We start from the raw sequence: 144,179 nt of genomic DNA, 5'->3' as shown, positions 1-144,179 counted from the left end.
GCCTGGTTAGAAGGTCGCGTATTTTTTCGCATCAACAGCACCGGTATCAACGTCGCGAGTGCGTGCATGCGTGTGTGTTTGTTTGCGTGAGTAGAGCGCCCACCCATGCTTATGTATGCTAATCGGAGAGCCGTCCTTCACCTGTCGTCACGTGCGTACTCACGCGAATGCATGGAAGCATACATCGCAGACCCGTCCGGAGCAAAAAGGCGCCCTAATGCACCTTGTTCCTAGAATATTTCTGCGTGCATGCGGAACATGCCACCAAGAAGATGAAGAGGAAGACCTTTCTGTGGCGGTAGCGGCGCAGGTGTTTTTGCGAACGTTGCGTGTCGCAAAGCGCTTCTCGGGAAACACGAGAGCTTCGTTTAAAGCCGGTCTCGCGAAAGCCGGACGGAGACGACTTATGGGACTGCAGCGGCGGCGGATGTTCTTACGCGATCCTCGATCTCCGGGCGGGCAATAAAGTCCCCGACATTATGGGCAGGAAGCGCTCGGCGGCCCTCTCGGTCGTGGCGCAACTAACTCGACGCGAAAATGGACGAGGCTATATTTTGACGGGCCATATGAGGCGGGGAAGAGGGGGAGGAGGAAAGGGGGGGGGGGCTCGCTTCTTCAGCGCGCTGTTCTCGACAGAACCTGCCGGCGTGGTGGCAACCGGCGTTGCCACGTGCCATTCGTCTTCTTTCGGGTGACTGAGCAACGCTGCCCGTGCTTACACTGAGAGCAGCGCGATCTAGCTCGACTGGTTATGCCAGTACAACCGCGCACGGCCGACCACACACTGTATAAACACATCAGGGTCGCGAATACATCATTCCGAGGGTGCACGCCAGCGAGCTACGGTGACCGTGTTCCGGACAGACTCGGGGCCACATCCGGGTATACGGACCGCGCTTTTAACGAAACACAAGAGCGATGTGCTGGCTTGAGTAAGAAGTTGGAATGGTATACTCTATACTTGACTAGTCGGTTCGACGTTTTGGAGTAGCGAGCGCTCGGGCATAGCAGCAGGAAAAACGGATAAGTTGTCATAAAATACGTGCCGCTGATTGGGCTAGATCATACGACATCTGTGCGCTTTGCATCTTCAACGCGAAGACGGGTAACCGAACAGACAAGAGTTGTTTGTCTTGTCCGTTGCACTTTATTTATTTATTTATTTATTTATTTATTTATTTATTTATTTATTTATTTATTCGTTTTGTTTTGGCGCTGAAATGGAGCACAAAGGACACTGCTTTCCTGCCAACGTCTCCGTTTTCCGTGAGAGCCTGACATGATACTTCAACCCGCCGCGGTGGCTTCGCGGCCATGGTGAGGCGCTGCGAACCGCGAGGTCGTGCGATCGAATCCCGACCGCGGTGGGTACGAAATGCAGAAACGCCCGTGTACCGTGCATTGGGGACACGTGAAAGAACCCCTAGTGGTCAAAATTATTCCGGTGTCCCCCACTACGGCGTGCGCCTCGTAATCAAATCGTTGTATTGGTAAGTAAAAACCCCAGAATTCAATTCATGGTACTCCAGGTGCAGAGTGAGAAATGAGAATATAAACAACAGTGATAAAAAGAGAACAAAGGAAATAGGCAGCACGTATAAGTACGAACTCGCACGGAAGTGAAAAGTTTGGAGGACACTTACGCTACGCCTTTAAGAGTGGAACGCGATAGCATTCAAAGATCCCTGACTGCTTCTCACGTTTCCCGGCAAATGCAGTTAACATAACCGCAATGTTAACCGCGAAACGCTGTCGGCGAACGCTATGCACAAAGGCGAGCTTTCTGCTGGAAACGCGGCATTGTAGAAACGCAGCCTTTTGCATGGGCCGATCCCGGAGGTAGCACACTGCCGCGCCAAAAAGAATGACATAATTTTCAGGATTATGTCATTGTTTCGCACTTTTATTATTTAAGTCTGAGAAGATTTCACATCAAAGACACGCGCTGTCGATGTTTCGTTTGATGGGATTTGTTTGCGGGTGGTCATTTTCAAAATTCCGAGGAACAGCTTTGTCAGCAATGTAAGACAAGGTATGAGCAACTTTAGTGATAGAATGCTGTGGCAATATGACCCACATATATACCGCATGTCGTATAGCAAGGCGTGACACATACTGCACATATATAAATACATGCGGAAATTTTCGCTCACGGACAACTCCGCCAACGCCGACACAGGTTTTTCTGCGACACGGGGCCCTTACGCTATCGCGTATATCATCATCGCCATCATCAGTCACCACTGCAGCCGGAGGACCGCTTCATGGCAGGTCGCGGCCGTAGGCTGCGCTGCCTGTTACGCGCGTTTGCATCGCGGTGTTCGCCATTAGAGTTGTTGGACGATCCCACCGCTGTTACCAGTTGTAGGAGTTGTCGGAAAATCTCGCCGCTGCCACCATATGTAAGATTTGGAGTCGGGCTTGTAAGACGATCGGAGGAACTTGGGGCGACAGGACTAGGCGAACAGGGTTTATTTACATTATTTACATTTGAACATGGGATACATTTACACAGTCTAGCGTGACTCCCAAATGGAGCCCGCAAGACGAAGCATACAACAAACGAGCACACAGCTCACGAGTACATTGACGAGCACAGAGCACGACGACGAGCACTTTAACAGCCGACCAACATCCGTTTTTCTGCACTTCGTGTTCCCTAGATCCCTAGGTGAGGTAAAACACTCGACGTCATCGTAAACAGGTCGCCTATCTGCGGGATGTTTTACAAACACACACACGCACACACAGGTTTCAGTGCCCCCTCCGCGGGCAGACGACCTTTGCAGCGCAGTCGTCGTGGTGTCCATTGTCCTGCGTCCCCTAGCCAGGTGGTCACGCCCGAACCCAGCCGGCGCCTCTAAATTCCAGAGCTGCCGTAGTCCGCAGTTCTCCAAAGGAAGTTCACGGTTAGTTAGCGCTGTCCTCGCTGGTTCTCTGAAGGGCGCCACCACCCCGGATCGATCGACGCACCTGCAGCGGGCTGAAATAGCTGCAGGCCGATCCTGACATCGCAAAAAGGGACTGAAATCGAGCCGGCGACGTAGCCCATTGCTCCTGACGTGTACACGGTCACCGGGCATGCATGCGCGCAGAACATCGTCTCCCTATACTTGCTGGGATGCCTGGCTCGACGACCTTTACAGGAACTTGGAGAACTGCCAGTTTCCACTATGACCTTTCCAGTAGTCTAGTGCGTATTGCTTCTGTAGGCTTCAATAAACATGGCTGCTAAAGTCAAATCCAACGAAAAAACAACGATAACATTCAATCCTGCGTGGCTATTGTCGTTATTTCGCGGTTTCAGGGCTGCCTTTACCGCTAGCAAAACATGAGAATGTGCACGTTCCCAAAGGTGCCTTCTTTGGTCTCTGCCCGTGGCCGCCGGTTCGCCAACAAGCACTTGGCCTGTAAATTAAGTTCAGATGTACTTGACCGTAACTATAGCACGGATCTTCGGTAGCGTAACCGCTGTTCACTGTAATCGCTGAAAATCTGTGACCGTATGATGCAAAACTATACCATTCTGACTTAATTCCGATCGCCTGACGTCAAGCTTACGTAACCGCCGACACAAGCGTCGGGTGGCCATTCGCAGTGTTCTTTGAACAGCGCAATCAACTACGCTCCTCGTTTTTTGGGAGGTCACTTATGCTTGCTTTGAAAGCGAATGGCATTGCTCATACATTCGAGATGTTTTCCTCATCTAATCGGCTGACTAGATGAGAGGAGCGCGTACAAGTGGAGAGGGCATCGGTTTGGCCGCGCTGGCGCAGTGAAAGTAGATACCCGGATGAGGAATGTTCTGCCGGCGTCTTCGATTGGTCCGCTTCCCCTTGCTCATAGCTTGCGGTGGCTGGTCGAAAATCGCGGTGGTGCGCAAAAGGAAATTCAAAATGCCACTAAAACGAGTTCTTAGCGAAGAAGAGTTGGCAGACTGATGTGATGTATGTGCCTACAGAGCATGACAATGTTATATTGGCACGCAAAAAATGTTATACCATAAAATAAAAATAAAGAAAAAATCATCTCGCCGCCAGTGCCGAGTAGACAGTGCCAGAGCGAGCGGGCGGGCAGACATCTATTCCTTTCGGAACGGGGATCCCTCCGTCTATTACGAAAAAAAAAGAAAGAATTCCATTTTGCTCGGCGGCCTAGGCCCAGGCCACGAATTTGCCGGATTGTTAATAAAGTTGTTACCACCACCACCACCACCATTTTGCTCGGGCTGTGTACGTACACGCCACTTTGACGTCGCGAGTTGTTGCGGTTCTGTGACTTCGCGTGCCGCACTAGCCGAGTGGGTGCATACCGATAAAAATCTGACCAATAGCTTTTGCACCATCGCCGAAAAAAGGAGTGGAATCGTAAATAAATTTTATTCCGTTGTTCGGCCCTGTCATGCATACTCAGCGTGTAGTACGCGTCATATCGTATGGGGAGATTTCGCATGACATGAATCGGCAGTTTTCGCAAGTCCGCATGGCCAGACATTTTTTTACCAATCGTAGGAGGCTAATGGTATAAAGTGGAATAGAAACAGATTGCAATGTATTTACGTTACGGCGCCCCTGCGAATGCACTGTACTCGGACACTTTGTATAAATGGCACCAACCATCGACGTACTCTCGTTTCCATGACATCACGGTGGATGGGGATCTACTTTCTTTTCAATGCAGCTGTCCGCCCTGCCGCTCCACTCCCCCTTCAGGAACTATATGTTTCGGAGCGCGAAGGCACACAAGGCAGGCGCATTGCGGTTTGGTGTACAGGGCTTGTACTTAATTGTTATAGCCGTTATCGTGTATACAGGGAAATAGCGCCATGAATAACAGATAGCCAGCAACGAACGCAATGACTTAGCCGTCAAGCAGCTGGTAGTGTAGCCTGCATTATCAAAAAATAAAGAAGAAGCAGAGCGCGCTCATACTTTGCTTCGGCTCGCACACGATACCACGGAGGTATACACATACGCGTGCTCCGGCTGCGCGCGTTCTTCGTGCCCGCCGTCAGTGCCGTATAATAAGGAACGAGACCCGCCGCGTGCTTGCCGCCACATAACACATCCGGGTTCACCGGGGCGCTTGCTCCCGTGCGTTACGAGCGATGCTCTGGGAAAGTGGTGCTACCGCGCGCGCCGTGTCTCTCGCCGAGCACTTCTTCGCACACACACATATACACACTGCGACCTGCTTCTTCCATATGCACCCTTTCCGTGTCGCGCGCGTGTAAGTTAAAATGCGGGTCGATTGCGCGCCTCTTCCGGTTGCTTCCGCAGATACGCGCGTTGCGTGCGTGTATACGAGCGTATACATAAACGGCGCCACCCCTTGAGGGCCGACTGTTGGGACACGGAAGGGCATGCCGAGATTCGCGCTGGCGTTCGCAGCGCACAGATTCGGTTGTAGCTGGTCGGTGTATGTTCTGGTATAGGCGAGTCTCTAAGCGTTGCGTCCCTTCTTTTGCGCCGCTCCTGGTTCCTGGACTTCTCCCTCTTGTTTGTTGTTCATTCTTTAAGAAAAAAACAAGAATATTGCGCGACAGACTATACCACTTCCGCCGCCCTTTCTTGATCCGTATGTGCTCATCTCTCCACATCCGACGGCCCCGTTTCCGCCCGAGTCGTCCTTTACGCTTAATCTCGAGTGGAATCGGTATAGCGGCGGCCGTGCTCTCCGGTCCCCCTTGTCGCGTGCTACAAATACTCCCCTCTAACATCTCGGGATTCGCACAGTTCGCGAGAAATGCGCGCGCAGATAACTGGAAGCAGCGTGTGTCTCTTCTTAAGGACGTGCTAGAACATACAGGTAGATAGCGGTATACGGGCAACGGTTCGGGGCTTCCGTTTGTAACGCTGGCCAAGTGTATATATATATGCCACACACTATACGGAAGCGCTTTTCGAACGGAGATGTTCGTCGAGAGCGCGTATTGTACGGAAGTACCCCCGGAAACGTTGGCTCTTAGTCATCGGTGACGCCTTAAGCCATGTTCACATAGTGCGATTTTGTTCGCGATTTCGCAGGTGTGGCAAATGTGCCGTCGGCCCGTACGTGGGCACGACATCTTTTTTGATGTTCGAGGCTCCTGAACTTCCCTGAGAATTCGCGCAAGCGTCGTGGACGCGGAATCGCTAACATCACGGATAGCCAGACACGTCCCTGCTGTTGCTTTGTTTTCACCGATACGCGCCGAATGATCCTGCTCCAACAGAGAGAGAGAGAGAAACGGGTAAACGGGGTGGGAAAGGAAAGGAGGTTAACCGGAAGCGATTCCGGTTTGCTATCCTCACGGGGGGAAGGGTAGCACTGGAAACGTACCGTTATCGCGGTACTTTTGAAACGACAATGCACAGTTCGCATTGCTCATTTCGCAAAGGGCCATTAGATGGCACTAGCTGGCATTACCAGTACTCAACCGCCGCGATGTTTTAGGGGCTGTGGTGCTGCGCTGCTAAGCACGCGGTCGAGGGATCAAATGCCGATCGCGGCGGACGCATTTTCATGGGGTGAAATCCAAAAATGGCCGCGTGCCCGTGCATTGGAGGTCAAAATTAATCCGGAGTCCCCACGGCATGCCTCATAATGTAATCATGGTTTTGGTATACGTAAAACCCCAGAACTCCTGCATAACCAACAGCGGCGATAGGAAGTGACGTCACAAAGGTTAGCGACTCCTCTAGCGACGGCAATACCGTGATTTGTAGCGTTTGCGAAAGAACCAGGCTGTCTTACACCCGTATTGTGAAACAAGCCTCCTCTCTAGTCACTACCTCGAGTTCAGCGAATAAGATGTCGCACCTCGACTGAAAAAAGAATATTGCGCTCCAAAAAAGAAAAAAAAAAAGAACTCCTCGGTTATTTCTGTATGACGCGGGGTTGCCTGAGAAAGGCGCGTTCAGTCCCGTGCATTTGTATAGTCGCTGCGAGCGCCGAACTACGAAATGAATTTATTCAAGAATCGCCGTGGGGTGCCACCGGAGCCAAGGGAGCCCTTCATTAGTGCCCTGTAGATTCTACTATTTGTGCGACATAGTTTGCATCACGCGGTAAGATGTGATTGCGTTCTTGGGCCGTTCACACTTTATGTGCTTTGGTGCGTTCTTGGTTTCTTTAGTCTCAGCTTACTGCTTCTTTTACGCGCTTTGCTACGAAGGGAACCGTTTCATCAGCTGTAGAGACGCTTGTCACCGTTCATGCGTTGACTCTGAATTACTCACGATATGTATATAATTGCAAATTTATGTAAAAATTATTTGTATGTACGGTTCTTATTTCAGTCTAAAGGGATTGTGAAAGCTTTTCAATTATTTCTGTTTTTCTGCTTATGTTTTTCTTTCGCTTAGTGTCTATTTTTCACTGCGATTTCGCCATAGCGGGTTCTTCAGTAGCCAAATGTACAACACTGTCGCAGTCAATAAACACCGACAGCTTCTGTCGAGAGGTGGCACTGCCATCGGCTTTCTTGTGAGAGAGGAGCCCGCCTGCAGTGCACGTCTCATGCATGACGCGTTTCTGCTATTCGTGCACTTGGATAATAATCGCAGATGAATTCTGTTTGAATTTGTTCTTCTACTTCTAACACTCGTTCTGCTGTCTGTCTAGAAAAAGACGTATAGACTTTTGGTGAAAAAAGAAAAAAACACAGGGAAGAGTTTGATGCGAGCGCATACGTTAAGGCATAGGTAGCGGTACAAGATAAATAGAGAAGTTTCGAGGAAGAAAAAAAAAAGATTCACGAAAATTTAGCTCGGCAGCTCCTTTCTAAATACATGGGAAAGAAGAAATAATTTTTCTTGGCGACCACTGTACGAAGTTTGATGAGGTTCGCTGCATATAAAAGGGGGAAATGGTTAAAATCGAATGTCTGTTGGTAGCGAACTTTTCATTTAGGCCGTCATTTTTCAAAGGAAGGTTGCTGAAAATTGCAAGTTTTCAGAAAACGAAACTATCAAGTTGACAAGTCTATATCTCAGCATTGAAAAAATGATATCGCAATTATGGAAATTGCATCTAGTAGTAGATTAAAACGGAAAAATTTGATCTATTATGGATCGCTCTCAAATACTCCAATAATCATCATCACGTGGCAAATAAGAGCGCGGCCAAATGGCGACCGTAGTTTCAGGAGATTACGACGCACAAAACAATATAGTTTTTATCATACCGTTGCCGCTTCAGTTATATACGTTTACCGCTTCGGCCGTCAGCTGCCAGCTCTGATCGTCCTAACGAAAGGTGTTCCCCGCATTCAAAGCTGCAGGGCAGGAAGGGGCGCAGATCACATAGTTGGGGCGAGGGAAAGAAAAATACGGCAGTGCTCTTACACGGACTACATAGTTACCCGCTGGACTTCCGATTCATGCTGGCAACGTGACATCAAACGAGACACGAAGAGAAGGCACAGACACCATAAACGCTGCACGGCTCACGTGAAGGCTGAGGGCGCTAGTGCGGCTTGACAAGTCGAGACGACGTAACTTCTCGAACACGTTTGTTAGATCACTCAACCTAAACGCCAGTCCGTCGGCGACGGGAGCAGGACGGAGCAGAAAGTGAACACGGGCCCCGCTTGGCCCTGGTCGCTCTGGTGTCGTGTGGGCGTGAAGGAGGCGTCGGATGTGGCACATAGGGGATCAGTCACGCCAGACGGGAGCTCACAATAGTCGAGCGTTTGCGGCGTCTGTGTCTGCTCTTCGCGTCCCAGTCGATTTCGCTCTGGTAACATGATTGAGGGCGTAAAAGAAAAAAAAAAAGGAGGCGGCTGCTGTATGCGTGGGCTCTCTACTAGCAGTCATTTGCAACCACATTCAGGGCACATACAATAAAATGAGAAGCGCACGCCAGGCGAGCATACGGGTGTACGAAAAGCAAATGCAAATCGGCGAGAAACGAAGGCGTCGAGCAATTAACCCAATTCGTAGCGCCGCAGGACTGCGGTAAGGAAGGCGGCTTGAATAAAAAAATGAAAAAAGGGGGAAGAAAAAGGAAAGAGGAGATATCGCCGCGTTTCAAATGCCGGAGTGAGCCGCACCGAAACAACGAAGAAAGGCGGAGGAAACGTGAGGCCCAGCCGACGGACGGCCGGTATATGTACGCGCACTCGTCGATAACCGAACCGGACAGCCGGACACGATCGGCGATCGTGCGTGTCCGCAGCACGTCTCCGCTATCCCTGCAGTCCGCAATGAAGCCGTTCGAACGGGCCTCGCGCACATAGACGCACGCGCGCCGCAAGGACGACCCCCTGCGAGTCGCGAGTCCAGTAATTGCTTGTTCGCCGGAGTCAAAAACGCGCGGACTGGTTTTCCCTAATTAATGCTTCCGTTGTCGAACTAATTTGGCCCGCTCCGTCGGCGGCGCCGTCACAGCGGGAGCCTCGAGTAACGACTTCATTTGCATGTATGCGCATGCGCACACCACACGGATTTGCGTCGAGCCCTCCGGAGCTCTCGTGTGCTCGGCGTCCTGTAAGGCTGCCCCGTTAAGAAGGCCTCGCTTCGTCAGAAGCTTGGCACGCAGTCAACGGCGCTTAAGTACTTTGGGCAAACCTCTTTCCTTCCCGTGCGATCAGCGTTTAGCGCCACCGGCGGCTAGAGACACGGGCGAAGTGGCCTAATTAACTCGTTTAAAGTCGTTCCCACGAATGATCGTATACCCGCGGTTACGGAGGACGTGAAAGAAGCACGCGCAGCAGGGATCATGTTCGTGCTGTTTGGAGGCAGTGAGGCGGACTATAAATGAAAATCCTATATATTTATATAACGGGAAATTTCACATTTAGAACAGCGATATAGTAAAATTGTGCCAGAGATATACAGTGCCTAACATAGACAGTGCACGTGCCTGAGGTGGTAAAAGTATTAGAGTGCACTTAGCGTGCTCGGTGTTAGCACCAGCATTTCATATAAGTGCGCGCCGGTTTATGAAGGTTTGCGCGATAATACGCGACTGCCTTCTTCGATTCAACATTGGAATTGCCCGTTGAACCACTAATATTACGTTAGCTCGAACCGAGATTAAGCATTGCGTTTTCATTTACACCGTAAATGAGTTTTATAAGTACCGTACTCAAAGTTGGCGCACGCTTTAGCGACCCTCCGTTCAGTATAACCGACGCCTAGTGTGGGTTCTGCGCATGCGCAATGCCATTTTCCAATTGCCAAAGGCCAATTGCCGCGCGGCTGACAGCTCGAGGCACTTTGCGTGTACTCGCGAGCTTCTTTTACACTCGGAAAAAACACTTTTATGTAGCACCTACTCAGCAACAGAAAGCTCTTTCGGGGGTTTTTCGTGTTGCCATACAATGTTCTCATTGACACTTTTCATCTAAGTACAATATTTGAGAAGTTGAATTATTAATTCAGAATAGTTATGTAATTAGACGAAATGTAAAAAAAAACGTAATCTGAGTATCTCCAAGCGACGGCAAACAACTTTACCTTGGATCTACGTTGCATATGCATACTTTGAAATCTTGGTGCATGATAGATGGGGACACCCTTATGCATTTTCTTTTCTTTCAACGCACCGCCTCAAACTCCCGAAGAAAGCCTACCGCGAGTTTCGCTTCCTGCTTTCTCCGTCAAAATTGGGCACTATACATACAAGCCGTTGACACATATCTTCTTGGCCAAGGAAGTCACAGGCGAAACGCAGGAAAAATTAGCAAGATTAAACAAATCGCGTTAAACATCACGCCCTATGCCGTTAGGTGGTTAGAGATACCTATAGATGACCAACATTCAACGCTATACACACACACACACACACATATATATATATATATATATATATATATATATATATATATATATATATATATATATATATATATATATATATATATATATATATAAATATATATATATATATAGGTCGCATATTCGGCTAGAAACGTTACCTCTTGTATAGTTAACTATACACTAAATCCCGGGTGGTTTGGCAGGGGAAGCCCTTAAAAAAGCCGTGGCCATGGGACCACTTGTTCCTTCCTCGAATTCTTTTTTTTCGCCCACGTCAAACGCGGCGCGTCCCTGCAGCTGCCCTATCGCGCCGAGCTGATCCCAACTCTTCGTCTTCCTTCCTCTCGTCGCGCGCATCGGAACGCGCGCATTCCACCTCCCCCCTCGTGCAGATTACGCGCGGGAAAGACGGAGGCTGGTGATCTCCCATTTGCATGCGCGTCCCCGATCGCTTAATTGCCCAACCAGCTGCAGCAGCAGCACTCGGCTAGTTGCCGTATAGCAGAGGCGCGACCCAGTTTCTTTTTTTTCTATTTGCTTATTTTTCATTATTTCTTCTTTTCCAAGTTTTGTTCGCGCCCGTTGCGTGCAGGACGACAAAGGCGATCGAGCCGATTTCAATGTAAGCGTTCGTCGTGGAAGTCGGTCTGTATATACAGGATGGCTAGCCGTACAGCTTCGACGACGAGGCAAGGAAGGACCATGGTAACTAGGAAAAAATTGCAAAACGTTGCCTCCGGCGCAGTAGCATACACTTTTGGGAGGAATCGGGAACGCGAGGAAGTTGCTAGGTCTGATAAGGGTTGCCTTCGACTCGTTCTGTTTAAACATCTCGTTACGAACTCGTCGTTCTGGAATCGCGCACATTTACTTGTTTCGCATTTCCGTGGCCTTTTTAGCGTCTTTGGGCCAAAGCTTCTCTGGTCGAATTCGATAAGCTCTCCTTTCGTAAGTATTCTTCGCAACTGGCCAATCGCCTTCGCCAGTGATGCGTCCAACATCAATTTTGGCTGGAATTTTCTATCGAGAATAAGTCTAGAGCATAAGAGGGTTTCACGAATGCGGGCCCGTGTACCAACTCACCCAACAAGTTACCTTCAAGAGGAACTTCATTAGCACTTGCCAAAGAAGATTTACATTGTGTGCGCGGGAACTCTAACAATAATATGTGACTGCATCGTCTTCTTCTCCCTTTTTTTTTTCTTTGTAGTCGCCGCTTCTCTTACGAGCGATATTATTTAACACAATCATCGAGTGGAGCATACGAGTAGCAGGCGCCTACGTGCGTCAACCTCAAGTGAAATGCAGGTGAGGATAATGAAGGAAGGGGAATACCCAATAATTCGTTTCGAAGGGGGTGCCAATGAGGATGACTAAGTCAGTTTCAGACTGCTGAAGCATTCTTGTAATCCTGAAGTATCATTCTTTGTGAGGCCAAATGTTGATTACTACAACGAGAAAGTGAAGGTCGAAGCTTTCTTTCTTTCTTTTTTTTGGGGGGGCAGAGATATTTCACGTAAACCCAACCGCATGCTTTAGCAAGCGTTAGTAATCGAACGCAGGCCCTAAGTTGCGGGAAGAGGGATGGGGGGTGGGGGTGCAAAGCTTATAAACTTGCGAATGCGTAGGACACAACTTATTGCTCCAAGCAACCGGAGAACGATAGCAATGGTAACACGACGAGTGAAGGAGAAAACAACAGGCTCGCTTTTCAGCGGGAAATGAATGCAGCGATGCAAACGGTTAAGCATTATTGCATGGTTACACCGAGAACGCCAGCGGTCATCGCGCTGCGAACCCGATATTAAAGATACAGCGGTTGGCGCGAATGATAGTACAAGGACGTAACGCTGGGAACTTAGCGTTTGCCGTTGCAAACAACAAAAACAACAACAACAACAACAACAACAACAACAACAACAACAGTTGTTGTTGCTGCGTGGTATAAGAACACATATATTCAGTTGACAGAATGAATGAATGAAACCACGTTTATTCCACATTAAAATGCGCCGAAGACGCTGCGGTAGAAAGGGGAGGGGTATTATTGCAAAAGGGTAAGGGTAAGGCTGCCTCCGTTTTATTAACGAACGTTTCCAGAGAGGTTGACAGAGAGGCCAACGCCGGCCTACTCTTCAGAGACGATGGCATACAAACACAGAAATTGAAGATGGGATAAAAGGAAGGAAAGAGGAAGCAGATGCACCAATATGGCAGATGTAACAAAGACAACATAATCAAGTACAAGAACCACACGGAATTTAGCACGGCAGTAGGAAGGGAGCAAGAAATCACCGCAGGTCACGCTAAATAAAACGATGTACACCAATGACAAAAAAAGTAAATAAAAATTTAAAAAAGAAGAAAGAGCAAGAAGTCTCATCAAACTCAAATAAAAATGCGCGCTACAAACGTCGTAGGATGAAAAAGAAGGCAGGGATGTTAACCAGAAGAGCACCTGATTGGCTACCCTACACAGGGCAAAATAATAGGGGTATGCATGGTTGAAAGGCAGGAGGGAGGGCGGAAAGAGAGAGAAAGAGAGAGAGAGAGAGAGAGAGAGAGAGAGAGAGAGAGAGAGAGAGAGAGAGAGAGATGGAGGGAAGGAATCGCGTAGTGAATATGTGCACGCTGCAGAAATTGCAGCACGCAGTCAAAGCCATTCACATTGGCCAATAATCCACAAGGAGCACGAATGTGTCTTCACAGCATCGTGGGCCGTCGGGCGGTGCGGCTGATGTTGAACCCAGCGCCTGCACTCATCGGTCGGTCGTAGCGATGCGTCGGAGAGTGTTTGCCGCTGCCATTGAAATCGAGGACAGTGGTGCAGCAAACTCTCGGTGCTCTCTTTTCTGCAGCAGCAGACATCGCACGCAGCATTGTCGGTCGTTTCAGTTAGTGCCGTGCAACAAACGCCAGAAACGAACGAAGACCGAATGCACCACAAGCGGCTCCTTGTTTGCCGTACGGCCCGCGCACTTTACGATGGATTCGTACTAACTCGCCCGAATGTTAAACCGCGCTTAATTATTTTGTACTTGCGCTCCAGCTGCTTTGTGATGCACCTCATTCTTCGCTCAGTTTATTATTATTATTTTTTCAGCTCGATAGCGCAACTACAGAAAGAACACCGCAACACGCGGCTTATCACGCCGCGTTGTGTTCGTCGCTCGAGTGAAATTCAGCTCACGGCGTCCGCAAATTATGGTTTAACATTGCAATCTTCAGCGAGCACGAGTAGAATATTCGACAGCACCAAAAACATGAGAAGCTGAGATGTCGCAGCGAAAACAAGAAGCAAGTGGCGGGGAAAACATGGTGACGAAAGTCCGAGGAACGTTGTCGTGCAGCTGCTGTAAACACGCCAGAGAATCACGGCGTAACACGAACACGGGAACTCGGAGCGTGTGTGTGTGTGTGTGTGTGTGTGAGAGAGAGAGAGAGAGAGAGAGAGGGGGGGTCACATAACATAAGCGACCGAGTCAATACAACGGGACCCACGGAAACGCGAGAGAGGGTCGAAAGGTGTGGGAGCCGCTCGCTTTTCATGCTAGGCGCGTACTATAGGTTCGCGAGTATTTCGGCGTGACCGGGTGATCAGGAGGCGAAAGCGTATTCGCCGGGATCTACGAGACCCGCATATGTACGTGTGGTGTGTGTCTGCGAGCGTGCCTGTGTTGAGCGCTTCCGTGCGTGCGAGTGCGTGTTCTTTAATTGATGATGATCGCTCACGTAGTACATACTATATGTGCGTACACACACACACACACACACACACACACACACACACACACACACACACACACACACACACACACACACACACACACACACACACACACACACACACACGCACGCACGCACGCACACACACACACACACACACACACACACACACACACACACACACACACACACACACACACACACACACACACAAACACACACACACACAAAAAAAGGCTTTTCGCAGATCCTACCTCCTCTGCGCATTCCGCGCTGGTTCGTAGGAACCTTTTTACGATGCGGGCGACCGCCCGAGATAAAAAAGAAAACGAACGTTCGTGGAGGCGAAAAAGAAATGAAAAAGTATTACAGATAACGAAAGCTTCGTCCCTCGACTCGAAGGAGGCATGGCATACCTCGCTAATATATTCCTCCAACCGCGCCAACGCTGCACAAGCTCGCGGCGGTCCTTTTAATCCGATGCGAGAAAACTCGCACGACCTCCGCAGGAAAGAACGGTTCTTTCCCCGAGTGGTAATGAACAAGAGGCCCCGCACATCAAAGGAAAGGATGAGAAAGGACGAAAAAACATTACGATTCTCCGGCCACGCTCGCTAAGCAAGCGTTGGTCGTATCGTTGCTCCAACTGTTGCGCATGTAAGAGGGCCTTGCGACCCGTTTACGCCGTGTATATGCGCACGCCTCCATTCGCTGCCTCCCGACATCGCCCGACTCGGTCTTCCTAATTTTTTTACAGTTTTTTTTTTTCACTGTCTCACGTTCGCTAGAGTCGATCGCTATGGAGCGCGGTCCGCTTTTCTTTCGGCGATAAAGCCTCCGCGCTGGTTGACCCTGGAGAAGGCGCCGCGCGATCCGGATGCACTCCTGCCACGCGATTACTCATCGCTGTAGCTGCGTAACCTCAGCTGCTGCTTCGCCGCAGAACGGATGCGCAAGGACGGAAAGCCGATTACGACGGCGAAGCGCTCGCGTCACAAAGCGCCGACCGAATCGCTGGCTTGTTCGCCGGCGCGTTTGTAAGCAGCCGAAGCGGGGACGCGTCGAACGACAAGCGCTCCTGTATGCATGCGAATGTGAGGACCTCACAAGGCACGCAGCCATGATACACGCGTAAAAAAAAAAGGAGTCGCAGTTTCGCCCGAAAGGCGAAGCATCGATTGCCATAGCAAATTAGCGGACAGAAGTATAGGATGGTAGTTTCATTGGTGGTGTAAGCTTGCACACATAGGCATACTAACTAAATTAACGAGCATGGCGTCTGGCGTGCAACGAGCAAACATGAAACCATCTCAATCGATGACCGCGGAAACTCGCTGTCAGAACGCTGGAGTGAGGAAGCGCGGCAGCACCAGCGAGCGCTGCCTTCGCGCTGCCTCTCGCATAAACGGGAACTATGAGCCACGAGAACACAGCGCACCGTGGGCTCTGTCCCCGTCGCAGATGGCTTTCAAGATGCGGGGACCGCTCAGGCTGCTGCATTCTTGCCGTCGGCGTCGCCGACGGCAGAAATGCGCCTGGAGTGTTCATATAATTTCGATGGCAATAAAAGAAAATGAAGAACACATCTTTTTTTGCGCAATAAAAAGAAGTCGTTGGCGCACGAATGGGGTCCTGCAAATCCTTCTTTTGCGAAGAAGTTGTTTTACACGTGGATTGTTACACACACCGTTACACGTGTACCTGACACTATTGTGAATGTAACATATTCATATAACGTAGCGCGCATGTTATGTTACGTGCACACATAACATGGTCTACATGCTATATTAGATACATACTATATGGTGCATATATACAACGAATGCTTTTTCTACGTGAGTAAAGAACGCAATATAAAAGGTATTTCTACACAATAAAAGAAGAGAACTCTCAATACAACAAGGTCAACAAAGTCGTGCTCCCTCCCGCACACAAATCTGAGAATTACAGAATATGTATGGAACGCATCATCATCGGCTACATGTTTCGCCAGATGAAACCCTATGTAGGTGTTCATGTATTGTGTATAGATTCGCCATGGTTGTTTAGTGGCTATGGTGTTGGGCTGCTAAGCACCACGTCGCGGGATCGAATCCCGGTCACGGCGTCCGCATTTCTATGGGGCGATATGCGAACACACCCGTGTACTTAGCTTTAGGAGCGCGTTAAAGAACCCCAAGTGGTCCAAATGATTCCGGAGTCCCCCACCACAGCGGGCCTCATAATCAAATAGTGCTTTTGACACGTAGAACTCAATATTTTTTTATGTATTGTGTTTAGGTATACACCGTGATGGATACACCTCACTTTGTGACTTCGTTGATACAGATGTCCCGCTTATCAGTGGTCGCGGATTCCATCACCATTCACACGGTCGCATTCTGACAGGGAAGTAGTTTTAACCCCAGGTGGTCTGAATTAATCCGAACCTCCTTTTTTTCTACTATACGAATGCTCCTTTATAAGCGTAAACCAGATATTTTTCTGATATCTTTCCTGCTAATTTTCGTTTTTACAAATTATTTGAACGATTACGCTGTTTTCGATAAGCTGTAAATACATACTTTTATTGCATTTAAATATACTGAAACATTGTGGACTGGTGCATTTGAACTTCCTTGTCTAATTATTCATTCATCACTACATTTCAGTGGAGAGCAGCAGGCCCTATAATAACCTATAGCTTACGCCGATCTTTCTGCTTTTCTGCAGTGAACTTCCTCTCTCTTTCCGCTTACAGTTGTATCTGTAGGAGGGGAAAATGGGTGAAAATGAGGTGCCGCTGATTTTCATTCGTTCGTCGGAATGCTTATGTTTTCGTGTACTAAGCATGGGCTTCCCTTCGGCGTTCCGGTGTTTGCCATCTCCGCAAACTATGTGTTATAAATCCAGGAATAAAAGACGCGAGCCCCCTTTCCTTCACAAACAAACGGACAGAGTGGTTTACTTGATTAGCATGTATACCTAGTGCAGCTTTGTGTTTTGAATAGGCCCACAGATGTGTCGAAAGAAAAAATATCGTGTGCGCTAACTCACGTTATCGTGAGCGTATCTTTAGGTAGCACATTTCATAACATAGCGTCATGGCAGAAGGATATATGTAGATATATACAGAGAGAAAATCAAGTAATCAAGAACCAGACGCCTCTTCTGCTCGCTACCCTGCTCTGGAGAGGCATAATTGGATGAAAAGAGAGAAAGGGTGTGTTCAAATCCTGGCCAGCATTGGAGGTGGTCTACTTTGGCAGCTAAAAGGATACCTTCGAGCCTAAGTAATGGGAGGCATCTGGAATGATCTGAAAGATGTCTCAGCGACGGGGTGCCATCTTGCCTCAAGAAATTAAGCTAAGAAAAGCAGCTATTATCGCTGTATCTTAACACTTCGCGCGTGCAAACCTGTGCAAAAAAGAAATACGAAGAAGCTTACATTAAGCGTGTAACTAACAGCGAATACGTTTTCCTGGGAGCAGACGGTCTTCCCTTCGGGTTTCCAAGCATTGTGCTCAGCCGCCATTTTTGTTTGGGCAACAAAATACCCCTCATCGTTTCTTACGTCGATGCTGTCTTCGTGAAACTGTCTCTTTTTCCGGCTTCGTCAGAATTGTAAACAAACTTAAGACGGCCGCTGTCCGCTTTGCTCTCTGCTTAGACGCGTTTATACGGTAGGGCATAGAGAGAGCACCAGTTTATGGCACACTTGAAGGTACGAACCAAGACTAAGAGAGGTCGCAGAAACCTGTCGTCTTGCGCAATGTGACAGATTACTCCACTGTGTCACCTGGCATTCTCCCCCGGAATCAGGTCTATACTATACGGGTGTCCCTTCTTCAGCGCACCACTTATTTATCGCATCCATTCTACTCGAAGCTGATTTAGCGCCCGCCCTCCAGCATCCTAGGCACGCGAACGGTGTTATCGACGTGCGTGGTTGTATCGCATACGCGTAGGACGTTTCGAGTACGGGTCCTGCACATCGCGTCCGCGGAGGGACACCAGAAGTGGGTGCATCCGGGCGTGACCGCCGAAGAGCAATGATGCACAGCCCTATCGCAGCCGTCTGCTCGACTTTTTTCTTTGCGACGTCGGCGGCGGGGTATAGGGCGTCGTGCGCGGCTGTAGCGTAACGAAGCGGACCTCGCAGTGCCCACGAGCCGTGTAGCGCAGAGGGGGCTGGATCGGAAGGCCCCGTTTTCCTGCCGGACGCCCAGCATACCGAGACGGCACAAAAGGCCGCGAAAGAGAGAGACAGAAACGAAAGAAGGCAGCAAGAAAAAAAATGGGAGACACGGCGGCCTTCGCTCCGATAACGGAGAGCCGGATTCCAGATGTTGCCGCAGCTTGCGTGGCCGGATGCTTTGGGCGTCCGGCGCGGTGAGCGCGGCAGCTCCCTGGAACGATATACCCCGTCTGGCACGGCGCTGATTCTATGGTATACGACTGCGCGGACCGGTGCGTACGCGGACACGCCTGCGTGCCGTAATGCCGCGGAGTCGAATGAGATTCGGTGAACGGGGCGGCCGCTGATAAGGCCTCTTCATCTTCTTCTTGTTCCTTAAGTGAGCCACCAGGCTCCTTCGTAGTGTGTGAAATCTAGCGATGCAGTGGCTCATCTACTGGAGCGCCCTCTTTAGCGCGCTGATTGCCAAGGCATATGTTGGTACGCTTTACGGCGGGTGCCTAAAAGCACCGCCTACGGGCTGCCCGTAAGAGAGAGAGAGAGAGAGAGACAAAGGGAGAGGAAATACAGGGAGGATTGTCAGTGCAAGTACTGGCTGGCTACCCTGCGCTGGGGAAACGGGTAACCTACGTGCTTATAGTATATACTCGGCGAGAAACTAAGAACGTTGCACAAGCTCCGCCCGCGAAACCGCAGTGCACCTGCTCGCTGCGCTTCCACCGCTCCAAAACGTAGTTCCCCGCAATCGCCATTAGCGGATGGATGATCGAGAGAAAAACTTTATTGAGGTCCATCGGAATATGGACTAGCACGTAGCGGGCCGCTCCCACGTCGGGACAGAAAGACCTAGCCTCTCCGCCATGTCGAGGGCCTGTTTTATTCACCATAGTTAATTCGCCCCCGCGCGGACGTCGCGGAAATGGTCGAACGTGAATGGCTGGCGCATATCATCTGTATCAATTTGCTTTGAGTGGGACAACAGTGCATTTCGAAAGTACTCTATTCGTAGGTTTCCACCGAGTGTAGTTTTTTTCTTCGATACCTTCAGCTCTTAATGAGGAAGGAAAAAGTGGAGAAGGAAAGGCAGGGAGGCTAACCAGTTTAGCTTAACCGGTTTGCTACCCTACACATGGGAGAGGGATGGGGGAGATTAAAGATGGGAAGGGAGAGAGAGAGAGAGTTGTGTTTAACCTGTATATGTGCGCGTCAGTGCGTGTATGCGCTTCTTGTGTGTTTGTGCGATCATAATGCGTATGATTGAAGTGTTGTGGTGACAATCTCTTTAGAGTATCTCAACTCGAAAGACCTAGTGCGCAACTCCAAGGGTGCTCACAACTGGCGCTCGTTTTCTCTCGCCATCTTCCTCCTTCGTTTTCATTACTGTATCCCCTTCCCCCAACGTAAGGTGCGTCTTGTGAACCACCCTTCTTTTACTTTGTTTCTTTCTGTCTCTCTCTCTCTCTCGCCTTGAGTAGCATGCCAGCCCATCGGACAGGCTAAAATCCGGAGAGAGAGAGAATGAAGAGGAAAGGCAGGGAGGTTAACCAGATATGAGTCTCCGGTTTGGTACCCTACACTGGGGATGGGGGATAGGGGTTAGAAAGATGACAGAGAGGAAAACGCAAAAAAAAAAAACAACGAACGCGCACACATGGAGACACACACACAAAAGGCGTTCCAGTTAAAGTCGTTCACACAGGCCGGTAGATCGCAAGAAGCGCAAAAGCGCTTGCACGGCCTTCTTCTGTGACGGTAGGTCCTTTCGATGTTGCAGAATTCAGAATGATGTTGCGGAAAACATCAAGCTAAAATCCGGAGCTTCTCACTGTAGTCGGCGTCTGTCTCTCCAAGCAGACGTACCTCGCAGACGGCATATATACTTTTCCGGCAATGTTTCGTCTGGCGAGAGACACGCCATGGTTTCCGTCTGGAAGGTGTGACCGCCGAATGACTAGGTTCGGCGCTCGTGAGACTTGTCCCACATACTCGTGAAAGCGCGCGCTCTCTGTCCGCGGGTCTCATCATCGTGGCCCCGTCCGACGCGTCAGTGTATCACATTCTGTCTTTCAATCTTCGCGCGCGGCCGTCAGACGCGACGTGCAACCCTATAAAGAGTGCACGTTCCACTTCGTCCGCCCGGTAGAAAAAAAAAATGGCGAACTATACGGATTGACCCTTTCCTCCATGTCGCAGCCTTTCGACCCTTGACGCCACTCCAGATACGTGTGTCTATAATTTGTAACTCCAGTTCGTGAAGCGTGGCGAAAAGGGGGCCTGGCTGCATTTTCTCAAGGGCGTTTAGCAATTTTTTTGTGTCTTTCTTTTTACGCCAGCATCAACCCGCTGGCCTACAATAGGATTCCTCTCTTCTCCTCTGATTGCAGGTTGAGCCGCGGGGATCAAATCGCGCCTTCGGACTCTCGTCCAGGCGTGAACGAACGACCATCCTGAAAGAACTCACGCGGGCCGTCGTCAGAGGCCGACCCGCTGGCACTGTGCCTTCGCACCGCGACGTCAGTGCGGACGCGAACATGAAGCCCTGACGGGCTCGCTCTCCGCGAGGTGGAACGCGTCTCCGCGCGAAGGCTACGCACACACGCAGCGGTCGGCGGTGCCATGGCGTTCCGCCGGGGCGCCAAGGAGATGAAGAAGCAGTCGTACTACGTGTGGTTCCTGGGCGCCAAGGAGTCCCGCGGTCTCCGGGGCCTCGAGTACATCGGGCCCGTGCTGCGGTTCCTGCTGGAACGGGAGCGGGAAGTGGAGCCGCCCAAGGTCACCCTCCAGGTGAGTCGCGTTCGTTCCACGGAGCTGAACCCAAGCGTGCTTGAAAAGTGTAGAAGCATTCTGCCTGCATTGAGTTCTTTTGCGATTACAGGCACACAAACACACACGCAAAAGAAAAAGTCGGTGTTACAGGGTAATTGGGAAATTGTTGCTGTTCACTTACGTGTAATGAGTTACGTGTGGCGGATTGTCTGGCTTCGGTTCCCACCGGTGGCAAACTTTCTTTAAATGTTCTTTCATTCCTCTTTACTTGATAGTTTCCATACTTCGATTAAAACAACAAATAGTTTCCCCCCGGGCTTTCGTCAGCCTCATTAACTGCTGGCTTGATATGATTGTGACTAACAAAAATCAGGCCCTTCAGTTACCCGTCCTCTCGTTGATCACGTGACAAAAACGTACTTAGGCGCCCATTTTCGGATCCGCGATAATGCCACACATGCATCGTACAAAAAGTCGCATCGACGAAATACCGTCCTACTTGCCAATTCACTCTAAGAGTTGACATATGCCCTGCTTAGGGGTTAACCGCAGTTTCGAAAGACCTTAATCGACTTATACACGTGCCACACGAGCACAGAAAATGGCATTAACTTCATAATGCCTTATTATTTAATGTCATTTGCGTGGTGCCACACAAGCAAATCAAATGGCATTCGCCTTAATGTCATTCGTTATTTAATGCGTTCGCCAGAACTCATTCGACGGAAAAATGCGTACCCTCGAAGCCGTAGCTTCGCAAGCCACGGCGTCGAGAGTACGCATTTCTCAGTGTAAGTAAAGCATTTGAAACTTTTAAACGTGTAAGAAAACATTTACACATAACTTTGAAGTACAATCGGCACTTTTATGAGAAGAAACCTTTATATTCATATTAAACAATCTTTGAGAACACACGGCTTGTTGCGGCTAGCGAAGTTGCGCATAAGGTTGGCAACCTGCGAAGCAGACGAAAGTCACGTGGGGTGGGTTGTATTTGTTGCACGGTAGTCTTTCGTCGCGCGCACGCCGTTCACTTGCAGCCTTTGTGTTTACGGACTTCGCGTGAAAAGACGAACTTTCTCAGGTCGGCGCTGCGACTGCCTCGCTGCGGCAGGCGCTATTTTGTTTCTGGCCTTCGCATTTGACATACGTTGGCCACAGTTGCTGTGGTCGGCTCTAAACGACAGCAAGAAACTCAAGCTGACTGTGCCATATTATGCTTAGCTTTACATTTCACTGTTTATTACGACAGTTTAAGCTTGTAAGTGCATATTTAGTTTTTAATTCATACTCTAACATTGCTCACTTCAGAAGACGCTGTCATCGACATCATCGGGTCAAATGTCATTAAATTTGGACGTGTGGCAGCTCTGCCGAAAAAAAAATGCCATTCGGGAACTTAAGGCCTTAACTACTGAATGCCATTTTCTGTACCCGTGTGGTACGGGTATTAATCGATAAATTCTACTCGATGAAGGGGAAAGAGGAAGAAATAAATAAATGGAGAAAGCACGATGTTAACCGGGAGAGCGTCCGGCCTTTTGCGGGCCGGATAGCAGTGAGAGCTCGTCCCTTCAATGTCGACAAATACCCGCAGCAATGTCTTGTTAAACGAATTTTTTGAATGAACATGGTAAACAAATCTTCCATAAGCATTATTTAACCATACAAGGCGCAAAGCGCGACCTTGTTTTGAGCCATCGGTGTTACGAAAAAGCAGTGGTAACGTTAAAATAGCTTTCTCGTTCTTGAAGTTGTTAGCATGGGAGACGTGTAGGTGTAGTCCAGCAAACATAAATATACCTGATGATAAAGAACCTAAGCTCCCTCCGCCCCCTACTCGCCCCCCCCCCCCCCCCCCAAAAGAAAGAAGGATTTTTTGAAGCATAGCACACAGTCGATACAACATATATCGCTGAATTTCGTCCAGGCAAAACTCTCGCATGTCATATTTCTAAACTTGCTGTACTGCTTGATATGCGGTGCAAGACATATACCGCCATCCCTTGCGATGATCGTATACCGTAGCAGGGCCACTGTTACTGATACGCGTGTGTCTTTTATTTTTATTTTTTTTCACTGCAGGTCAGCGGCAAGGGCATCAAGATGGTTCAGAACATCGCCCGCGGCGTTCGGGGCAAGATGGAGCAGGTGAAGCACCTGATCCCCCAGCACGCGGTCACGTGCGTGCACCAGGACGGCGACCTGGTGTGCTGCATCCTGCTGCTCTACAATCCTGTCACCAGGTGCCCCGTGCACGTTCACGTCTATCGCTGCGACTCGTCCGAGACGGCCACCATGCTGCGCCAGCAGCTGCAGCAGCTCGTCGAGCGGCCCGACAACCAGACCAAGTTCCGCGAGATCGAACACCGGCTGGCAGCCAAGGGCCTGCTGCGCGAGCACTCCTTCCACCACCATCACCACCACTCGGGTCCGCCGCGGATGCCCTCCGACGGCAGGACCGAGGACGGCTCCGAAGACCGCAGCGACGTCTCCGAGGAAGACGAAGAAGGTCTGGCCACGTCTCCGCCCCGAAGGCCCGCCGCGGTTCTTCCTGCTCCGGTCCGCGGCGGCGCGGCTTCGGTCGGCTCGGCCACGTCTAGCGACCGGATGGCCAGCCTGTACGCGTCCCTGGCTGCCGAACTACGCGAGAAGCTGAGCAACCCGGACCGCGGCCCTCTCCTGCTGCCTCCCAAGGACTACGGGACCGTGTGCAAGAGGGCCTCGGCCAGGCCCGAGGGAGGCTCCAAGTCGAGCAGCGGCATCGGCTCCGACGAGCTCCTGCCCCGCGAGCTGGACTCGTCTTCCGACGAAGAGTGGCCCGCCCACCACCCGCATCAGAAGCGGGAGCAGCGCAGGAACCGCCGACCGGTGTCATTTCCGGCGGCCTCCGCCGCCGCCGCCACGGTCTTCGGTGGACCGCAGCAGAAGCAGCGCCAGCCGCACGCGCCACACCGCCAGATTCAGACGCCGCAGCCATACCGCAACGGGCAAGTGCCACAGCAGCAGAGACCGTTCTCGCAGCAGCAACAGCACCCGCCGAGCCACCGACAGTCGGCGACGTCCAGGCAGATGGTTGCGCCCGAGTCCAGGGCGTACCAGCCACACCACCACCAACAGCAGCAGCAACAACAGCCAGAGCCTTTGAGGCAGCACAACCAGAAGAGAAGCAGGGACTACAGGCACAGCTTCGTGGAGCCGTCGACGCGTAGGCCCTTGCCTCTCTAAGACAGCAAAGAAAAATAACGAGGCGACGATTCGCAACCGCCGTCGGTTCGTGGCGTAAAGCAAGGACAGTATATATACACAGACGCCAACCGCTCAAGAGGCGACGTTTACACGACGAGGCCAACTTGTCGTCGCCGCGCAGTCCTATGCGCCGCTCTCAGCTGTACAACTTTACATTTGTACTAGTCGTGCAGAGCGGCGCGCCTCTGGACGGTCACTCAGAGTAGAACCATGCGTGACGGGACATCAGAGGACATTCGGAGTCAGGTTGCGGGAAAGTACTTTCAGGGCGCCGAGGTTCATTTTCACAGTGGACAGAGGACTTGCGAAATGCTGAAGCGTCCTCCTTAAATGTGCACGAGCGAGCCAACTTTCACGTCGGCAGTCCTTGAGCACCAGTGTGGATTCGATCCAGGTGCTCCCGAAATACCTCTAGTGACTCCACGGAAGATATGCGTGGCGTTTATATAGTTCAGGAAATGAGCGCGGAAGGTGAAACAAAACCGCACCCCGAGACTTCAGGAAAGTCGGTAACGACTTGCAAAGCGTGCGACTTTGCAACGATCAACGAAGTGCGTGTCGCTGAGGTGGGTTTCTTCTTGAAAGCGGGAACCTCACCGCAGTGCTCGTGCGCGTGCCCTGGCCGAGGCTGCACCTGTCGCGCATGCGCAAGATCTCGCAAGTCTGTGTTTTTTGGGCGAGGGAATGAGTGCCACTCTAGGCTGCTGTGCGTGAAGTCGTGCGTCAAGTCCAGCAGTGCGTCAACTCCACCAGTGCCCTGATTTATTGAATACGCGCAACCGATTAACAGGTCTCCGATAAGGCGAGGGATAGCAAATCGTGTAACACCGGGGGAGTACGGCAGACCGGACCTTCCAACGCCGCCTCTGCCACCAGCTAACGACCACTGGAAGCAACTACGCAAGCTTGGACCGCGTTTCCAGGAGCTTCGCTCACGATGACGATGCTGTTTTATTTTTTAAATATTTTGACTAAAAGAAGCTGCACTTTGCTGCGGCGGCGCGTTCGTGGACTTGTTTTTCAACTTCTACAAATGACGTTAGTAATAAAATAAAACAAAGGCGACAGATTTCTCATGGACTCTGTGTGTGTTACATTGTCACGCTGTGCTAGATTTATTAAAATGCCACTGCAATAGATGCATGGAGGGGGCAAATATTTGTTCTTTGTTTTACCGCGGTAACAATGCGCGTTTGACGGCAGCGAATCAAATTCAAATCAAGAAAGAAAGAAAGAAAGAAAAAATGTACAAATAAGTTTCCACGACATCCACGTCAAAACTCTCGAATCAGGAAAGAAATTGAGGCACAACTCATCCTTTGGGGACATTTATCGTCGTTAATACGATTAGAATTCAAGTGGTCATGCACATACATGTGATTTGCTGGTGGGTTTCTGAGATGATTGGTCAGATTCGTTTAATGTTAAATAATTATGAACCTCGTTGTGTTGTAAGAATGGTGAGAGGTGCGATATTCATTATATATGTACAGGTGATAATGACACGTAATTAGCGGTGGAAGAGTGAGTGAGTGAGTGAAAAACTTTATCAGCTCTAGATTCGCTGGTCTTCTGCGGTCTTCAGATGGAATCGTCCATCTTCTAGCACAATTACGGTCGGTTGCCCTCAGTCCAGGGCTCCGCTGGATGCTGCTGCCAGTTGTGCTCGCCGAATCAGACCTTCTTGGTCGACCTGGCGATCGCTGGAGAGCACTCCCTCCCATTGCTCCGCACTCGGGTTTAGTATAACGGGTACCACGTCTATCTTCTGGCATGCCCACGTTAGGTGATACAGCGTGGGTGTTTCGTGGCACCAGGGGCACTTGTCATTGTATTGTGTGGGATAAATTTTGCTGAGTACGTTTAGGTTCGGGTACGAGCCCGTTTGTAGCTGCCTCCACGCGACAGAGTCCTCTCTGCTAAGGGAGTTGTGCGGTGGTGGATACCGCTTTCTGCAGCCCTTGTAGTAATTTAGTATCGCCGAATAGTCTTGGGGTACAGGTTCGGTCTCCTCGAGGTCGCCTACGTTGGATGCTCGGTAATAAGTGTACCCTCGAGCTATCCTGTCCGCCTCTTTATTCCCTGCCACTCCCGTGTGTCCTGGCGCCCATACTATCGTATGCCTAATTGGTTCTTTTGTTTGTCGTGGTATTATGTGGTCTCCGGAGTGGAGTATGCGGAGCGCTCCGTGCTCTATTATGCCGCGTAGGTAGTTGCGGCACGCCGTTTGTGAGCCTGTAAGAATTGTTAGAGACCGTTTAGACTGATATCACTCCGCTGCCGCTAGGGCGACGACCGCTTCTTCAGCCTCGACTATCGTACAGCCTTGTAGTGATGCGCTGGTGATCTCGCGTAGGTTCGAATCAATCACCGTTGCTACCGCGTTGCTGTTGCTCTGCCCCTCTGCTCTGGCGTATGTGGCTGCGTCCACGTATACCGTCGTTTCTTGGGGTGCTAGTGTCTTTTGTAGGTATTCAGTCCTCGCTTCTCTGCGTGCTTTGTGTAGGTTGGGATCCATGTTCCGGGGTATGGGTGCTACTTTTAGTGTGTTGCGATACTCGTCCGGAATTGTTTCGGTCCTCTGTATCTCTTGAAGTTGATCGGCGCAGCCTAGTTTCTTCAGGAGCTCCCTGCCAGACGGGGTCTGCTGTAGTCTGCGTTGTTGGGAGACTAGTTGCGCCTCTTGCAATTCGTCGAAGGTGTTGTGTAGTCCTAAGGCTAGGAGCTTTTCGGTTGAGGTGTTGTGGGGAAGGTGGAGTGCGGTTTTGTAGGTTTTGCGTGGAATCGCGTCCGCCTGTTGTACCTCACTCTTGATGGGATTGTAGTATGGAAGGCTGTATGCCACTCGGCTGACGACCAAGCTTCTGACCAGCTTGAGTGTGTCCTCCTCTCGTATGCCATGGCGTCTGTGTGAGATGCGCGTGATCATGCGGGCCACTTGTAGGGTGGATGCCTTGAGTAGAGCGAGGGTGTGGGTGCAGCGTTGGTTTGACTGTATCCACATCCCCAGGATTCTGATGAGCGTCTTTTCCGGTATCGGCTTCCTCTCGAGGTAGACGCTGAGCTTTAACTCGTCGCTAGAAGATTATTTTGAGAAGGTTCCTGTTCAGAAATGCCACTTGACAACGTATCGCCATTGTGTTCTTATCGTCTGATCCGGCCTAAAGGTAAATAGAGAGAGAGAACGGAAAGAGCCACCGCCGAAACGAGTCGTGCGTGAGTCGTGTGCAGAAACCGCGGGCTCCCCTCTCGCGCTTGACTCTGTGCACGCTGTGCCATCCAGTGGCACGTTCGTGTAGTCCGTCTGCTTTTGCGCGGCCTCCCATATTGCACCAGTGGCGCACCAGTGCGTGCTAACACTGAGAGTTCATCCGTCCTTGCCCATGCTGCCCATAAGATTGTCGTTCATTGTTTCAACATTAAGGTCCTCTTCCTGAGTTAAAGCCGAATACCTGTTCTGTAGCTTGGTCCTGAATTCCTCTAGTATCCCTCTTTCTGCTAGCTCATTGATCGGTTTCTTGTGTACCAGTTTCTTCTATTGCCTCCTCAAGTCGAGGCTAATTCGAGTGACCGAGCGAATACAGCACCGGACTGCTGTTATTGACGACCCAGGTTTCATAGTGACCAGTATCGAAGTTTCTTTTTCAGTCATTGTTTTCGTTGCAATGACCACCGAAATAAAGAGGCTAGAGCACACGATACAACCCGCGAAGAGGGGAAGTATATAGCCTACGAATGCTAATCGCATTAATGAATAATCTATCATATCCTTTTTTGTAGCAGACGCACTGCCTCATGACACCGGGGCGGAATTCACAAAGCGTTGTTTGCCATCGGCCGGCCGCCTTCGCTAGTGATATGCCCAGTCCAGACTCGTGATTGCTGGAATATGCGTATACGAATTCCAGCGCGATACGTTTCTGTGAATACGGGCCCTGGGGCGATGACTCGCCTGAGGCCGATGACTCACACGGTGCTCGCTACATTTACAATTGACAGTTGTCCTAATGGTTTAGTATAAATAGAAAACGTTCTTTTCTCAAGCCTGCAAAAGTTGCACTGCAGTGTCTCAGCGACGTTAATGAGCAGCGACAAATCTAGACGGATGCCACATATTGCAGGACCGGTGGGCGTTTGACAATACCTCAGCTCATCTAATGGGATAAAAGTTACCCGGAGGACAACAAAAGGATCTTCCTGGCTGCCGGCACGCCTATCCTCCGGCGCTATCCTGGACATCGTGAAATTCCACTATCTTGCCAAATTCGCCATCTTGTTAGACCTGATTGGTCAAGGGGCTGCTACGACCTCTCTGATTGGCTCAAAAAGACGCCATTGCGCAACTCGACAGCGCGGCGGAATTTGACGATGTAAAGAATGGTGGCCCCTTGTTGCTATTACCGGCAATTGCTCTACCAAGCTCAATTGCATCAGCCAAGCTTAAAGGGACCCTGAAACGATGTTGACGATTTTCTACAAATGTACTGAGTCGTTAGGGTAGGTCCTTCTGATCGCTAATTGACGCATCTAAGTGCTCCGCGTAAAGCGTGTAATTTATTATAACGTTTTAAAAATGCACATCACTGCCGATCGCAGTACACTGCGCGGCGGAATTTTAAGCCGCCCCTACGCATATTAGGCAAATCACCCATATGACGTCAGTGGGGCGAGCTATCCGATTGGCTGACCAAGGCGCGTGATCGATAATTTTTCCAACTTTATGGTAAACAAATGATGTTCGTAATAGTTGGAATGTCAGTTAATTTGTTTTTATAGAAAGAAAGTAACATAAAGGGAATGCACGAGAACAATTTTTCTGTACACTTAAGCACTTGCGGCACACAGCAAGTGTCGTCTGCTTGTGTTACAACGTGCTCCGTCTTTGACGAGAGCTCCGCCGTCAGTGTCGGTCTGTCTTTTCGCGAGCGCTATGATTTGACTTCGTTGCGTTGTGGACTGCAAACCTAGCGACTGGCAATATGTCAAGCTGCGACATCGTGTCCTTCTGCAAGCCAGCAGACGAGCGGACTGGCTGCAGCGCATTGGACAGCCGCTATCCGATGGACGCCAGGATTTGCGCGATTGCGGCCATCACTTTACACCGGAAGATTACTAACGCAACAGCGTTTCGCGAGTCCGGTATTAGGGTAAACGCAAGCGCAAGGGGACAGGGCCTGGCCGTGCCCCTTGCGTGTCGTTTCATGGGATGAACAGAAGCGCAAATGTGAAGGGTCTGCACGGTGCAGCCACCTGGTGGCATAGAGACACCAGACACAGTAGCAGTATCAAAATGTATTCTTCTTTGGTGCTGGCGTAAATTTTTCGCAGGAGTGAAATCGTTAACACGTTGTTTTTGTAAATGTTTAAAATGTTGCACACTTGGTTAGAGCAATATTAGCTCTTTCTTTGGCTGGTTAAGCTCTGCGCCAACGGCTGGCTGGACCGCGGAGACCGATCAGGCAGCTCAGGTACGTCTACGCTCAAGTTCCTTCATCAGCTTGAGTTTATGCCTCCACCGTTCCGTCGAAACGTTCAGCTAGTGTGTGGTTACCGGAATACCAGACACGTTCGGCGCTGCGACAGAATGCTCGCAACGCACGCTGCTTCGATAGCTCTCGCTTGGGGTCGACGGCCAAGCGGCTAGCGGGGAGGTTTCGCGCGGGCATGGGCGGTCTCCAAAACAACCTGAAGGGGACGATGTGACTTCGCATCGTGACGTAGCACCAGTGAAGGCGGAACTTAGCCGCGATCGCTCGGCGAACGAGCTGAGGAGGAAAAGCACGGCTAGGGAGGAGGGTAACTTGTAATCGCTTGTAGCTCCATTAATACGTAACGCTTAACTTAAATTGTGGTGCGAATGTTCTACTTAAGCTGTACCCTACGCGTCTACAAAATTTGTCCGAACCGTTTAACCTTTAAGAATCGCGAAAGGTATGAGGCAGGCAAACCACTCAAAGCCATCTCGGGGTGGCCTATCGAGGCGCCGCGAACAGCGATGGCCACGTCGAGGCCATCGCACGAGGCCACGTCGGCCCACCTTTTGGAACTGAGCACGCTTTGTCTCCTGCACAGTTCCTTGCTCACACAGGGCTGGTAAGGTGGTCATCATAAGTAAATAGGGAAAACGAGTGGCGATAGCTTGTTTTAGAGGACGTCGAGTGTATCTAGGAACCTTCGTTGTCGGTGTACCGAGGAAGTCTGTGAAACTAAGTGAAATTTCTTTCACATCACAGCGATGTTAGTGGCGTAGACAAAGAAGAAAAAAAACATCTACAAGGGTTCGACCAAGGGTCTGCACCCCTCGCGAAAATTTTGCATTTCGCTGTAGAACGAAAAACGTTGAATATTGCAGAAGCATGGCATCAAGAAAACGCTTGGGAAAATAAGCTAAGAGCAACATCAACACACCAAAGGAACAACGCAATTACTAGAATAATTGAAAAACAGGGCTCTTATCAGCAAATCATTTATACAAATTTTAGATCATAACTAAAATGTGCACTAGAAATGCACAAACTCTATATCACACGCGGTAATAGATTTACATGCAGCTGGGTTAGATATTCACTTACTTATTTAGGAAATATTGAACAAACTTGACGAAATATTGGATCCGCCGCCTCGTTGGTTGCAACGCCTTCATGCATGCGTGGGAAGCAACTTGAAAATTTCTAGTAAACGTCAGGCTCCGCAGTGCGTTGAGAAGGCGGCAAGAACACTGTGTGCGCTTCTCCAGAGCAAACTCTTGCTGCAACTGCGGAGCGGGCTCTATTTAACGCCCGACATGGACTACAAGGTGCTGCGCCCATAGAGTTTCTCACTATAAGACCTAGAGGGTAATCTGGCGCCACCGTCTATGGGAGTTTCTTAAGGTGGCACCGTGCCGTCATGGGAATGACGGGATATGTGTCTGCGAGGCTCGTGCTGGCTGGTGTTGTAAGAGGCTTCGTCTAAAACGTGGATATGGCTACGCAAATAATGCGTTCTCAAAGTAAAATCTTCATGAAATGTTTCCATTCACGCATATTACATCTTTACTCACCCACGATGCATGACCAAGCGAAGAAAAGCAAGAACAGACGACCAACTGTTTCAAAGCGAGCGCGAACCTTGTCGTCTGTCCTCCAACTTTAGCGGCCCGGTGATACGTTTTACGTAACATGTAGTCGTGCACACAATAACAAGTGCTCATAGTTAAACAAAATATGTTTTCGCGTAATAATAAAGCTAAAACAGCTTTTCACGTTCTGTTCTAGTAGAAAATGAATCATTGTGACAGACGGAACGCTACTTGCCAAGCGCGTCTTCAAGGTGTCCTGTCTCTACGAGAACGATGCCAATCCGAATCCACAATATACCGGCATTCCCATGCATACCACAGCGCAGCAGCGCCAGATTTCCCTCTAGGTAATGTAGTGAGAAACTCTATGGCTGCGCCCAACGAGACCACGCTGTCATACAGGGTTGCCTCACTTGTCACGCTCTCGCGTACTATCGACTAGACTTCGCAGTCAAGTAGCGCTGCGCAGGACACCTTCAGGGATTACCCCGTCAAGGTAACGTGGTCGCATCACCAGAAAGAACGTCGATTATTATGCGAAGCATATTACGAGGGCTCAACCCAGCTCCTCAGGCGCGGCGGTGACCATGAAATCACGTGACACCGTGACGTCACGACAGAGGAGAAGTGGCTTTGGCTCAACTCTTGCAAGACGGGCTGGGTGGGAATCGAACCAGGGTCTCCGGAGTGTGGGACGGAGACGCTACCACTGAGCCACGAGTACAACGCTTCAAAGCGGTACAAAAGCGCCTCTAGTGAATGCGGTGTTGCCTTAGAAACGCGCTGTTTCTAAGGCGTGCGTCTCTTGCTCAGGCGCACATTTCGTTGCCGCGCCGAACGCTGCTTTGCTCGACGCTCACCGCGTCCAATGCGGGGCGCGTAGTCGCTGCCCTGTAGCCCATTGTCTTACACCCCTTGGCGGGTCGACGGGAACGCTGTCGCGTTCCACTCTTGAAGGCGAAGAAGTAATGCATGAGTTGTTTCTTCGTCTAGCCGAACCAAATATAGCCAAGCAACAGCAGTTCACCAGGCTAAACAGTGGTTCAACAACTAAAATAAAGGCTAGTATGCTTCGCATCCTGGGCTTAACCTTACCTAAGCCACAGCCATTTTTTTATTGTTTTCAACTGTTATGCAAATCCCTGCAGCCTTGCACGCGCGACGCAGTAACGCTCTCAAGCTCAATTGCGGAGATGTGGATCTATCCTCCGCCGTGAAGTTACAGTCGTCTTTCCCTCCTCCCCCCCCCCTCCTTTTTTTTCCGTATGAAATGGTTTGAAGGGAAGCATATTTAGAACTGCGGTGCCTCCTTCAGGCGCGAAATGTTTAACGCGCTAACTTGTAAAAGGCGGCGCATCCAAGCGTGCTTGACAGCAGGAAAGAACTGAAACGAGCATCGCGGGAGGCAGACAAGCAAAGCAAGTAAACGTAGCGAAACTGGAGGGACAATGTAGTTAGACCTGACAGGCACTGAATAACATGGCACGTCCTAAAGTTCGCATCACTGAACTAATAGTACTTGGCATAACTTTTGTCCACTGCGCTTTCGTCGGTCGTCTAAGCGCTTCCTCGGGGCTAATCGACAATTTCGCCAGTGACGAGTGAGCGACCATGGAGGTTTGGAATCTCGCTAACAACGAAATCACATTTATTAGAACGATTGACCGAAAGGTAAGCAGGTGCCTGTGGAAGAGAGAGACCCCACCGTCCAAGGTGCCGCACCAATGCGTGTAAGACGAGGAAAAAAAAAATTAAATATTGTATCTGCACGTAGCTGTTACAGAGACGTCACGCGCCGACATTCAAGTAAAGACCTGACAGAAACATGCACCCGACAGAAAAAGCATAGGGATCATAGCTTCCGCGAGGAAACACAATCTTATTCGCGCCTTAGCCTTATAACCCGAAAGCGAAAAGTGCAGTGCAGTGTTCTGCGGTCCAGTTTGGAGTGCAGTGCTGAACTCTAGGCTAGGTTAAGTATTAGGCTTCGAAGTACTTTTTTTTTCGTTGTAATTAACCTTGGTTGCAGTCCCTAGTGTGGAAACAAAATAATTCGTACATATACATGCTAACATTGAAGTTCAGTTGGAAGAACAACAACAAATAAAAAAATCGCTTCTGTAATATGCGGAACGCTCGCATACAATGAGCAAGCAGAATGTGTTTGCAAGTGATCCTTCTGGGAGATGTTTGTAACCTCGAACATCTGCCATCAGCTATACAGTTGGTGTGTGTGTGTGTGTGTGCGTGCGTGTGTGTGTGTGTGTGTGTGTGTGCGCGCGCGCTTTCGCTGAAACAAAAATATACGATATCGCCCGGAGCACATAGCGTCATCGACCCTGTTGCATGGTGGATGACTCGAAGACCTGAACGTTAAGAGGAAGCTTTAGCTCGAGTGCTCCGAGGGCTGTTTTTTTTTCAACCTCCGATCGCTCCGTGCAGACGATACGCGGGCAGCAGAAGGCGGACATGCGCTGTAGGCGACTGCGCAGCTCTCGCACTACACACTCCGCCATTGTTGACATTCAGGCGTCAGTCGGCATTGTGCTACAGCCACGTAAACATGGCTGCCATTATTGTTGCTCCCGCCAAGTGTGAATTGCGAAGTGTTGTTCGTTTTCTACAGGCTGAAGGCCATGGTGCTGCAGAAATCCATCGGAGAATGAGTCGAGTGTATGGGGAAAACTTCATGAGTGATGGTGTTGTGCGTGAATGGTGTCGAAATTTTAAAGATGGACGTAACGATGTGCATGATGAAGGGGGCCAAGGACGCAAATCTGTCGTTTCAGATGACCTGGTTCAACGAGTTGGCAGAATGGTTAAAGAAAACCGCAGATTAACCATTACTGCTTTATCTACGGAATTTCCAGAAGTTTCAAGATCTGTTTTGTACTCTATTGTTACTGAACGGTTACGCTACAAAAAACTTTGTGCACGTTGGGTCCCAAGAATGTTGACGGACGGACACAAAACTCGACGAATGGCGTCAGCTTTGGAGTTTCTTGAGCGTTATCAGGATGAAGGAGACAACCTTTTGAAATCAATCGTGACTGGGGATGAAACCTGGATTCAATACGACACACCGGAAACAAAACGACAATCACAACAATGGATGCATTCAAATTCACCAAACAAACCAAAGAAATTCAAAAAAACCTTCAACAACAGAAAGACCATGGCTACTGTGTTTTGGGATCAACAAGGTGTGTTGCTTGTGGAGTTTATGGAGCCCGGAACCACAATCACTGCAGCTGTTTATTGTGAAACATTACGTCGTTTGCGTAGAGCCATTCAGAACAAACGAAGAGGAAAGCTGACCGCTGGAGTTGTTCTGATCCATGACAATGCCCGTCCACACACTGCTGGAGCAACTCAACGGCTTCTCGAACATTTTGGATGGGACATTTTCGATCATCCGCCATACAGTCCAGACTTAGCACCCTGTGACTTTCATCTTTTTCCTGGACTGAAGACGTGGCTTGGTGGGAAGCGCTTTCAAACCAATGGTGACCTTCAAACCAACGTCAAGGACTACTTGAATTCATCGGCGGCAACTTTTTTTGAAGAGGGTATTGCAAAGCTTGTCCACAGATATGACTAATGCCTCAATCTCTTCGGTGATTATGTCGAAAAGTAAGCGTAACTGTACTAATCTTTTGGTAATAAAATTATTGTTTTAGATGAACTTGTCTTTTATTTATAGCCTATCGGAGGTTGAAAAAAAACGGCCCTTAAATATATGTAAAAGGAGAATTCGTTTTTCTCGGCAACCACTGCACCAAATTTGACGAGGTTTGTTGCATTTACAAGACAAACTTAAAATCTAGTGACTGTTGGTTTCGAATTTCAGAGTTAGGTCGTCAATTTTTTATTAAAAATTGACGAAAATCGAAGATTTTCAAAAAACGAAACTATCAAGTTTACAGCTCTGTAACACAACCACTAAAAATGATAATACAATTCTGTAAATGGCATCTAATAGTACATCCAAAGCGGACAAAATTGATATGTTACACATGTATATAAAAAAAAGTAATCATAGGGGAATACAACTTTTGCAAAACCGTTGTAACCAACGTAACTAATTCACGTAATATGTAAAATGACATATTGAATTTGTTCGCTTTGAATGATCTAATGGATGCCCTTTACAGAACCGCGATATCTGTTCTTCATGCAGTACTATGAATTTGTAAACTTCGTGCTTCTATTTTTTTCAAACGGTCAAATATATGAAAATCGTTTTAAGAAAATTCAAGCCTTAAATCGAAATTCCACTTCCAACAGTCACTAGAATTTAAGTTTCTCTTTCAAATGCAACAAATTTCATCAAAATCGGTCCAGGGGTTATCTCATAAAAACGTTTTTGCGTTTTACATGTATTTGAATAGGCCGCGTCGGAGTTGGGCCCGAGCTAAAGCTTCCTCTTAAATACAAGATGTCCAGGCGCCTAATTAAAAGGGTTCACTTGTAACCTTTTTAATTGTTCACCTTGAATTGTTCACAACTGAAATATTGAAGCTGAGTAGCAGTGAAGTCATGTCTGCTTCGCGAGCGGAAGTCAAAAACGTCCCTCCTGCACGCAACGCACAGACGCGGGGTCAAATTCACAAAGCTCCTCGTTCGTGTGCGCTCTCTTCCCATTTGCCCGCCGCCTTCGATAATAATGTACGTCCATCGTCGAGATAGGCTGAACTTTTCCCCAAGAACAAGTCGAACGTAAGAGGTTTTGGCCGTATACGGGCCGCTGCCCTCGTCGAAGGGTGCGAGCGTGCATATACTTCCTGCAACAGAGGACGCGAATCACCGAGGCCGGTCTTCGGCGCAGGTTCTCAGATAACTCGGTAAGGTACGCGACGGCACCGGCGCACACGCAAGCATACTTCCGTGCACTGCACGCGGAGCCAGAGCTGGCTTCACCCCCCAGCGTTTCTAAACGAAAGCGTCGCGTGACGTTCTGTCGTTCCCACGCGGCATGCCCGGTGATACAGCACTGTCGATCAGAATCGAACGCCGCGAGCGCAGCCGAGTGGTTATATTAGCGTCGGATGAGTCGTTGCGTGATTCGAATGGAACGGTCGCATATCGAGGAGTTTTAATCGCTTTCTCGCGGGTCGGTGCCCGCACCCAGACCACTTCCCTCGCTCCCTCTCCTCCTTCAATGCAAAAGCACACGCACACTCCTCTTTCTCCATCTGCGGCAGGCTTCACGACCTCGAGAACCTTTCAGCCAAGCTGGCGTGGTCTGCTGGCGTGGTCGGACCTCGCCGCGCCCGACGGAACATCGAAACTATCGGCGGCTGTAAACGCGGCTTATCGCGGGGCGACGATGCCAGAGCCGCTGGAGCGAGACCGAGCGCTTGCGATCGCGCGCTTCGAAGTCGAAGCGATTCGCATCTCGCGTTCCGCGATGCCCGCGGTCACACTTGGACGGTGCACAGTCTCACGCGGACGCCGGCAACTTCCGTCTCTCGAGGCCCAAGTTTAGAACTGCAGGTCGCGCGCATACTTCGGCGCAACTGCCGCGCAACGGTTGCGCCGTCATGCGAAGCGTTTCGCTGCGGGGGCCACGACCTCGTGAATTTGCGGGTGATGTGTTGCGCGGTTATCGATTAGCGCGCGAGCCTCCCGCGTCTTTCTCCACGTGTGATAGTGACTTTATTATCGTTTGGAGAGGTTTACGACTTAATCGGTCGACTAATATTGCTACCTCCTTTTTTTTTCTTGAATGTCGGCGTGCAAGTAGGGAGCAGATGAAGAAGTGCTATGCTATTGAGACGCGGGACCAATTAGAACTAGACCGGAAGGCAGTCCGCGGTACTCTTGTGGTATTGGGCAACCTGTTATTCAAAGTGTTATGGCTGGTCCCATCCATTCTACGTGGAAAAAAAAAAAACACCGTGAGCAAAAGACACCGAAAAAGAAACAGCCAGGACGTGCGCGTATTGTTGCTTCGCGCTGTTTTTTACGGTGTAAAAAATATACCAACTCGCCGAACTTTTGTACCACCTTGTACAACATATACGAACTGCACCGATTTTGCACGTGTATTGGCCGAACTGTATACAGCCTTGCTTTCATACTTGCAAGTTGCTTTGACAATTCTTATATTTCTTCATCCTTGCTTTATGCAAAATATGCATTAGGGTCCCTGCTGTGTGCAGCTGCGTGTTGTACCACATACACTCGCACACGGTGCTCCGAAGAGATCGCAGAGTACACTTGAAGCTACAAACGCGAACGATCTGTTCCTGCCATCTCATCCGGTGCACCATTCAGGTGCGACGCCTGCAATGCAGGCAGGTAGAGGCGCATCGTTTTCACGCCAGCGTTTCGGGGAAACTGCCAGGGCGTCGGTTGAAGTACACCCTCTGACGCGCTTGGATAATACGATAGACTTTGCTGTCGCTTTCGATGCTTGGCCGTTCGTGCTAAACTGCTGTTTTCAATCAATCAATCAATCAATCAATCAATCAATCAATCAATCAATCAATCAATCAATCAATCAATCAATCAATCAATCAATCAATCAATCAATCAATCAATCAATCAATCAATCAATCTTTATTTTCGCCTTATGCGTACAGCGTACAGCGAAAATAGGTGCTATAAGAGAACAGGCTCTTGCATCGAAGCTTGACCGAGATCCTGCAGTGAGATAGGTAGCACTTCCCATACGTCGCACGCAGCACGCAAGGTGAGATATCATTGCTATTAGCTGCTGTCTTGACGTAGTAGTTCTGCGGAAACCCAGAAGGTGGAGAGAATTAATAAATGGAAAATGAGACATCCACCCATGGACGAAGGGGTAGATGTTTTATATTCCCTTTATTAGCTGCTGTCTTGTGACTAGGAGAAAAAGAAACATTAGGGGGGGAAGAGGGGATAGGAGCTACAGGCTTGATTCTTTTTTTTTTCTCAACTATACTTTGTGCTAGCTTGGCAGTAAGGTGAACACGGCGAAGACGTGTACGATGAGGGCGCGCCAACCAGTAATGACAAGGCACGCGGAGTTCACACAAGTAAGCAAAATGGCGAACGTGCTTTTGCCACTTCTCCAAAATTAAGTGGTTACAATGGCGCAACGTAAACCCATCGCCACAGCGTGCACGAGACGTAACATTTCGTTTTGCAAGAGAGGTACCCTACGAGTCCTCGTGTCGGTCCGTCACGTGCCAGATTGTTACGTAACGATTTACAGGCATTCATTTACTCTGTAGTCAACTGCGTAAGTTGGCAGTTTTGTGATTGATCGATTACTTCATTTACTCGGTAACGCCCACTATAACGCAATAACATTTATTCAGTAGAAAATCCCGTTTACCTCATTGACGAACGCGTCCCTGGCCACGCAGCAGTCTCGCAGCTGCACGCGTTCGGACAGGTGAAGCCAGGTCCTCAGCATTTCTTTCCTAAACTTAACGCACCCGCCAGATGCCTGCCAGCCAAGTGAGCCATACAGGTGCTGTGGCTCGACATCGGCGATGGTCACATCCGACGTCGATGCCAAGAAATAACCTGCGCACGAGTTTTCCCTTTCTCTATTGGTCAGCTTTATACAGGGAGTGCCTTCTCCGCAAGAGTGAAGAGTTGCGCTGTTGTTGGAGCCAGTATCGACGAGTTGAGCCGTGCAGTATCGGGGCATCGCGCAACCACAATCTGTGCCGCAAGGTGTTTCGCATGTTACGAGGCTGACTTTCCCCGGAGCGCGCTCATCAATCGAGCCCATTTGCGGGGTCGCTCTTGATTACTTTTCAAGAAGACGAGAGTGAAAGTACGAAGAAAAAATGGGGGGGTTCTATGTGCCAAAACCATTTTCTGATTATGAGGCACGCCGTAGTGGAGGACTCCGGAAATTTCGACCACCTGGGATTCTTTAAAGTGCACCTAAATCTAAGTACACGGGTGTTTTCGCATTTCGCCCCCATCGAAATGCGACCGCCGTGGCCGGGATTCGATCCCGCGACCTCGGGCTCAGCAGCCTAACACCATAGCCACTGAGCAACCACGGCGGAAGTCCAAAGAAAATGTTGAAAAGCGACATTTTAATTTTTTTTCTTCCTGGAACATGCTCGAGTCGCGTCAACGCAGTATATGGGAACCTATAGTTCAGTAGCCCGAGGGCAGAAGTCCTGGGACCATCAGGCCTCCGCCTGCAGTGGACATCTCGACAAATTCCTTGCGCTTCAACTGCTCGAGTGGCGCATATCGAATGGCTAAAATAAAATAATTAAAGGAAATAAAATAATTCGTGAAAGGTAATTTCACTATTCTAATAACAAAATCGGTGTGCTTTACATGTGTATGTGAGACGATATTGTATGTTCATGTTTAATGTATAGAAGTTGATAACGCAGTAAATCTTATTATTGTCTGCTTATTGGTTCGCATACAATGATTGTATATTCTTGCATACAACGGTCACATACACACACACACGCATATATATATATATATATATATATATATATATATATATATATATATATATATATATATATATATATATATATATATATATATATATATATATATATATATATGTGTACACATGCCGAGATGGCCACCAATCCAACAGCGCACTAGCACCCAGCAGCCAGACGGCCACGCGAAATCAGGGAAAAGCAGACAGGCAAAGAACGTTTCCCTTTAATGACAATAATATGAACAGCAGCCAAGAAAATTACGATAACACTTACCTCGCGAATGTAAACTCAAGTTCCACCCAGTTGACGTCGATCCGATGATGCGCTGCCAAAAAAAGCAAGCGGAATACTTCACACCCTCCATAGTTTCGCCAACCCGCTGCGTACCTCGTGAAACCCAGAAGGCGCAGAGCGCTCGCAAGTGTACGCGCGCGAACGCTGTACACACACAACGCAAGAACAACGATGCGCCGCTTTACCACTTGCCGACTTATCTGCGTTACTCTGCAGCCAGTGTGGAAATGAATGGTTCACAAAGCACAACGATGCGACACCCAACGGATATATGCATGTAGGCAGGCACGTACCCAGGGGGCGGCCCGGGGGGGCCCGGCCCCCCCCCCCCCCCGAAATCAAGTGGCATACCACCCCCCCCCCTCCCCGCCCACGCCACCACTCCTCACACATTCCTAAAGCGCCGCCAGATCAATGTTGAGACTTGGCAGCTGTTCATCGGTCAGCATTATGCTGCCTTTTTCACTCCTTTTAGATGGCGGTAGTTATCGGCATCTCTTGTAATGTGAAGGAAAGTTTTCTCATAGATTCCGCACCCGCGCGATTAAGTCGAGATGCGTTCAATTGTCACCATCTATTCAACCGTCACGCGCATAGCTGTTGCTTTTGTTAGTTCAACCTTCTTTGTTTAGGCTGGTCCTGGGACCAGGAGAGGGATGCGGCTGTTACTCAGCTGGTCTGTACTCTCATGGAACGAGTTGCGGCCGGAGAAAACGCCAATTGCGTTTAACTTATTCCTTTGCTTCATTATTTCCTTGAGTTACGGCTCGCTGCGACGCTGGCAGATGCCCGCAACCATATACACTTGATATGGGTTAGATAAGGTGGGAAATAAAATAATGTGAAAGAGCGTCCATCATGAAACCCTGCAATAACCTTAAACCCATAAGTAATATGACTGTCGCCCGTTACCTCGTCTGTTTTCCCTAATTGTATGGCACTTTTCATGCAAAATTGGCAACTGGAAACAAAATCGCAAGGAGTTGAGAAATTAAGCGATCTACTAAGGGAGAGAGCCAAGGCAACAACCAACCTGCAAGCAAAAGCGAATAATAAATAAGTTAACCGTTGTTTATGAGAATATTTGTGGATCAACATCTTTTTATTTAAAAAGGAAGTAGAGAAAACGCCGCCGGAAGTGGAGAACAATTACTTGTTTGGAACCGCCTCACGTAGCCACTTCTCTGCTGTGCTTATATGGGTGTTTTTCTAACCTTTCGCGGTGAGCGCAGTACGTCTAGAATCGCAGAGTCCTGCGCTCTACGCGGTTGTATGGGACTGGCGGCCGCACAGCGTTACGCAATTCGCGGAGCTGTCAAAACTGATCAACAAGGCGAAACAAATAACTGATATTCGAAACTATAACATCAGAAAGACTGAAGAAGTCGTAAAAAATGAACGCAGCCTGAAATCAGTAAAAAAGAAACCTGGCATAGGAGAAACCATGATGTATGCACTAAAAGATAAGAAGGATAATATCATCAGCAATCTCGAAGATATAGTAAATGCAGCGGGAAAATTCTAAGCTGACCTGTATACAGCACCCAGAGGAGTCACGATAGCTCACTTAGAAACAGTAATGAACACGATACAGAAACTCTCCTATAACTAGCGATGAGGTCAGAAGGGCACTGCAAGACATGAAACGATGAAGAGCGGGAGGAGAAAGTGGAATAACAGTCGATTTAATCAAAGATGGAGGAGACATAATGCTTGGAAAACTGGCGGCTGTTTATACGAAGTGTCTATCGACTGCAAGGGTCCCAGAAAACTGGAAGAATGCAGATATTATACTAAACCACAAAAAAAAGGAGACGTGAAAGAATTGAACAATTATGGGACCATTAGCTTGCTCCCAGTATTATATACAATATTAACCAAAATAATCTCCAATAGAATAAGGGCAACACTGGATTTTGTCAACCAAGGGAACAGGCTGGCTTCAGGAAGAGATAGTTTACACTGGATCACATCCATGTCATCAATCAGGTTATCGCGAAATCTGCAGAATACAATAAGCCTCGCTATGTGGCTTATATAGATTACGAAAAGGCATTTGATTCAGTAGAGATACCAGCAATCGTAGAGGCACTACGTAATCAAGGAGTATACAGAACGCTTACGTAAAAAGCTTGGAAAATATTGCTACATGCGTGTGGTATTTGTTTGCTTGAACGAGGCGCGTAGGCGCCATAACTCCAGAAAAGAGGAGGAAGAACGAACTGGGCTCGCGTTGCGAATCTAACCGGTCAGCGCTGCAACCGTTGTTGTAAATATAATCTGTAAATAGTTTCTCGTCTTACTGACTCGTCCTTCGCGTAAGAATATCTACAGAGGTTCTACAGCCACCTTAATTCTACAAAAGAAAAGCAGGGAGATACCTATAGAGAAAGGGGTATGACAGGGAGACACAATTTCTCCAAAGTTATTCATTGCGTGCTTAGAAGAATTCAAGCTATTAAACTGGGAAGGCTTAGGAGTAAAGATCGACGGCAAATATCTCAGCAACCTTCGGTTTGCCGATGATATTGTTCTATTCAACAACAATGCAGACGAGTTACAACAAATGATTGGAGACCTTAACAGAGAGAGTGTAAGAGTGGGGTTGAATATTAATATGCAGAAGATGAAGATAATGATAAATAGCCGGGCAAAGGAACAAGAGATCAGGATCGCCAGTCGGCCACTAGAGACTGTGAAGGAGTATGTTTACCTATAGGTCAATTAATCACAGGGAACCCTGATCATAGGAAGGAAATTCACAGAAGAATAAAAATAGGTTGGATCGCATATGGCAAACATTGCCAGCTCCTGACTGGAAGCTTTCCATTATTATTGAAAGGAAGGTGTGCAATGAGTGCATCTTGCCAGTGCTGACATATGGGGCAGAGACTTGAGAGCAAGTTAAGGACCGCGCAAAGAGCGATCGAACGAAGATTGCTAGGCATAACGTTAAGAGAGAAAGAGAGTGGTTTGGATCAGAGAGCGAATGGGTATAGACGATCTTCTAATTGACATAAAGAGGAAAAAACTGTAGCTGGGCAGTGGGCAGGTCATGTAATGCGCCGGTTAGATAACCGTTGGACCATTAGGGTTACAGAATGGGTACTAAGAGAAGGGAAACGCAATCGAGGACGACAAAACACTAGGTGGAGCGATGAAATTAGGAAATTCGCGGGCGCTAGTTGGAATCGGTTGGCGCAGGACAGGGGTAATTGGAGATCGCAGGGAGAGGCCTTCGTCCTGCAGTGGACATAAAACAGGCTGATGATGATGATGATGACGATGACGACGACGACAATGATGATGATGATGATGATGATGATGATGGAGGTGGTGCACCCCCCCCCTTCCCCCGAAAAGAAATCCTGGGTACGTGCATGCATGTAGGTACCCACATATTCCCGCTGGTACCTCGCCTGCACAGTCTGGCCTGCACAGGCCAGACTGCAGGCGAGGTGCAGTCAGGCCTGCACAGTCTGTTGTAGTCTTGTGCTACAAGTGGCGCTGTTCTGTGAAAGTCTCAGGTGATCGTCACAGGCTGTGATCCTATGTCTGGACTCACCGTCTCTTTGCACCTCCTCGTCTTCCTAATTCCCACTCCCCCGTTGCCCAGTGTAGGGCTTCGAAGCGGGTTTTTCCCCTTCTGGTTCAACTATCTTCCCCTCCCCTTTACTCTCTCTCTCTTTCTCACACAGACACACATAAAATGAAAAGCGTGGAGAGAGAGAGAGAGAAACGTTTATTAGACGAAACAGGGTCCCGAGCGAGGCCGGGTATCACCCTAAGGTGGGAGGGCTCCTTAGTCCAGGGTGAAAAATAAAAATAAAAAATTTGAGCTAACTTTTGTTGCGCGGCCAAGATGTTTAACCATAAACAATTTCATGCGAATTAGTGAATATCGGCTCAAAATTGTCACACTTTCTTTGTTGGCCCAAATTTTTCCCAAATAATAGATAAGGGCTCTGTAGTGGCTGCACGCCTACAGATAACCGATACGGGCGCTACTGGGACACGCCCCTTTGATAAGGGCTTATATACCGCGGCGCCGAGCGTAGCCGGCGCACTTCTTCCCAGCTTATCGCAGACGGTGGCCCAGCTGTGCTGGCGCTCGCCAGTCACCTAGTCCATGGAATAAATTCTTTTTGTGTACTTTCCCTGCAACTGCCTGGTTCCTGCCTGCCTGGAAGAACACTACAGACTCGTTGATTGGGTGGATTGAGCATAATAGGAAACATGTCGTGCTTATGCCTTTTCGAAAACTGAGTTTCACGACACATATCTAAGTGTTCCGCAAACGATTTGTCTCGGAAAAAAAGGAATGTCACTCTTATTCCAGCAATAAATAAATCACTGACCAGTTTTTTTTTCTGTGCGAAACGCTCTTGCGCTCAAGGCGTTAACGACTTCGGAGTAGCCACCATGCATTGCAACAGTTGACCTTCATATCCACTTCTTTCTTCTTCGGCGTTCACTCTGACGCAATAAATTCGAATTTAAACGACGTTTGAACTGACCTACGTCGAACTGCTTCACAAAGGCTGCACGATTGTTGAAGATAGCGAATTCCTGAAGCAAATCGCTAGAGCAGCCAGTCGGCATTCTCGCACACGGCTTCGTGGTGTACAGGACATCGGCGATGGACGCTCGTTAACTGGCGCGTCATTTTTTCACAATGTCCCTCGGGCATCTTGCGCAGGTTTCCTGAAAACAAGAACGAGTTTATCGCGTGCTTGCGTTCGGCACATCTCGTATGTACACTCCTAACATTGCCGCTTTTTTGGCCAGCGGAGGTGAGATCTCTGTATCAAGCTGGAAAAATCGTACGCCTAGCTCCGATGTACTGACAATGTGCATGTGTTTGAGCTTCGCTCGTCTCTCTCTCTCTCTCTCTCTCTGCGTATTTCCTTGCACTTCGAGCTTCAGTGTGACTCTGCTTCCTCCACTGTTTCTGCGATAATTTTCTTTGTCGGTCGATTCAGTTAGCCTTCTTACACCTAATTTTATGTTCTTTTTTAAATATAATTCTCATCACTCGTAGCGCGATAGCCTGTAATAGAAGAGCACTGTAGAAGCCGGAAGCGAGTGCTTGCAACCTCTCCGCCTGATGCACCCGTGTTAACCCTACCTACGGAACAACAGCGGGGAAACGATAACAGGGTGGGAGTGCCTGGATATCGAACCTAACAGACAATCCCTTAACCTCGTTCGGCTCAGCACAGACGAACAGATACGCGGTTTCTACGCGGCCCCTTACACGTGACGCAGCCGGGGCGCACGTAACAGGCCCCACCGGCAACGAAACCACTCGGACGCCGAGTGGTCTCGTTCGCAGTGCACCAACAGGCACTGGCCGTGCACTCAGCGAGGCACTATACCGCAGAAGGGCGGTGGCGGCGCTCTCGTAAAACGGGCTAAAAGCTATCGAGCCGAGCGGTGGCGGAGGCGAAGCAGGAAGTGATCGCCCCCATCTATCCGTCCGCACGCAAAGCGCTGCTTGTAACGCATTAACTCGCGCGTAACTCGATCGGCCTGTCCGCGGATTTCGATCCGCAATCGGAATTTTACGATTCCCGCCGTAACTTCGGTTTACGGGCATCCAGTCATCTTCGCATGACGATTAGAAAGAAACGGAAGAAGAAGGCGATGAAAAGGAGTAGAAGAAAGAAAGAAGGAAAGAAAGAAATAAAAAAAGAAAGGAAGGAAGGAAAAGATAGCCATAATTCCAAATCGTGATCACCATGCCAGCGGAAAAGCAGGGAGCGTGTCGCTCAGCTACTGTCTCCCAGGCCGACTTACACGGCAGCAAACACGGTATGCGCCACCTTTTTTGTTTTTATTCTCTAATTCCTTTCGCGTCTCAACCGCTCCACCCCGGGCGAGTGCTGTAGCGTGTCTCCGCGCCCATGGCAGCGCACGCGAGCTCGCGTCGTCACCGTTCGAGACGGCCGCCTGTGGCCTCGATGGGAAAGGAAGTCATCAGCCGCGGCCAATCGATCAGTCACCCCGATATACGCTTCGCTTTTCTTCGCTTCTTACCGCTCACATCCCATTGTTCGGCTCCGCTGCGAGGATTAGGGCCGCGCCGAAAAGCGGTGGCGCTGGACCTTTCCCGTTGTTGCACAGTCTGCTCTCTCTCTCTCTCTTAGTCTGCTTCTCGTTCTCCTTTCTTTTCGTCGTTTTTTTTTCCCATTGTGCTTATCCGTTATTGCGTAGTCCCACTTGGCCATGCTTATCCTTTAACGACTCTGTCGCCATCGTTGACCACTGGACCGATCGTGCGCAACAGAACACTGCTTCGGCTGAGCGGTTCGTTAAAGCGCCGAGAAGTTTATGCCGCTGTGTAACTGGGCGCTGCTTTGCCACTGTCGCAGCGCGGGGCTCCTGAGCACAATTGACGCCCATTTTCCGTTCTCGAAAAAGTGGTGTCCCTCCTATAGTCAGTCAAGCGTTCTCTCTCATCTTTCTGTTCTTTCTTCTATCTTTCCCGCGCGTTCCCGCTGTGCAGAGTTAGCCTATTGGACGTTTTTTTTTTAAATTTAACCTTCCTACCTTGTGCTCTGTTTACAGTCTCTCTCTCTGCACTATAACTGTGTAGCTATAACTATGTGGATTATAGTTCTCACGGACCTTCCCAACCTCCTCTATTTTATTTTCATGCCTTTGCTTTTGCTCTACGCTATTCTTTCCACCTTTAATTTCCGCTTCCCCTTCACCGAGTGCAATGTAGCAAGCTGCAATGTCTTCCAGTTCACCGACCTACCTTTCCCACCCCGTTTATCTCTCTACCTCTCTGTCTCTCTCTTTGCACGAAACACGAGCAACAACTCTCTTGCACTGAGAGAGAAAGTATATAAGGATAGGAAAGGCGAGGAGGTCAACTAGATGAGCGTTCGGTTTTCTATCCTACACTGGCGGTAAGGGAAACGAGGAATGGAAACATGAAAATAGGAACAGAGAGACCGCTCTGCGCTCAACGGAAGGTGCACGCAAAAGCTGTATGGGCGCAGAGAGTATTCTCGTGACGTCATGTGCGCCATTCGGATATGCTACACACAGCTTCCACTGTGCTGCTGGAGATAAGCGGATAGAGGTCAATCCCAGCTTGTCACCGTGCTGGGTGCACACCAACGGCAGCCTTCATGACGTTAGCGTTGTATACCCTACATAAGCGATCGCTCAGGCTGGTTCAATAGTTGCACTAGTTTTCGAATGGCTTCACACGCCAGTGACGGATGGGGACACGGTCCCAGTATCTACGAGCAGGAAAATGGTCTGGAGTCCAGCCGGATCAAAGGCGTCGGACAGAGAGGCGTTGAAAGTCGCACCAAGAACACGTGTGCAACAGGTGCTGGACGCATGGTTTGCCAGCACCCACAACAGTCGGACTGTCGGCCGTTCCAGTATACGCTGAGAACAAGCACTGAAACTTCAAAAAGAGCGAGGTGGTCAATTGCGAACATCTGTAAACTTCTGGAATGTAAACAACTGGAGCTTCCCCTAAGGAAGCTCCGGACGGGACGTCACACCCCGGTTGACAAATTCCTAATCATCCAATATATGACTTTCATACAAAATATACGAGACAAAAAGAAAATTATATAATATACAGAAAGCGATGAAATATACATTCGTAATAAAAAAGGAATTCTATCAGCTGTTCTTGCAGAAGTAATTATTCATATATGACTTGCGTGCACACGTGGCAGAGCACGGTCCCCGTCACTGCCGTCTAGTGCACCGGTAAAGGCGGTGGACTTTTTTGCGCGCTTGCTCCTTCTACCGGAGGCGCCACTGGTTCGAACTTGGCTCCATGTTTCTCAGCAGAACGGGCAATCAATGGACACTTGCGTTCATCGCCTTCAACAGCGACAATTGGAGCAACGAGTGATGAACGTGATGACATGAGACCATCTTCATTTGGCGGTTGCCTATAGCGATATCGAAGGCTCCCTTGGCGTATAGGGTGAGGCAATGCTTGGCTATGTTCACGGTGCGGCTATGTTACCCAATTCGATCAAATGTGAAGCACACGAGCAGCTGTGGCCTGCCCGCTTCTTAAACGCGGAGTTGCACCTCGCCTTCAAAAATGCGTTCGCTCGTTAAAGAGGCCACTTCGGTCCCACGCACCACACCAGAAAAGCGGGAGGCCGCGCTGGCCAGCGCGGACCCACGTGACCAACGACAGTTGGTGCGCCAGGGTCCCGGCCGGAAGCCCGCGTGCCGCAGGATTCCTGGACTGAGGACCCCTCCCCTTCGCGCAAGCAGGAAGCCGGAAGCCAGCTCGCCTTCTTTTCTTTTAGTAAAATAAATATTGTTTCCTCCTCTTCAGCTCGCACTGTTTCTTGGAAACTATCTATCAAGTATCTCTGAACTATCTGAGAAAAAAAGAAAGAAAACCGACTTGCCATCTCGGCCTTTCGAAACTAGATGCCCCGCGAAGTTGTTACAAAAGCGCCATTACAACTGCTGAGGGGTGTATGCAATGCTTTATTGATGTTTCGGATACTTGTTTTGAGCTTGTTCTTTACTGAAACGTATGCTGTTCGGTGTGTTGTATGGGCGATTTCAAGGAGTGCATGCACTGTTCGCTTCACTTTGCTGAGCGTTTGTAGCCTCTGCCTTACGGGGGTATGAGCCGTTGCATGTTTGCTCGCTTACGGGGGTATGAGCCCTCACAGATGATAATAGATGCTTGTTTTGTGCTTGTTCTTTATTGAAGCGTACGCTGTTCTGTACGTTGTATGCGTGATTCTAATGATGAAAGGAATCATAGCACGGGGCACTACGCCGACCAAACGAATGCATGCATTTCGATGGAGAATTCCAAGGCCTCCCATAATGCATACATTCCAGCCAATGTACGCGCTGCTCGCTTAACTATGCTGAGTGCTTGTAGCCTCTGCATTACGAGAGGGATGAACCATTGCATTTTTGATGGTTTAGGAGGGATGGGGTGGAGGGTTGGACCATTGCTGATAATGCTGATTTCTGCTCACGGAGCCGACTACTGAGAGGCTAACAGCTTCGCTGTAAAATATGCAGTGGACCCTGAATGCAATTCCTGCAATGTTTTCTCGGATTCCCATAGACATGTCCAAGTTATGTACTGCCAGCTCTCCCTCGGAGAAGCTTGTACTTTTATCGTCAGTCTGTTTTGTGTGACTTTTGGTTTTACTGCGCAAGCCTTATATGCCCCATTGAGCGAAAATGCGTCGTAATCGGCATGGCTGAAAGATAAATTGCATATCATTGCACCGCAGACTCCTCGTCGCCAACTTAACTATTTCAAAATTACTCGACCTATTACTACTATGCTACTCAAGTCACTTTCAACTCATGTTTTTTTTTGTGTGTGTGTGTGTGTCTGGGTTTTCTCCTTCTTTTCTGTCTCATGTGTTACTCGCGACTCGCGCACAGACCGCTTGACCGGCCGTTCTAATGCCTCAAAAACATGCCGTCAACGACTCCCCCTGAACACCTCCTAACCTTTCGCATCCCCAACACGCTCCCAAGGCCCCGTATTTCTTAAAGATTTCATTTTTCTCTTTCTTTTTCTTTCACTCCCCCCCCCCTTTTTGTGTCTTGGTGCCGCCCTGGCTCGCTCCCCTCTCTTTTTTTTTCCTTTTTTTTCGCTTTTTTTCTGCTTCTATTTTTTCTCTTTTCTCCCCGCGTGCCCACTCTCACGCTCTTGAGGCTCACAGACGTCGGACGACAGCGCCTGTTCCCTCTTGTGATCTCTCTCTTTAAAACCAGCCGCCAGCGACAACACCCGCACGTGACGTCACTGCACTAACCCTTTAAAACTAACACGCCGAGGATGACGAGGCCGCCTTTGACGAAGATAGGTCCTCCTATCGAAACGTTGGCCAGCCTGTCTGAGGCACTTCATCCCTGTTTACAAACTTTATATCACAGCGACCACGCAAAGAGTAAGAATACGTCAACGAATGCTGGGATTGGAGTCAAATTTATCATGGAGGTTCCTGTAAACAAAGTAAATTAATGACTTCGAAAAGAAAATTTGATATATTTTGGTGCGGGGACGAATCAAGCCTGTATCTTCGGCGTGCGAGTCGAGCACGTTTCCCCAACACCAAGGCGGCTCCATGTGGTTCTGGCCTACTAAGGGCCGATTTACGCTCGAGCCGCCCATCGCCACAAGCCGCACCGCACGCGTGCGGTCGCGCAAAAGATTGCACTTATCTCTGCTATACACTTGTGCACTGCTATACATCTCTGCTATACACTTGTGCACAAATTTCGGTTTACAATGTGTGCACAGTGTATACCTTACACATTGTAAACCGAAATTTGTGCACAAGTGTTTGATACGTGCAATCTTTCGCGCGACCGTACGCGTGCGGTGCGGCTTGCGGCGATGGGCGGCTCGAGCGTAAATCGGCCTTAAATGTGTGGCCTAATGCGTGCGTCATTGGCCACGTGACGGCGCAGCCAATGGGGAGGAGGAGGCGTCACGTCCTGAGTGAATAAAATGAGCGCTTTGGTGACGTTCCAAGGTCTACGAACGGCGTAATGCTTTCGCATTCCCCCACGTAAGCAGTGCTAAGTGTCCCTGCTAAAATTTTTTGTTTAATCATCGTAATTTCACTGTATGAGCATTTAAGATTTTAGCAGATATACCACGTGTTGCCGCTACGTATATCTGCGTTCTCTTTTTCTTGCTGTGCGCTCATCCGAAAGTAGGCTGTTGTAGTATTTGCTAATATTGAAGTATATACTGCTATACACTACTGTCAAACCTTGGGGGCAGCCGCCCTGTGAAGCCACTGTACGTAGTAACTTTTATGGGGCTGTTCCTTCTTTTTTGGTGAAGGAAAAACAAGCATGACCTGACGTGATATAAAAAAAAAAGCTCTGCGCCTTACTGTCTGAGGCTCTGGAGATCGCTCTGGCACTCCTTACCCCGGGACCCAGCGACACCTTGTGCATCTGCGAACGCACCGCTCTTGTCCACCTCAGGTATATTGCTCATTGCCGGCGGCAACTGAAGCTCCGGCAATTTGATCGAATATGCTCGTATTCGGATCGGAGGCCCTCTGGCAGTTTTCACATTTAGGCCTCCTACTGAATATGTGTAATCTTTGACCTATGCATTGTGCATGCATTTTTGCTAGTAAACTTGACATGTCGTGTAGTGACTTCGGAACCAACCACCCTTACCACGCCTTGGGAGTTAGGGATTTACTGTATACGCCGTGCCGTCCATATGCACAAAAGGATTGACGAGCAGAAGAAGCAATAAGAAGGAAGTGCGTACGTACGCACGAGTGCGAAGGACGAGAACGCCTTGGAAATGGCTCCACGATCTTCTTGTCCCCGATCTTGTCAGGCTTAATTATAAGAGGGTTGCCTCTCAATGAGGCTAAGCCCACAGCGGGCCTAATACGTTCGCAACGAGCCATTATACCCTCGACCGGCTTAAGTTGTGCGCAAGTCTTGCGATAGCCTGCTTCCGCGTGCGCGGTGTGCCGCTAAGCCAGGCTAAGCGCTGTCGAAAGGGTAGAAGACAATCAGGGCTGGATAGCGCGGAGCAGACGACGCGTTCCCGCTGCACACTATACGTGGTTGCAACAACAGACGGCCGCAAGAAGCGTGCCGTCTGCCGGGCACGATCAGTGCGCCACGGACCTCTCGTGACCTCTTGTAAGTCTCGGGCGAACCGTAATGTCCGCCCGTTTCTTTCCACGGTCCATTCCAGCGTTCTTCGAGCAGCTTTAGCCGGGCAGACGCATGCCCCGCGGACGGCGCCCAAGGACGTCCGAACGTCCGCCCGCGCGAGCGCGCGGCGCACGCGATGGCGAAGCATCACGCACTGGAAAGGCTGCAGTTTCGAAAATGGCCGGCGCCCGTCTTTGTTACCGTTGTCTCCGATGACGCAACGACCGTCACACGCGAGCGGCCGATCCTTCTGTTCGTGTGGCGCGAAGCGTGAAGAAAGGGCAACGATACAGGCGCACGGAAAGCGGAGCTAGAACGGCAGCAGGCAGAAAACGGGCGAAAGAAAACAGCAGCGGGAATGCACGGTCGGCAGTGTGTATACTACGGCTACAAAACGAAAGGAACTCGAAGTCGTGGGAAGGGAGCTGGTCTGGAGACGGTAGGCGCAGGTAGTATCGAGAAGGGAGTTTTAAGAAAGAATAGAAACCGCCGGTTTATGGGGACTCGCAAGTGTGCTGAATGGCCGGTTCCGCTCGATGGACCTGGCATGCGATGAGACGATTCGGGCTCCCATATTTGAGTGAGCAGAGCAGCGTTGTAAAGAAAAAAAAAAAACGTGATAAAAACGGTTACGTCGACGCGACCAGGAAGGTGTTGCTTCTCTTCACTGCCATCCTGCTCGTTTCCATATCAGACTGGTATCCTCCCAAAATTAGAAGATTGCTCGCTCCTGCTGAGGCATACAAGAAAGAGGTCCTTTTTTCCATTCGTATCATGCCACATACCAAAGCTTGAGAAGTTCAGAAGCAGAGAGGGATAAAAAGGAAACAGACTCGTTTCGGGCGAGAGAGAGGGTTTGCACAACACAGACAGATATGCGTTCGTAATAGCGGACGCCACCGGCCATGCCAGGTAGACTGGCGAACAAAAATTCAAAAGAAAAGAAAAGAAAAGGAAATAAAAGAGAAGAAAAGAAAGGAAGAATCAGAAGAAGAGGAAAAGGAATATTTAAGAACGAATAAAATAATAAAAATAAGATTATAAAAAGAGTATCCCATCATCGGGTGCAGCCATGCGATTCATTCGCCCCTAAACCTCCCCACGCATGCGCTATACACAGCGCTGCGCTGCCAGCGCGTCGCATGACCGCAAGCTGCATGCGCCAGCGGCGGCGATTACAGAGACGATCAAGCTCCAGAGGGCGCCCCCTTCGGCCTCCGTCTCTGTGCCGTGGCCACGGCATGTTGCACGCATGCGCAGCGGAAGTGGCTCCGAGCCCATGTGCGAGGCGCTACCTTAAACGGCTCCGGAATGACTCTCGGAGGACGAGGGCAGGGTCGGATTGTTTCAGAGGTCAAGCTTCTATCTCTCTTACTTGTTTTTTTTATTTTCGTCAAGTGGGAGAAAAGGCAACGCTAGAAAAGGACACCGGGGAGGTGTCCGAATCTAAAGTGCACCGTAGTAGCGACGGGTTTCTCCGCGTAATGAGAGACCCCACACAGGGGGGGGGGGGGTTAGAGCACGAGGTGCAGCGGCGGGAACCTTGATAGGGTGAGACCACTTTTGTGAACTCGCTCCTTTTACGACCTTCCTTCACGGCGCGCAGAACAATCGGACATCTTACCGGGCACGTCTGTGCATACGGCCGAGTGCAGCGGGAGATGACCTATGCCTCCAGTGAGACACAGATATTGTCACGGCCTAGTAGGGGCAGGGAAAGCCGGTGTAGAGGACGTATAAAAGCACTTTATAAGAGCAGTCGCCGCGACGTCGTTGTCGTCTCTGCTTTTTTTCTACCGGGCGCTACTTCAGCGTCCTTTTCATAGCCTGGTACATGGGGACCATATAGGATCTGGCATTATGGTCTGCGAATTGCCCGTCCTTTGAGTCCATGCGGTGGCTTTGTTCTGGGTTTCACTTCTAAAAGCCGTAATTTCTGAACCATTGTGCGACAGATCAAACGGTTTGTGGTATCATAGTTTTGTTTCACTTTTAAAAGCTGGCACTTCTTAGCCGTTCTGTGGCAGATGAAACGGCCCTCAGGCCGCTGTGGGTTTATTCAAAAACAATGCGCCCGGGCGTCAAGCCAGCTGTACTACTCAGAATAGGAGTCAGAGGGCTACCTTTCTTTCGCGGAGTCCTTAAAGGACGTGCTGGTCTGGAAGCAACACTGATGGGCAAACGCCTCCAAAGGTTTAGTCAAAGGAACCTTGAAACTAAGTTTCTACTGGATTACAGTGGTCTCATCTACTTGAGTCAAATAACAACATTTTTTTTTTTTTGCCAGGCCTGTCCTGAAAGCCGCAACTCCTGAGCCGTTCTTCTAGAGATGACACGACCGACGCAAAACGTAAGATTGACCCAGGAACTCATTCTTTCTTGCTCATCCGCCGCGTACGTTCTACGGGTGTCAAAGGGCTTCGCTGCGATGCTGTATCGAGCGACCTCGCGATCTACACCTTGCTTTCATACCTGCTGCCGCGGAATATCCGCAAATGCGTGGCTAGACGCGGGCACCACCGTGCCAGCGAGGTCACGTTTAACCCGAACACGCGCCCAACTTTTGCGACCTTTCGCATTGCGCGTCCGTGCGCGTGCACCGAGCCCTTTGTTGCACGTGTGCTATATATAATGATGACCTTTGGCACCTTCGGCGTCACGGCGAGATGAACCGCGAGTGAGGCGTCAAGTTGTTGCCGCCGACCCCCGGGTGTTCGTCATTGCAAGACTGCGAGACCAGTGCTAACGAACCGTCTTCGCAGAACGGCAGAGGGCCACCGACAGCTTCCAAAAGGTCGTCGCGCAACCCTAATTGGCACCCGTTCGGTCGCTGTATGCCTTTCCACGAAGACGCCGTTTCGAGGAGGACACAGGCGTCGACGACCCTGTCACGCAACTGTTGTACGCGTTGGCAGGGCCGTTTCTTTCTCATCTCGTGCTCGCGCGCCCTCGTTTAGAGAAGACGAGACCGGTCGAGCGGGCGTCGGTCGGTGTTCGCACCGGCGCACAAAGAAAACGCGCTCTGCCGTTTACAACGTCACGGTGCCGCACGCGGGACGCAGGCGGCTTTCTTGTTTGCTTGTTTGTTTGTTTCGACTGTGTTTTGTTTAAGTAACGGCAAGAGCAAATAACGCTAAAACTGATCCAGCTAGCCAGGCCTAATCTGACGCTACGTCCATGACGAGCCGTGACGTTCAATTGACCCCAAAAGGGTAGCACTTCTGGCTCAGCGACCGCCGAGTCTCACAGTGCGGTATCGAGTGGTTTCTCGGTTTACCATCATTACGGTCAAGGGCTTGGACGTGTGCAGTGACCCGCGTTTTGCCCTAAAAAACGAAACACAGCAAGATTTTACGCTTACAACTGAGTTGATTTTTCTGAAATTCCGTCACAATATCTCATGCATTCAGTGGTTCAAGACGTTCAATATAATGCTTGGCACTGTTGGTTTATCTGAACAAAAGAATAAACATACAAAGTTGCCGTCGTTAGCGCCCCTCTCAAACAGTGAAGTCCAAAACTAGGCAACTGTGATTACCTGGTTCACTCCGACGTTTATTGTACGGCGGATTATGGCCTTCGAAATCGGTTTCCATTAATTGCTGTGGGTGGCGGGTAGAGGGAGGGAGATGTGGGCGTAGCTGCTGCTGAGAAGCAAACTGCAGCGGCGAGCAACCTGTAGAGAAAGAGCACAAGGCACTGGCGCGGTTCATCGTCAAAAGCAACAATAATGGAAGTACCGAATTAGACACGTATCTGCGTTTTCACGCATACTCACAAATTAATGCTGTATGTTGGGCACGTTCACATTCGAACTGGATAACACTTTAGCTCTGGCGAACAAGGGTGATCACCTCGTTCGCCAGCGCTAAAATTTTATCCAAGTTGGCCAAGGAAATAGAACGCAAGACCAACAGTGTAATAAATTTCGGCCGCTGCAGTAAAGTGGCCAGGCGACCGAACGGAACACCTTGAGTGCCGGTCGTAACAAGCCGGGGGTCCCGAGCACAATTGTTCGTGCAGCCCCGCACAAACGGTGTCGCAGCAGCGAGGCACCGGCTTGCATTCCCTCGGCGCTCATTTGCATGCCGGTGCGGAAAGAGAGAGGTTTAAAATTGTAGAACAGCTGAGAGGTTGACCTGAATCAAAGTTCTGATCTGCTACTGAAATTGTGGAAAGGAAATGGGAGTAACATGAGTGAGAGAAAGAAAGAGAGAGGTCTTGATGATGCGGACGAAAATGGTGGTGAATGAACTTCTACAGCGAAGACTCCTCAAGGTCTCAAATTCAAGCCGCTCTCTTGCAAGAATTTGACGAGGACCTTTGGAACATCACGCTAATGAGAATCGGGCCGAGCTCCCAAGAGAACCTTTTCGTCAAAGGTTCACTGTTAACTTTGACAAAGGCTCCGCCGGGGAATGTCTGTCAACAACAGACCGCGGGTAGATGTACAGCACGTGTTCTGCAGTCACATGTACATTGCAATCCTCGCAGTCCAGACTGTGTAAATGGCGGATAAGGTGTCGTTTCTCCTCCACTCTTTCACACACAGGCAAATCAAAACGTTTAATCACTTCATTTTGTTCTAGTGAAAAAAAAAAAAAACGAACCGAGGAAAAAATTCACTAGCTGAAAGCTTGTGTAAACACCCTGACTGAGCTGGGGAACGCTTTAGACGGCAGGTGGGTGACAAAAAAAAATAAATAAAATAAAATAAAATAAAAAATAAAAAACCCATCACCATTCACTTGAAATAGCGCAATGACAATACGTAACGTTAGCCACATAATTTGCACGATTATACAAAGGATTACACATGTTATCAAGAAAGTATAAACGAATGTTTGCGACGCAACGGGATCGAGGATCCAACGCGACATGAACTGCTGCACGTTCGCGTGGTAGTGCGCATAGGTAAATTTAAGCGAAGCAGCGGACAACCTTTCGAAAGCGCAAATAAAATCCACAACTTGGTCGAAATTGTTAAGAATACGTGCTGACTGTTCGGTCAAAAGAATGCACGTACCTAATAGTGACTCGTTTTTTAAAGGTATTCCTTGTCTTCCTTGTAGATTATACCTATATAAAAGTGCACTTTTTTTATAATCTGAACATAATCTTTTTAAGCGAATGCCTGCTGCAGATTGTCCAATTTCGCAGCTTTAGGTAGACTATACTTGATGAAAAGGACGTTATTTGCATTAAAAAAAAATTCACTAAATCTCTAGTTTACTTATACTATTTCTTCAATAATCTCTTTTGCTAATCGGCGCATGTTTGCCATTGATGATCTGAAGCAGGTGAGGTTTGAGACAAGTGCAGCCATACTTGCGGCAATATGCACTGTTGTTCCGCTCATTCCATTAAGAAAAGTGAATCACAGCTACTTAGAGGCTAGAATAGCTGATCTCAAGTTGTCTCCCATCTCTACAAGCCATCTCTCAATCACATGGACCTTCAAAAAAAGAAACTGTGCGCGAACCAGCGGGTGCTTCGCGCAGGCAGTGGTGTTGCGTCGGGGGCGGAACGTTTTTGGGGGGGCTCTGGGAGAATGCTAAATGAGTCTGGCTCAGGAAGTGGCGGTGGCGGATGCATGTTGTTCTTCGTGCTGTTGTGCGCTTTGTTATTTCCACGGCCCTGAAAGGGTCCGAGCTGTTGTCCTTATATCCAGTGTAAGTGAACAATCAAAGGCGAATTGTTGTGAAGCGCACGCAGCTTCTGACAAACTAATGTAGCTTTAGCAACTCGCTTCAATTGTTTGATGGAATTGAAGGAATCAGTGTATATGTGTGTCTACGTGATGTCTGATAATAGTCAGGCTATCTGGCTGGCGTCATCTATGGTCTGTAGAAGAAACAGAGTAGAGTCATAGACATACATCGTATAGGTTCTTTTCTTTCCTTGCGGACGCTAGTGACTAGGGCTGATCCATGCTCTGCGCACGCCACGACGTGTAATAGCAACCTCCGTGTACAACATACATTAGTCCAATGGAACATCAATATGCAGAGGCACTTTAGGCTTGGGTTTCTTTTTACCGTTGAGTGATTTGTTACCTGTCACGGTAGTGAACTCCGCGGGGGGCAAGTCATCAACTTAAGGTACCAATAGTGCCGCTTTGTGAAAATGTCGTACAGTTCAACAGCGACTGAAACATGTTGTATCTTTAATTCGCGCACTCGTTGCTGCCAATTTGCCAATTCCACTATAATGTTCAGCTAGGCGCGTTATTGAACAGTGAACGGAGGGGAAATGCGCATGAGAGCACCTCATTCCACTACTTAATGGCATACCATGAAGTAGTGGAACCAGATCGAGATCATTAATCACCACCCTATAAGGCGATGAAGCTGCGTCTGGTAGATTATGCGTGGTTCTGTTAAAGACCGAACAACGTTACGTGTTGTATGAGCACGTGCGCCGCCACACTTAGGGGCAATCAATCTCTCGTGTGAGGTGGAGGGTTGCCAGTGAAGTTGTCTTTATTTTGCTTAGCCACTCGGATATAGTGTCCCGGACTTGTGAATATCGGAAACAAGAATCCGTACTCCTTCTACCTCAGGCAACGGGTACGTCGGGAGATGAAGCTGGAAATTACTTTGAGAGAGCCGTTTACGACAAGACTTGTTTGCTACGTGGGGGAAACACGATTTCATAGCAATTTTCAAACCTCCACCGCGGGCCTAGGCGTCGAGAACGTCCAAGGCTTGCTGCACTCTGCGTTGCTGTATGTTGACGTCTCTTGTAGACCATGTGGTCAACGTCGTCAGCATATATATTTGAAAATTGATCTATGGGTTGATTTGTAGGCTCCATTCCAGGCGAATGAAGGAAGACCAAGTTGAAGAGAACGGAAGCGAGAGACCGAATCATGTGGAATCTCTCCGTTCGAGATATACGATATTGTTTAGCGGTAATTGACATCACTGTAAATGCGAGAACATATGCGGAATTTCACCTACTAATCAGGTTACTTCATTGCGTAATTTCACATGATTTCTTTTCGCAGTTTATTTTTCATTAATTCGTATTCATTTAAACCTGTAGCGTTCAACATTCTTGGTTTTTGCTTTCCGATGATTCGGCGTGGTTCTTCTGGTTTTTATTTACACCCGAGAAATTGATTTTCTGCGGCAAACATATTTTTGCAGATGATTGAACTTTCGCCGCCTTATTTTGGCGGGCAATTTGTCCCGTCGAGCTTACCAGTTTGTCTTGTGCGTGTGCGAGAATATCTGGTTCAATGTTTATTGTTGGAGCGGAAACGTGGCGATGTGACTGCAGATACTGCTCTTCGACGCTGTAGTTGCACCCCACACACCACAGCGTCGTTCTTTCCGGCCAACAGGCTCATTAGTCGCGCAGATTCACTCTTAAGATGTTCGTCATGTATAGGAGCGACAGAAAGAAAGCCCCGTTCCTGCATGACGGAGCTCCGACCTTATGACGATGGCCTAGCAGAGACGATTCATATTGGGGAGGAATAATAAATTGGTCGGGCAGAGAACGACGAAACACGCGCTGAAAAATGCGCTAAGGTTGCGATGTGGGCTCGTTTGCTCATGTAAAGGCGAGCGTCTTTAGGGCGAGAACCACAAGGGAACAGGGAGTCAAACATTGCGCCCACACGGCGCTACAATCAATTAACAAAGTTCATTTCCGTCGCCAAGCGGAACCAAAATAGCCTTCGGGTAGCAGAGACAAATTACACGGGCAAGAAGGTTTGACGTTTCGCCTCGTTTCCCCCCCATCGGCACTCGAGAGTTGTCGCTGCGTTTTGATTCCGCTTCTCGCGTACTAACACCGTAACTCGGCTACGTTCGACGTCCCGTGTGTGGACATCGTGCCTGGGGACTCGAACGTTTTCACCATGTCCCGTTTACGTCTTGTCATCCCTTGCGTCGACAATTGTACGTCTACCGCCTGTGCTGCCACGACGTGGACAGGCCATGTCGTACCATTTCAGTCTCGGCGCCGCATTTACCAACGCCCATATACGCCTTCCTCATTTTCTAGGTGTGACCCATTTCCCCGTGACGAGACATTCGTACACCTACTTAGCGGCTGCTCCAGCTGTTGAGCCGTGAGGCGAGTGAGGGGTGTAGTTACGGGGTTCTTTTTTTTTGTGCGCGCCCCTGCTAGAGCAAGAGCATCGAGGCACCCTATGCATATAGGCTGAATAATCGCCAAGTACGACAATAAAAGGCTCTAGGTCATTGCTCCTAAACTAACCCCGCGCGGAAAGCCATTAGCTGCGCTGCTGAAGCTCTTGCGGTCTACTTTGAGCGTGCTGCTGACAGCGTACGCGCTTTAAGTGCTTTCTTCCTGCTCGGCTCTCTTTCGATCCCCGTGCCATTCCTGTCCCTATGCAAAGTAGCGAAGCGAAACTGCATACATGTGGTTCACCTGCCTGCCTTCATAAACATATTTTTCTCTTTAGTCATCATTATATGACATCTTTTAATGATTTGCTATCAATATAAATGCAACATTGCTGTGCTTGAAAACAGCACTGAGGGAAACAATTGTGAATACATACATCATCATCGCTCTGTGTACCACTGTTTTTTTTTTCATTTATCGAGTATTCGAATCCTGCAGTTTCATTATTATGAGAGTATTCTGCGTTAAAGTAGCCGGGAGCGACAAAGATTAAATAGTGGTTTAATAAAACTTAATTTGACCCACGACGGTATTGATCTCGGACTTCCACGTCCAGGTTTTTGCGCTTTAGCGGTGGCGCCACGACGGTAGGTATTCCTTTTTGTGACTTCTTTGACAGTTTCAAAGTACATCACTAATTCTCTGTGAGTCATGAGTGCGCTTTAAAGAAACCGTCACACTCCCTCGCTTTCAGCACGGCATGTCATGCGTAATTATTTTCTCAGCGCTTTAACTATAGCGCACAAAATAAGAAATATACCGCGTACTTACGTGACTGCGTGCCACGACACCAGCTGTATTAGATGTGATTTGAAAGAACTAACTCCTTCCATTAACTGCCTGACTCGGCAAGCACCTGGAAGCGGAAAGCTGTCGATGTTGGCCTTGGCTTGCGCTGATAGGGCGTTGCCTTTCCCGCCTGACGGTCTCAGCCTATATACGCAATGACCAGGGGCATAGCCAGGGGGGGAGGGGGTCTTATGGGGCTTCAGCCTCTCCCCCCCTCCCCCCCCCCCGCCCCTCGAAATTTTTTCGTTCTGTCCATGCACTGCCGACCAAAGCAACCCCAGGCACGGGAAATCATTCTGGATTTTATCTAGAATGTCGTTTTCACGCTCGAAAAGACATTTCACCGCGAACATTGCGAAATGGGGCTGGATTTCACGGCAACGTCCACGTACCGGGAGGCGCATAACGGAAGCAGCCCCATACAAGCACAAAGTTTCAAGGGCGCTTTGATGGCGAAAGGGCTCGCCATGTCATCTCGCGGAGGCCGCGGAATCTACGGTGCGCACGGATTTCAATTCCGAAAATTTGTGGTATAAAGTTCCCATAAACTTTTGACGTGAAAGGTGCATTGACATTTACAACGTTGTGCTTTAGATTTTCAATTGCGGAACTTTGTGGGATTAATGCTGTTATAAACATTTGACGCCAAATGTGGTTTGATTTTCTAAAGTCTTACATCGGAACATACAGCGAGACAAGCCAAATCAACACACTATCAGACGAGTTGACAAAGCACGCAGCAAGGTGCGATAAGACGAAGCCTTGTGGTGGTTATTTTGTGCCGTCACGTCACACAAAAAAACATCAACATTTTTTTTCACCTATGCCATAGCATCGATGTCGAGGCACTACATCCAGCTAAGGTAACTACGTCTTTATTTACTTTTTTCTACTTTGACTTTTATTCGCAAGGACACATTGAGCCTCTTCAATTTTTTTTTCTCGTTAACCTAACCGTGGGCCGCCAGAGCTATAGATATAGCCAGAGCGCATACGTTTTTCTCGTGTTACTCCGACCACCGCGCGGCGCACTTTGGGGCGCGTTCGGTTTGCTCTGGCGGAGCGGATTTTCGCCTGGAAGAGTTTTGGACGCTTTCTGGCTAGCAGACGACAAAAAGAAACAATGGTCGCTCGCCGCTATCACTATGGGGACTCGGCGGATTGCACTGCGTTCGCTTGAACGCATCCTCTCCGGAAAGTCTTGACTCGCCGGTGTAGGATACCGAGCAGTATGCGTATGGTTCTCGGTGGACCAAGCGTTTCAGGCTTTCTTCGATGTTCCTTCGGTCGGCACATTAGGTACCCAAAGTAGGCATTCGGTTCTGGCCAACATGGGACGACGACGAAGTGTTTCTGTCATAGAACGCTTGTACCTTTGTCTCGCTTTGTTTATTTCCAAACTCTTGGAGCTGCCGCTCCCTTGTTGCGGCAATGGATGAAGAAGCCCTCGAAGACCTTCCTGGAGTGAAGCCATCACGTGGTGTCGCGTCCAGGAAACGCGGAAATGCGTCAAGTGACACGGACAGCGAGTCAACCGAGTTGTACTCGGACAGCGTCGACTCGTCGGACGACGATTTCACACTTGTCATGAGCCGAACCACAAAAAGAAGACTGCTACGGAGGTCATCGTCGCCAAGTGTCTCCACCGTGAAGACAACACCACAGCGCTGGCCGTACACCATGCTCTTCATGCCTGTGGACCCAGTGTCCAATCTGCGACTCCTAAACAGGCAAGTCCTTTCCGCGTTTCTTGAGGGAATCGCGCCAAACGAGATAAAGGACGTGAGAATAAACTCACGGAAGAATGTCCTAGCAGTAGATGTGCTACACCGTGGTGCACTGCAAAACCTACGGCACGTAACGGAGATCGACAAAATACAAGTTCGATCCATGATACCTACAGGCTGTAATGGCACTGTCGGCGTCATTTATGACGTCGACATTTCTATACCAACCGACGACTTACCTATATTAATAAAGCCAACTACAGAGGGCACTCTTATTAAGCACATCACAAGACTTGGCAACACACGTTGCCTGAAGCTGTGGTTTGAGGGAGACAGCCTTCCCTCACACGTCAAAGTTGGCCACGTCCGCCATCCAGTCCGCCCATACGTACCGAAGCCCCTGCAATGCTACAAATGCTGCAAGATGGGACACGTAAAAGGTGTCTGTAGGAATAACCTGGTGTGCCCACGGTGCGCTGAATCTCATTCAGCAGATGCCTGCCGCGCAACTGTGTTGAAGTGCCCGAACTGCCATGGTACTCATGAGGCTTCATCCAATGATTGCCCGCGGGTGAGGAACGAGCGAGCAGTGCTCAAACGTATGGTTCGGGACCATTCAACACACAGAGAGGCTGCCGCTACTCTCAGACGACGACGACATCGCCATCGCAGAGCATCACGAAGAGTAACATCTACTGAAAGATATACACCATCATCTTCCGGCAAAGCGGCTACCGTATCAACGCCGACTTCCACAAAGACAGACACTGCGAAAACGAAGAAAAGGGCAAGACTCGCACCTCCTGAAGAGTGGCCAACACTTCCACGAGCACAACCTGCACCGGAGTCACATCAAATTGCGCCGCCCTTAATGACCTCACGAACCGAGGATGCGACGACGACTGGGGATCGCCAAGTCGTAGTGATGCTGAAGTCACTTATGGACGCCATGCGCATTCTACTCAGCAGCATGAAAACCCCGTCGGCACAGAGCGCACTGCAGGTGCTGGACACCTTGAGTCCGGTGCTTGCGACTCTAGGGTAAAACCACGGCCCGAAAATTGCCGTCGTTTCAAGAAGAGGTCAAGAATGCATCTGTCTTTCAGTGGAACGCCAGAGGGCTTAAGTCACGCATGTCCGATTTCAGACAGTTTGTATTTACGCACCAATTCCCCATTATCGTGATTTGCGAGACCAACCTGTCAGCTCCCATCAGACTGTCCGGGTATGAGTGCTTTATGTCCTCTGCGCACGGAGAGTGCAGCAAGGTCGTTGTGTTTATACGCCGTGACTTGACTTATGTGCATCACACAGTGCCTCCTGACGAAGCAAATCAATACGTTTGCTTAACAGTAAAGAAGAAAAAGCTGACGTTCACAATTCTTGGAGCCTATTTATCTCCAACAAGTCGTCTAGATTGTGAGCGCTTACGGGGAATTTTGACATCGACTCCACAGCCATGGGTGCTCACCGGGGACTTTAACGCCCACCATTACCTATGGGGAAGCTCCAAAGTGAACTCTAGAGGCAGAACGTTGGTGTCCTTTGCCTATGAACTGGAATTTTGCCTGTCAAACGATGGTAGCCCTACTTATCTGCGTGGATCAGCGTATAGTAGTTGCTTGAACCTTACCTTCGTTTCACGTTCGCTTTCGAGAAGAGTGCACTGGTTTTCGGATTTAGAAACGCGGGGTAGCGACCACATCCCAACCTATTTGAAGATCGAAGGTTTGACTAGCTCCAAGTCCTCCAGAACCGTCCAGTGCATCGATTGGCCTAAATTCAAAACAATAATGGAAGACTGTTGTCGTGACGGCACCTCCTATAACCTACAGGGCGCGATAAAGGATGCCATACAAACAACCACGCATTTCCTTTCGAAGAGTTCTTCCCGCACCGATTTCGACGTCGAACTAGCGAAACTTCGAGCAATTCGCCGTCGTGCGGAACGAAGATATAGACGCACGAAGTCCAATTATGATTTGAGATTGGCTAGACGAACCCAAAAGAAAATACAGCGTCACATGAACAAGCTGGCTTCGCGACAATGGGTATCCTTTTGCGAGTCCCTGGATCCGCGAAAACCTTTGTCGCTTATATGGAGGACTGTTCGTGGCCTTCGCACAACCTTTGGTCAGCGCCACCCGTTTAAATCTCTGGCACTCCATCTACAATGTAGAGATATTGATGTCGCTGAATCTTTCTGCAGAAAGATTGCTGGCGAAGCAAATTCCGATGGAACGGGTACGGGAACGCTCGACCACCCACCGTTACCACGTGATCCCCGCATGGAATGCCCTTTTTCTATGGAGGAACTAGAAGCTGCGCTGGCTTTGTGCAGGCGTTCTTCAGCGCCAGGACCTGACGGCATTACATACCGTGCCCTGTGTAACCTAGGAGACCAAGCTCGGAGGGCACTCTTGCTCCTGTACAACGACTCCTGGCAGACGGGTACGGTTCCGCAAGAATGGAAGTCAACTCGCCTCATTCCACTTCTGAAAGCTGGCAAGTCGCCTTTGGACATTTCCTCATACCGTCCGATAGCACTTGCCAGCTGTGTCGGAAAAACAATGGAAAGAATGATTTTAACACGTCTAGAATGGTACTTAGAGTACTATGAAATCTACCCAGATGCTATGGCCGGATTCAGACGTGGCCGTTCGTCAACAGACAACGTTGTTGACTTGATAACATTTGTGCAACACCAAAAGGCCTGTAAGCGACTATCTGCTGCTCTGTTTCTAGACGTTAAAGGGGCTTATGATAATGTCACCCATGAAGCCATCCTTAGCACGTTAGAAGCCGTCGGACTTGGTGGTAAGATGTATATGTGGGTGTGCAACTACTTACAGAGGAGACCATTCTATGTAGACACAGAAAATGGCCCGACATCCGAGCATTACGGTAGCCGAGGAGTCCCTCAAGGCGGAGTGCTTAGCCCGACTCTTTTCAATCTCACCCTCTGTGGATTAGTTGACAACCTGCCAAGCACCGTACGACTTTCCATCTATGCGGACGACATCTGCATTTGGACATCAAGCGTGACGCGACCTCAGCTTCGCGCTCGGCTTCAGAAGGCTGCCTCAATGACATCTTGCTACCTTCGTGAACAGGGACTTGAAATCTCATGCGGAAAGTGCGCAATGGTGGCATTCACGAGGAAGCCAATGTCTGGTTACGGCGTATCCATTAACGGACAACTTATACCATACAGCAGAAGTCACAGATTCTTGGGAGTCGTAATTGACAGAGACCTGTCTTGGACTCCGCACGTCAATTACGTGAAAAAGCGGCTGACTGCTATCTGCCACCTGTTCAGGTTCCTTGCTGGAAAAAGTTGGGGAGTATCTGTACACGCTATGTTACAGCTGTACATGGCGTTGTTCGTTGAATTCCTGCGATACAGCCTGCCTGCAATATCCAACACCTGCAAGTCTAACCTGCGTACGATACAGAGCATTCAAGCCCAAGCCCTTAAGATATGTCTTGGCTTACCACGCAGTGCATCGACGGCTGAAACCATTGCCCTTGCGCAGGATTACCCAATCAAGACGCACATTACCGTTGAGACAATGCGTATGCATCTCAGGCATTATGCTAGGACCCCTTCCCACCACTTGGCGAGCCTCACTGCTGCAAGGCCCTGCTCGACATTTAGCGGCATTGTCAGTGCACATCGTGCGTCGTTTACTTCAGGGTACGCACCTGCGGCCAAGCCAGCGTTTCCTCCGTGGTGTTTGAGCCGTCCACAAGTGCATTTAATGATTCCAGGACTACAAAAGAAGACAGATCTACCGGCCCCTGCTCTAAAACAGCTGAGCTTACTTCTTCTGCATGAAAAGTACAGAAACCACGTCCACATCTATACCGATGGATCAACTACGTCGTGCAGTTCCAGTGGTGCCGTGGTGGTACCAACGCGAGGAATGACACTGCGCTTCAAGACATCGCATGTCACGACCTCAACGGCAGCAGAACTAACGGCCCTGCGTCGAGCACTGGAATTCATTGAATCTGAAAGAGCTAGAAAATGGGCTGTGTTCTGTGATTCCAAACCGGCATTACAGTGCACGCAGTCAGTTCTTCGACACGGATGCCATGACCAACTGACATACGCAATCGCGAAACTTTACCATGATGTCCAACAAAAAATGGCTGTGGCTTAGGTAAGGTTAAGCCCAGGATGCGAAGCATACTAGCCTTTATTTTAGTTGTTGAACCACTGTTTAGCCTGGTGAACTGCTGTTGCTTGGCTATATTTGGTTCGGCTAGACGAAGAAACAACTCATGCATTACTTCTTCGCCTTCAAGAGTGGAACGCGACAGCGTTCCTGTCGACCCGCCAAGGGGTGTAAGACAATGGGCTACAGGGCAGCGACTACGCGCCCCGCATTGGACGCGGTGAGCGTCGAGCAAAGCAGCGTTCGGCGCGGCAACGAAATGTGCGCCTGAGCAAGAGACGCACGCCTTAGAAACAGCGCGTTTCTAAGGCAACACCGCATTCACTAGAGGCGCTTTTGTACCGCTTTGAAGCGTTGTACTCGTGGCTCAGTGGTAGCGTCTCCGTCCCACACTCCGGAGACCCTGGTTCGATTCCCACCCAGCCCGTCTTGCAAGAGTTGAGCCAAAGCCACTTCTCCTCTGTCGTGACGTCACGGTGTCACGTGATTTCATGGTCACCGCCGCGCCTGAGGAGCTGGGTTGAGCCCTCGTAATATGCTTCGCATAAAAGGTCACGAGGTCATTTCTCAATGGGTACCTGGCCATTGTGGAATCAGTGGCAATGATTCCGCCGATAACGCTGCTCGTACAGCACATCATGAAGAGCAGAGCGTTCCGATTCCGCTTTCGAGGACAGACGCCGCTAGGCAGCTTCGACACTTGGCACGCAGTCTCACACTGACCGAGTGGAACTCGCCAAACTTACGACTTACACGACTGCATCAACTAAACCCCTCCCTGCAACTCCGGCCTCCACTCGGACTTCCTCGACGTGAAGCTACGCTTCTCTGTCGCCTTTGGTTAGGAGTTGCGTTCACAAAGGCATACTCTACATTGATTGGAGTGACTGACAGTGGAGCATGCGAGGTCTGTGGCACGGAAGAAAACATCGACCACCTGCTGTGCCACTGTCCGCGATACACCCCTGAGAGACAAGAACTTGCGAAAGCTTTCAAAAACTGGACAATCGGCCGCTTTCTGTGCAGGTGCTGCTGGAACACCGCCCCCATCGCCCGTCGGCCCAAAAAGCGGTGAAGGCACTTTTGTGCTTCTTAAGGACGACGGGCTTGTGCGACCATTTGTGACTCTAATTGCAATTTCTGTCAGGCCACACACGTCAGCGAACTCACTGCAATTTCCTTCTTTCCTTCCCTCCGCTCTCTCCCTGTTATCTTTGTTTTCCCCCTTTCCCGTTCCCCCGGTGTAGGGTAGCCAACCGGACGTGATTCTGGTTAACCTCCCTACCTTCTTCTTATCTCTATCCCTCCCCCCCCTCCTCTGGCCAACATACTTTCCTTTGCGTTTTTTTCATTTCGGTGCCCAGGCCCCACAAAAGGAAAAAAAAAATACAATGTTGCGGGGCAGCGAATTGTCCTATCGTGAAAGTTCTATTTTCTTACCTCTTATTTTGCGGAAAGTAATGGGTCACGGGACGTATACTCTTATTATACTATTGCGATAGCAATTATATAGACACTCCAGGCGCATTCCTGCCGTTGCCGTCGCCCTCATGTGTTCAAGGGCGATAAAATCGTGACCGAGCGCCGCATGCTGCATGTGCGAGTGAAAGCATAGGTGGGGTGCGGGGTGGATTGGGTAAGCTGACGATGGTGACTCAGCCTTTGGGTGCGCAAAGGAGAAAAGCGGGGAGCAAACGCGCCGCCTTCCTTCGCGCGCGATACATCAGGGGGAGCGAAGGGAAGAGGGTCGGGCCTTAGGATTCTGAGATCTGTGAACCTGTCATTGGGCAAGAAGTTTATTTGTCTTGTTTGACGGATTACATACCGTGACTAGTTCTTAGATACGTAGATTTACTGGAGACTTATATGCATAGTTAAATATTTTGTTATAAGATTTTGTGTATACGTGCAGTGAACTTTGTTTACAGTGACACTTTTTTGCCCTTTTTCAAGCAATATCTTCGCAGTTGCGTATTCCATTGTGTCTTCGTATTTCTAAAGTACGAAGACGAGTCAAATGAAAGTGAGCCGACCCACTCCGCACAATACTGCTTCGGTTCATTATCTGCGAGGCATGCGCGTAGCACACAGGCATCTCTCATTTACAAAAGTGACACGCAGGTTTGAGGATAAATGTTCTTTAATGCGCTCATACACTGGGCTAAACATGGTTGCATGACATAATGGAGACTTCAAAAGTAGAACAGCGTGGTGCCATGGAGTTTTTGACAGCTGAAGGCATTTTCCAAAAAGGAATTAGTCGCCGCATGGCTGCCGTGTACGTTGAACATTGCATTTCATTGGCCACTGTGAAGCGCTGGAGCAAACGGTTCAAAGAAGGACGCGAAAGTTACAAAGACGATCCAAGACGGGGCCAAGCCATCGTGCAATCACCCCTAAGAAAACTGCAAAAGTTGATGAGCTGATGAGACAAGAACGGAGGATAAGCGTCGATGAACTGGCAGAGCGTGTGAACATCAGTCACGGTCCGGTTCACACCATAATTCATAAACATCTCGGTTATCGGCTCTTGTGTGCGCAATGGATGCCCAAGATTTTGAACCACCGCCAGATGACGGAGAAGTTCGGCGCTGCGTTGACTCATCTGATCCGATATCACATTGAGGGTGACGACTTGTCTGCAATTGTGATCAGGGACGAACCATGGTGCCACTATTACGAGCCTGAGACACGACGGCTGAGCTTACAGTGGAAACATTCGAATTCACCACTCCCAAAGAAAGCAAAAGTCGTCATTTCCGCCGGAAAGGTGGTGTTGACCTTTTTTTTTTCGATCGTCAGGGGCCATTACTGAGAGAATTTGCTAAATCTTGAGAGACTATCAATTGTTTCCGATACTGTGAAACGCCGGAACGCTTGCGTGTCGCAATCAAGAAGCAACGATGTGGAAAATTGACGAATGGGGTCATTTTGTTCCTCGACAATGCCCGTCCCGACGTCGTTGATGTGGTTAATAGAAAACTGGCAAAGTTCAAGTGGGAAACGCTACAACATCCGCCATATAGCCAAGACTTGTCGCCTTGTGACTTCCACATTTTGGGGCAGCCGGAAAAACAGCTGGAGGGAACCAGACTCGTGTCGGACGATAACATGAAAGAGTCAGTTGCTGACTTTTTGAAGCAGCGGCCGAAGGACTTTTATGAGACGTGAATCACGCGACTTGTTAGTCAATGGGACAAATGTCTAAATGCTTATGGAGACTGCTTTTAAATAAAGTACTCCGTTTGTCATATATTCGCATTGGCTCACTTTCATTTGACTCGCCGTCGTATGTTTTGCAGAACTCCTGCGTTTTATACGTGCTCTCTGTTGCGACTATAATTTAAATGCATTTATTCACAATTCACGACCGGTAACAGCTGCTCCTGCGTAATACAGTCGAACAAATGAGAGCACCATCGAGATTTTTCCCTCGCCGTTGCATATATGCAGAAGAATGTAAACACAGTTCTTGAACTGCTTGATAATGATTGAATGAATGTAAACAGTTCTTCATACGGCTGCGGAACTTGTGGGAATACGGGAGGCTGTCCGTTTTATGAGAACGCAGACACCTCATAAATGGACGATATTTTGCGATGCCAAGTCAGCGCTACAGGTGCTAAAATACGTTTTAAAGAAAGAACCATACTACCTGCTCGAGCTGGAAATCGTTGCACTTCATCACAGTGCCGAGTTAAGTGGCCACGTCATCACCTTTCAATGAGTGCCTAGTCATTGTGGTGTTTTTGGCAATGAACTCGCTGACAGTGAGGCAAGATCGGCCTCCTCTTCCTCTGATGAACTACGGATTGCCTACTCGCGACCTGACAGGAACTCCATGATCAAGGCACTCATGCAGGACCTTACAAAGGCTTGCAGAGCCCACTATGACAACATTCACAAACGTCTACATATGATTGACCCAGACGGCAAATTCTGTTTGCCCCCGAAGCTTACACGGAGCAAAACATCATTGCTACACAGGATCCGGCTCGGCGTTGCTTTCACCCGTCGCTACGCACACCTCATCGGCCAATCGAACAGCCCTGATTGCGTACACTGCCAGATGCCCGAAACACTGCAACACGTACTGTGCGACTGCCCAGCATATATGCTGGAGCGAAGGACGTTAGACAGTTTCCTAGCCAGCGTTGGCAGACAACTACTGTCGGAGGAAGCTATTCTCGGCCCATGGCCTGACACTGCAATTTCAATGCGTGCAACAAAAGTATTGTTGAAGTTCCTGCAGGACACCAAGCTCGACGAGCGGCTCTAGCGAGGCAACTGTCTCATGTATACATAAGCACTCACCACTTCTCTTATCATCATCATCCATCCCAATACTTTCACTCCCCTTCCCACTTCTTTAGTACAGAGTAGCAGACTAGAGCGCACTAGCTCAGGTCGACCTCTCTGTCTTTCCTATCAATAAATTCTATTCAATTCAAATTCAGTTCTTGAATGACAAAGTTTCATTAGCATATATGCCTGATCTTGTTCATTTCATGGCGTTTACATTTTTCACATCAGCGGCATGCACTGCTTTGCTGGTTTCGGACTGATATAACTCTAGAGTTCGTGTGATATTTTCTTTACTTATTGAATACACACAAAAAAACATGGAGGCATTGATATTAGTAATTTTGGGCACAACTTCTTGCACATACGAGTATATTTTATGAAAAAATACACATTTTACTTGTTTTGACAGTGCGTAGCATTCAAGAATTCATTTGCAACATCTTTGGCAAAGGCAATGAAATTATTATTCATGTATTTTATTCCTCGACAAATTGTTTAAGAACATTTAGCTCGGGCCCAACTTCGACGCGGCTTATTCAAATACATGTAAAACGCAGAAACGCTTTTCTGTGATAACCCTTGGATGCTTTTAATGAAATTTGTTGTATTTCACAGAGAAAGTTAAATTGTAGTGTCTGTTGGAAGCGGAATTTCGATTTAAGGCCTGAATTTTGTTGGAAATATTTCGAAAAATTCGAAAGTTCGAAGAAAATGTAAGCACGACGTCTACAAACCAATATGCGTTGCATCAAGAACAGATATCGCTGTTCTGTAAACGGCATCTATTATAACAGTCAAAGCGGACACATTTAGTGTGTAAATTTGTATCTTACGTGAAGTGGTTGCGTTGTGTACAAGGGTTCTGCAAAAGCCGTATTTCCACAATATAGATTTTTTTTTTAGATTCATGTGTAACATATCAATTTTGTTCACTGTAGATGTACTATTAGGAGCAATTCCCAGAAGTGTGATGGCAATTTTCATTGTTGAGTTACAGAGTTGTAAACTAGATAGTTTCGTTTTCTGAAAATATTTCGGCCAATTTTTGATAAAGAATGGGCAACCCAAATCACAAATGCGAAACCAGCTGTCCCTAGAATTTCAGTTTTTCCTTTAAATGCAACAAACCTCGTCAAATTCGGTGCAGTGGTTGCCGAGAAAAACGGATTCCCCTTCTACATGTACTTAGGTGGGAGCACGCGAGCTACGAGCAGCTTCCTTTTAAGGAGGAGGCCGAGCTGCAGCGTAAAACTTTTGACCAATAGCAGCCCGAAAGCTTTTGACCAATAGCCGATGTCTAGTGCCGAAAGGCGTCGAATCAGAAATAGCAATTTTTCTTTTGTTCGGTCAAATTATGCATAAGCCGTGTGTTCACGTCGTATCAGATGGGGAGCTATCGCGGTTTTCGTGACGTAGCGTGACAGACAGGCGAAGTGGGGTGGTTCAAAAAAGTTTTTGACCAATCACGGAGGGCGGATTCCAGAATTCGAATAGAAAAGTTTGGAATAGCTTTACGTTACAGCGCCCCAAATGCGCTACCGCCGCGCCTCTTGCTGTTATTCCGATACTCTTTGAAAAAAATTCGCCGATGGCCGCGGGGTGGCGTGACAGTCTACGAACTTGCTAATAGACCCGGCGTTGTTTGCAGACGCTAACCTTGCTCTCCCTCACTCACTCACTCACTCACTCACTCACTCACTCACTCACTCACTCACTCACTCACTCACTCACTCACTCACTCACTCACTCACTCACTCACTCACTCACTCACTCACTCACTCACTCACTCACTCACTCACTCACTCACTCACTCACTCACTCACTCACTCACTCAGTTCCTTGTCTCAGGAAAATCTGGCACTCCGGTCACGAAGGAATAACCATTTTTCGATTTCCGGCTTTCTGTAGCGTCAAAAAGGCAACGTGGACGAAAGAGTAAATTAATCCTTTTGTTCCACCGGGCGTTTTTCTTTCTTTTTTTTTTTGTGGGTGTGTGTGTTTGTTCAACGTAGTGCCTCGGGCGCCAGTGAATTCCTCCGTGCTGCTGTGACGGCGAAACTCGGCAAGCAGGTCACCGCGGCATTCCCTCTTCGCGAAGACGCGACGAGAACCAGTTTCGTCCTTATCCGCAAATACGCGTCGCCGATTAATGCCGGAATGCGCTCCACGACGCGCAAGCGAGCGTCGGCTGCTGCCTTGCCCCGGCAATCCGCGTTTTGCATGCCAATTAAGGCGCTCCGCTACGCGGCCGCTGCAGTGCGCGCGACGCCAGACGCATGGCCGCCGTCGCGAGAGATGGCCGATTGCCACTGAATGTAAACGGTTTCTGCCGTTGCACCGAGGGGCTTATATAGAAGGCGTCGTTTATCGTTTATACAATCCGTCGTTTATTTATGAACCCTAAAAGGGTCACGCTTTGCGCGACGTCGACTGTGCTTCTGTCGTGCACTACTGCTACGCGTCAATCCATATGCGAAAGATCCGCTGTAACTACGGTATTCTAAATTCAAGATCTCTGCATGTCACTGCGGCAGTCATCTCAACATGTTCTATCATGCTGATTGTGTGTCTTCGAGTTATCACTAGTACGGGCTAACGCTACTTTCGTACGCTTGCATATGACGTCACAGAAACACCGCTGAGTGCATTCACTTTCTGCCTTGTATATAGGTGACAATAACAGCCAAAACACATCCGCACACATATACACAGGAATTACGTGTATATTACAGTATGCGTTATTTAAAGATCACCATTATACGGCGATCCCTTTCGGTGACAGTGTCACCTCGGCGATAGTATCACCGTCAGGTGCGCTGATTGGCTGTTTGAGCAAAACGGATGACGTAGTGCTCAACCAGCCAATATAAGCGCGCCTGGCGGCGTATCGCCGAATTGGATCGTCCCTTGTATAGTAGATAGCACATTACTAGTCCTTGAGCAGGATTACTCGAAGAGGCGGACATTACCTTTGCAAGAAAGTGGAATACATCATGGACTAGTGAACAAAATTTCAATAATTAGGTTCTTATGTAATTATATTACGTCACATATTGCAATTTCCGAGATGTAGCCGATGAGTTCGTTCGAAAGGCAGTTAGTTCCCTTTGGAACGTACGTGCCCTCAAGATGACACCAGTTTCGAGATATTCCTTCCAAAAGAATATGCGACGAAACACAGTGGCATTCTAGTTACTTTTTTGCTTTAATGTATAAAACTACGCTTCATTGAAGAAGTAAGTGAAACAACAATTTCCTTTTATAGAAAGTTTGATTATGCATGTCTCGACATAATGATATAAAAGTATTCCTCAAAATTTGTTCCAAGCGGATGGGCGCGTCTTGCAAGCTGACCGGCTTGCAATATGTGCTGTAAAGTTATTCGTTAAAAGTTATTTAACAGACCGTAACCGATATTGCTGTAAAGCTTCCTGAGAATGCTTCATTAGCTGTTTTCGGGACTGGCTATCTTTCAGTATGCACTGCAGTTACTGGACCCACAAATTCTGCCATTCTGTGGGCGTTTTCCTCCATGGTTCCTACTAACCTTAAGCAAGACCTTGGGTGCCAAGCAGCCATGGATTGTGCGTAAGTGAAAGAGGGAGTGCACTCGGGCACGAGCAACCCTCTTTGCACGGTTGTCTTCGTTTTGCAGACTTAGGCTAATGTGATTGCGGCCAAATATAGCAGCAATTTATCCCACTTTCATAATTGATCAAAGTCTATGTTCGTACTGTACATGCCGTGGATTCTCACCCGTGCTCTTAGGACAAAGGAACGAAACACAGTAGTGCAAACAATCACAAGGGCATTTATTGCCCCTTTCATACAATAATGCCTGTTAGCCGAGTTGCTATCCACAATATATGCCGATGGGCGCGCGACAAATCGCGGAAGTCCGACTCACCGGGACCGAATAACGAGCGAATATGTTCGCCCCATGCTGGACACCAACGCCTGGTCGTTCGCGCGTACGGTTACGCGAACGGTGGCGCGTTTGAACGATCGTGTTCGTCCATTCCGAGGTAGGCCTCGCGAGATGGTCTCGCAGAAGCATGGATCGGCGCACGCGCGGAAGGTCCGCGCCGCTAGGCGATCCCGAGCTAAAGAGGAAGAGTCTTCTCCTTTTTGCACCCAAGTAACCCCGCCGTTAGGTGGCGGTAGCAGAGCAGCACTCGCGCCATCTCTCGCACTATCCTGCAAGCATACCGACCACTGTAGTACAGCCACGCGGCGAAGCCGGATTACAGGAGACGGGAGCTATGCGAGAAAACAACATATCAGGGGACGCGTGAGAGTCGCGCTTCCCAACAATGTGCAATATATATATATATATATATATATATATATATATATATATATATATATATATATATATATATATATATATATATATATATATATATTGCACATTGTTGGGAAGCGCGACTCTCACGCGTCCCCTGATACACTTATTCGAGCACCTTAGGGAAATCGAGTAGTGGCATCGCAAGAAGTCTGAACTGGGGTGAAGGAATGTCACGCTTTATCTACTCTTGTTTGCGCAACAATCTTCGGTAGTACCGGCACACTTCATCTCCTGTGGTCTTTTCAACAACTTGAAAAAACTCTGCGAGCTATGCACGAGGTGTTGCTCTCATATTTCCCAGTTATTTAAGAACTATGCGAACAGACGAGACCGATCACTCACTGTACGTGAACTCGGAGGTCCTTTGTTCAAACATCGGGCACACTCTCAGCTTCCGACGAAGGCTGCGCAAATGTGGATCTCGCCAGTTGGCCCCACATCTTTTCACACTCTACACGATTCTTCCCAGCAGAGCCAAGTCTGACGAACTTCGCTCGTTACCCTGAAGGTGGCGATTCAGAGCCAAACTTTCTTTTTAAAATGCACATTGAATCCCTACGCTCTATTTTAGCGTTACGATAGTCCGCATTGCGCCCGGCGCAGGATTCATTAACGGTCCACGAGCGCGTCCGCGAAACCAGTTCCGCCGGCGCCGCCTCCTCAGTTGGTAAGGTGCGAGATTGATCGCGGCGCGCCACGTCCCCCTCTCGCTCCTACAGAGATCAAGTTCGCAGCCTCAATTGTCTACCTCGGCGGCGCCCAGCCACGGGCCGCTGCAGCCAGCAAGCTGGAGCAACAACTCGCATGCGCGTCACGGACAACAATGCCGGTACCCGCCGCGCCGCTCTGGACTCACAATGCGGCATCAGCGCTTATAAGCTGCCGGGGCCACACCGCCGGACTCGGCAATAGCGCACGCTGTATACATAAGGCGCGGCTATCGCGCCGTCTCATCTCGAGAAAAGCTCTTAGCGCGGCTCGCGGAGGGCTTATGCGTTGCATGGCAAAAAAAGAAAAAAAAAGAAAAATAAGGCCAATACTGCTCGCGGTGGACCTTCGAGTGTAATGAGCGAGCGAGCGCGCCCCTGCATGGATTCTCCGGGTCTGGCTACGTTGATGGCGCCAGGCTTCATTTGCGGTGCCGCTACCGGGAGACCTTGCGCGGGTGGCCACTGGCGGTGCGGAAGTGGTCGCTCTTGCTGCTCCACGTTTGGGAGGAGAGGATGAAAGAGAGAACGAGAGAGAGTGAGAGATAGAAACGAAAGAAATGACACCTAGCCTAGTGGTCTCTCGGTGTGTGGTATAGTTTCGAGGATAAGGAAAGAGAATGTAGTCAGACCAGTCAGGTGAAGTGCTTGGTTGGGTTTGGTTATGGACAGGGTTCCCGGCAAAGAGGTTGGTTGTTGAGTCCTCAAAAAGATCAAGAACAGAGATTCGAAGAAACGGTCTGCTTAACTCGCGGGCGGGAGGAAGTCAGAAAGGTGACTCTTCTTGAAGAAAAGTGAGAACTACGAGGGTGCCTTTGATGTAGAAAGCAAGAACTAAGAAAAGAGAGAATAGAAAGAAAGCGCGGTTGAAGAGATGCGCTAGTGTAAATGAGAGGACCACGAGAAGACGACAAAGAAAAGGGGGGGGGGGGGGGTGGTAGCTCGTTATACGTGAACGTGCATAACTTGGCATACTATGAACCAGAAAAAACTGAACCCGAATGTTTTTAGCGTGCTTTACTGCAACTGGCCATTGATTCGAAGGCCAGTACCCATCGACCTTACATTACAAATATTTTCTTTATAACAAATGTTATCACTTATGCTGCTGTAGGATTACAAAGTTTAAATAAGGTTAAGAAAAAGGAAATCAGAACCTAACGATATCTTCGCAGCATCTGCAGGTCCTGCAAATCTTCCAGATCTTGTTCTTGCAGATCTGCACATCTTGCTTTCCTTGCAGCTGCTAAGTAATCACCACGACATAGCCATTCTGTCGTTGTTTCATAAATACGTGCACCAATAGCCCTTTCCCGGCCTACGTCACGAGGAGTCGGTCACGTGATTCTGCTGAACACACGTAAGTGTTTGGTGGGCAAAAGGCACGCTGCACCCACGCGTTGGGACGCGGCGACAGCTTCCTGTATCACGGCTCTGCTTTCTTTTTCTGTGTGTTTTGGGAGCGTCGACCCGCTGAACCAATTCATCATGCCGGCGTGTTGTTGCATGCACCATTGAATGCGCAAACCGCATGAAAAAAAATTTAAATCGGTAGCATTGGCTTTACCTGTTTCAAGAGGCGGCTATGAGGGTTGGTGCTGGCAATCGACAGCGACAAATGGCAGCCGTTAGAGGCCGATAAATTTGCGGAGTTCAGTTGCGCTCTTCGCCGAAATTCAAACTAAGTGGCTGCTGCCTTGGAGGAGTACCTGCTGCTTTCTTTTTTTTTCCGGGATGATGTCAATATTGAGAGCGAATACAGCAGGTAACCGCCCGGCCGAATGCGGTCATGTGCGGGTTTGCGGGATGAAAACAGCCCAGGACATTTAGGCAGCTCTCTACTTGACACATTGTATTAAATTATTGTGAACTACACGAACAGTGGTTAGCGACTGTAGCAAACAGGTCGTTAAGCCTCCTGCCGGACCGATTGTAGCGCCTTTCACTTGGGCACTTTCGAGTGCACTTTAGCCAGATCCGGATAGAGTGCGGCTATACACGGACATTTCGTATCATGATTTTGCTCCCTCCGTGTCCATTCAATCGCGATCGAACTCCTTGATGGCGATCGTAGATGTACGAATGTCTGCACTCTCAATGCTCAGTGAGCTCAACCAAATGCCCGCGCATGTCCCTCCATGGCCAGGCCGTGCGTCTTAAGCTAGGATACATGCGACAGACTAAATTCGGCGGACGAGCATGGCGTTGCTGACACGCAGCGAATTGCACCGCCCACAGAATATTTGTTTCGCATCAGTGTGCGGCACGATAGGGTGGCACCGAACCACGTAATTCTCGTCAGCGGAGTTCCGTAAACAGTGTGAATGCAGCTTAACCGAGCGCTACCATTTCACTGCTGTTGTAGTTCATGGTCCAGGCGTGTCCATGCAGTAAGCCTAGATATGGTGTCAAAGCGCACGTTTGGCCAACACTTCGGATTCTTCACAAGTATTCTCGGGCAATCATATTTTTCGGTAGTCTCGGGTAGTCCTTTGAATTAGGCTCGTAATTGTCGTCAAATACGAAAACAGATACTATAGGTACGGTAACCTTCACTTCAAAGCGCAAGGTCACGTCGTAGTAAGTCATGGCAAACAATGGGTTCCCTATTGCCTATTCTGAGCGCACCTAAAGTATCCAGCAGTCCCGCAAAGCACGAAATAGATTGACCCAGCTACACTAATGTTATTTCAGATGAACCATGTGTCGAAAAGAGTCTCTAGAGGAAACTCCTTTTTATTAGTGCAACCTATTTATTGGCCAGCAGCGTTGGTTATCTAGGCTTGCTTTATGCGGCTACCAGCTTAACGACACGAATTCACCTGTTATCTGTATGTACCAAGGAAGCATCGACATGTACGTGACATTGAACACACGTATGAATGTGCGGGCCTGCAAACGGCGTGCATGTCTTGCAGGTTTACTGCGGCCTGCGGTCGTGGGTGCTTTCTCAAATATGGATCAGAAGGTGGGCGTATGTACGAGTACAGTTTGCCGCGACCGCAAGCCCGAATGAGAAATTCAGATGAGAGTCGAAATATCACAAGTATCGTGCTCGAGGTGTGTGGCGCCACATGTTAGTGCGGCTCACTAAACGTTCGTCGTGCCATAGGCCATAACTGGCTGGAATCATTGGCCTTAACAAAGTTGGCGCGTCGGTCAAACTTCTTCCATCAACGATACGTATTCTTTGCCTCTCCGTGTGTGTGAAGCGTCTGTATACGTGTACAAGTGAGGCAGTGGGAGAAATTGAGGCAGATGGAGAGATAGCACTTGTGCGTGCATGCAAGTTACAGATGCCGCTTGCTTCATATGTTCGCAGCGCCCCCGCGGACGGCGCTGCGATACGTCGAGCCTCCTGCCGACCCGCATGCATCGGAGCCCGGCTGCTGCTCGCCGGTGTGGCGCCACGGCAGCCGAATACCGCACGCACTCGCCCCAATGCCGTTCCTTCTCGAGGATTGCAGAATCGCCCCCGCGTGTAGAGGCGTATCGTGGCGTTGGCAATGCGTTTGGTATCTAGCCGGGAATTCCACTGTGGAATCTTTCCGTTCTCCGTTTATTTGTCACACTAAAAGAAAGAAAGAAAGAAAGAAAGAAAGAAAGAAAGAAAGAAAGAAAGAAAGAAAGAAAGAAAGAAAGGAAGAAGCAAATCTTAGAAAGAATGGAAAAAAAAACTGTTCGTTGGAGTGGGACTAGTGTTGTAACACTCGTGCAAGTGCTGATGTCCTCACGTGTAGAGTTATCATAAACGCGACGCGACACTGTAGACTGAGGGGAGTACGTTACGCGACAGCACGTGCGGGGCACAACAGCGCACGAATACCATTGGTAAGTGGGATTAGGGTGACCTAGAACAGTCGCGAAGATTTCTCCATCTACACAGTTCTGGATCAGCTCCGAGTTAGAGCTATAGGTCATATTGCTTCTTTCTTTTTCTATTAGCTAGTACACGTCGCCGATGACGCTTGTAAGTGGATAAGGTCATTCCTCCTTGCAAGCAAAGCGACAGAAAGAAAAAAAAAACGCAGGTAGCCCAGAGCACGAGTTGAGAGCGACTCGAGATCAATTTCATAGGTAGAGCAGTACGGCTGACTGGACGCCGCAAAGATCGATCACGTTGAAGTGGAGTTAAATTTGTTGCTGTAGTGTCTCACGGGTAGTCAGCGCTAGTATATTTTTGTTTTGGATTATGTTTATGCCACGCGTGCTTCTGAGTGAGCATACATTTGGGAGCCATAGGCCGTGTCGCTTATCAATGGGTTAGCATTCGTTGGATGCTTCATGCACTTTCCGGAGGCTCTCTATCTATGCGTCCATCTATGCATCTATGTTTCTATCTAACCGTTTTCCCTCCTACCTGGTTCGCTGCCAACCATTGCGTCTAATGGTTAGTCCATTTGGCTGCTTTGCTGAGGCAACAGGCTTAGAAACTAATCATCGGATCAACTTGAGCCACTGAGTGTGCACCAGTGTGTACATACGAGCCCCTCTTCAATGATGCTCTCCCACGCCGACATGAATTACTGTAGACGCGTGACTGAGTAGGCACCGCTGCTCGCAGAGACTCCTTTACGCCGACTAGGAGTAACGAGTGTGTGCCCCTGGGAAGGTGCCGCTCTACAGTGACGAAAAAGATCCCTTAAACTTATCTGATGCCGAGCGGAATCGAGCTCACATCACAAGAGTACCTCAAGAACAGCAACCAAGGCTGCGCTACAAACGCTATTTGATAAAGAACTACAGTTACTGAATATGTAGTGATGTTTCCGTTCCATTTGAGGCGTTTCAGCTTGCTTTTATGTTAATTGTCATGCATTGTTTTCTTGCCTTTTTTATGATGTAGTTGCTCTTTCTTTCTTCTTTTTGCTCTTCTCTTTTGTTTAAGTATGTGCGTGTGGTTTGTGACGTATTCTGCGAAGTGACATATCTGAGTCAGCCTGAGATACAACTTACTATTCCCGCCACTAATAAGGCAGCTGGAGTTTCCATTTCAAGCGTTAAAGCAAGTACCTTGGAATTTCCTCAAGACGTACTTGTAAACATGTATACACACTGATGCTCATACATGTGCACACAGGTATACACACTTGCACACCGATATACGTCGAAACCCGTCAAAATGTACTTACACACCGATGATTCGGTGAAGATACGCAGTTTTGTTGCTGCACTTATCTATCCACCCAGCGTATAGTACTTAAAAATCAAGTTGAAGACATCTTGTGTGACTACATTGACGGGACAGAACTTGCTGCACTTGGATTCATTAGTCAGGAGACACCCCGTACAACGAACAGTATTGTGCGACTGCAAGGAAGTCATCCAAAGCAGGCAAAACGCAATGCACCCGGAGTCAAATGAATAATTACAATTGTATGTTCGACAAAGTTAATACCACTGCATGACAACAGACATCACAAACTTGTTCACTGGCTTCTGGGACACTGCAGTATCAGTGGGAATGACTGGGCCGACAAAAACTGACGACTAAGGTAAACTTATTCTTAGGCAACACATAAAAGACGTTACTTCTTACAGCGCGATTCCTTCACGCGTTTTGCAGGATAAAAATGTTTCTCCCTTTTATTCAGTCGGTAATAAAACGTTTCAAGAGTAGGCAAAAAAAAAAAGCTGAACTGCTCACATAAAAGCAGTTCCCAGCAGAGGCCTGGAAAGAGTTTAGCGTTTATAGAAACTATATTGTTCGAATACAGTCGAGTCGTGCGTCAGCAAGCCGACATGACGCGCAACGAAAGCTTCGTATGCGTCCGTGTGTTGGCCGCTCTTCCCGCTTTTAGTCGGTGGAACACACCATGCGTTTCTCGTTGTCCGAAGAGAAAGTCACCAAGAAGGTCCTGATCTGCATCGGCGTCAGGTACACGTAGTATTCTGGGCCAAACACAATCAGTGATCCGTCGTCGTCACCTGCGAGGAAGTGTTTCTTTTTAATGTGATTTGCTTAGTTATTCCACACTGGAGATTTGAGTTGAGTCAAGTTTATGAAGCCAAAACAGTTTTATTTCAAACCCAGACAACGCAATGACACCCTCAGGACGTACAATTCAGTACGTTTGAACTTCCTGAGGACATCCTTACGTGAGCCTCAAAACATTCCCATCAAGCTCATTTGTCTGGTCTCACCACGTCCTAAGACGTCCTGAGAAGAGCATTCGAGGATCCTCTTTCAGAACGCGTTCAGGACATTTTAAAGATTTATCTAAACACATGGTAGAGTCATCTACACATGGCAGAAATATATTAAAACAGTATGTCTGAGAGTTCAGCAATACACAATGAGTGGATGTTACAGGCAATCTTTACAAACAGTTTTTCTAAAAGAAGTTTCTAGAGTCTTAATTCTGTAATGTCCGAACACAGTTTCAAATCACGGAAAATTAAAACAGCTTTTATTTCTAGCCATGGGGAATTTGTGCAAAAACAGCGTAACTGTATTTGAGCAAAATAAACTTAATTAGTACAGTTTGCTGATCTATTCACAACTAAAAGGTATTTCCAGCGTACTAAAATCGCCACTATAGGCTATGAGCTAAGTTTCGCGTGCTCAGATCAGAAGCGCTGGAGTACCACAAAAGGAAGGGCATAAATAATACGCTGGGGACTAAATGGTTAGCGTGGTCTCTCTAAGGGAAAAAATCCCGCCTGGGGAGAGTTCGCTTCAAAAAATAACGGCGCCAGTATTAAGCCGAGTGGCCACAAAACACAATTTACCCAAAGCAGTAGCCAGCCACTTTAATGAACATGGGCATATGTTTGACAAAGCAAGGCTCTATATACTACAAACAAATTTCCGTTCCCCTCGCGAAAGGAAGTACACGGAATCATACCTCATACACAAGTTTAATTGCCTACACCCGACAGGAATTAATTTGGCACGCGGCAACTTAGAATCTTTAAAAGCTGTAACTTAAATCTGAAACTCTCATATCACCAACCAATACACAAAACACATTAGGCCACCAGCCAACTTTAATTCTTAACCTCACCTACTCTTTCATTTCGGAGGAAAAGGAAAGGGAAGGGAAAAAATTTCCTGCCTACTACTCAATTTAATGTACTCTTTCAGGATTTTACGTCTATACCAACTGTACGATCCCCTTCTTCCATGTACACTTGCCCGCGCCCGCTTCTGCACGCGCCACCCTCCTGTTTCCTATACCGATTTCGCCCCCCCCTTCCCCCCCTTTTTTAGTCCTTTTTTTTTTGAAACCCCCTCGACAACACATTCCGAAGTCAATATGCCTTTTTCGCCTTCTGGATGCCGCCGTAACGACACCTACGTTAAGCGCGTGGGGCAGTGCCCCTTGAAAGACCATGCCGCTGCCTTTCAGTCACCCCACACATTGCACCGCAGACTCCTCGTCGCCACCTTAACTATTTCAAAATTACTCGACCTATTGCTTGACCGGCCGTTCTAATGCCTCAAAAACATGCCGCCAACGTCTCCCCCTGAACACCTCCTAACCTTTCGCATCCCCAACACGCTCCCAAGCCCCCGTATTTCTTAAAGATTTCATTTTTCTCTTTCTTTTTCTTTAACCCCCCCCCCTTTTGTTGTGTCTTGGTACGGCCCTGGCTCCCCCCCCCTCCTTTTTTTCCCTTTTTCCCCTTTTTTTCTGCTTCTATTTCTTTTCTTTCCTCCCCGCGTGCCCACTCTCGCGCTCTTGTCCCTTCGTCTTGAGAATGAGGCTCACAGACGTCGAACGACAGCGCCTGTTCCCTCTTGTAATCTCTCTCTTTAAAACCAGCCGCCAGCGACAACACCCGCACGTGACGTCACTGCACTAACCCTTTAAAACTAACACGCCGAGGATGACGAGGCCGCCTTTGACGAAGATAGGTCCACCTATCGAAACGTTGGCCAGCCTGTCTGAGGTACTTCAACCCTGTTTAAAAAATTTTATACCACACCCGCGTACGCGTCACTCTCTCGGCCCGGCCACATAACTATCCGACTCGCCCCGAAAATGACGGCAGTGCCACGGCCGTCACCGTGACGTCAGGTTCCGCAACTTGTTCGTACAAGAGCGGAAATGTGGTCCACGAATCCACTCGGGCGACTCAGGCGGCCGCTTGCGGCGAATGCCCCCGCGCCGACGTATAGACCACCGCACGGTCCAGGTGACTTCGACGGCTGGCTTGGAGCCCTCGAAATGTCCACAGAATGGGATGCGGGTCTGCACACCATGCTGACGCAGGACACAACGGGCGGCTCGACGAGGATCGGGTCAGTACGATCCCCACTGCCCGCGAATGGACCGCCCCACGGCAGCCGCACTCACGCGGGCCCTTCGGAGCGAAACCTTCCCTCGGCGCGTGGGGCAACTCTGAAGGTCAGGACCGCGCGAAGGCAAGAGAGCTCGAGCGGTTGTGCCGGAGCGTTTCTCCTAGCGAATGTAAGGGGCGCCCAGCGACGACACGCACGGGCAAGAGGTAAGCGCAGCTTGGACGCCGAGCGTGCGTCATACCTGACACGCTGCGCTGAGCTTCGTGGTTGTCCCCTGCCTCGAATTGGAGACGAGTCGTCTGGTCTTTCGTTTCTGTGGCGGCCAGGTTCATCTCCGTCACGCCGGTTATCGTCCGCACAAAAGCAGCCTGCAATGGAAAGCGAAAAAGAAAAAAAAAAGAAAGAAAACAAGCTCGTAATTGCCGAGTCCTCTCCGGAACCGTCGCGGTGTAGTCGCGACTTTGAACTTGATCGTTTTAAATCCTTCTAAAAAATAATATTTGTGACTCGGACTTTTTCATTTTGTCGGACCCAGGTGCACTTCGGTAACATTGGCAAAGAGATTGGAAAAACGACACGGACGGTGGGCTGGAGGCCTTTGCTATCGGAAAATGCGATTTATATTGAATTTGGGCATTCCTGAACTGGGTTTCTTTTTATTTCTACAGCGAAGCTGGGTTGTCGCAATGCAAGGATGTGCGCAAATACTCCTGTATGTCGAATATTAGATTTCATTTTATTTATTTATCTTACCTATTTATTTTATTTTCTTGCAGATGGACTTATGCAGTGCCGTCATTCACAAGGCGTACATGCTCGTCTTGACTACTAAGAAGAAAAAAAGCCTTTACATCCAGACGACAATGTAGGAGAGATAAAAGACACGAAATTGTTGAACTAGCTCTGCCTTACCCGGAGAAAAAAAAAAGCACCCATACTTCTCGCTTCTTTTAGGTGACAGAGTGTTTAGTGTACTGAGCATCGAAGAGACAAAATATAGGAAGATGGTATAGGGAACAATAAATATAACCAGTATGATAAGTATGATACAATATCAAAACAATATTGCTGTTAAGATAGCCAACGTAAACCATATCAGAGTAAATGCGCGCCTGTAAGTCCGACCGGTACAGAAATATTTTACGTAAAGATCACTGCAAACGAAGACGTGGCCAGCATTATCTCTCACCTGTAAGCTAAAGTTGGCCGGCTTCGAGAGTTCACCCGCGTCATCTTTCTTTTCGAAGATGTGCTCCAGCCGCAGAAGCACCTTGTCCTCCTTGTTCCAGTGCTCGAGGGTCAGCAGTTGCACGTTGCGGGGCAGTGACTTCGCGAGAGCCGAGCACTGCACGCAAGCACGGAGATTGCTCGTTCGTGAGGCACCATACGACGAAGCTCGAGAAGCGGCGCCAATGCACGACCACATTCAGGTATGACTTCAAAAAAATTATGGAATGTTACATGCCAAAACCACTTTCTGATTATGAGGCACGCCGTAGTGGGGGACTCTGGAAATTTAGACCACCTTGGGTTCTTTATCAGGAATGACTTTCAGCTTCGATCTTACAGCGGAAACAACCTTAGGTAGGAGCCCTTAGACTGCGCAAAAAGTGCTTGAATCCTGGCCGTGCCGTAACAAACAGAAATTAACTCTCGAGGCTGTAGGGTATTCCTTCCTGGACAGTGACTCGATTACTCTTCTTGTCAACGGTATGACAGTAAGTGCGAGAGCACTTGAATTAGATAAACAGGCCTCCTTAAGGGCGGAAACATTTTAGTGTGTAGTTTATATGCATATTAAATTTTGGTTACCGTATCATGTTTGGTTTATTCGTCTGCTTTTCTTGTAACCTTTTTTCTTTACGTAGGAACTAGCAAGTTTTGCAGCCGTTCTCGTGTCGCGATGGTCGGCGTGCTCGGTATTGAATCAACAACGCAGATTGCGTCGCAGTCCCGAACTGTTGCTTTGAAAGGTATATTTACGAATGACAATAAAATAAAGTTACTTTGCGTACACTTCAAACGAATATGTAACACCATCATCGGACGGCTTTTTCTTTTTCTGCCAGTTATCAGTAATTTCTGTTTCTCACGTCGTGTTTTACCTGCTCCCCGTTTGAGGTCAGCTAGGAATTTACGTGGCTGCGATGGTGCAGAACAGCCGGCAGTGCAGCCTGCTTGCCGCGTAAAATAATTCACACCTCAAAAGGGGAAACCAGTGTAAATCTGTCTATAACTCACACCCTTACACCCTTATTGGATGGAAAGGTGTGAGCTATAGACAGAGTTCATCCTTATTCACATTTAAAGGTATCACTTATTTTACAGTGTGGGAGCCTGGAAGGCATGTATTGAACATCTAGAAGGCACAGCGCCTTAGCAACCACGGTTGAACGCGATGGGGTTTTACGTGCCAAAAGCCCTTTTTGATTACGAGCCACGCCGTAGTGGAGGAGTCCGGAAATTTCAACCACCTGGAGTTCTTAAACATGCACCTAAATCTAAGCACACGGGCGTTTTCGCATTTCTCCTCCATCGAAATGCGGCCGCCGTGGCCGGCATTCGATCCCGCGACCTCGTGCTCAGCAGCCCAAAACCATAGCCACTGAGCAACCACGGCGGGTAGTTGCAGGCGCTATTCTAGAACTGTGTATTCTCACGCATTTCAAGTCTGGTACACCATAAAATCATTATGATGTGTCTACGCTAGCCGCCTGTATGACGCCGGTGGCGGTGCTCAACACAGCGATCACTGCGGTTGGCAAAGCAGCATGATAAATATAAGCTTTGTGCTTTGGCATTGGCCCTGTAAATCAGTAATAACTAAAGGGGATCGCATAAAACGCATCGGACGGCTATTTATGAACTATGATACAACTTGCGTAAAAAGGGTGAGTGATTGCAGAGATGACGGGACAAAAAATATAAACAGGAAAATCGTTTTTCATTCTCTGCTTCAAAAAAATATATATATAGTCCGGCGCATTCTGTAGCCAAACTTCCAATACGTAATCTCTCCACCTAATATAAAGGAGTTGAAAAAAAAATTTGCCTCTATAGGAATGTGTCCTATCTGTTTTTCGCTTACGCCGACACTAGAAAAGAATCCAAAATATTTTTCTTTTAAATCTTGGGGTTTTACGTGACAAAATCACGATCTGATTATGAGGCACGCCGTAGTCGAGGATTCAGGAATAATTTTGACCCCATGGGTTTCTTTAACGGGCACCCACTACATGGTTTAGGGGCGCTATCGCATTTCGCCTCGATTAAAATACGGCCGCCACCACCGGATCTTGACCCCGCGACCTCGTACTTAGCAGCGCAACAACATAGCCGGTGAGCCATCACGGTGGGTAGAACCCAAATGACACCAATTAACTAAAAGGTGTACGCCTTAGGGCATGAACATGCAAAACAGCGAACACATTAGTGGCAAACTCACGTTCCAAGAAATATTTCCTTTAATTGTGTCATTATGCTTCATCTGAGTTTTCTTATTTTTGTTCGCAGATGAAATCAGGCTTAATGTACGACATGAATGAAAGCTCACATAGGGGGTTAATTTTGAAAGAAGTCCCCCGTCTGAAAGAACAAGGCACACGCCTGAAAGGACACCACTTAGGCGTCCAAGCCCCCGTAGCCACTCGTGAAGCACCTCGGCAAGGAGAAGACGATTTGTTGCTGGTGTAGTCACACGCCGTGCTTTGGATGGTCGACCAAGTTAAGTGTTGCTGCTGAATTACGTGGTGTGGCAAGTTTTCCTAGCCTCAGCGTGACCACACCAAATGGGCTCCTCTGGAGCCATTGAAAAAATAAATGAACTGAACCTAAACAATGAAACCGAGAAAAGAAAAATAAAATAAATGAAACAGTGTTCAAACAAATTATAAGCAATGCAAGAGGATGGGCCGGGGCAGAATCACGTGACTTCCTTTCTACTCCGCCTTTTATGGGAGGGCAGTGCGAAGTGCTCTGAAATGTCTTCGGTGTTGCGAGAGTGCTACATTGTTCCATTAGATGGCCGGCGCTCCTCCTCCTGTTCGCACACTCTAAGGTGCCATAATAGTAGAGGGATTCGCTGCGGAAATTAACAATGCATACACGCATACGCAGTTACGTATGCACGTGTCTGTGTGTAGTGTTACTGTGCAGAGCACAGTGCTTTACTAAAGCCTCAGCAAGCATAAGATGTTCCGGACGTGTTACCTGAGTATGGAGTCCGACCTTACGGTCGGCATCAACAGGTCGCAACTTGAGCGCTCAACATTTTCGGAAGACGAGGACAGATTTGCGTGCCTAGCTTTGAAACGTTCACAGTGCAATCCAAGGCTTGCATTACGAGGTTTGGAGTCGGCTTTGGAAACACGAAACGTCTCCCTTGAAGTTTGAGCAAAAGGTGTAATGTACATGCTGTCAGTGTCTACCTCGCATCATTATAATACAGATACTTTTGTCGTAGGACTATTGCATTGAAGTGCCTAAAGAAATGTTGCTATGCAACAAGAATGCCTGCTATTTTCTCGCAAACGCGTCGCTAAGAACCTTTCTCGCGACAGCCTGTTCTAGGAGCCACATTTAAAGAAAACGTCGGATCTTTTCTGCCCAGTCACCACGCTAAATACTTTGCAGCGTCGTCAAAACACGCAACTGGGATGTACTGCGGTTTACCCCGACGTTCATCAGCCCTTCGAGAGCGATCGAACGTGCACTCACGTTGGTTTTGCACTCGGCCGTGTAGTCTTTGCTGCCGATGGGTGCAAAGTAGAGGGCGGGGGCCGAGTACATCGCTACTGCCAGCGGTCGGTGGACTTCCGCTGCGTGGGCGAAAGGCGTCAGGGTCACCCGGTGAGTTCCGCGCACCACGAGACCCCGGCCTTTGTAGTACGTCTCGTTGAGCGGCTCGCCGACGCCGAACGCGTCATCGTACAGCAGTCGCCGGTGAACCTGCACGCATTCCACGTCGCGGCATATTTTGAAGCAGGAACTTCACTCAGACGCGTAATAGCCTGTTTATATTAACGAGGAAGTAAGCTTAATGACCATTACCTCTTAAATCTGAAAAATATTGCGAAATGAGCAAGCGCGCTACGTCATCAAGTGAGAAGTGCAGAACAGTGTTAGACGGCCCGTGGCTTCCGAGTTTTACAACACCGTCGTGTAGGTCGGCAGGCCTCAATGCTCGGCTCCGACTTCTGACGTACCTGAAGCCTACACACGCCGTATGAGTACGTGTGCGTTCAGCAGTCCCAGCACAAAATTTGCGGTCGTCACAATCCCTGCTGTGTGTTCCCTCGTCGAGGCGCACGTCATTGACAAATTTGTTTCTTGACTCACGCACCCAATGAACCGGATGACTGTAAACTCAACCATGTCACTGATAACTCATATCACCACATCCCTTTAAAACAATTTCACGTGACACATATGCCACATGCCCAATAATCTCATATCAACGCATATGTTTCGTATGTGTTCTCATTCTATTCTATGACAATATTGCATATGTGGCACATGTGTCATGTGTCATGTGAGATATTTAATTGGGTTAGCACGGATTGACCCACTTGCAGGGGCACAAAGAGGCAACAGCTAATGAGTAGTAAACAGAGACTGTAAAGTGAAGTCCAATATTTAGAATCGCTTACGCAAATATTCACTTGATTGTATGACTTGGGTTGCTAGGTCGCGTGAAGGGGTCTGTTGCAGTAGAGGTGTTTAGCGCACTTATTGACTCGTGACTGCCGAGTTTGTCTTTTTGTTTTTGTTGTTGGGCTTGTTTGTCTCCGTGCAGTTGTGGGCAGTTTTGCATTGTGATATATACGCAAATAAGTCCACGCTTACCATCAGTTCCACTGAGCCTTCTCGCAGACTGCTGCCTCCCTGAGAGCGATCGGTGAGCACTGTGAACTGAACTTTCTTTGCGTCGTCCTGGCAAAGAAATGAACACGAGACACGCATCAAGAAAACGTTCGGGGCCAACAAACAGCAAGAAATTAAAACACTTGCAAGCCTGTTTTTAGGCATATATAAAATGCCACAAGGAGTTGTCTCCTGCACAATATTACCATGGTCGCCGGCCGTAGCGATCACTTAGCGGTATTGCCGAAAAAAACGAAAGGTCTCATGTTTTCCCTACTCACCGCTAGGAACATAAGCAAGCAGAGCTAATGCATTACGCGGTCGTGAAAGTTTCTGTAAACTCCCCTTTTCTACCGCTGCCTACCTCACGCCTTAATCTGCGGAAATTAACAGTCCGATACTGCAATGTAGTAAAATATATTCGCGCGTACATTGACTATTTTATTTTATTTGTTCATTTTTTTGAGCATCAAACTATTCATTGGTTGAACACGTGCCCAGAAAATCAAGGAACACTCAACTATCACAAAGATAGCGGCGAAGACGGTCGTGCGTGTTCGAATCCAATTCACGGATCAGGCGCGTTAGATGGTTCCACATGGATGTATCAGCGGACGTTTCAGAGCAATATCGCTGGTACCCGCGCACGCAAGAAAACACGCAACACCATTCGCGTCGCGCACGCGATCTGATCAAAGACCAGACTCTTTCGATGCAGAGTCGGTGACAACATTAAAGAAATTTCGCATACAGGTGCGCCGAGCGATAACGTCAAAACAATGACAATGCGAAGGACGGTCACCAGCAAAAAAATGTAGCAGTTTCGCCCGAAAGACGAAGCATAGATTGCGATAGCAAATTATTAGAGAGTTATACGAAGTAAATATAGTAATCTTTTCGGCCGTATGAACTTGGAAACAGTCACTTACTGACTGAATTAACAAGCATGGTGTCAGCAGGCACAGGCAAAGATGAACACATCACACTCGATGACCGCGGTCGCTCGCTGTCAAAACGATGGCGCGAGCAAGCGCGGCAGCACCAGCGAGCGAAGTGACCTTCGTGCTGTGTATCGCGTCAACGCAAACAGCGACGAGAAAACAGCACGCACAGAGCCGTCTGCAGATCCCTTTCAAGAAACGGAAAGTACGCACTTGTTGGCGGAGTCGACAAGGACCTGAGGGGTCAGGTGTGCTGGCTGGCAGCAAATTGAGTCATTAAATGACTGGACCTGCCTCAGCTGTCCTTCAAGCCCCAGTCAGCCCCACAGGAAATTATTGATGTCTGGCTCGGCCAGTATATATCTCGGGAACGGCAGTTCACTCACTGAGCGTTTCTTTCTCTGTGGTCATGTTACGCTTTTTTTTCTTCTTTTAATGCAGCCACTGTTTCGGGATGCCTTCTTTGACAGCACTAGCAGCTGTCGTCTTGACGATCAGAATTTGGGCTCCCTTTTGGTTTCCCCTTTGGGTTCAAGATGCGGTTCGAAGTAATCTGACCCACGGAAAATTTTCTTTTCTCTTTTTTCTTTTATTAGGAACCTTGCGTTCATTTCCTTCGGACCAATTCTATATTGCCCCACCGTGATAGATGGTCCTGATACGCAGTCCTCATTGACCTGCTCTGGCTGCGAAATGAGCGGGAAATCTCGATAACGCTATTTAACGAATCGAAGCTTCGCTTGCCAATGTGCTTCGGTTGTCTAATTTGCCGGCGATCTTTCTCTGTCGGTGCTCTAGCTGAATCCTGTTGAAAGGGCCTTTGCTAGCAGCATGTTTACCTACAGCGCGACCAAATAAGACGGAACACAGAGGGAGGCAACGTTACGCGAGCGCTCACTGATGATTGAAAATTTAGTTGAAACTGTATCACATATGAAAAAAAAATTATCCATTATAAAACTACCTACAGCGGATTTTCCAAGCGAAACACCCAGATAATTCTCCGTGTAAGACACGTGAAGTGTGTCGTAATACGCAACATCTTGCTCTTTAGATGCCAATAATTTGCCGTTAATCAGAAGGATGTATGCCAAAGTAAGGAATGTCGCGGGTCAGATGCCTTTCTGAGGCATTGCACGCTTTTTTCATCTGCACCCTTCTGGAACAGTGCTCGAGAAGAAGTAAAGAGTTCAATTCAATCTACGGTACTCTATATATGTGTTATTTGGTCTATGCTTACAAGCGAGAAGTAGGAAAAAAGTTTCCGCTGGCCTGTAACAAGATAAAGTTTTCTCCACTAGTCATTTTTTCCTTTTCTCTACACAATGTCGGGTTCATGGGGACGTGAGCTTGAGTCTGTGTTTTCACACTTTCAGATTGTTGGACAACGACCTTACCCTGATGAAGATCCTGCTGTTGACGGGGTAATAGTTTCCAGCCACTGGCTCCTGTATATTAACCTTCCACGTCGGCCTGTAATTTAGGCTGAAAGTAAAATAAAATAAAACAGGGCTTGGGTACAGCTCATAATTGAGGGCTGTAAACAAGACTGAGCTGTTGAAAGTGAAGAACGTGCTTTCGCATGAATGTGTCCGTAATAAAAAAAAAGATAATGATGTATAGATTGCATTTTGGAAAGACCCGCTAGTTATCGAGTGCGTATAAAAGAAGGTGAGACAGAGTAAGCCTGCAGAACCTGTAGGCTTACTCTGCAGCCATATTAGCGCGTAACTTACTACTAGGGTGTTGCTAGCTGGAATGCCTGCAAATTTAAAACATCAAGGTAGGAACACAAGATTCTTTAATAACTATAGGTGCTCGGACCTGGCTGTTTGTGGAACTTCGCTAATCTCCTCTCTTACTTATTTATTTACTAATTTAGTTATTATGAATGTCGAGTGGGGCTGCATCTTTAACTCCTTGTATCGGTTAAATTACATTGAATAGCAGATGAAGCCTCACAGGTGGCAATAGAGCGAATGTTACGGGGAAAGACGGATTATACGAAAGTAGCATGAAATAATTTTATTAAAATCCGCAGGCCATATTGCCTGGTTTTCTGTAGAAAGCATAGGGACAGGTCACACTTGAGTATTATACCTGTCTCAACGGCTTACTTGAAGGTGGAGGTTCAAAAAACAAAAGCGAGAGAGAGAGAACGAAGGCAAAAAACACATGTGTCACGGATTCTCACCGTCGCTGAAGAATTTCCCTTCCATTGGAATCTGTGTAAAAAACGCCGTCGTTCTTAATCTCAGTGTCGAACCTCGTGATGATTTCTTTTCCTTTGTCATCGCTGCAGAGAAGGAGAGAATAAATACACGGTCACAAGCTAGGAAAGAACGAAGCAATAAACTGTACAAGAACAACGGTAAAATCGCTCTACATTTCGGATTTAGTAAACCATGTCATGTTAGCCAATGTCACGAACACACAATGACCTTTCGGGATCTGTACGTATATCCTAAAACGCCAGTTTGTGTGTTCGTTGTATCGCCCTTGAATCATTATCATTATCAAAATCATTCTATGATACCTGAATGAATGGAACAGCGCCAACATAATGGCGGGTTTAGGCAAGTCTCAGCGCTTATGTTACGCATTTTGTGCACAGGGCTTCATGTTGTCTCATTTATGTTCATCATTATGGCTGCACTGTTCTAGCCATTATGGATTACCCCCATGCAGAATCATATATTCTGTCAGGATCAGTGCCCTGATGATCGTTTTGGGAGAGAGAGATAATATTTAATGGCAGAAATGTGGAGAGGTCGGCCTGAGTGAAGTGCCTCTAGCTTGCTACTCCACGCTGGGGAAGGGGTTTGGGGAATAAGAGAGATAGGATGTGAAGAGGAAGGAGGGTGGCGGTATGAATCTGATGAGGGCTGCACAGCATACTGTTTCTGCGCAATGCGTATGTGTACACTTCACAGCACAGCACCGTCATCTTCGCGGGCAGAGATAGAAGTTACTGCAGCGTAGCTAAGAGACTGTCTATAGCGTTCATAATTTTTGCCGCTGTTATCGCCACTGGCGTATTTAAACCGGACAGTAGCAGCTGCAGGGCGGCGACTATTTGTCGCAGCGTGGCTTGAGTCCGATGGTAATATTTGAGTGCACTGTCTTTGCTCGTGCTGACAGTCTAAGGCCCGTGTGCGCGGCGGTAAAGGCCGATCCACACGACGGACCAAATTGCTCTTTTGGACCGCTGTCCGCGCATCACGTGATAGGACGTCACCAGTTCGTGCGTACCGCCGTTGGCCCGCGCAAGACCGCGGCCCTCGCGGTCCAACAAATCGGCGAGGCGTTTCCCGCTTCCGTTTTGGCGGCGGACCGCATGCAAACCGCAGCGATTTTGGCTTAGCCAACGAATGTTGTCCGGCAACAGAGTGTCTTCAGCCAAATCCAATGTAGTTTTTAGCTCAGCAAAAGCCAGTCAAGCCAGTCGTTTCATGTCCGCCGTTCCGCCTACACGTGCGTGCAGAAGATATATTTTTTAAACACCGTGTCCTCTTGGAGTGACAAGGAGGTTTTTTCATTTTGTATACCTCGTTGAGCAGTTCCCGGCTTTGTGGGACTCGAGCCGGAATGATAACAATGATAACACTCTGGCCGAGAGTGTAGCTGGTTGGTCTGCTCTGCCGTCTGCTATGGCGGTCCGCCGTGTGGATGTGCTCTGCGCCGGACCGGACCGCGCCGGGCCGTGACGTCGCATCACGTGACCGAGCGGCCCGCGTACTTGGTCCGTCGTGTGGATCGGCCTTAAGCGTGGCCATACATTCGCTTCCGGGCTTGCGAGGCTCCCTTGAAGCAATGGTTTGGAGAGATCTTTCGATGCCGATTCAATTACCTTCTGCTGGACCTGCGGAATTGGACCCAGACAGCTCTCGTCTGCACCTACAGCTTGTCCACGCCGACGACGCGTTCGTCTCCTCCAGTGTTCCACTGACGCTGCCGCCTCCTTGTGGGACATACTTGTCTTGCTCATTTGGTTCAGTATTTTTTCTCCTTTTTCCGTTTAAGACAATCCTTGCAATTGGCCTCATGGTGTCCATCGCAATTCGAGCACTTCATTTCTCTTACTGTGCATGAAGATACGTCATGGCTGCCGGCACAGCGGAGGCATGCCCTCTGGCCTGTTCAGACAGCACTGACATGGCCTAGCTTTAGGCACTTGTGACATCGCAGTGGTCGGGGCACACAAGGACGTCCCGGGTGTCTCACGTAGCCCACCTTGATATGATCAGGTAGCGTGTGTCCCACGAAAAGAAGCTTGACGCTCATCGAGCCACCGAAGGGGTGAAAATCGATGGCCTTCACTGTTGAAGACAGAAGCCTTCGTAACTCTTCGTCGCTGATCCATTATCCAATAAATGAAAACTGTATAACAGCTGTGTCTTACTAGTGCTCACCTACGGGGCAAAAACCTGGAGGCTTACGAAAAGGGTTCTATTTAAATTGAGGACGACGCAACGAGCTATGGAAAGAAGAATGATGGGTGTAACGTTAAGGGATAAGAAAAGAGCAGATTGGGTGAGGGAACAAACGCGAGTAAATAATACCTTCGTTGAAATCAAGAAAAAGATATGGCCATGGGCAGGACATGTAATGAGGTTAGAAGATAACCGATGATCATTAAGGGTTACGGACCGGATTCCGAGAGAAGGGAAGCGTAGCAGGGGGCGGCAGGAAGTTAGGTGGGCGGATGAGATTAAGAAGTTTGCAGGGACAACAAGGCCACAATAGTACATGACCGCGGTAGTTGGAGAAGTATGGGAGAGGTCTTTGCCGTGCAGTGGGAGTAGCCAGGCTGATGGCGATGATGATGACAAAACTATCGCAGCAAGGCCAAGAAGCGACGCTTGCTCAGATCACTTCGTCTTCCTTCTTGTTTCACTTAAAGGGGTGGAGACATCAAAATTTTCGTTCATGCGTTTGTTGATTCAAACGTTGCGTCATGCTTCAGGGAGCACGATACACACAGCGGGATTCATATATATCCGATAAATAATTTAATAATAGCATTATTATACCGAGCGATTTCGGTTTCGGTTTCTGGGCTCCGGGGGATGCTATAACGTCACAGAGGAGGAAACGCAACATGGCTTGGTCACGTGGGCCACAAAAAATAGTGACGTAAAACTATGCTGCGTCGTCTGCTCGCGCATACGCGTGCTCTGCCAGCAGAGGTCAACTGGCGATTCGAAGTGCATGTCGCGATTATTATAATTATTGCGAAGAGCGACAACAACGGTAAGAAAATGTCGCGGCTTGTGAGAGTCGGTGATTCATTCCGAAGCGCCGTAAGCTTTAGCTTCGAAGTGAACCAGAAGAGGCCTAGCCACGATATCGGCGGCGCCAAACGATCAGAGGCGGTGAAGCTGCCGTCGGTGCACAGTGACCACTCCTCGGACGCTGATTGGCCGCTTCGCCGTACGGTTGCCGCACAAATGGGTCCCGGGCCCTTGCTCTCTACAGCTAGGAAATCTGGCCGTTCGCGAGCAAAACCGCCGTCGCACGGGGGCCCGCGAACGGCAAACGGCGTGCGGCGAGTTTCCGTACCGGTGACGTGGACGGGCCTTCACATTGAGAAAGGCCAAGCGAAGGAGAGACCGCTCCGAGCTGCCGAACTATGCGACTATGCGAGGAGAGAAGCGGACAACACGAACGCCGCATATCCTGGTCCCTTTCGGAGTCGGCCGGCTACTGTTTTACACTCAAACATGCAAAGGCCCGTAGGCACGGCAACTCGCCACACGCAGTTTGCCATTCGCGGACCGCCGTGTGGCGTTCGTGTTGTCCACTTCTCTCCTCCTGTGTCTGTGTCTGCACGCCCTACCCCTTCTTTGCATTAAGAAAGGATTTCTATATGCCTGTAGCTTGGTCGTAGTGGAGGTTATGCTCGGTCGCTCGGCTCAGCAGGCTCCGTAATCGGCATTTCATCGCTACTCATCATACATCACGTTTTTGTGCTGGTGTGCTATGACGTCAATATTTTCGTTCCTCCTCTGTGACGTAGTAGCTGCCGCGCTAGCGATGGGTCTCGACTACGAGAAGGAGTTTTTAATGACTTTTTGGAGCTGAATTAAAATTATTTTGAAATGTTTGCAGCGTCCGATACCTCGTTCTGGGTGTCCTTGCATACGGAAGCAGCCTACAACATGCTTTTTATAGCCTCAAAATTTGGTGTCCCAACCCCTTTAAACAAAAGGTGTACGTAGCGCCGTACATTCAACTGCATTTAGTATTTAACGAGTAAGCCACAGTCATGTAAGAAATCTTTCGTATCACTATAGCGGATCACAATGACCCAATTCTACTGATTTTAGGACACTGCACCTTTCTATACTGCCAAGAAAAAAGATGTGTAAAAGTTTCATCGCGGCAGAACCTACAGAATCACTCCGATGCTTCCAGCAACGTTCCTACTGGACAACGTTTACAGTTGCGATCGAAGTAAGGAGAGTCCTGGTTCAGCAAAAAAGTTTGTATCAGGAACTGTGGTCAGTGGAACCATATGATTTCCTGAGAGATTTTCACGTACTCCGCGGGGTCCGATCTAACGAAGCAACTCTGACAAGCATCCACTGTTTTGCAGGTCTGTTGAAGAAACGAGTCAGACAAGTGGTGAAGCCTTCCAGGCAACTTACGTGCGCGAAGCTACGTTTTTGCCATTGATTGAAATAAACTGAAGAGACGACGTATGATGCTAAACTAAAGCCTCAAATAGGACGCTTTTCATCCTACAAAAACTTACGCAGAAACCATCGAAGATAACTGCCAAAGTAAGGGAATAGACTTACGTATCAGATGAACTACGTGTGAAAGTCGTGGGCTCTAGGTTTCCTCGCGTTCCTCTGCTGTCATGGTGGTCCCCTGGTGACATGGAGCATCGCGTCCCTTTTCCATCTTATCTTCCTTTTCTGCCACAGTCGTCGCAGCACTACGCTGCGCCACGGCTTCGCCGACGCGGCAGACTCTCCAACCTACAGCATGACATCAGCGCCTCTCCGACCAATCTTGAAGCCAGACACGAAGATACCGGTGCCGTTGTCTCTCCCCCTGTAACCTACTTCCTGTCCCCCGGTCCATACTCCGTGGCAGCCCTCTGCTCCTCTTCCTCCCTACAACGCTACCATGTACTACGTTGCTAAGGGCTTGTGAATTGTGCGACCGACCTGGAAAGTTGTAGCGGGGAGTATCCCGCTATCGTGTGAATTTTTAGAACAGTAATTTTTAAAGCGAAAGCTTTACTAACCGTGTCGAGCCGAGTTTCGCCGTCGCCAACAATTTGACCGTAATTTGACTGCAGCTGCGCCGTAACCTTGGCAACGCATCACGTCACTCGCCGCGCCGAGCTCCGCCGTCGCTGCGTGCGCTAGCTGCCGCCGGCTTGGCGCATGCGCTCTCCGCAGCTGGGTCGCCGCCTGACCACGTGATTCGCCGCGCGCCTGGTTTAGAGGAGCGCCGCGCTCGCCTAGTGAGTGCGAGCTTGGCCATGGATGAGAGCGAGGCCGCGGCCGTCTTCTCTGAGCTTTGCGCGGGAGCGGGAGGCTTTGAGCCGTCGTCGCGAAGCGACGTCTGACAATCCCGCGGATATCGCCCGGCAAGTTACTTCACTAGCAAGGGTCCGCAATGCAACATGCGTCGCACCATCGAGATCAATGTAGCGACCGCGTTCGCGCCGTGCCCGTTTGTGCTTCGACGCTGCGCATGTTTGCGGCGTCTCTTCGCATGTCTGGCGCTTGCGCTTTTCCTGTGGCACAACAGGCGTCGCACCGTCGAACGATGCGCGTCTACCTAAGCGTAATCACAGTCATGTCTAGCCACCGACTTAGGCATAGTCGTCATACCTGGCTTAACGATGACTGTATACCTAAGTATAATAATTACAGCTAAATCAAAGGTTAACCAAGTGAAACCAAGACGTAACCAGGCTAATCCAAGTTTGCGATTTGCCTATCCAGGGTTAGCTGAGCTAAGCCGCAGCCAATTTTTTTATGTGTTTCTTCTATTACCTGTTATTCACTTTTCCCTGCGCAGGGTAGCCAGCTGGTACTTAGACTAGCTACCCTGCCTGTCTTCCCTTAACTTTTTTTCTCTCTCTCCTCATTCTATCAGCGGGAAAAGCGGGCAAAGGAAAAGCGGTAAAGCGCTTTTATGCATTTATGCAAAAAGTATTCATCGCATCGTTCGTTTGTTTAGAATCTGTGCATCAAAGATTTGGTTCTCGTTAACGGCGCCCATAGTGTGCAGACATAGCCAGCGAGAAAATGACGGGGCAGTGACACAGGCGTTGTCTTCGAAATTCCCGCCAGTAAGTGGTCTCAGTGGCACTGCCGAAAGCAATAGACACGGGTGCTTATGATAAGGATAAGCAGCCTAAAGATTCTGGGCGGGAATGAATTAACGAATATATTCCGACGCTATTCCTTGAATGGCTTTGTCGGTGGCCAGAGCGGCCACTCCACTTCCGCCGTTGCCAGAATTACCCAGTCGGGAACGGAGGATGACAAAAAAGGAATGGAAGCGAGCGAAAGCAGTCCTTATGTCATACCAAGTCTACCACCTCTTTGTCCTTTCTTAGTTATAGGGTACTGGATTAAAAAGGTCGCCATTGGGAGCACTGCAATAGCGGCTCCCAAGTGACCTTTTGATGCGAAAGCATTATATGCTCCATTGCACTAAAATCCGTCGTAGTCGGCATGACCGAAAGATAGTGTCAAAAGTGACCGATGGCGCCAAAAGTGAAAACACGTAAAAATTACACGGATTGTCATATTTCGGAGAAAGGTTCCTGCAAACAAACTGAATAAATTGCTTCGAAAAGAAAATTCGGTGTACTTCGGTCTTTGTGGCAATCGAACCCGGGCCTCCGGGTTGCGTGACAACCAAGCTTCCCCGACGCCACGGCGGCTCTACGGTTCTGGTTGTCTAAAGGTGAGTCTAGTGGGCGCGTCACTGGACACCTGACGGCGTAGCCAATGGGGAGGAGGCAGCGCCACGTCATGAATGTATAAAATGAGCGCCTTCGTGACGTTCCGAGGTCTACAAACGGTATAATGATTTCGCATTCGCACACATAATTAGTCTTAAGCGTTTACGCCTGATTTTTCTCGCCCCTTACTTTTTCATATTTCGCGGGTTTTCTTTTTGACACGAAAAAATAAATAATTGCGCAGTCGGCATTGCAGAATCGAACCATTGGTAAAAAGCTCTCTACAACTTCTTTAATTGCCCAAATTTTATGCTTGCGAAGTTCATTCACTAATTTATTTGATTAATTAGGTGACTAAGCCGAAGGCAAGAACTGTTCTGATTAGGTCCACAGAGTGGCCAAGAACATTCTCTCTGTAGCGTTCTCCTGTAGCGCGTCCGAGTGTTGTAAACCTTGGCTAGAGTTAGCTGGAACAGACCGTAGATAACGGGCTGCGTTTATGCAATGTGCGGTCATACTTACGCCACAGGGATGGAGCCAACTACCCAGACGAATTCGACGAAATCTGAGTCTTCGTACACTCGTATCACTTGCGTCAGCCAGTCGGAGAACTTCTGGTGGACTTCCTGGACGATGGTGCCGTTTTTCTGGGGAGAAAAGCAAGTCGCGGACGACTTTGAGAAACGGTGCGTTTCCACATAAGCGCCGGAAGCCTTCATGCGTTCTAGCTTGATCAGTGAAACGGCGGAGTTGCCCAGCAGTAGCCTATCAGTACGTATCAGTGATAAGGATGTTTGAAATAAAACAGAACACATTGTCAAGAAAACCACCAACCTTAAATGCTAACGAAAGCGAATTTTCAATGTCAGCGGAAATTGAAAGCGTGAGGACTTTTGTGTCGGTTGCACTCATTTGCGTTTCCTTGTAGTGACTGAATTTGATTAGGTGCCACCAAATAAAAGCCCCATGGAAGCTACTAAACATTCTGCGTCGCTCAAAGACAATTTACGTTTCTCAGTGTTTGTCATCTTAACCTGAACGAACGAACGGCACGAACACACACACTATGGTCTACGCTTAAGAGGAAGCTTTAGGTCGGGGGCTCCCATTCAGTTTCATGGAAATGGAGAAATCGTTTTCTTCGGCAATGACTGCGACAAGTTTGATGAAGCTGGTTTAAATTAAAAGGAGAATTTAATATCTAGTAAATATATGAAGCGGATTTCTTAAACAGTAAACTTTTTTACAAAGATTGTCGAAAATTACAAAAAACAACAACTAACGTGTCATGTTTACAACTCTAAACTTCAACTCAGCTTTAAAAAGCGATGTCACGCTTTCGTAAACTGCTCCGTATAATTATTATCTCTAACGCAGACAAAATTCGTTTACTATGCACCGCTTCGGAATGTACCACTAATTTGTGAGCAGGGCTTTTTTAAAATCCTCGTAAACATTGCAACATTTGACGTTGGCTGTAAATTAATAAATATTTGTCCGGTTTAAAGACTACACGAGATGCAGTTGGACAGAACTACGACATCTCTTTTTTGTGCAGAGTTATGAATTTGTGAAACGTCTCGCTACATATTTTTCAAATTACCAATAATTGAGAATTTTGCTGAAAGAATTTTGGGCCTTAAATAAAAAAAACCTGTTTCCTCCAGCCACTAGAAAACAACTTGCTCACTCATATGAATTAAAAAAAAACTTGATTTAAATCGGTCGGATGGTTGGCTCATGTAAACATTTCTGCGTTCTATATGTATTTGAATGCGGAAATCGGCCCTGAGCTATAACTTTCCGTTATCGGGAACAAGCAATTACTTTTACGGCAAGGCTTATATTGCTAGGTTTATGCATGAAGGTGTGAAGAATATTTATTTATCAGTAGATGTCTCCCTCACGCTTCATCTCAAATGAGCACGCTTTTGGCCCCCGATGTTAATATGGGCAAGGTACGTGGAGTGAAATACTAGTCAAAGTCTAGTACTAAACATGTAGTTTCTAAACATGTACCTGTACCGTACCATTTTCGAAGCCCTTTCAGGTACACTGTATCAGCTCTAAATACATCGTACTGGTGCTCTTGGAGATCACACTTTGTACGCTCTCAGTTTTGAAGAAGTGGTGTACGAAAAGCCCTGCCATTCGTTTTAGTGGGCAAGCCAACATTACTCAAGTTATTGTAAGAGCGAAATAAACTGAACCGATTTGAACTGAAACCACAGAAGCCATACGCTTGCCTGGTGCTCAGTGTGTCTTCTATATTGATTTCAAATGTAGAAAAATAGGAAGGGATGCTCAGCATGGCATCTTATCATGATGAGATTTCCTGGGTGCACTCCACTACTGGGACAATCACAGACAAACTGACTGTGATAACGCCACGTCAATCCCTCAGCTGATCACTGCGTGGCCGGTGGGCCTATCCGATTAGTCTCCGGACTATCTTCCGCACTGCAGTGGAATAAGTATAGCTAGGCTATCCTCATAGTGCGTTGAGGCACACCAAAATCACTCATTGAGTACCTTGGCGTGTCTGGTTCTGGTTCTGGTTCGCGTTAGTGTACTTCGATATGGTGGTATACGCGGACAACGTTGACAGCCAATCGCGGCCTTCTGAAGTGAAACGCGGGGGAATTAAGAAGCGAAAAACAAAGTGCGAGGTAAAACTGCAAAAGGAACCCAGACTTTTGTCGCAGTGACCGACTCAGTTTATAAGCCAAGGCTGGATCGGGCTTCAGTCGTTCACTTTTGAATGGCGTTACCAATGCACGAAGAAGTCACAATCATCAGCCTATGTATGCCCACTGCAGGACGAAGGCCCCTTCCGGCGAGCTCCACTTGCCACTGTCTTACGCCAGCTGATTCCATGTTATGCTCCAAAACTTCGAAGTTAAATCCTACCACCTAGTTCTCTGCCGTCCTTGACATCACTTCCCTTCCTTTGCCACCGACTTTGTAACGTTAACAGACCACAGGTTGTCTTCCGTTCGCATTATATCACATGCCAAGCTCAATTTTTTCCCGCTTAACGCCTTTCTGGGCACAGGCTTGCACAATGAAGAGTTAATCTAGGAACTTACAGTTTCGCACTGTCTCGTCTTACCCCGCGCTAAAACGTGAACATATGAGCAAGGCTTGCACAATTGGTCACAAATATGGCACAACAATTCATCCTCTGTTTTATCCCTCTTACAGATAATATTTTGATATAAGATCCACATGCAAGTTTCCGAAGTCAGCTTTTCACACACATATATCCTCATTCTCTGTTTTTATGGACCAAAGGATCTGACCTCAATGTGGACCAGCTCGGCTTTATCCGCCACCGGTAAAGGTTCCTGTTCCTCGGGCCGGAAGATGTAGGCACCGGAAGCACGGTACTTGAACTGCGTGTTGTTACCCGGATGGCCATGATACCAGTAGAAGGACTGATTGACACGCATAGTCGTCCCCTTCCACCAGATGGCGCTCAGAAGTCCAGTCTCGCAGTCGATGTAGGCCCTTGTAATCTGAAAGGGAAGCCATGTGTTGTTGCGTGGTCAAGCTCCTCGAAGGTGCAGCTCTCCTCCTTCCCCTTAACAAAACGCTCGGAAACCCACATTTTCGAAACAATTGGCAGTGGTTCAAACGCCGGATTCACAAATGCTTTCATTTGTAAGGACGGTTCGACATTGGCCGATCGGCCTTCGTTAATGATAGGCTGGCTAAAGAATTTTACGATTCTTACGAACCGCTAAAGCACGCGAACTGTTTTACAAATGCAGGCTCAGATTTGGAGGAGCAAACACTTACAGGGCACTCTGCTAATTCCCTTTCGCTTGATTATCGATTGAATGCATTTTGTCAACCGTTCCAAGGAGTCATGATTGTCGTGAGACTCCATTTTCAAAACTGGCAACTGCGCCTCCCCAGTCGCAGCGCCCTCTGTCCACGGCTACATAAGGGGACAACATGGAGTGCTTCCTCCTTAGAAAATGGAAGAAGCTATATAGAGGGAGTATGGCGTCAGACAAATGGTTATTCTCTACCTGTTTTCACGTGGGGAATCACGGGAAATGCGCACATGGCGTGTCTATCCTGTGAACAGCAGCCTCGTATGCGGCATGGTTTGTGTATCTGTCCGCCGGGGATGTTTTTGCTTTCTCCAGCCCGTGCTGCTCGCAATCTGCTCGCTGCTGTTGATGCCTTTTGTTCGAGGCCTCCATTCCTGGAAACACTGTTGCCGTGGGAACGGCGACACTAGCTCCGGAGCGTCCGTACAACTAGCCGCGAGTTAAAACTTCCGAGCGATGCAACAGACAAGCAGACGACGAGCCCAACCACAGCCGTACTTGGTGACTAGAAACGAACGCTTTCAATCACATGCTTAGGGGCTTTTCCCATGATTTCTCCTTTTATACTTTATGACTACACTTTGTCACGTGACACTCCCTACTAGTCTTTTGTTTCATTGCTCCGTGGTTTGATCCACTAGTCATCTCAGAAGCTCGCGTTAAATTTTAACCGTTGCTCGTTTCACCATGCGCTAGGCGTCGCCTAACTAGCCGCGATGTTTGTCCGTGACTATCGCACTAAAACACATACAATTATTCGGATGGGTGAGTTCGTTAGACGCAGTGTTACTTGTAGGGTAAATCAGAGGAGAGGCTAATGATAATAAAAGAAAGAAATATATCGCCAGTTAATGCCTAAACTAGATGCTGCGAACTCTGTATTATGGACGGTGCTACTAATACAGAACTAAATAAGCCAACAAAGACATCAATGACCACATAGGGGATATTACTTGTACTTATTATTTCAATGTACTAATCGATAAATAATTGAAAGTGCGTGAAAAAAACATTTGGTGACAGCTGGGATACGAACCCACGTTATCGCATTACGCGAGCGATGCTCTTACCAATTGAGCTACCGCGGCGTTTGCTGGCTTAGTATCGCACCTGCGGTATGTTGTTTTTTTCATCCCCTTTCATTTCCATGAATTTATAATTTATTTATTTCAGTTAATAAGTACAAGTAATTTCCCCTACGCTGCCCTTGGTGTCTTTGTTTGTTGGCTTCTTATGATATGGCCAATTAAGATCTGGCCCCTCGGTTTCCTTTCTTCTCGTTGAATACAGAACTTGGCATATTCCCCCTGAGCAGTTTGCTCGACCGCAGCATACCAAAGGTGTGCAAAAAAGCCAACCTTAAACAGCGTGCGATAGCATGTAGTACTTGTAAGTAGTACTTTGCAAAAGCGAACACTACATTACGGTTACTGCCGGCTGCTGTCTTGCAGAGTCAGCAACTTGGGGCACGGGGCTCGTGCCCATTCCTGGTAAATCCTCGAGAACGATGTGCCACCTTGACGCACGGGGTGGTAGGCTTAGATATATTAAGGTGTATCTGGTACTTTTTGAAATGTGCACCACAAAACGTCGCTCACATATTCAATTCAGCGGATTTAATTCACGTCAGAAGCGGTACCGCCTCTTGTGCAACTATTCAAGTAGCTAACCTGAAATTCGTCGGCGCCTTTGAACCCTTGAATGGCTCAGATACAGTGAAAGTACTGACGAGGTTTCTTACAAAACGCAGTAGTTTTCCTGTTGGCATTTGAAAAAATTGTATTAATATTATGATGCACAAATGCAGCGTACGCCAATAAATCTATAAATCAAGCTTTATTTCAGTTAAAAGTTAAACAACACTGTCGGGGACGTGGGTATATATATATATATATATATATATATATATATATATATATATATACATCAGGGCTTTACGTGTATATTACATCAGTTTTGTTCGCTTTAGATATATTAATAGGTGCAGTTTGCGGAATCGTCATAGCCTGTTCGTCTTGCTGAATTAGAAAGTTTTACACACGATATTTAGGTTTTTAAAAATTCTTGCACGTTTTCAGCAATTTTTCAGTAAAACAAAAATTATGCCTTCCCGCCCAGCAAACTCAAATTTCTCCGTTCGCAGGTATTTAGATTGGAGCTCCAGAGCTTTCTGAAACCGCCTCTTAAAATGTTTTATTTCACTCGCACACTGGCATAAGAGATTGAATTACACTGACAGCTACATAGAGCACGCTTATGTTTCAAGTTGCACGTATAGAGAGCGAGAAAATTCACTTTGCCAGCGGATCCCGCGTGCTGGACACTCCCCTGGTCCAATGAATTCGCCAGATAAAACTACACGAAAGCCCCGAAAGCACGCCGGCGATCATCTCGTACCATGCACTCCGACGTACACGGTCGCCCACACTCATTGGAAGCACGTTATTGGTATTCAAGTGCCCGCAGCAGCTTGCTTACGAATGAGGTTGTTTTTCTAGAAAAGGAATGCCCCGTAAACGGAAGGACAAAATATATCGTGCCTCACGGTAAGAGCGTGTGGCGGCACATTTATAAGCTATAGCGACGTATGGCGGCAGGCGGATGTTTTCGAGACAAGCGCCCACGTACCCTATCTCTGGGCAGTTAACGAACTTCCGGCAGCCACCTTTCAAGCCTCGGGAATTGATCCCAGACACCGCCTGCCGCGCCAGGATGGTGGGTCTTTCTGAGTAACGATAAATAGATATGCCATCGCTTTTCACGGCACGCTCGTTTTTTAGGACATTTCGGCTGAATCCACGAGCAAAAACCTTCAGGGCGCTGCCGACGATGTCGATAAGCCGCCCCACGACTCCACCACGATATCGAGAAACTGTACTCCTAACTTACGCCAGTGTCGCATTGGTCGGAATGATCGAATAAAGTGCGTGCGAACAGGGTTCGCTGACACAAGTGAAACCTAGTCAACGGTGCAAACAGCAGCACTGCCACGCCGTCGTAGGCGATACGCCCATGAGTTTCGCGGCGCTGATATCGGTTAGCGCATACGAAGCGAGTTCCATTCGTTGTTGCTTGCGGTGTGTGTATCGGAATAAAGCAAGCAGTGACCGCCCAGATAAAGGGCTTTGCACGCATTAAGCCGATAAGATGTAATAGCCGACATTTATACAGGTCTGAATGCTTTATTGCTCACAACACCATGGTATCCACAAAGTGTAAGCAAATTGTGGTAGTTGCTATTATCGAATTGATTTCTACTTACATTGAGCTGAAAATAAAACTTACGGAGCCCATACGAGTGGACTTGGTCTTATGAAAGCCTCCACGGTACAGCATAGTAAAAACATGTGCCTCAACAACACGCACCTCCGAAAGAAGAAAGCGCGAGAAACTATGCCGGTATATTGTACACCGTCAGAACAAGCCGTCACTTTGACGGTGTGCCAATTTTGACAAACCTTCAGCATTGTATGTATACCGGCAAGACGCTGCCGTTACCGTACGTGAGCAAGAGGGATCTGAGAGACCAGCGAGGAGCGTAAGAAAACATGTTGCTCGTGGTAATTACAAGTTTCGACCGTCTGCCGTGTACAGTATCGCCGTTGGGCGCGTAACGGAACCCGTGTGCCCGTGGCCAGCAACGTCGCAGTGGCGCACGTGGTGCCAGCGCCCAGGCTTCAGGCGTTTGGAAACATTTGGAAGCAGAGCCGCAGAGGACGTTTCATTTGGCTGATCTTTTACAGTAAATTACTTTGTCTCGATAGATCATTATGGGCGACAGCTCGTCGTGGGCCGATCACACTGATAACGCGGGTAGATAAAGCAACAGAAACGAAATGTAATTGTTACACAATCCCGGCCATGGCCAGCCCCTAATTTCAATAGACCAGCGCAACTACGTGCGATATTAAGCCTTACGTTTCCTTGCAGGACCATTTCCTTGGTGCCGGCATCGTAGCAAGTCGCCGTGGTGTCGTCCCTCGGAAGTTCTGGAGGAGAAAGGAGAGGGTAGCAAGTAAACGAAACCTCCGAAGCATTCAAATTGAACGCCGGACAAAGGCGTGGTAGCCGAGGCGGGTCGGCTATGCGGGCTCGCAAGAATAATACAGCATGACTAAAGTTTGTCTTCAAACATATTCCAGAAATGGACGGGCCACATTAGCAGGCGCGCAAACACACACACACACACACACACACACACACACACACACACACACACACACACACACACACACACACACACACGCGCACGAACACACACACACACGCACACACACACACACACACACACACACACACACACACACACACACACACACACACACACACACACACACACACACACACACACATATATATATATATATAGACGAGAAGAAAGGGGGTTAACCGAGGGGCCCGAACATGGACGTTCCAAGTCCGCCGCCAAGGTCTGTGAGTGGTGGCGCTGGCTAACACACCCAGGGTTTACTAGTACACATAAATGCCTAAGAAAGGGGATGGGGAAACAGCGCCGCGGTAGCTCAATCGGTAGAGCATCGCACGCGAAATGCGAAGGTTGTGGGTTCGGTTCCCACCTGCGGCAAGTTGTTTGTTCATCCACTTTAATTTCCATTAATTTATCGTTTCTTTATTCCATTTATTAAGCACAAGTAATTTCCCTTATGTTGTCCTTGGTGTCCTGTTGGCAGAACTCGCGGCGCTCCGTGCTGCACTTGATTTCATTAAGCAGAAGCCACCGCAACAATGGACAGTCTTTAGTGACTCCAAGGCAGCCCTTCAGTGCATACGAAGCCCAATGCGCCACGGACCGAATGAGCAACTGGCCTCAGAAATTCGGCACATATATCATCAAAACTATGACAAGGGACACGACATAATCTTTCAGTGGCTTCCAGGACATAGTAACATCAGCGGGAATGACCACGCCGACGAAGCCGCCCGATCTGCACATGAAAGTGGTCAACGAGTCGTCATTCCGCTTTCGCGTACAGACGCTGCGGCTGAGCTGCGATTGATGTCCCGTGAGTGTACTTTACCCCTGTGGGTCTCAAATGTTTTCACCATGTGTCGGTTGCGTTCATTGTCTCCGGACAAACGGATGCACCTCCCGCCTGGATTACCACGACGTGAACAGACCATGCTCTACCGTCTGTGGCTAGGCGTTGCCTTTACAAACGCCTATGCTTTCCGCATAGGAATGGCCAACAGCCCCACGTGCGACACATGTAACATCGACGAGACGATCGCACACATTATCTGTGTCTGCCCGCGATACAGTGCTGAGAGACAAGTGATGTGCAGTGTACTGGACCAGTTGGACAATCGTCCACTTTCAGAACTAAAAGCTTTAGGCCAATGCTCCGAAAGAACATCCGCGTTGAAGGCCTTACTCGCGCTGGTAAGGTTCTTGCGGTCCACGGGGCTTCACGACAGACTCTAAGAATGCCGTCCCTTACCGCTCTGTAGTGTACGCGCTTTGTTCGCGCTTGTCTCCCTTTCTATCTACCCCTTCTACTATGTTTCTCTTTTTAACACTCTTAATCCTTCCCCCTGCGCAGGGTAGCCAACCGGAACTACCTCTGGTTAACCTCCCTGCCTTTCTCTGCATTATTTGCTCTCTCTGTTGGCTTCTCATGATATATATATATATATATATATATATATATATATATATATATATATATATATATATATATATATATATATTAAGCAGGGCAGACACACTTCCCAATTCCTCCCATCAGAGCGTCACATCATTTAGCATCCTCAGCATCCTCGTTTACTTTGTAAGTAAGGCCTGCATTCGTATTTATACTTAGGATAGAAAGTGACAAACGATTAACTATTGTCAGCCAACGGACAGCCATATTGAAGATTAGTGAGAGAGCCTGTCTTGCTTCGAGACATCTGCCGTGAAAAGAGGCTCTCAGTTCCGCAGAGGGTAACGTAAACTAGGAGGAGGAGTAGGAGGAGGCAGAAGAGAAGAAGGCGTGTACTTCGTGCTAGGCTTTGTTGGAATCACCGTCGTATGTAGAGCAACACGCGATCATGAAGACGCCTTCGCAGGACAGTGCGGACACTCAACTAGTGTTTCACAGTCTCTGCATTGGAATGGCCGCGCCATGACGTAACCAGTCGGAACGCGAAAGAAAGAGGCATCTTAAGAATCGCACATTGATTCCTGAACCATAGTTTCTTTCTTTTATTTAAGTATATAAGTAGGCATCAGAGAAGAAACCTATAATCTGCACTCTTAAACAAATGTACACCTTCTCGGAAGTATATTTGCCACACAGCAATAATAGTAATCTGTCTTGCTTCCGTTTCCCTTCTCGAAAGCGCTGCGCCCGCTACTTTACTGCCGAGAATGCTCTGTCGTGCTGATAACGCGCATGCCGTTCCTGACTTGGAAGTAACAGGCTCGCAGCGTTAAAGAAAAGGAAATGCGGACGAGACAAATGACGATTATTGTTGTGTGACAAGATACGATCCAAAGGGTGCGATTTTGCTTAAGAGTGTAAAAACAGTTAACACGCTTTGGGCACTATCTCTGTCCCACCACAATAATCGTCGTCTATCTCGCGTGCCTTTCCTTTTTTAACGCTGCGCACACGGCATTTTCAGGTAACCAAAGGCATGCGCGTTATCATCGTGATGTAGCATTCTTGATAGAAAAGTAGCTAGCGCAGGGTTTTCAAGAAAGGTAATGGAAGCAAGCCAGGTGACGATTATTGTTCGGGGACAATGATACACCTCAGAAGGTGTAAACGGTTTAGTTTACACTCTTAATCAAATTTTACACCCTTTGGGTCGTATCTTGCCACACAACGATAATCGTCATCTGTCTTGCTTCCGTTTCCTTTCTTGAAAACGCCGCGCCCGCTACTTTAGTGTCGGTAATTCTCTGTTGTGCTGATAACGCGCATACCGTTCCTGACTTGGAAGTACCCCGGGCTCACAACATTAAGGAAAGGGAATGCGGACAAGACATATGACGATTACTGTTAATTGTGTGGCAAGATACGACACAAAGGGTGTAATTTTGTTTAAGAGTGCGCCGTCATGATCAAATAAGAAAGGAAAGAAAAGGCACATTGCGCGAATGTTCACCTTCGATCTCGTTCCTGGGCGGCTTTACCGAGGCGTGGTCAGATTCGATGAAGTACGTCGTGAAGCCCAGAGCCGCGAGATCGGCCCTAAACACGACTTCGTTGTCGGCTTTGCTGAATCTTTCCGGTAGGGTTGTCACGCCCGCCGGTATTTTTGTTATCTGTAAGAATAGGTAAAGAAATTTGTAGCTTAGAAGAAGCTTCGAGTTATCGCGCATCGTTCTTCCTGGAGCAAGCGGTATTCTAAAAGGCAACGAACGTTCTCGTGGTTGTAGTACGCACTCTGAGAATGTCAGAATCCAAGAGGAAAAGAATACAAACAAGCATGCAATTTGCTCATCAAGCATATTATCCTTGTTCTTTAAGAAACAAAGCTCTCGACAAGAAGCATTTCGATGTTTGCGCGTCCATGTCCTAGAAAACGACATGGGGTCTCTTTAGAATTTAAGGCACCATAGCCAAGAGAGAGAGAGAGAGAGAGAGAGAGAGAGAGAGGAAAATGTTTATTGAGAGCTGAAGGTTTAAGCTCTGCCATAAGCAGGGCTTGCTGCTTTAGATGAGGGGCTTGAGTTACCATGGGGGAAAATAAAAATAAAACTAGGAATAAACAAACTGATGAAGCTTAGATGATTAGCGGAAAGGTCCAAGAATGTCTGAAAGTTCTGACTGGCAATAAACATTGTATGGCTTGAGACTTCATTTGGCTTCACCAGCAGCGTTCTTTTTTTTAAGAGATTGGGAAACTCAGTTTGGCACTGTTTTCCGAATTCAAGCTACGTTGTGATATCAAATATATGCAGCATCACTACCACCACTATACCCCATGCGTGGTTAGCAGTGAAGGCTTTACGTACAATGAATAATACACACTAGTGATTTCCTAATAGGAAGGTTCGATGTACTTACCGAAGGCAAATGACTTTCACGTTTAATTAAGTAATGGCAGCTAATATTACTCATTTGCTTTTACAAACCTCCACATAGTCCTTCGCAATGGAGCCACATTCCATTTGTGACAGAATGCAAAAACGTTCGCGTAGCGAGTGGAGGGTGGACGTTGAAGAACGCCAAGTTTTCTAAAATAAAATTCTGAGGTCACCCCTACGCTAATCTTTCTTGGCCAGTTGTGAACGTTTGAATGACGTGATAATAAAGTCTGGCAATATAAGCTTCACACAGTAAGGCGAAACAAGCTTGCGCGCTTTGGCGTATCAGTCTAAAGGTGCATTAGAAAGTAACACCAAGTCAATTTAGGCTCGAGAAAAGGTTTTTTCAGGACCCCTCGCTCATTTGTGGAAATGGGTTGGTTACCATAAGCATATATATATATATATATATATATATATATATATATATATATATATATATATATATATATATAAGATCATACTACTCACTTTTGTATTGCGGGCCCGAACTGCGGCGCACCCAATCAGACCTCACGTGTCTTGGCCAGCTTTTGCTGAGAAACAGTTTCGAAAGACTGATAGTTGTCTTTAGTTTCTTTAAAATCCAATGTCATGCTTCAAATGTGATGCAAGCAGGCGCTACCCTAGTTCAAGTTGTCGCGGGACACTCGTTCGGAAGCTTCAAGATGGCGTCAACGACCGTCTTTCTTGTCTCTTTTTTTTTTTTGGCGTACAGAGGCTCCATTCATCACAAGACCGACTTTGTTAAATTGAAAATGCGCACTTCCGCTTACCCCAATATTGTTTCGAGTAGAGATATTATTGAAAGTGTTTTTACAAGCTATTTACCGAGTACTAGAATATAGTAAAGATGGCTGACAGTTTCTCTTCCAACTTCTCCGTCGTTTTCTTTATCCCAACGAACAACGTCATTCCTTTAACGATGGCAGAACCGTGACAATACTCCTGGCTATAGTGTTCTTAAGTAAGCGTTGGACGGCTCCCTATCCTCCCACGTTATTTTGTGACATTGGGGTATTCAAGCCATTACGGCAGGAGATCCCCAACTCGCTTCCATCGCTCACGATGAACCTGCTGGGAGTGACCATTGACCATTCAGCGAATTTCCGCACATGCAATACCGCTGATAGCGAGAGTCCTCTTCGCATTACTGTTTTAAGCCATGACAACGGGCAGCATCCCTGTCGATAAATTTCTTCACCATGAGTGGCTTGTCGAGCATCTGATGATATTACCGCAGAGATCACACGTAGCATGAAAGAGTGTATTTACAACCTTTATACAGGGCTGTCAAAAAAGGAGCAATACGTCGACCGCCAGGCAGCTCACGCAGCAGTTGCCTGTCAACCTCGCATTACTCGCGGCGCCAGTCACTGCCGCATCGCCATCGCGTTGATGCACAAACCCCTCGTAACACAATGACATGTTAGTACCATTCTATGGGGGCGCCTGAGACGAAGACGTCCCATGGCGCCGGATCATAGTTGAAGCACAAGCAATCGGCGAGTGGTACGAAAGGGCACAAAGAAAATTACGCAGAGGTGCGCTCACGGCGTGCTCAACATACCTCCGCAGGCACCTCCGAGCGTGTGCTGTCGAGGACTCGCCAACCGTCGCCTACTACTGGTACTCTGAGATGGACGTGGAAGGGCCTCGCTTGTTGGTTGTACACTACGACGGAAAACTGGCAAACAAGAAAACAAAATTGGAAAAGTTTGAGTGGGCAGAGAAAGAGTCGCAGTTTTACTTGAAAGGCATAGTAGCATTGATAGCGATAGCAGCGCATTAGACAAACTCGAAGCAAGGCTTGTAGTTCTACGGGCACTGTAAGTTGCAGCGTAATTTCGCTCACTAACTAAACAAGTCAGCTGTCTCGAGTCCAAAGACACACATGAAGAGAGTTCACTCGATGTCTACGAACACTCAATGTCAGAACGCTGGCGTGGTGAGCGATGCCAGCGTGGAGCGCGAGCGTGCTTACTCTCAGAGCGCGCGTTCGTGCTATTCCTCCCTCCACCATTTCAACTGTGCCGCGACTCCACGATCAGCAGGTCACGTGACTTTCCACGCATGGGTACGTGGGAAGACGTCATGCACGAAGCTAACATGGCGACTAACAGTTGTCGCTGCTTGACCAACACCATGCTTGCCCTCGCGCCCGCAGCAGGTCACGTGACGGGCGGGCGTCAAGCGCCTCGCTCCCGGAACAGCACGACAGCACCGACGGCGACTGCTAAAATGCGTCAGTGATGTCCTTACCGTATAGTGATTGCCGCAATAAATGTTGCGTCATGAGTAAGGGTGAAGTATGCGTCAAAATGAGGTCAGTTTCGAAAATGCGCACCGAAAAACACGGCATCAGTTTGAAGCCTGGAGCCCTGAACAAAAGCTTCAGAAAGCGTTTGCTTCGTAGAAGCTGTTGTTAAATATCCAACGTGTCCATTATAAAAGAAACGCTGTTAGAATTGACCGCTGACAATTTTAGAACGAATATTTAGCAGGTAATAATGCCTTTCGGGATACCCGCCCTGATGCTCGGATTTACAAAACGACTATTAAGTGGTGAGAATTACTTTGGAAACCTGGTCCGTAAAGTTCCTACCTTCTCAAAAGGAAAGACCTGCAGTGGTCTGTTCATTGTTTTCTATTTATCTGTAGTCATGCTGCACCCTGCGGCTTTCATTTGATGAAGAGTTCTTTTAAATTCCGTTGTTTTAAATTAAGAAATAATAATTGATAAGGCGGTAGATATCTAGACCACAAATCGCAATGTTTCAAAAAGACCACAAAGAAAGCTTCAGAAACAGCATATGTTACAGAATTTAGGATTGGCTGCAATGAAGTCCTATATTGACGAAACGAAAATCGCATATAACGCCGACTTGGAGATCTCGATCCCCAAAATTAGCTACGAGGTACACAATTCGTAGCGCAATTTGCAGCGCATTCAGGATGCAGATATCTCGAAACTCGTGCTTAGTCTAAGAATTACCGTTAAATGAGCGCGTGCGTTCATCGCTGTCGGGCTTCGGCTCTGCAACACGTGCGCTAATGCAATTAAATACAAAACAGAGATTATAGTAGAAGCGTATTTATTAGCTGCTTCAACATCGCGATCTGCTATGCTAGTAATGAACGACTCTTCATGTTCTCCACCGGGAGAGGCTAAAAGGCGCCACCTGGCAAAACTACTTTGTTTACCCTGCTCGCAGTAAGAACGCTAAGAACACCATGCACGCACTATATGCCAACAAGGCATCTTCGTGAATACCTACCTACACGCGCGCCTACGTTATGGCGTGATGATTAATTTTATTTTGTGTGCAGGCGTCGGACAACTGTGAAGTGCAAGTGCCACGCAGCCTCGTTACACACACGCACTGACCTGCTCGGACGTTTCCGTGATGTCACAGGCGCTAATATTCAAAGTGTGGCAGCGAACAAGTTCCGGGACCTTCGACTGTGGGTGTAGGCCCAAGAGTTTCTCGAAAGCGTAGTTCGTGTATTTCTGAAAGCGAAAAAGAAAGAAAAACAGGTCTTGACACCTGATTCACATCCACTTCCCAGCTAAATTATAAACGCATACAAACAAATGCTAACTTACGTCACTCGCCTTGAGGCCAATCGCAATGTGCTTTACGTAGTCATTGGCTACAGCCTGCTTGGCGGTACCCCTAGAATAAGTTAAGAAGATGAAAGAAACAGCAAAAACACGCAAAGCTGGTTAAATGAACGGAACGAGCAATGAAGGAAGTGCACACTGGCACAAGCAACGCCCAACATCCACCTGTAGCTGATAAGCGGCACAAGCTTTATGCCATCAAAAGCTGCTCAAGGCTGGTGCGGCCTCATGGTGACGTCGACGAATCATGGCCATAGGCTGCGCGGGTGCCTGTGCAATGCGACCGTTGATTAGCTGAGACGCGAGCTCTACAGAGACGCTGTGGGGCTTTACTGACACGGAGCATGAGCAGAGCATTCATGAAATACGGTAACCATGGGATAGGGCGCGACGAGATCCAGGCACGTAGCAAAGCCGGCTCATCCGCTGCAGGCCGAAGAGAGGCCGAATCACTCAACCGCAGGATTTGATTCGCGAACACGGAGTCTTGGAAGCTTGCAGAGATTCGCTCAAATATAAATTTATACTTACGTTATTGCGTCATGGTGCTGACCGACGGCCAAGGCTTCGCCTGTAACGGAACAGAAGCAAGCCTATGACTTGTCCTTTCCGTAAAAAGCATCGTGTCACTTAAGGAGGATGAAATGGATGTTTGTCTACGGTGTGATAGCATCACGAACAGGCTCAATTGCAGTTTCTTGTGCGCAGCCAACGTTTATGTTATTTACTACATAATTCGCACAACCCTGCGGCATGGACAGAACGCGTTTATGCTCGTGTAGGCAGATTGCACCCGCTGCAACAAAACAAGCGCGTGTTTGAAATCGCCCAACAGGAGCAACAAGAACCGCGCTAGAACCCCCCTGGCGAATGTTCGCGGAGGCCTTGTGAGTGTCGCCGAGACAGACGCGAGCCATCGCAAGGGCACTGTCAGAGGCTTTTAGGAAGTGCCGGTTCAGTGAGCAACCTCAAATGACACACCTGAAGGTCGCCAAAATGCTTGGCGGAAGGACAGGGGAAAAGGATGGGTTCAGGGGGGTGGGGGCGACGCTCTCAAATACATTCGAACACCTGTAAAGTGCAGAAATTGTTTCGTGACACAACAGCCGGATCAATTTTAACGAAATGTGTTGCATTTGCTCGAGAAACTGAAATTCCTGCAGCTGTAGGAAGTAGAATTCTGAATGAGAGTCTTGTATTTTTTTTTACAAATACTACCACAAATGAGCGAACTTCGAGAAAATTCAAGCGCGAAGTTTACAAGTCGGCAAGTGTGCACCAGGAACAGATATTCAAGTTTTGTAAACTGCATCTGCTGGAGCATCTAAATCCAACAAATTTGATATATGAGTTAGGAGCTTGCACGAAATTGTTACAATGTTTAAGAGGGATTTGCAAAAGTTCTACTCATATCTAAGTAGTAGATTTGATAGCAGTGTATAATACACCGATTTGGACTGCTTTAGATGACGTAATAGGTGCAGTTTGCAAACTTATAATACCACTATTACTTATTACTGACTTAAGCAGTTCAAAACTCGGAATTAGCGTCGTTTTCTTTAATTTTCTGGAATTTTTGAATGACAAAAATTGACAGCCTCAAGAAGAAACATGGATATCGATCGTCATTAGATTTTAGCCCTTTTTCTTAAATGCAGCAACGCAAATCAAATTCGATTCAGTGAACGCCGAGCAAAGAGATTTCACCTTTCGTGTGTATTGCAAGTAGGGGTGTACTAATATTCGAACTTTCGAACAGGAATCGAATAGTCCTTGACTCAAATCGTATTCAAAATTGTCTAACATCCGTTTCTGTGCCGATATCAGAGATAACCGAAGTTAATGGACTCTCAAGGGAGAGATGCTGGTGCCGAGGGAGGGCTCTTCCAAATGATTCGGCTCAGAAAGAGAAGCGGCTGCAGCACTGGGCACGTTCCCGAGCGAACGCACGGGGCAGATGACTTCTACCTAATATGTATTCGACGCCATCCAGAAGAATACCTCGCTTTCAGGGTGCCTATGTATGAATATGAGGTCTCGATATAGGCAAAGTGGTTAGTTATTTCACCAGACTCATCATTAGATCCCTCTTACCTCGAGAACATCGTACCAGTGCTGTGTATACTGTGCACACTCCTATCCTTCGGCGAACACGTCACTCTGCGTTCGTCTGGTGACATGCAGTTTCCTCGCTTTATTGCTGGGATAGTCATGGCCGATCAGGTGACTGAAAGCAGTTCTTTTTCATTTAGAAGCTGCTCAGTAGACTGGTCGCCCAGTTTAGATACGAATCGCGTGCATAAAATAACGTAAACACGCCTCAGTTTCTCGCCAAACGCATTCTACTCAAAACCTGAATTTCGCTCTAGTAAGAGATGAGAAAATATTCGACATCCAATTCGATATTCCGAGGTCATAAAAGGTATTCGAATTGATACGGAAATTTCACTGTTCTAACACCTCTAAATATAAAAGCTGCCGAGGTAAATATGCCTTTTATTAAAGGAATCATGCGCTCGAAGGTGTACATTAGGTGCCTTGAGAATATTTATGCACCACCGGCTGTTTCGTTGAGTGATTCAGTGGGGAACAGAGATGGCCACCAGCACGTCTGTAGAGGCAGAACAAGTGGGACTACATAAAAGCTGATTTGTTATATTAGTGCTGAAAGGAAGAGGGGGGGGGGGGTGCACGAGGCTATTCGGCAAGCCATGGTAAGCGAAGTCCGGCAGTGCTCGTAAATAAAACTTCGCTTTAAAACACGCAGTCGATGCTTTACGCTGCTTCTTTCCTGTGTAATTTAAGTGGAATTTTGCTTTGCTCCGGTGTAGCGTGTGAAAGAGCGGAAAGTGAAGGCACTGTATTCTCACGTGCAGAGCCATCCGAAAATCACGATCGCTGGTACTCGTCGCACAGTAACGGCTTTGCACGTGGCCGCTTGGTCTGAGCCGACTGGTAGTAAGGCTCTGCCCACACGTTACATGTCCGTTTTTTTTTTCAGAATCATGTGTCTGCTTAGTGAATATTGATTCGTTTATATCCTTAATCGAGGGCCGATGAGCCATTACGAAGGGAAGCATTGAAGTGAACAGAAACGTGCCGCCTCAGACATGGGAAGCTCCTTATCAGTTACTTCTATTTTTGCGCAAGTGCTTCATGCAACGCAAACTATACTTTCACCACTTTCTCATTAGAATGTGCGCTTTTAGTGTTAGCAGCATGAGCGAACGTATCGCCGAACAATACACGTGAGCCGCCAAAAGTACTCACGTAATACGTCAAGAGAGGCCTCCGTGACTTCCCTGGGGCCAGCCAGAACCCCGAGTTGCTTGGCTGCCTGAAATAACCTTTCGTTAGTGCAATCGCTTCGTTGCAAACAAATTACAATTACGCACTATTGAGCAGCACCAATGACTAGATTTTGGCGTAACACTTTTTTATTTATTTATTTTAGAATTGAGTTACGGCTCTTGTTAGTGTTTGAGGCTGGATTCTAGGGAAGAACGGATCAGTCGAAGGTTGTGTTTCTTAGAGAATTAAAAATTATTATTTAATTGAAGAAGAGGAGGGTGAGGATGAGAATCGTTATGGTTGTCGTAATTTGCATCTGTTATATATAAGCTGTTTATCACCATGGCATTGCGCAGGCCACCAGATGACAATAAATAAAGAAAAGAACGATGCCTCAAACACTCAGGCAGTCACAGGTGTACAGTTATTGGCGACGCTCGGTATTCTGTACTCCCTCTCAGCTGACTGCGTTTACCATAAACGTATTTGTACACAATGCGGCTGCAAAATGCTCGCCTATAGTCGACCGCTATACTTTTGCTACATCTGTCTATTACTTGGAAGACGTTCATACGCAACTGCTTGACACTGCCTCTGTCACAGACATCATGTCATTTCAACTTAAGAGGCTTTAACTCGGGCCCGACTCCGGTTTCCACACGTAGAACGCAGAAATGTTTTTATCAGACAGCCGCTTGGCCAATTTAAATGAAGTCTGTTGTATTTGAGAGAGAAATTCAAACTTAAGAAAGCAAAATTTCGATTTACCGCCTCGGATAATTTTGAATATTATTGCTAAAAATCGGCAAGTCTGAAACTAAGAGAAGCACGAAGTTTACAAATTCGCAACTGTTTACAATTCGCGATCAATTTGCTCTTTGAAACCAGAAGGACCAAAACTCTTTGAAACCAGAAGGACGAAGTTTAGGCTAATCCATGTACTAGTCCTCATTCACCGCATGCTGACTGAATTCCCACGCTTGAAACTCCTATAGACAATAGCGCCGAAGTTCTCCCTAAATATATTTGTCAAAAACTATATGCTCGGACTACGGCCTCTGAGCTTGCTAGCTGCGGCGCGCGTCGTTGCGATCTCGGAGGCCCCGGTCTGACTCAGTCAAGCTTGCGCGCACCTGTAGCTGGTTGTTAGTGTATCGGTCAAGGAACTTGAAGGCCGGCCGGCTGGTGAAGTATCCGGTCCAGTAGGCGTGGGGATCGCTGGCGTACGGAAAGAAGTCTTGCGTCTCGGTGGGCCAGCCGACGCCTGACTCGTGCAGAGCCTTCAGGTAGCACGAAGGTGTCGAGTACAGCAGGTGCACCTTCGTGTCTGCTGACTGAAACGTGAGAGGCAGAGAGAGAGAGAGAGAAAGAGAGAGAGAGAGAGAGAGGAGATAGAGAGAGAGGGAACATGCTTTTATTAACGCTCTAATGCCCACGCAAAGTTCCATATCTATTAAAATTAAAAATATCCGGTTGACCTTTATTTTGTTAAAATGTAATTTGAGCAAAAACTTATTAGTAAAGGAATTAATTATAAGTATTTGCATGTTGTTTTTTTTTGAAACAACCAGTAACTTATAATTCGCTCCAGTGTACCAGAAACGCTTCCTGTAGGCTCTGAGTTAAGTTTCCCGTGCTTGAGTCAGAATGTGGGGTATGAAACTTGAAAACAACATAAATGACAAGTTGGGAATTACAGAGCTGAACATTTCGTGTTGGCATGGGATGTCATCCTCTTGTCTCTATAGAATCTGGAGGCGGAGGAAACTGGATGTCGAGAACTGAGGTTGAACAGCGGTGAATAAAACAAGGACACGAGGAAACAAATACCACAGAAAAGCGCTGTCTGTGGTATTTGTTTCCTCGTGCCTTTGTTTTATTCGCGCTGTTACACCTCACTTCTATATATGAGCCAACTAGCCCTCATCAAGATCTTACAAATGGAAATTGGAGAAGGAAAGTGGGTTTGAAACGTAGGTTGGTACTTTGAGATGTACTCCTCTATGATCTCACTTAATATGAAATCGACAAGGGTCCGAAGGATTACATTGCAGTCTTCAAGCGTGAGTTGCTCGCGACTGACGGTGCGAATTAAACGTGCAACCGCCTTAAAGCAGCTTTATAATGCGAGGCCCTCGCTTGCCGCCCACCCTACGCCTCCAGTATTATACCGGTTTTTTTTTTAAATCTCTTCTTCTTGTGTATTTTTTCTTTTTTGTTTTTGAGTTCGAAGATAGTTCCTAAAAATCGCATGAGATCTAAAACACAATTAGGTTGTTCAGAGCGTTACAGCTTTCGAGGTATCCATTTTCAAAATTTACTCGCAGGTACATTAATCGTCAAGTTAAGATTATCCCGGACCGCTACATAGGGTCACTTTTGGAAAGACTTTCAAGTGGAATGCCAGTGTATTTCGTAGCATACTTCAAGATTGGACATGTCGCAAGCTGTGTCAGTCTCCTGACTACAGCAGGCGCCGATAACCCCTCTCCTAAGCCTCTCCTTTGTCACTTGTTCTTCGCATAATCTTGGTACTACACGCATAACGCATTCTGCCACTGTTAACGCAGGAGCGGCAGTTTGGCTGCGTGACTAATTGCCTCGGCGATGCAGGCTGCATCGATAGCCTGCATCGTGGCAGTTATTTTATAAGATAAAGCGTGTGAGTACAGCGAAGGTGTGTTCATGTTTTTCGCAAAAACGCTGCTTACCCTGAGGTTTGTGTGATGGATGAGCTTGTCCAAGTTGGTAAACCAATGACCGGCACTCTGGTAGTTGAAGTCATTGCCCATAGTAACAGGGATATTGTTTGCCTTGTAGAAGCTTGCCTGCAATATTAGGTATTAAAAGAGACGAGAAAAAAATTCCACTGCATAAAAATGCGATATAGACCCACACGGCGCAGTGTGCACGACATTATTTTAAAGCTTTGTGCACGATTTAAGCAGCTATATTAAAACAGCTCGGTTAAATAATAAATAGATTCTGTGTGTGACCGGCCCTCGCACACTGTTTGGCCCACACTCCTGCATGGGTACACATGCGTCAGTAAACGGAACACAGCAAGAAGCTGAGAGAGCAGCACTGTCCTTAACCGTTTAGCTGCCAAGGACCTCTTGAACAGTTCCGCGTCTCTAACCTAGAGCCTCATCGCGTGCACTGTTCATTTTTCTTCTTTCTTTATACTTTTTGGTGAAAACGTATACACAGGGACAGAGACGTATAGTGGTCAGAACGATCGCAAAGTCGGATGCTTTGCAGCTCTGGGGATTGTATTTCTGCCCTTCTGACGCTCCTCATAGCATTCCGTAAATGCGGAGAAAACGGCCTGAAGGCGCCAGATAACATCAACGTCAACTCTGTTTCTTATTGTCCAGTCAACTTTGCTGAACTCGGCGGCGACCATGTCTGCTTTCTCTCCAAGCCGCTCGCCTTTCTAGCCTTCTTCAATGAAGGTAAAAATGTTCTGTTCAGAACATACCGCAAATGAGCTAAAACACATTAAGTGATAATGAAGCCCTAATGAAGCGTTTACATCCAGCCGGTCTTGTTCAGCATCGATAAAGCTGCGCAACAAAGACAGATCTGGGCGACGCAGACCAGTTGCAGTCGCTCAGTGGCAACAGTGTTGCGCTGCTGAGCACGCGGTTGTGAGTCCGACTCCCGGCCACAGCACCCGTATTTCATTGAGTCAAGAATGCGGAAAAGTGGGCATATCAGAGGCTGGGGTCCGGTTCGAAAAATCCAGATGCTCTAAACTGATCCGGAACCCTCCACTACGGCTTTTTCTCATAGTCCTTATGTTGCGTTTGTACGTCAACGAATCAGCAGACAAATAGACCATCGGAAATTACTTATTTGTAAGACAAATAATTCTGGCAAAATGTTTAACTCTGGAGAGGCAATACGGACTCACAATACATTTCTCGAAGAGTTGTGCGGGCCCGCGAATTTCGGTTTCAGAAACACTGAACTGTGGCATATAGGCACCTTGCGCTGAAGCTTTCGACATTTGACAGCCGATCCGTAGCACACAGCCTGGCAAGCAACGGATCAAAACAGTCGCTGTGACATCTCCGCTCGCTATTACCACGAGCAAAGATTTTCCGCGATACGAAGGTAATATTGAAGTACGCTTGTCCTGCACATAATTGGTATACGTTTGTGATCAAAATCAGAAGCGCGAAAGTTCATGACGTTGAACCAGGCAAGGCTCGTTGTATAACACTTAGACGAGCGATGAAGCTTGGCTTGTCCCATTTTCTTCCGATCCTTAGAACCATTTTGGACAACGCTGTCGTTATAAGTGCAAGCGTCGCAGTGCCCTCTGGCTCCCGAGTACAAGGTGCCTATTCACATGCACGAAGATAGGTGACAGCCTACACTAAACGATTGCCATCAAGAACACCGGAGCTTTCACAGCGGAGTGTACATACCGTTTCCCTTGTGTACTTGAGGAAGTCGTTCACCCTACTTTGAACGTTGTACTCATCACTGTCAGGGTCATCCTGCGAGAGGGAACACAACAAGAATATTAGGCAATTTCCGTTTGCATGGACGTGCCAACAACTTTTTACTCGTTAACTGCCACATCACAATACCCGCCCGCAACTCGCAGATCATACTGCCACGCACGCGTTGTTTTACATTTAATGCGACGTTTTAATCTCGGGATTCACCCAGTCGCTGTTGTTAGTGCCTCTTGCCGAGTAGCGTAGCGCGGCTGCGCGTCGTCGAGTTGGCACAGCGTTCCCATTGCATTATAGCTTTCAGCATCGGCCCAGGTCGCGGACGGAAAGGGCGCGCATGTAGTCGCGTGCTGTGCAACCACATATGCTATGCACCATAAAAGCCAGACGCACGTTTGTGACGAAGTCGACGAAGTTCTCGCAAAGCCCGCTGCAAATTGTATATATTTGCGCAGGCCTCAATATAGGTGGCGTTGGCAGTCAGCGCTCGCCCTGTGTCCTCCCTTATTCGTGTTTTTTGGCGCTGTTTTAAATATAAATGATCCGTACCAACTAGGCTCGCACCCAAACCCTTCTGATACGCGTACATTTATCTTCAAGTGCACCGTAGGTACTGTTCCCGTTTTTCTTTCATCGCATAATTTATGTAGTTTGGCAAAGATACCTTCGTTTTTGCACCCGCTGCGGTATAGCCTAGTGGATGTGGTGTTGCGCTGCTGTGCCCGAAGGGTTCGATACCAGCCGCCACGGCTGCATTTAGATGGGGCGAAATGCAAGAGCGCCGGTTTATACTCATGTTTAGTTGCACGTCAAAGAAGTACAGGTGATCGAAATATTTCGGGAGTCCCGACTAAGGCGCCCCTTATAATCAGATCGTGGTTTTTGCATGGAAATCCGGGGAATTACTTTCTTTAAAGCTTCATTTTAAACGCTTTCCTGCTCCAACTCCTATGCGCTCTCTGACACCCTGTTCCGACTGCGTCGCCCCCTAGGTCTACATTCATCGAATGAGAATTTTGCGGGTGCGGTTAGAAGACGAGCGAGCACGAAATCCCGCGGTAGAGGCGAAGCAAGGTGTCGCTTAGAACACATGTAGACGTACTCGAGCAGTGTCCTTCCATCCGACGGTCGCCAACCTATAGGTAGCTTTAGGGGCAGAAGCTGGTCAAGTAAAGTGAGTCAGTGTTGTGTAAACATTCCTTTCGCTTGATTACATTCCTTCCTAATCAGCAACCGTACACGGCTCGCCGATTCCGGTGACAACGTGGACGCAGCATCTCTCGGACCATCGACGAAGCGCGGAAACGTATAGCAGTGGAATAGTTAAAGTGTCCCGGTCATGGAAGAAGCAAAAGACTTGGAGAGAACATGGCGCCACACGATTGACGTCGAACGTGCTGGCCCAGCTCGTTATCGTCGCATCAGAGTGCGCGGCAGGTTTTAGTGCTCCCGCTCTGGAGCTCATAAAGTTCCCTGCAATAATTACTGGAGGGAACTCTGACGCTGCAATTGGTCAGCCACCATGGAAATGATGGGCAGTACACGAATTCGTCTGATCTTCGTGCTTATGGATTGAGACTTTCTTGTGGCTTTTTGTATTATACCCTTTATCGGCCTTCATTGTCCTAAATTTCAAGCAATGTAAACTTGCATAAATGCAGAAGACTCTATGAACACGCGTGATCGCTATAGAGAGATAGCGAAAGAGAGAAAGAGAGAAATAGAAGACAGGAAGGGCAGGGAGGTTAACCAAACGCACGTCCGGTTTGCTACCCTGCACTGAGGGTAAGGGGCATGGGGATGAAGAGAGAGAGATAGGGAGAGAGAGAGAGAGAGCAGAGTTTTGCGCCCAGTTGAGGGTTCGCAGCGAGTGCACTCACGGTTCCCAAGACCTGTCGACTTGAGATATTGTGCCATCTACGCGTACGGCCAGGGTCCAAAGATCGTTACGGAATATGGTCTAGAGTCCAGCTGGTTCAGTGTTGTCCGGAGAACTTCGCGCTCGACGTCGTATTGGGGACAGATACATAGGATGTGTTCAATCGTTTCTGTGGTTCCGCCAGAGCCGCACATGGGCGTATCCGGCCCATTCCGATGCGGAACGAGTAGTCCATAAATGCCAGCCCGAGTCAGAGGCGGCACAATACTGTCGCCTCAGAGCGGGAAATTTTTGATGGCACTTGCAGCTTTAAGGATGGATCCAGCCGGTGAAGTAATCGCTAATAATTGCAGCGGTTCAGCCTGTCGTGGTGGCAAAACTGAAACGCGCCGGGCGTCTCAACTCGCGCTGGCTTATCCGCGAGAAATTCATAATGGCGTTCTATGCCACTTGTCGATGCATGCGTCTGTGGCGTAATGGTGTCAATATCAAGCTCCCGTGTTTAAATCCTGACGTCGAACCATTTAATTAAAGTTTATTTCATTATTTATCACATGGCACCTCTTCGAAAGTGACCAGATTACAAAGTCGCGGATCCGCTTGAAGCCAGGGGAACGAAGTTTAGGCAATCTATGCGCTACCCACCACTCCCACGCTGCCTGAGCCGCCCCGCGCAATTGCAGGTCCCGTAGACACTGTAGCGAGAGCTTCCTCTAGTAATAACTGTGTGAAACTATTTGCTGCAGGCAGAGTCAAGGCAGAGATACAGTGCCTAGAATATAGCAGAGAGGTCTAGCAAGCGCTGCGTGGATTAGAAACTACCGGGAGCCATATATTCACGGCCAATACGCCGAGTCTCAGGCGTCCCGCGTCGGGCCGACCTTACGAGAGAAAGAGCGAAGGGAAGGGCCTCACGGAGAGCCAGCTTGTTGAGGCCGGTTGCGTGACGCAACGCCCTCTCCTAGTTTATTTACGTCCTCCGTGTTACGGAGCACGGCGCTCTGAAGTTCGTGCCTCTCGCGTCGACGTGCGCCTGTCACTGAAGAAAATAGGCGAATATAAAACGAACTGTCAGACTGAACAGAACAACAAATCACTGCCACCCTCAAGATGCAGCTCACGCTGCTTATCACGACTGCGCATGGGCTGTGTCAAAAAACATGCAGATGCAAGGGCTGTGTTCCTTGCGCATTAATTTCCAGCCTGATCAGTTTGAAGCCTTTGTATGGGGCTATTTTTAGCACTTCATCGCGTATTGTTGATGATTGCTCAAGGTCACACGAACGCTAAGGGTTGGCGTCCATCAAGGTATTGTAAGGCGATTGTTCGAAAAAGTTTCTTCGCTTAGAATAATGAATAAATCGCTGACTAGGTTAGAATATGCAGGTAACCAGGAAAAAAAGGCAAAAGGTACAAAAGTGTCAGTGTTTTTCATTAAGATGTCGTTTGAAATTCATTCTGCACTTGAAATCGATATTCTAGTGCAGGCGGCGTTACAGCAAAAAGTAAAATAAAAAAATACCATTTTGTTTTTCTGTGCCTACCCTTTTAATTTGCCCAATTGTAAAAGAGTCACAATAAAAGTAGTGATTGTTAATGAGAAACGTGACCAATAAATCACGCCTCTCGAGATCACAAACATCGCTAGGAAGATAGTTCTGCAATTACACGTTTTTTCCCACATGTTTTCCCCTTTACTGATGCCACCATAAAACATCTTGCAGTTCTTTCATTTCATTTACTGACGTCTTCCCAAGGTCATGCATGACTATATGTAGTGATGGAGGGCAGTTTCAACATTATGCACCAACTTAAACATATGCGAGCCCATACGCTTCACAAGGTTAAGTGCATAATCAATCGTAGTATAGTACATAAAGTTATACATTGTTTACAATGTACACAAAGAAGCTAAACCTGTAATTGTAACACACACACGCACAAAAAAAAAAGATATTTACCACTAGGGGATCGTCGGAACAGTAGATATCGAAGCAAAATCCACTCGGAGGACTGTATACGTTTGGGAGGACACCGGTAAAAATGTTGGCTGCCTTTCCTGTGCAAAGTACAGAACAATCACAACGGAATTTCTCTTTAAGTATGCAAATTCGGAGCACAGCGCACAGTGCGATGGATAGAAATGTACAGCAGAAAATTATTAATGTAAATTAAAGACATGCACAGGATGTCCCTGTCATACACCAAAATTTAGAAGATATGCAAATGCCCCGTTATAGAACAAAGGTAATGTTGTTTGCCGTCGCTTGGAGATACTAAGAGTTTTTTTTTTCCTTTTGCATTCCGCCTAATTACATAATTACCCTTAAGTTTTTAATCGACCTCTCTAATATTATAATTAGGTGAAAAGTGCCAATGAGAGCATTGTAGAGCAACATCAAAAAACTCCTGATACAGCTTTCCGTTGCCCAAAACGTGCTTCATAAAAAAGTTTTTTTTTTTTTTGGAAGGGAAAAAAGCCTGTGAATAAACGCAACATTGTCGCGCGCGGCAACTTTGCGTCTCCTATTCTACATCTACGTTTGTACATCTTCGTCTGCGCTGCCACATTTCTAATTTGTTTCATTTTATTTCGCATGCCCTGCCGTACGCACACCGAAGTATACTTACCGAGGTTATCACTGGCGCTCCAAATAAACTCCAGCCGGTGGTCCTTCTTGCGTGCTCTGAAATCTTGGTAGTCGATCCGGCCGAAGAAGTATCCATCCATTCCCATCTGCAAAATAATAGAATAAATAAATAAATAAAAATAAATAAATAAATAAAGAAAGCAAGAAAGAAAGAAAGAAAGAAAGAAAGAAGGAAAGAAAGAAAGAAAGAAAGAAAGAAAGAAAGAAAGAAAGAAAGAAAGAAAGAAAGAAAGAAAGAAAGAAAGAAAGCGAGAGGAACCTGTAGCTCATGGCTGGGTGGATTTATATAGTTTTTTTTTAAGTGAGTCCCAACGCAGCTCACACAAGCAGAGAAATTTGCAAAATAATTTATTCTTTGCCTAGTTGGTTGATATTCGGTGAAGGCATTGTAGTGCTAACAAAACCGCCACACACAAACACACACACACACACAAGAAAAACAAGACCGCCGTTGTGTATATATACGGTATGTCTTGCGTCTCTTTCAGTGGCGCTACAATGCAGTCACCACGAAATGCACGGTGTCGCCCGAAATGCGTAGCTGTCCCGCAATAGCTAGCGAAATGTGATGCGCAGTAAGCCTTGCACAGTTTTGTGCTATGCCAATTCGAGTAAACATTCGCAGGGGCGCACCGTCGATCGCCCTTTCCTGATAGAACAAAGCTTCAGTGAGGGACACGCTATTTATAGTGCGAGCTGTCTTCATTTGTGTTGGTGGCACTTCCCGGTGATGATTTCTTTGTTATCCTGCCATTCGCTTATTATGATTATTATTATTACTACTACTACTGCTACTATTATTATTATTATTATTGCTGTATAGAGGAGGGATGCCTTAGAGAATAGTAAAAACAATAAAACAAAAAGCTGATAGAAATGTCTGCAACACCACATCGTTCGGGAAGTCCAGCAAAACTCCGTAATGACATTAATCCTTCGCGTCTAACCCCTGGCTTCGTTTTGAATTCATTCAGCTTGGTGCTGGTTCGTAGATCAGGTGCAGAGCGTGGCGTTGGCCATGCATGTAGCTCTCGAGGTGCATTACGTTTCCTGCTGTAGCAGTGACAGGAGCGTAATGTTACGCGCACTGTTCTTGAGAAGTTTCGATTGGTGTCCGTTTATGTAAACATTCACTTAATTGGTTTCGCAATTGTGAGAACTTATTTTAATCACTCGGTATTTCCTTTAAAAATATCCACAGTGCGAAGGTTAGCTAGAGTTTAGACTGACGTGCTTAAATAGAGTTGTTTTACTCGCCGAGTTGCAAAGTCAAAATATTCGCGTTCATGCCGCGCGGATAAACAATAATCATGTTCATGTCGGGCAAAGCGCACGAGTGAAACTTGCATGTTGCCCCTTATAACAACAGGGTGTAGTTCCGCGCGGAACAGCAGAATGAAGATCAATAAAGAAGCTATATATTGTTAAGTAATGAGAACCGTCACTGAGCAATGAGTAAATAATGTTCGTGTTGTTGCATATTGACAGCCGCAAAAAAAAAAGAAACATTTTCCCAGTTCTTCTGTCTTAACGAAGTCAACTTGAAGAAGCCACCTTCTGTGTAAAGACAGAAAGTGCAGTAAAAGGAAAGCGCAAAAAAAGGGCGAAACGAGGGCTTCGATTCTTGCAAATTATAGCCCCCTGAGAACAACCTACAATGAAGTGAATAAAAGCACAAGTGAAATTCATTATAGCATATGTGTTTAACTCAAATACAGAAACATTGGGGAAAAGACAAAAAGAAACAAAAAAAATGGTTTAGGCTAGTCGATTCATTTCGTAAGTGTAGAGGCAGGGAATTAGAGTAGACGAAAGTACAAATTGCCGCCGCTGGAAGCCAAGCTGGCACCTTCAGCATTGCGCGTGCGTATACAGCCTGTGTAGGTTCAGCCTCCACGGAAAAGCGAAAAAAAAACACAGAAAAAAATTGGCATGTACCATTGTAGCAGTCCTGTCAAATGGCGCCATATCAGGTTTATGTAGTCAATTTAACGTGGACGGAATAATCAACCGGTCAGCAATCCAGATAAGCAAGAGACGTTTAGAGTATCGGTGGAAAAAAAGCACGGAAGAGATTGATAGGACCGGATCCGGTACAGGCATACGTAGCGGTACAGGTTAGATAGACAAGTTTTGGGGAAGAGAAATAAAATGAGCGAGATGTATACAAACATGCTAGAAGGAAAAACAAGTATGGCATACCTGAGTATAAGTCAAGCAGGCTATAGGTGACCATTTGTCACCGCCCCGTTTCAAAGGGAATGCCGATAAATCATCATCGCGTTCACAAGTAAAGAACAAAACGATTCTTCGTTGGCAGGATGATGATTTATCGGCATCCCCTTTGAAACGGGGCGGTGACAAATAGTCACGCATATCCTGCTTGAATTACTCAGGTAAGCTGCACTTGTTTTTCATCCGAGCATTCTTGTATACATCTCGCTTATTTTATTTCTAAGTCCCCACCCGGAGGAAAGAAACGAGTAGGAGGGAGATTCGTGGGACGCAATTGAAGCCCCGAAAAGTCGGCCCAACAAGTAATCATGTAAAGGGGTTGGTTTTTCCATCGCCGCTGAAGCTTCGCTTATAAGCGCGCTCGCCCGAAAAAACAAGCTGGTGCGACACCAGCCTGCGGCTGGTGCACTAGTACGTTGCAACGAAGACAACAAGTATACACGTTGAAATATACGACCGAAGCTGCACGAGCATATCGAGTAAAAATGCACACATAATGGTTACATGCAACATATTACATACGTGATGCGTTATGGCGGCCTACAGATACGAAAATAGAGCTTTCCGTTGAAGGAATAATTAGAAAGAAAAAAGACATCTTCGTGCTTGCAGCCGAACAATTGGAATTATATCAGATATATTTCAGATTCTCAGGCCACGTCCAAGCGTATGCAGATGGCTCTTGTCAAGGCGGTTCTTCTACTTCAGCATTGCTCATTCCAGAAAGCAGCCTTGAACGGACCAAAAAACTATCTCGTGTGACCTCACCAACTACAACATAAACTTTTGCCGAGTTATAAGTGCCACGGCACATAAACACAGCAAAAGAAAGGGGAAAATAGGTATTCTGTACCATTCCCAGGAAGCATTATCATCTCTTAGTATCGTCAACATCAGTTCACCGAACTCGACTTTCATTTATGAGGCACCAAAACAGCTTGCAAGCGTAGGTATAGAACTTGACATAATATTGTTTAGTGGATGCATGGTCACTGTAAGATCCCAGGGAATGTAGCAACTGATGAGGCGGCACGACAAACTCATAAGGACATTGTAACATCACGGGTTCTATCACGCAGAGAGTTGCGCCATATCTTGAGACACACTTCAGCACACAGTTGTAAAGAAACATGGTATGATTGAAATTCATGATCTTTAGTATTATTTAACATTAAACGTTACCTTGTTATTTATTACCACGCTCATTACATACTCGGAGATCTTTTGAAGCATTAGTTTACCGCTTGAGACTTGGTATCACGTTTACAAAACATTTTCGACATAAAGTTTGTCGCGCTGATAGTCCGCAGTAGTCAGCTCTTGGAAAAGCATCCCAACAAGTGCATATAAAATCTACGAGGAACCAAGCACACTGGGTCGAGTACGCTGTGCGCAGGGTTCATCACGTGTTGGCAAAGAAAGCTTGACTTTAAGATAGGTCTACGATAACACTAAACCATGTGGTGGTGGAAACTTTCGATGGAGTCTAATGGCATATTCGGGAGGTCCTCTGAGAACACTCTGGCCGAGCTGCGAAGGTGTTGAAAAACAGCCTTGCATCTGTATTACGAGAACGACCAGGTATGGAAGATATGACCCGGTTTCCTTATCGTCAGCCGAGCCTGCTTACGCTAGCAGTAACCTAATTAGTTGCTTTTTTACATTAACTTTGCAGCGCTGCCAAAGCGTTCTGAAACGACCATCCCAATGCGCCCTGTTCGACCAGGCTGACTGACCACGACGTCTTTCTTACCTGCGCCAAGAGGGAGGCGTATTCCCTGGAGTGACCAAACGGGTCAATCTGCCATCCTATCCTAGGCACGCCGCATTTGCCGAAAGTGTCCTTGAGCTTGCGCAAGCCGTAGGTCATTTGATCGATTGTGTTAGTGTAGTAGACGCCGGCCTCGTCGTTCATCACCCAGCCACCGCTGATGAACTCCAAGCGACCTGCACGATGCAGACTATATGAGACGGCACGCTTTCAGGAAACTATATCACGTATTCTTTTTTAAGTCATGCAACGTTATTACCATATACTTGACGTAACGAGTTTCATAATTTTGCAAGATAACAATTACTTTGTCTACACGGTAACGCTTAGTGTAATTAAATTGCAGACCACTAGTCGAGTGTCAGTGGTCTGCAATTGGCATTCGGCACAGGGATGATGATGATGATGATAAAAATGCTTTTGTTAAGAGATGGCTCGAAGGCCTATTATGTGGAATAGGAAGAGGGATTAAACATGTACATGGTTCACCTCGTTTCCCCACCAGCGTTCTGCAGCAATGGCTCGACCACCTTAACACGGCAGGCTTGCAGATTTGGACACCTACGACCTCCGAGCGTTTCTCTTATAATAAATTTTTCTTTCTATTTTGGAAGCACTTTTAACCGGCCTTGATAGGCGATGAGCGCTGCTGCTCAATTCTTCGCTTAGTGAATCTTATGAGTTCTCTAACATTGACAGATGCTTTTGACCATTGTAAACATATGTATTTTTTATCTGTATGGTAAGTGAATATTATACGCCTGTGTATTTACATTCTAACGCACAAACAGCATTTTAGGCCTGAATAACATGCAGCTTACAGAATAAATAGAATTAGAAAGTGGGTGCCGTGGAAACGGAAGTGCAGCCGAGGACGACAATGAATTAGGAGGAGTGATGAACTTTCCAGCCATAACTTCGAATATGCTAGCGCAAGACAGACGTAACTGGACATCGCTGGTAGGGGCTTTCGTCCTGCAGTGAACATATAATAGGCTGATTATGAACATCCAACTTTATTTTAACATACATTGCTGATGTACCCACCTTTTCGCGGAACGTTAACGTTTGCTGGCGTCTGTTACAATTATCATTTAAGTATAGATGGCCAACGAGTGAAGAGGGCGACGAGAGCACGTCCCCTAGGTGTTGGCCGAGAAACTGAAAGGGTGCTTCTATGGGCCGACAGCGACTTCCACTTAGGACGATTTTGCCAGGAAACCAGCTATGCGCAATTCTTCTATTTTGCAATGTGCCGACTGGCAGCGCCTTTCCCTGGCTCCAGCTACAACTAAGCACTGCACTTCACGTAGGACTCAGCCGCGAGCATCGTGGCGTTGAGTAACCACAATGTTACGCGCAATGCGTTCGTACCTTGCATCCCCGTCCTCCAGCGCACACATCGAGCGAGCTTCAAGTGTTGCTGCTGCTGTTTTCGCAGAAAACGAGAGAAGATGACCGGGAAAAGTTTTGAAAGTTTATTATTGGGGAATACAAATAGCCTGTAAGAGCTGCAGAGGACTCATTGAAAGAGCCAGTTCGACTGGTTTTATTTACAGCATTTATACAATGTCGATCAAGCTTGCCAGGCAAGTAACGCAAGATAATTGATGACTTTTTACCACTAGCTCAATTACTTTCCTTGGACAGTAATTGGTCACTGTAATCGATTACAATTTTGAACGAAGCAATTATAATTGTAATTGGTTACTTTCTTTTCTGTAACATTTGCAAGTCTGGTTATTAGGGCTGTTGAACAAAGTCGTTTTGAGCAGGCCATGGATGCATACAGAGCCCGAGGTTTATTTATGAGCACTCGTCTTTCTGTGGCGCATTCTGTTATACACTGATGCTCATTTTGCGAGCCCGTGAGTGAAACCAAGGTTGCCTAGCAATTTCGACCAACATTTCCACGTGCAATATATTGCGGCTGTGAGGAGACAGTAGAGCACCTTCTGCGCCACGGTCCAACTTCGGCGGTAAGCAATGGGCCCTACGAGCTATGGTTTAAGCCGCTTGGACAACAGTCCGCTTTCTAAGAAAGAGATTCCTGGTACGCTGCCTAAGCGGCCTCGCATGCACAAGGCCACGAAGCCATATTGGGCTGCTTGAAGGCGACTGGACTGTACAAACGCCTGTTACTGTTAGAGAACCTTCCTATGCGAGTTTGTTGACATCTGCCTCTTCGTTGTTTTTCTTATATATGTTTTGTCTCATTTATCTTTTCCCCTTCCAGAAGTATAGGGTGGCCAACAGGGCACGTCCTTCGTTAACCTTCCTGCCTTTTCCTCGCCTTCGTTCATCTCTTATCCTAGCAATTATAGTTTTGTCGTGGTCGTTAGTCGCTCCTGTTTCCCTCTGTAAAAAGCAGCAGTCACCACAAGTCAGTCAAGCTCAATTCAGGTTCCACTCTTTTTTTTTGTTTAACAGAACTAAAAAGTGCTACGAGAAGCGACAGCAGCACATCAGCTGAGGGAAAGGAAAGTGGAACCCTATTTAGGTACCGTGCCGTGAGGCTTCATGAAGTCGGAAACTTTACTGTTTCATTAAGACCTTAGTGAAAGTTGGGGGGGGGGGGGGCGAAGTGAAGGAGTATATGACTAGCTCCTTCCGCTCGTCAGAAAGGACCACTTCGTGGTGCCCCTGCATAAATATATTCGCGGTCAACTTCTAAGGAAATAAGGGATGCAAATAGGCTACGGATGCAAAACGTGCCCAAGTAAGAACGCCCCTGAATAAGAGTCCTCGGATGCTGATTTGGATTAGTTTAACCTGGAAAACGGAAAACAAACGTCTTACTTGCTGCGTCGCTTATATATTAAAACAACATGTGAAATGCACCAGCTGAGTGTTAAGATTGCAGTTAATACGGTGAGGCTAGCCCGCGTCACCGCATTGACTGCAATCTTAACAATCTTGATTGCTAGAGCTTTGCTAGTTGGCTGACGTTTGACTTATATTCTAGCTTTTCTCTTCAACGTTTGTGCAAATTCGAAACCACACGTGGCACGTGGAAGCTACGCTGATTCATCGTCTTTTTAAAGAAGTAACAATTACGGCGCAAGAAAGCAGAATAAGGAGTGAAGAGGACACGGTTTAACTTTCAAGATCGTCAAAGAAAGCGAAAGCACTGTCAAAACTGTGCCGGACTACCTGGCGCAGTAACACCGGGGCAGCAGCTCCGCGCCCGGTATATATTTCGCTTTATTGCAAATAAACGTTGTCCGCTCCACTCTACCACACGCGATGGGAGGGACATATACGCCATGCACAGGAACGTTACCGGACTGCACGAGCGCGTTGAATCGCTCCTTCTTGGTCTCGTTCAGCCTCTTCCACCAGAGGTTGAAGAAGCCTGTCTCCACGAAGATGAACCGCCTGCTGGGGTCTTGCTCCAGTTCCTCCAACACGCTCTCGAAGATATAACGCACGCCAACGTTGGCGTATTCATTTTTGGCTGCGAGAAAAAAGAGAAGAAGACAGAACAACAGCGTTAAAAAAAAATTATGCGCATCCAACGGCCATGTTGGAATATATATGAAGGGATGCTTTCGTGAAGCGTATGATTAAATGCTACAAAATTAACTTCTATAAAACTAAATGCGACGCGTACAGCTGTCTTTAGTGTCACCTATGCAATGCGTAAGGTCATGCCTATGCGCCGTACCGGTCACAGCATTAAGGTGATGCAACAGTTATCTTTATGCGCTGCACCGATCACCATCTAAGCTGGGATGCCAACAGCAATTCATGAGAATGCACCCTGTGAGACTTCGACGCAGTGACGTTACAAAGAAGAAGGCGATGTTTGTCGGGGGAAGAATGTTGAGATGTATGACGGGAGAAGGAAGGCGCAAGGCTAAGTTTGCCTTAATTTCCACGTTTCATTCCTGCTCCTTGGCCTAATAGCAAACTGCGCATGCCCTCGTGTGAACGTGGTCTCGTGCGCACGCGACATGACGCGTGAGGCACGTGCCTGTTCGGCAAGACAGCAGCAGCAGCCATGGTCATGTCGAGGAGGGTCGCTATAAAAGTGGAGAAAAAGATAGGTGAAGGATAAATGCGAAGGTTGTGGGTTCGGTTCCCATCTGCGGCAAGTTGTTTTTTTTTTCATCCACTTTAATTTTCATTCATTTATCGTTTCCTTATTTAATTTATTAGGCACAAGTAATTTCCGCTATGCTGTCCTTGGTGATAGTGTTTGTTGGCTTCTTATAATATGACTAATAAAAATCGGGCCCCTCGGCAACCCCCTTTCTTCTCGTTCATATATATATACACAATAAAAGTACAACACCAGCACCAGTCTGCGTGCAGTTTGAGAGTTCTTGTTCACCCTAAAACGTTACAAAGTATGCTTGGCTTAACGAAAAAACGAAAACAAACAGGACTAAACAAGAACGAAGATAAAAGTGCACTCACTTCCATAGAAATACTGGTCAACCGTCTTTAGCCATCCCAGATCCATGTGTGTGTGGGCTAGCAAGTGGACGTTCAACATACCCGGTCTGGTCGGTGGACAGCTCTGAGAAAGAAAATATACCGTGGTATAGTGGACTCTACTCGTATATTTCGTACGGCGCAAATGATGAGGGGGCGCAGCTCTCCCAAGGTGCAAAATACGGAGGCTGGAACGTAGGTCGGGACAAGGTGACCTAACTCCGGTTTTAGCAGGGCGATGTTTCATGAGCTCGGTTAGGAAAGATGCTAACGTGGTAAACCAGTGAAAAAAAAAGAAGTCAGTGCCCTTACACTCTGTGAAGAAGAATGACCAGCGAAGCTGTGTATGTAGGCCCCTAAATGGCGAACTGCACGTCCACCACGGGTCGGCCCGGCATAGCACAATCTTCGGGATCGGCCCATGTCTACACACGGACACGATCCTGGGGGAACTAGCCCTTAACAGGTTCGCCGAAAGATTATTTGTTTATGCCAATTAATTAGATAATTAGTTAATTACTTGAATAATGAAACAATTATTTCAATTATTGCGACGACGAATGCGGGGGCAGTGGCACCAGCGTGTTCAAGCAGTAGCGCCGAGGTGTGCCAACGAGCCTGGTTTGGAAGACCACGACGCCGGAGCCAATCCTGATCATGATGGTTTTGTGTTAACGCACGGACACGTTCCTTAACTAGCCCATAAGAGCTTCACTGTAAAAAAAGAAAGGTTGAAGCGCATATGCATGTACATTGAAGTCATGAGCGGCACCTTACCGATAACAGTCTCGTGCATTCTTCTATACTACAGCTCACACGCAAGTTGCCGCACCGCGAAAGGTACGAGGTGCACACAGGCAGTATCCTTGCGGAGCGGAATATAGTTAGAGGAGTAACTGTCTGATTTGCGGCGGTATTAGGCAGCCTTATTTTATAATAATAATAATAATAATAATAACTTCTTTATTTCCATCAGTGATGGAGGAGACTGCGGGTAAAAGTCGCTTTGGGCAAGCGACTTGACTAGAGCCCGCAGCCTCCTTTACAAGGCAAACAGCGATTGCACAGGAGGCATATATATACATAATAATTGACTACATGTGAAATATGCACAAATATAAACGCAAAAAACACAACTTATCTGAAAAACGCTCTTCAATTATTTAAGAAAGATTGAATGACAAATTGTTCACGTAAAGCTCGTACACCAGTTATATAAATGTTAAGACCTGATTTCAGAAACAAATTTAAAAGTGTTGGTAGTGTGTATGATATCTTTTGTGTAGAATAATTGGCACGCGGAGTGACCACCTTCCACTGTTCCGTACACCTTGTAATGTAAGAATGTGTGTTCCTGGTGAGATTAGATAATTCGTGAAGAAACTTTAAGTTCTCTTTTACCTCCCGTTTGAAAGTTTGACTTAACTTGTAATTATAAAGGTTAAAAACGGGTATTACATTTGCTATCTGAAATAAGTCTGATGTGTGGGCATTGTAAGGTAGGTTAAATAGTATTCGCAAAAATTTTTTCTGAAGTATATGTATCTTTTCTAGATTCGTATGTGATGTGGTACCCCACACCAGCAGACAATAATAAAGTGTAGAAAAAAATAGGGTGTTATAAATAAGAACCTTGATTCTGTAAGGTAAAAGAGGTCTCAGCCGCACCATCATCCCAACTACACGAGATAGTTTGCCCAATACCGATTCTATGTGCATGTCCCAAAGCATATTTTGTGTGAAAATAACGCCAAGTATTTTAAAACTATCTACAATTTCTAGGTTTACATCGTCATAAACAAGGTTGATGGAACTGGTTATTTGCTTAGATTTTGGCCTAAATATTATTGCTTTTGTTTTGTTTATATTGATTTGTAGACAGTTTTGTTTTGACCATACATGAAGAGTTTTTAGAGTAGTGTTAGCTTTATTCTCAAGGCTGCTAGAGTCAGGTGACGAAAAAAAATATACTGGCGTCGTCTGCGTACATTACGTATTTCGCATCTTTATAGATATTTACTAAGTCATTTATATATATGATAAACAGGAACGGGCCATGAATACTACCTTGAGGAACGCCTCTGGTGATATGCTTCAAATTTGAGCGGCTATTGTTTATTTCAACATATTGATAGCGATTATCAAGATAAGATTTTATAAGGCTTCCACAGTGCCCTCGAATACCGTAGGTTTCAAGCTTATCAAGAAGAACAGAGTGAAGGATGCAATCAAATGCTTTAGTGAAATCAATATAAATACCAAGGACAATGTTCCTAATTTCAAATTGCGATAAAATAAACTCTTTTTGATGGAGTAGTGCTAATTCTGTAGACCGTCGTTTTCTAAATCCAAACTGGGCTGGAGAAATTAGGCTGTGCTTGTCAAAAAACTTTGAAACCTGCATTAGTATTAGTTTTTCTAGACCCTTCGAAAAAACAGGTAATATAGAAATGGGTCTATAATTTTTAGTATCATTAACGTCACCTTTCTTGAACAATACAAACACTTTGGCTATTTGCATCCGTTTAGGAAAGATAGCGCTTGACAAAGACAAATTAAAAATATAGGTAATGTACGGGGAAATGATATCAAGCACATACTTGATAGGGCGAACCTGCATGCCTTCTGCATCGCAACTTGAGCTATTTTTTAGTGAAAGGAAAACTGATGTCACCTCATGCTCAGTAAAGGGATGAAGAAAGAGTGAAGATGAATTTCTGTTCGGCATAAATTCACTAATGTCAGACGACGCATTACCACCAGAAAAGTTTACAAGGTAATCATTAAAAACATTTGCAAGAGCACTTCCCGATACTTCGCTCCCACCAAGTATTAGGGTTTGTATTCGCGGAGCTGATTTTCGACGATTCAAGACATCATTTAACTTTTTCCATAAGGTATCAGGTTTGTTCAAACAACCCTCGAATTCTGCATAAAAATAGGACTTCCTATGGGATTTTAGTTCCTTATTTAGCTTGTTTCTATACGACTTGTATTCCTTTAATATACTTGGATCCTTAGTCTTGACGAACTTGTGATAGAGCGCGTTTTTATAACTAATACGTTTTAGCAATTCGGGGCTTACCCACGGCTTCCGTAATTTTTTACCGAGCCTGAGCTTTTTTTCTGGAAAATGGTTCTTATATATTCGAGAGACTTCATCAATAAGCTTGCCATACGCGATTTCGACGTTATCTATTTCTAAAATTTGTTTAAGGTCGCACCGTAGAAGTTCGTCTCTGAAGCTATCTAGACGTGTTTGAGTAATACTTTGACATAGGATATACTCATGCTTCCTCTTCTTCTTAAAGTTGTGTTTTCTTAGAAAAAGAAATACTGGAAGGTGATCACTAAGGTTGTGTGACATCACTCCGGCAGTAGCAGTTTCAGTGTCAGCATTTGTAATGAGCAAGTCCAACAATGTTTCACTTTCGGATGTAATCCTTGCTGGCGTAGGGATTAAATTTTCATAACCATTTGAAGCTGAAATATTTAACATAGTTTTTTGTGGTACAGAAGTGGTCAGCATGCCGATATTGAAATCACCAGCGGACACCAAGTAATTGCTATTTTCTGCAGTAAAAGACAGCAGCTGTTCATAAGAAGAAAGGAACTGAAGAACGTTTCCATTTGGAGGCCTGTAGCACACAGAAAATATGTACTCATTCGCACGAACTGTTACCATTTCAAAATCGTCGCAACAAACACAAAAGTCGGGAAGCAATTCACAACTGACATGTTCTTTCAACAACAGCAAAACACCGCCGCCATGGCGGTTCGTTCGGTTCACACAAAACGATTGATAATGTCTAAACTTAGGCACGTCACGACCATCTCTGCACCAAGTTTCACTGAGCATTACAGCATCAAACAAAAAATGAAAACCATTGATAAAGTCATCGATATCTGTTTCTTTGTTATAAAGCGAACGAACATTAAGGTGAAGACACTTCAATGAACCAGCATGTTGATTTGACACAAGATTATCTACCTCATGCGGAAAGAAGGGACTATCAGTAGCCATGTTTAGGCGGGAATGATCAACTTCAGTACGCTCACAAGAGAGCAGGCTCAGGAAGGAAAGTCTGATCTGTGACGCACTACGATCACAGAGTCGCCCTCGTTCTTTCGCAGGAAGATCTTTCCATTCCTGTGCCACGCGAATTTGTAACCATTCAATTTCGCCCAGTCTTTAGCCTCTCGAAGCAGTTGCCGGTTGTAACTGGTCATGTTTTCCTGAAAGAACACCTTGGATTTCTTTTCCCTCAGCTTTGAGCGGCTGTCCAACCACTGGTATTGAACACATTGCCTGAGAGACCTCACAATTATACCAGGAATGCGGCCGGCTTTGCATGGAAGGCGGTGAATGGCAGCGACATCGGTTTCACTAAGTGCTGGGACCTCAATCAATGTGGCAAGAGAATTCACTTTCTCAAGCAAATTTTCATTGTCAGCTGCACTAACACCGTGACTTTAACACCTCGCTTGCTTTCCAAAGAAATCCCGGGATCCTAGTCATAAGCCGCGTTTACATGAAAGCGACAACTGGAGCATCACATCGCATCAACTTTCCAGCGCATCCCTACGATGTAAACGGGGCTAATGCGCTAGGAAGACGCGTACCGCCAGCATTGCACCAGAGGTGATGCGCTAGATCTAGACGTTGGCGCATCGCATTACTCATGGCGCGCTACTGTTGCATTCTGCCGCACTGATGTAAATGTGGCTACCGTATTAATTTCATACTGAACGCGACTGAACGTCCATCCTAGCGACTCTCACACCAACGACCGCGGAGCTGCACAAACGACTTCTCAAAGCTTTCTTAGAAAGATCAAGAGGAAAGCAGTGTCAGTGCTCAAAATCTGCCCAAGAATTTGGAAACGATTCACTGTGCCCGGTGCTATTCCTTCGCTGTACCTGAGCCTAATTTCAGATGCTTATAGTATGCGTCTCTCCGTCATACCCGACACATGCTCGTACGCGCTGCGCCGGCTTCACCAACGCCGGCGCCTGACTGTGCGTTCTGACTTTGGTGCGACGGCGTTGGTGCCTCTTAAAGCGAATAGCCTTCTCAGCTTCTTTTCACCCGTTTTAGTGGTCCGTGGTCGCAGGCGGCCGGGCTTTCGCCGCTGATGCAAAGGCCGCACGCTCTCACGCAGCTATACTCCGTTCCACACATACTCGAAGCAATGAACGCTGCGGAGGCTATAGCGGGACTTCTTGCGGTGGGTTGGTTCGCACTTGCCCATGGATGTTTTTTTAACACAATTGTGTGAAACTGTTTTGTATGTAGGTTCATGCAGTTTTGAACGAAACAAGTTTTGATCCTTAGAAACATACGCACCTCTCGGATTTTTTATTTATAACCCCTCGCGAGGAGTCTCACGTGCATGCTCGCGCGAACGAATGCTGTTGGCTCGCAGCGAAGCATGGTGGGACCGCCCAGCGAATCATCAACGGAACGTACGGGGTGGTAACTTTTCTCGGCCGAACTTCTTGCGTAGCTTCCGCAGCATTGATTGCTATGTGTGGAAGGGACTATATATAAAGGTTGAGGACCGTGTTGATCCCTGAACGCCAGCTATTATAGCTTTTTGAGACGCACATGCTGTCACACGAAAGCTGCGGGACGACTGATGGACAAAATTATGTAGTGGAGCGCTCGGCGAAGGACAGGCCTTTGTCTTCTTCTGCCGACCTCCCCCTATGTGGCGGCTGCGGGATAGCAGTCGCCTTCCATACCGGCGCTCACGCTACTGGAGAGAACACGATACGACGAATCGGTTTATCTGTACAGCCACCCATACTACCTCCACAGCTATGCTGGCTAACGGGCTCTGTTCTCTACGGAATTACGCAATCTACCAAGAAACGCTACCTCAGTATCCTGACATCAACAAATATTCGCCAACAAGCGCATCATTGCGTCAATGAAAGGGTTAACTTTCGTGTAGCGTTCAGCTATTCACTTGCGCCGGCATACACCGGCAACGGTTTCTGCCCAATATTTTTTTGATCCCATCCAATCACAATTGCTTCCGCCTGTGATGTGATATTGTTACGTGTAGCTTTTACAGGGTAGCTAACGGAGGTCAGAATGGTGACGCTGTTTCAAACGGGGCTCACACGTCGTCTTCCCCCTCCTCAGTGCAGCCACACTGTGGCGGCTGTTCCGTATCATCATAACATATCAATGGTTTATAAAATGCAATGTTTTACAATATAAAACATAATATAAACTAAATCCTATTATTAACGATACCACCGCTTTCGAGATACGACGCAGATGCGTTGTTGGCTCTCAGGTGATGGTTATTTCATGCCCACGCCCGACGACGCCACACAAGAACCGTTACGAAACTGCCCTAAACAGCTTCACTATAAAACGTTCTTGCCCATGAACTGTTCGTAAGAGTCCTTGCCAGCCAATTGCGAGTCCTGACATACGTGGTTGGCCAATGTGAGACATGCACCCACGAACGAAAATCTTAGTCGATTCGGGCCTTGTTGCCAGCATTATTTACCAGGCTCAAGTTGTGCCAGGCACCTTTCTTTTTAAACTTGATAAATAAACTGTGCATGAAACCACAGATGACTGGCGTGCCGGACTTTATAGGCTGGGACATGTGTGCAAGAATATGACGCACCTGCACCCGATCCCAACGACAAAATTTTCATCAGTGTGTTTCGTCCTCTGCTCCAATTTATTTCGAATCAATTCAATTTCTAATTGCGCGCAAGGAACGCACCCGACAACCGGTCGCCAAAGAATCTACGAATGCTCCTGGGCATCGTACCGGACGTTATACCCCACAGCTCAAGACATCCTTTCTTTCTTTGTTCTGTACGGGCTCTACAGCCAGCACAGTCGGAGACCTGACAACGGTTTGGCTCTGTAGACCTACAACGAATCGCACGCACTCACCTCGTATCCACATTTCGCATTCCTCTGTCTCGAAGAAGGCGCCGCAGATACGGAGGTTGCCAGAAAGACCGCCGACAGCGCGAGGGCTTGCATCGCAGTCTTCATGGCGGACCCTTTCTTCTAGGCGTCAGAGCCCGTGATCATGCAGAAGAGCCGTTCGCGTCTCGCTTCGCTTACTGAAGTCGCCTGCAACAAAGCCTGCAGCCGTCGCTGCCGAAAAACAAGCGGCCCAAATCGAGCACCAGCGGCAGCTGACCTCCGCGAGTTGCGAAGGGTGCGCAGCGCGCGTAATCAGCGCTGGCAGGACGGAAGGCGCCGCTGGCGACAGTGAACTCACCGCCGACGCGCGAAGAGACGGTGGCTTCAAGTTTCCAACTCGTTATCAGATCCGGCCGATAAGGAATGGATGTCTCGGTTCACGTGCTCTATTGTAGAGAGGGAGAAGCGACATCATGTGCGTTTGTGTAGAAGGGGGAGGGAGGGGCTGGCTAGGGGGAAATCTATCCGTCTCCTTTAGACAATCGGGAGGAAGCGACACCAAGCAGCTGTCACAACGGCGTGTGTGCGTCTGTGTGTGTGGGGGGGGGAGGGGGGGTGAGAGGAGCGTGCTTGAGGGGATTTTGCCGCCGCCTTCGGACAATCGGCAGAAGACACCGGCAACAGACCGGTGAAGCTA

At 47.7% G+C, this 144,179-nt stretch overlaps 2 protein-coding genes and 1 long non-coding RNA gene across 6 annotated transcripts in view; 2 read left to right on the top strand and 1 right to left on the bottom strand.

Moving 5' to 3' along the window:
- The window catches only part of LOC135903229 (PAX-interacting protein 1-like), a 163,087-nt gene extending 137,344 nt beyond the window's left edge, over positions 1-25,743 (top strand). For all 4 annotated transcript variants that reach the window (XM_065433639.2, XM_065433640.2, XM_065433638.1 and 1 more), the window contains exons 4-5: positions 21,033-21,432; positions 23,500-25,743. In XM_065433639.2, the coding sequence (XP_065289711.1) occupies positions 21,265-21,432; positions 23,500-24,642 (1,311 nt within the window). In that variant the 5' untranslated portion in view covers positions 21,033-21,264 and the 3' untranslated portion in view covers positions 24,643-25,743. The remainder of the gene's footprint in view (positions 1-21,032; positions 21,433-23,499) is intronic.
- Positions 25,744-81,913: 56,170 nt separating this feature from the next.
- Positions 81,914-143,845, bottom strand: LOC135903230 (lysosomal alpha-mannosidase-like). Its single transcript, XM_065433641.2, has 25 exons — positions 143,504-143,845; positions 136,558-136,660; positions 135,419-135,592; positions 132,118-132,311; positions 128,110-128,215; positions 127,440-127,537; positions 123,567-123,638; positions 121,842-121,958; positions 120,264-120,464; positions 119,110-119,176; positions 116,371-116,410; positions 115,822-115,891; positions 115,603-115,725; positions 113,785-113,901; positions 111,290-111,449; positions 108,095-108,165; positions 103,637-103,852; positions 100,857-100,981; positions 93,591-93,692; positions 92,794-92,881; positions 90,438-90,524; positions 89,310-89,540; positions 85,783-85,938; positions 84,835-84,961; positions 81,914-82,273 (listed from the first exon to the last, which is right to left on the bottom strand). Exons 1-25 carry the CDS (start codon positions 143,606-143,608, stop codon positions 82,143-82,145), a joined length of 3,081 nt encoding a protein of 1,026 aa, XP_065289713.1. The 5' UTR covers positions 143,609-143,845; the 3' UTR covers positions 81,914-82,142.
- On the top strand, positions 85,896-92,904 carry LOC135903231 (uncharacterized). The gene is made up of 3 exons (XR_010564756.1): positions 85,896-86,023; positions 88,107-88,282; positions 92,773-92,904. It is a non-coding gene; the product is annotated as an uncharacterized lncRNA (long non-coding RNA).
- Positions 143,846-144,179: the final 334 nt, after the last annotated feature.

The sequence above is a fragment of the Dermacentor albipictus genome, chromosome 2, assembly GCF_038994185.2.
Source record: "Dermacentor albipictus isolate Rhodes 1998 colony chromosome 2, USDA_Dalb.pri_finalv2, whole genome shotgun sequence".
NCBI lineage: Eukaryota > Metazoa > Arthropoda > Arachnida > Ixodida > Ixodidae > Dermacentor > Dermacentor albipictus.
This window is presented reverse-complemented; position numbering and strand designations above follow the sequence as displayed.

Coding starts and splice junctions, on each gene's coding strand:
- LOC135903230 (XM_065433641.2), bottom strand. CDS start 143,608: ATGAAGACTGCGATGCAAGCCCTCGCGCTGTCGGCGGTCTTTCTGGCA. Junction 111,450..113,784: donor GCTCGGAGGTGCCTGCGGAG/GTATGTTGAGCA, acceptor CTATTCTTACAG/ATAACAAAAATACCGGCGGG. Junction 89,541..90,437: donor AAGGCTCAGTGGAACTGATG/GTAAGCGTGGAC, acceptor GAATGCGTGCAG/GTTCACCGGCGACTGCTGTA.